Source organism: Natrix helvetica, assembly GCF_964273705.1.
Source record: "Natrix helvetica genome assembly, chromosome: 2".
NCBI lineage: Eukaryota > Metazoa > Chordata > Lepidosauria > Squamata > Natricidae > Natrix > Natrix helvetica.
Window position 1 is genome coordinate 174,551,539 of NC_138552.1, and position 121,913 is coordinate 174,673,451.

The 121,913-nt window shown below is 39.5% G+C and overlaps 4 protein-coding genes across 4 annotated transcripts; 2 read left to right on the forward strand and 2 right to left on the reverse strand.

Moving 5' to 3' along the window:
• Positions 1-8,662: 8,662 nt before the first annotated feature.
• On the forward strand, positions 8,663-41,735 carry HTR1E (5-hydroxytryptamine receptor 1E). Its single transcript, XM_081943759.1, has 2 exons — positions 8,663-8,777; positions 40,255-41,735. The coding sequence occupies exon 2, from the start codon at positions 40,393-40,395 to the stop codon at positions 41,485-41,487; it is 1,095 nt and encodes a 364-aa protein (XP_081799885.1). The 5' UTR covers positions 8,663-8,777; positions 40,255-40,392; the 3' UTR covers positions 41,488-41,735.
• An 8,825-nt stretch (positions 41,736-50,560) lies between these two features.
• On the reverse strand, positions 50,561-59,341 carry CGA (glycoprotein hormones, alpha polypeptide). Its single transcript, XM_081944839.1, has 4 exons — positions 59,310-59,341; positions 57,206-57,312; positions 54,883-55,073; positions 50,561-50,672 (listed from the first exon to the last, which is right to left on the reverse strand). Exons 2-4 carry the CDS (start codon positions 57,303-57,305, stop codon positions 50,589-50,591), a joined length of 375 nt encoding a protein of 124 aa, XP_081800965.1. The 5' UTR covers positions 57,306-57,312; positions 59,310-59,341; the 3' UTR covers positions 50,561-50,588.
• A 9,091-nt stretch (positions 59,342-68,432) lies between these two features.
• On the forward strand, positions 68,433-102,602 carry ZNF292 (zinc finger protein 292). Its single transcript, XM_081941028.1, has 8 exons — positions 68,433-70,735; positions 79,118-79,272; positions 79,403-79,481; positions 80,053-80,188; positions 87,644-87,846; positions 89,288-89,424; positions 92,713-92,854; positions 94,591-102,602. Exons 1-8 carry the CDS (start codon positions 70,565-70,567, stop codon positions 101,707-101,709), a joined length of 8,142 nt encoding a protein of 2,713 aa, XP_081797154.1. The 5' UTR covers positions 68,433-70,564; the 3' UTR covers positions 101,710-102,602.
• Positions 102,603-111,581: 8,979 nt separating this feature from the next.
• Positions 111,582-112,561, reverse strand: GJB7 (gap junction protein beta 7; the record flags this gene model as incomplete). Its single annotated transcript, XM_081945014.1, has 1 exon — positions 111,582-112,561. One exon carries the CDS (start codon positions 112,559-112,561, stop codon positions 111,782-111,784), a length of 780 nt encoding a protein of 259 aa, XP_081801140.1. The 3' UTR covers positions 111,582-111,781.
• Positions 112,562-121,913: the final 9,352 nt, after the last annotated feature.

Sequence of the window (121,913 nt, forward strand, 5' to 3'; positions counted from 1 at the left end):
TTCCAGCTGAGCAACAGAAATGGCTATTCATTGTAATTAAAAAAAAATTAAAAACCAAATTACCTGGAATAAATCCAAATTGAATTTGTTTGAGGTCAGTTTAGCCATTGGCACAGAGCATACAACACAGCAGAATTTACATGATGGCTTTCCTCTCTAGACATAGTTAAGCAAGTACCTGATTGTCCGTAAAAGCCTCATGCTAGGCACATTGTAAATACATACTGTGCATATCAAATATAAATGCATCGATCGCTGTTTCTGAGACCAGACATTGAATAAGGTCAGACTTTTTCTGGGAGTTGGCAAGTACAGTTATTACAGTTAATTAAATTGGGCTGCCAATGTAGTGAAGCTAAACAGATCAAGTACATCCACACTTCGATAGCCTATCCACACCCGTCCTACATACCAGTAAAGTCCAGAAGCTAGTACTCAACTTCAAAAAGATTGATGACCTTGGCAAGTTTTAAAAAGTGTTGTTTTATCTCACAAATTTTAAATGCTACCCTATGTATGGGTGTTCAGAAGGTGCAAAGAAATCAACTTTTGTGGACCAAAGGTTTAATTAGTCTTATAGTAAAGGTGAGCTGCTTTTCTCAACCTCCTATTCATCCTGGCTGTCTCTCAGTTTCCTAACTATTCTCCTGCAAAATCGCATCTTTCTGCTTTTCTACTGTTCTGGCCTAGGCTTCCCGAGAGCATGAGGCGAACTCCTTGTCCCGACAAAACCCCTTTTATTAATTTACTGTGAATTCTGCTCATTCACATCTAGCAAAGTCTTTCAAGGGAGGATTTAGAGTCACAGACCTTATCTGGCTTGGAGAGCTGACAGGCCAATATCTGCAAAACTTGGCAACAAGTCTCAGAGAGTCACGAACCAATTAAGAGAACTAATTGTCTCCTGTCCCCTTTTGCTCCTCTTTTATTTCTTCTGGGAGTGGCCATTCACCATCCACCTGTGGCCTTACTCCCAAGTCACCCCTGTTCTTTAGCTGTTCCCTTCATCTGGAAACTCTGCACATGCGCAGACGAACAGGCTCCAGCTGTTCGTCTGCCTCACTGATGTCTGACACTGAAGGCAGCTGATAACTGGCATACAGTTCTGGCCCCCTCTCTGCCTCCGATGCAGAGCCCTCGTCCAAGCCTTCCCCAGACTCCAGGACTGGCCCATGTTCCTCCCCAACCTCCTCACTGTCCAAGTCGGCTGCCAGCTTCATTGGCCGCTGGTGGGCCACAATATCTACTTCATTCTCAGAAGACTAGCATTTTTTCCATGTCTTTGAATTGACTTTATTGTTATGAGACAAGAAAGATTTCTTTGTTTTGCTGTTACAATATATAACCCCATGTATAATGTAACATAGGATTACAATGTACTGTAACCCTATGTTACATTATACCATCCTTAAATTGCAGGGTTTTTGGCTACTCTACGTATGGAGAAAATAAAATCCACGGGAGACTCATATCTTCCCTGACGATTCAGCTGAAGAGTGAGAAGCAAGGAAGGTTGCAGGTCACTGGAGAGCGGATAGTCCAATGAAAACTACGAAACTGACATACATCTATGGAGATTCTCAGTCATCCAGGTCATGATTGTCCCAAAGGTGCTTTTTAAGGGCAACTGGACTTTGTTTTTCTTTGAAGACATTTTGCTTCGTCTTCAACCAAGTGAAACCTCTCCAAGGAAAAACAAAGTCTAGTTGTCTTTTAAAAAGGGGACTTTGAAAGTTATAGGTAAACCATTGCAAGACCCATGTACCACACCCAAGAAAATCTTCTCCTTTGAACCAAGGAGAGTAGGGAACAGTTTCTTGTCCACCATGATGAGTGAGAATAGCTGAAAAACATGCGGGAAATGCATTTAGCACAACTCTTATTTTCTTATTTGGTTAATCAGAAAGTCCCAAGCGTTGAGTACCTAAATGTAGCATGGATTTATTAATTCTGGAGAAAATCCTGGGACATCTCTAGCAGAGCCTAAACCCTAAAAGCAGAAAAATGAAAATGGTCGTCTGTGTAAAAGGAAAGTGAGTGACTGCAACCCAAAGCTCTGACTGAAGACATTTTACCTGGAGAGCTATATAAATCAAAATAATGAAAAATAAAAAAAAAATAACATCTCACCAAGGGTTGACACCTTGTAATCAATGTGAGTGGTAAGAAATAAAATAAAGTTTTGTGATGGAGGAGAGTTTCCAAATTTACACTCCATGTAATTTATTTCTGTGCTTCCAACCACAGTTGGAAGAGAAGTTCTATAATAAATTCAGATCCTGGTATTTGCCATCAAATTTAATAAAATGAAACATAAATTATGCAAATGGATTCTTCAAAATTTTCCCCATGAACAAATATCTAGTCTGGCTTGTTTCTCCCATACTCCTGCCTAATACAAGTTATTCCAAAGATCTTTTAGCATGTTTTCAGTATTGTATCTCTAAACTCTGTGTACATGTGTTTATGCATGCTCTTGGGTAAATGAAGGGAGAGTTCCTATAGAAATGCAAAGTAATAAATCAAATGCACTGCTACATATTGTACAAAATGTACTATAAGCCAGATGCTCTAAAATTTTTCACAAATCAAGGAAACTGAGAACATGTTGAAAATAGTTCTTTAAAACACTGTTTCTTATAGAGAGTTGTTGATACAATACATATATAGTCAGACTGAATAGCTTCCTCCATATCTGGTATTCTTAGAAAAGCTCCTTCATTTTTAGTCAACCAGCCAAAATGTCTTCATTGAAGCAGATGAAATACTCAATAAATGTGTTCTTCAAAAATCCTCCTTATTGGTCTCTCATGCATTCTACACAAGTAATATGTAACGCTCATCAGAAGTGCTTGAGCGTAACCCTAACACTCACGGAAACAACATAATGTAAAAGTAAAGGTAGTCACAGTGGATGGAAGAACCAAAAGTATATAAAGTTTGATTTTATGAATGCTTTTTTTCTCCCGTTGTACTATGCCATATTGTGGTGTCTTAGGTTGTATTTTAATAAACCATGTTTAAATCCAGTGTGTGAACCCAGCCAGAGAGTCTGTGCATTGATGAAGAAGATCTAAGACATCAGAAAAAACAGATCAAGTAGATCACAGAAAATGTAGATTATTCATATAATTTCAAAAGCAAAAGGATTGTGGGCTCAATATCTTTAGTACAAAAAAAAAGGCAAAAAGACAAAAAATGTTCTAAGAAAGACTTAATGATCTTTAAATATTTCTGTTCTGAATCAAAAGAACAGGCACTATAAATTGTCACTGGACAGCAGTGATTGTAGACCATGCACTAGATTGCTCTAGAGGGAGCAGCTTTTTCAGAATTATTTCACCTACTTTCAAGTATACTAAAGTGCAATGTGGAGACCTTCCTATTCATTCAAGCCTGGGTGACTTCTCCATAATCCTGCTCGGCCAGTGGTGGATTAAGGCTCACTCCTTTGTACATACTGTGCAATTCTTCATTGGGGGTTTTTCTTTCTCAACTTTTGGTGCCCCTTTGGGCCTGGTACCCTAAGCATGTGCTTAGTCTGCTTAATGGTTAATACACCACTGTGCTCGGCTATCTTCTGCTCCTGTTTGCTATCTTTCTCTATGCCAAAACAGCCATGCAGGGACCAAGAGAAGGAAGAAGAGAGGACTAGATCAGGTTGCTGCACTCCAGAAGAGGAGGAAAGTGGGTAACCAGATAGCAGAGAAAACTAGCAGGTGAGCCTATCCTTAGATTGCCTCTTGCATCCCCAGAAGACTTGAAAGTAATTGGCTGTCCTCCACCCTTCAAGATATGATCACTGTGGACTTTATAGAATTGTGAGCTTGTATATTAACCAGGGACTCAAGGTGAAAATACAGAACTTACTTAAAAAATAGGAGGAGGAGGAAAAAAAAGATTTCTATAGTGTTGGTAACATTGCTATGGTTACTGTGAAGCTCTCAACAATAATTGGAAGAAACTCTCCTAAAATACATATACTTGACAGTTTTAACTTTAAAAAGCATTGAGTTCCTCAGTAAAGCTGAAACAGGTCCTGCCATGTTCTGGTAAGGAGATCTGTTTGTGAATTCCTCTATATTAAGCATTTTTAGCAGTGCATGCATTTCTGGATCAAGGCCAGATTAGCCTCTATGGCAGGGGTGTCCAAACTTGGGAACTTTAAGACTTGTGGACTTCAACTCGCAGAATTCTGGGAGTTGAAGTCCACAAGTCTTAAAGTTCCCAAGTTTGGACACCCCTGCTCTATGGAATCCTGAGCAATGTAGGCAAAGAGAAGGATGGAACGCAACCATCTAAAATGTGAAAAAGCTTGAAAGAATCACTATTACCTCATTGACTTACCATAGCAAATAAAAAATTTATTAACCTAATGCTGTGCCATATAATTCTGATTTTTCCTTTGACTTACTCAATTGTCGTCAGAAGGAATTTCAACAGATACAGTCTAACATAACATGGTTTTGAAACTGCACTTGGAAATTGCTCTCAGAACATTACGGGTCGTGAAATACTATCATTGCAATGTTGTTATTTGGTAGAAAGGCTGCATGCAACAAAAACAGAGAAAACTCATTCTGAATACACAATCTGGAGAGAAATCTCAACATTACTGAAGACATTAGAATCAATATTTCACTGTGATTGATTTCATATCACAAATTGAAATGTTCCTTTTAAGTTCTTCCACTATCATCCTCTTTATTACACAACAGTGGCTGCAGTCATCAGGGTGCCAACCAAAAGAGATACAGAGATGTTTGTCCATTGTTTTTGACAGCTGCTCTTGGGATATGTGACATCTTTTAATGTGGAACTCTGACAACATTGCATCCCAGAAGCAACTAAGTCAAAACATTATTCTTTTTTTTAAAAAAAAAAATCTCCCTTGGCCTTTAAAATTAGTTAAAGTTAATTAAACTAAAACTTCATAATTTAACTATAAATGGTATTTTGGACAAGTTCAGAATGCAACATCTAGTGTTGAAACTGTGGCCAGAAGACTTTTTGATACTGTTCAGAAACATGGAGGCATCACCAATGAATAAATTCACTATCTGATTAACAAGAGACCATCAATCAATGTTGTTTGGCAGAATGTGTCAATATAGAATACGCACTCTGGGAGAAAAGCAATGGTTCGCTTTGGTGATATAATCATAGAAGAACCAGAAATTTGGGATTGGCCTGGAAACCAGAAATTGGGAGCAGAGAATTGAACAACTCAAATTAATGATTTCAAAAATGGAAGTGACATATCCACATAACCTTTTCTTGTTTCAAAGATTACATTTTAGGAGATAAATGGTAGCTATAGGATGTCTAATATAATAATTACAGGCAAGATGCTAGATGAAAAGAAAACAGAGTGGAGAAAATTAAGTTAAAGCATTCAGCTGCTAGGATAAAAGATACTTATGACCTCCTTTAAGTTAAGTTGATCTCCTAGTGATTTCAAAGACAGTTTTCTTAGCAATAATATAGAAGTGATTTGTCCTTGCCTTCTAAGGCAAGGGCATCTTACATCTTCACAGTCTAGCTTATAACAGTCTAGCTTTCCATCCAAGGACAAACCAGGTTTTATCTTCTGGGCTTTTTAGCTGGACTTGGATAAGTTCAATAAGATACTGCTACCTCTTGTAGTTTCATAGCAGCCTATCCCCACTTGCACTCAACCATGGACGCAAGCATGCAGTGGCAACATCTTGCTTTTTCCTACCATGTTCCTACCTTCATCTTCTGTTCATCCATCTGAATTGTCTTCATCTATAATTTTAAAATAGTATTTTCCCCTTAGTTTAAAGACTTCCAAAGGCAGTAAAGGTGCAAAATTAATTAGATCATAAAAGGAAAAGGGGGCTCAGAATGGGGATAGGGAAACAATGCCAACACATTTTTGTGCTGATTCAAAACTTGTTAAGGGACACTTTAATTCATTAGTATTAAATACCAGAGGGAAGAAATAGCCCTATCATTCTCTTCTTACACTACCCTGCTTTCACCACTGAGCTGTCATGAAGATGATAAAGAGGAACCAGAGTTCTCCTTGGAGAAAAAGCAATATTTTAATAGACCGTTAGTAAATAATACTAAAGAATACTCATTTTACAGAAGGTGAAATAAAAATTAACATTTTCATTCAAAGGCTGCAATCTGATATGTTCACACAAAGGATGAAAACTAAGTGTCTAAACAGATTTCTTAGGAATTATATCACACTGACCATAAAGTAACTTTCTTTCAAATTAAAATGCTTATTAGACTTGTGGGCCAATGCTAAATAATTGAAGTGGAATACATTACTAGATGAGAAGGCTCAACTGCCCTTGCTTTGTATCCATTATGGAACTTGTGTGAGCTCATCACTGAAAGGTGGCTAAAGAAAGTTGGTCTTCTCTATCCCTTTTTTATCCATCGTACAGGTGTTGCTTTAAATCAAGTCCATTTACCCTGTTTCCCTGAAAATAAGACCTCCCCGGATAATAAGTCCAATTGGGCTTTTGAGCCATGTGCTAAAATAAGCCCTCCCCAAAAAATAAGCCCTCCCTGAAAATATTGCAACACAGCAGCAGCCATGGGGTCACCATGTTTGTCGCCTCTTACAACCTCAAAAATAATAAGACCTCCCCAAAAATAAGGCCAAGTGCTTATTTTGGGGGTCAAAAGAAAATAAGACCCTATCTTATTTTCTGGGAAACACAGTAGCTCAGGACTGTTGATACCAGCTGCCCTATCCCAAAGGTGCTTTGTTTCAAGAGGCAAATGGACTTCTACTTCTCATCCAATAAGCTTCTTCAGCTGTGACTGGATGGTGGGGAATGGAAGGATTTATACTCCTTGCAGACAGCTGGTCATTTACATTGTTTTGGAGAGTCACTGAAGCCACCTGAAGGTTTGTTTGTGTTGTCAGGGTCACCTGAGTAGTGCAAATGGGTGTGGAACTTGCTCTCTATTTTCCAGATATGTTAGGAATGCAGACCTGTGAATTTCACAGCTATGGGACTTTCCCAGATAAACTATAAACTTCTAAGACTGCTATTTAATGATAGCAATCAAGTATTTTACTATAAACGTCTAACAGTACTAGAGGTTACCAGGCTGGGTATCCTTTATGGAGATCCCAGGTCACATATGTGGACATTCTTCATACAAAGCCCATGTTCTACAGTGTTGTCTCACTTTCCTTGAATATGAGTATTTATGTCTCCATTATGTAATTCAGTTGTCTAATACACTCAAACCAGACAATAACATGGATTTTAAAACTGTTCCCTCAAGGTACATTAAATTAAGCCTCTAACCAAACATTTATAAGCAAGATTTAAATGCTTACGCTTTTCCCCCTAGGGTATCTTCTTGTGAATGTAAAAATCAATGGAGAAATAAATTCTACCCACACGACAACTCTTCCTGTGCATATATTTGAAGAAGACCATTGATTGTCATTGCTAAAAGACAGAATTCAGACATCCTGCCTCCTTTTATTGATGTTTGTGCTAATGGAAGTGGGGGGAAACCCAGACTGGCATAGAGCAAATTTTGCATTTAGAAAGGGATTCACTTTGACTTTCCTTTAAGGTAATAATAACAATTAGAACATCCCAAATGACACAATGGTCCCCTCCATGTTTGATCCTGTTATAGATGTTATTTAGAATGATATCCATTATCTACCTTAGTCAGTATGGCATTTGTGTTTTTGTTTTGTCACTTAGTCACAGGTATAATGAATGGAAAGGTAGAGAGATTTGTAAATAGTATTTATGGAAACGCGATACAGCATTAGTAATTTGTATTTCTCATCGTCTAGATTTTAGGGAAGTGGGACCAAATTGGAAGAGAGAAGGATAACAACCACCCATTAGGCAATGAGTATACATAGCTCTAAATGTATTTATTGAAAATATTTTGTTCTCCTCTGACAGTGCAGATCTCTCAAACAGGATGACAATGATATGGGGGGGAGGGGGGCAACCAACACTAAAATTACAATGCACTGCATCTAACATTTCTCCGAATCTAAAAGAGGCAGCAATCCTTTCCCATATAATTCTCCCAGTAAATACATTATTTCTCTTTCTCCCACAGGAAAAATCACCAATAGTTTGCATCAGGGCTGCAGCTTAACTTTGCTAAAGAGAAAACTGCAGCCGGCACCCCGAAGCCACGGCCCCTCACTGCCGAAGGAGAGGGAGGCCCGTTGCAGCCGCTCTTTCTTCTAGGAGTCCCTCAGTGGCGTGGCGTGGGGGGCCGCGCAACCCTTCTCGGAAACCTTCACGGACCCCGACCCCTCAAAGAGCCTCTTCTAACTCTGTCCGCTCCCACAGGAATAACCCGGCACCGTCCGATGGCTTTCCGCCATTCCCAGGAAAGTGCTGCCCCCTGGCGACCGTCGTCGGCCCACGGATTGCAAGGCAGAGGTGCCTTGCCGTACAAAACTGCCACGGGCGGCACTTCAGCTCTTCTCCTGCGTCGGAGGAAATCGTCTACTACGGTACTTTGGCGCCTTTCTTCGCCTCCAGTCGATGCGCTGGAGGCGCGCTCTTTCTTGGAGCCGGGGTTCGATGGCACGGTTGCGTCCCGACAGCCTCTCCTCCAGGTGGATTTAAACGGCGTGCCCGGGGGAGAGCCTCGTTGACTTCCTTCCTCGGGGGGCGCCGGAGGACGCCCGAGGCGAAAGCACCTCGCTCGGGGCGATGGGGTGGCCGCGCCTTCGGAAACGCCTCGCGTCTGCCCCGCAGGGGAGACGTGACCGGGGCGGAATTGTCCCCAAGGTGTGTAAGAGATCCATAGAGAGAGGATGGGGCGGGGGGGGAGTGCTGCTGCTTTGGGCAGGGCGTTGTGTGAGGGAGAAGGTGGCGCTCCCTCTAAGCTGGGGTCCCACGCAAGGAAATCGGGGCGAGGATTGATCCCAGAAGCAAAACTCGGGTGGGATCCATCCGAGTCGGTTCCAGCCTCGCCACGGCCCCCTTTGCTGTAAAGCGGGACCTTCCTACATAGACGGGGGTGTTTCAATAGCGCAAGGGAGAGAAGCGCTTGTACCTGACCAGTTCGAGAAACGGGCGAGAGCTTGCGCTAAGGAGAGCGGAGGCGAGGGTTTTTTGGGGGGGGGGCGGAGGGAGCTTCCCAATTCTGAGGCTCCGGATATCAAGAAACAGCAAAGCCAGCCTCGAGCTCGGATGCAACCTGGGAGGCGCGGAAGAGCGTCAAGCGGTGGAGAGACGGTGGAAAAGCCGACCGTCGAAGGCGCCTGGCATGGAAGCGGCGTGAGAACTCCCGGCACTTGCCCCCGGTGATGGTTTTAGGGTTTTAATTTGGGCAGGGGAGCTCTTTTCCAAGATTAAATTATGGGAGCGGCTAATATTTATTTGGAGAAATCTGGTCAAACAACAAGGGAGTGGTTCCCAAAAGTGCTTTTCCAAAAGGCAACTGGACTTTCTTGGGCGTTTTTCTTTCCTTTGGAAACGTTTTGCTTCTCATCCAAGAAGCTTCTTCAGTTCAGCTTCTTGGTTGAGAATTTCCATAGACAACCAGGGAGTGGGGGTTTGGTGACATTTATTTTTCAGCCAGTTGCAACCCGAAAGGTGTTAAATGTGGCATAGCAGGCAGCCAACTTTTTATATAGTTATATATAAAAGTGTGTTATCTATATACTTCTTTGTTTATACATCAATGCAATGCATGAATCCAGCAAAATGACAAGCTATGAATTGTTATGGCCAACAAATCTAGCTGGCTCCAAGAGAATCCTTCAATATTTCTTGATGCCTTTTTTTCCACTAGATGAAGAGATGTTACCACAATATAAGCATTAATTATTTTTGTTTTCCGGTTATTTCAAAGATCAGCTTTAAACTGTGACGTAGAGTAAAACCCTAATCTATATTTAAAAGTGGTCCTTCTATATAATATCTACAACAGTTGTGTATATGTTTTATATTGAAAAGATTGTGTCTCCTAAACAAACATCAATACAAACTTCCATTGGTATTTCAATGCCAGAAGGATTATGATGGACAGCTGTGAAGTTTGCCCAAATGGTGATCAAATGCTACAATCCCAGTTAAGTCTCACTTAGTTCCATTGGGTAGGCAGTTTGAGTGTTTTAGCTACAATTTTTAAAAAGGGCTTTTTAAAAGAAATCATGGTATTTAAAATGTATTTTAAAGCTACGAACCTAGCTATCTTTCCAAAGATGATTAGAATTGACATTTGAACTGAATGGACATCTTTACTGTTTTTCTTAAATATATTATAGAGGGGATATTGTTTAAGGTCATGAAAACCAAGACATTGGTTGATAATAATGACACGTTGGTAAATGGGCAGATTGTGGTGGAATTGCAGTACATGATGCTTTGTGTGTGGCATTCAAAGCACATATAGACTTATCTTCAATATGCTCAACCCTAAAAAGGACAAAGGCATTTTGTGTAATATTGGTCTCTGTTTGCTTGGCAATCATTAAAGACTTATTCATGATTCCTAAAACTATATGGCTTCCCAAAAGCTTTTGATGCATCTTTCCGATGTCTGATATGAAAAAAAAAGAAAGGGGGGAAGCATGGCTAGAGAATCATCATACTATTTTTAATTCCGTTTAAATCTAAATGGAATCAAATTTAATTCTTAAGACTGAAGACATTCACAGCTGTTTGTCCGTAGCACCTGGCACCCGACTGGCCTTTGATGAACCTCTCTGTTGAAACTTTTGACGTCGTTAGTGTAGCTTTGGCTTAGCGTTTGCAAACAATTGATATGTTAGCATATACACCATGTTTTTACCTTAGTATGTATTGCAAACCCAGCCAATTGTGTTTTATTCAATAAAACGTGCCATAGGGAGTTGTGTAAAAGCCATTGATGACTGGCCTAATCCCATGCAGTGAGTTTCTTTAATGTCGATCTCTGAAGCTTTCCTCTGATTAAAATTTTCATTGTTCAAAGTTATCCTCATCCAGCTGCATGGCTAATTGCTCCAGGTGTACATTTGCATATAAATATATGTCCATAGTAAACTGACCAGATGTATCTTTAGGCACAGAATAAAATCACTTAGCCATCAGCAGTTACACATGGCAGATTCTGGATCAGGTCATAAGAGTCCTGCCTTTGGGACAGAGTAAAATTTAAATTCCATAATGTTCTTAATTTTCAGTTTGATTTCTAGCTTTGCATAGGTGAAACAATTTTTAATGCATTCCTAAAGCTTATCATAAATTCTGCCTAGAGAATCTAGGACTAAATTATCAAGTATGTCACTCTTTGGATATCCTCCTTGGAAAATGCTAGATGTTTAAGGGTGTATCAAACAAAAATTTCTATCCAGGGGATGTAAGTAACTTGGAACATGAAGGTCAGCTAAAAAGTGGATTGTTATAAGGGCTTAAAGCTTCAGCTTCTCCAGGAAGATTGGGATGTTTCTAAGATGTGCTTAATGGTGTTTCAGTGTCACTGAAGTGGTGCAATAGGCATGTAGTGATTTACACTTTCCAGTTCCATTCACTGCATTGCAAATAAGCATCTTTCTGATGGGACATGTGGGATAGGAGAAGGTGCCTTACACATGCTGAAAATGAGAATACTTCTAAATGAAGTCTTTGATATACAATTGCCCTAATTACGTTCAGAAAATTTACTGATTGTCTTTCATTTGTAACCCTCTTGTGGACTTACATAACTACCTGTGCATAAGCATCTCTGGGTGCAAAACAATCCTTTAAAGGTTATAGATGGGTGAAGCTGATGCAGAAGAACCATTTGTACTGCTGTCATGGTCCTCTGAGTGATGCGTTTTCAGAAAAAGAGGTGGAAATCCTCAGACTAGGGGCTCCGGAGGCAAAGTTTGAGTTACAAGGAGGCTGCAGGCATCCACAGAAGAGGCTTACCAAACTGGATGGGACCCAGGGTGGAAATCTAATTTTTGTTGCAGAGAAAGGATCTTAGCCCACTTTTCCATTCTAAGAAACTGCAGCATCTGAGAGTTCAGGTCAAGTAAATACATCCTGATTTAAAGCTTATCAGAAGGTCTTGGCTTTAAAAAAAAAAAAAAAGATTGCCTGAAAATGTTCTTTGGGTGGCGCTCTGAGAGTTAAGATGATAAAATCTTTTATAAAATCATCAAGGCTTGGTGATTGCTGGAGCAATGTCTAAAGTAAATTCCGAAGGTTGCAGAGTTTTGGTTTTCTTTTTTTGGGAATCGTGATTCTTTGTCCTGACATCTTTTGGACCTTGACAGTGGCTTCTTCAAGATTCTGATTACTGTGATATTGGGGTTCATTTGAAAATGGATGTTTGACATCTCGGATGCGGTTTGGTGTGACTGTAATCAAAAATAAGTAGCCCAGTGCAAGTCAATGTAAGAGACAGCAGGGTCGTGAAAAAAGACCTGGTAGTTTCATTTGTGGATGCCATAGGGAGGGGAATATAGCTAAAGTAGGAATTCCCCCATGCCGTGTGTGTGTGTGTGTGTGTGTGTGTGTGTGTGTTGTGAAAGAAAATGGGGCTGCACTTGGTTCAAAACAAAACAGGAAGAAGTGCTTCAGAACAAAGCATCTCTACGCTATTTATTAAGACCATTTATTCCAGATTTCCACACAAGCCTGAAAAAATACAACTGCTTGCAAAATTGCAATATTTTAATGAAGTAATGGCTTAAAAAGGGAAAAAAATGGTACTTCTGCAAAACAATATATCGCATGATGTGTTGGAAATGGAAAATGAGTAAAAGTATTGGATTGGGTGAGAAGGCTAGCTAGATAAGGAGCAAAGAAAAATAGGAAAGAGTTCCGACAAGAGGCACAAAATAGAAGAGAAAATCTCCTAGACCTAGACAATAAAATGAATGGATGGATGGACGGATGGCCTATCAGTAAACATTTTGGACACCAATCCTCCCGGAAGTATTTTCAGTTTTCCTTAGGAATTCTTGGTTCTTGATGCTTTTCACGTCGTTAGATTGATTTCTGTATTAGCTCTTCTGGTATACAAGTTATTTTGAAGAAAAAGGCATTTCCCTGCAAAAGGGAAACTGGTGGTAGCCCTCATCAACAATAGCACAGGGAATATTTTCCCAACTGGATCAAATAGCTTCACAATCTGCCACTTTTTGTGGACTACAGTTGCTCAGAGAAGCTTAGCATCGAATAGACCAAACTGCCCCGTGTTTCTCCCACTGAATGGTAAGGATAGGATTCGACTAACAGAGACATATTGATTATGTCATGGCTAACTTGCAGCATCCTGACAGATGTGGGGCCTGCCTTATCATTATATGAACTAACTAGTAGCTGGATACTCATGCTTCGTAATGAAACTATGTGATCGGGCTATGCAGGAGAAATTTGGTACATAATCCATTGGCTCAGTGGTTGTCGGAGATTGAAACACATAAGGGAATATCACTCCCACCACTAGAGTCCAGAAGCAGTTCCAAAGGTTCCATAAACATTTTGGTGAGGTAACGACGTTTAATACTGTAAGGATTCCCAGACCGCTCTTGAGCGAAGGAGTGGAACGTCTGGCAATTTAAACTGAGGTAAAGGAATGTGAGGCAATTGGCAGTTGGAACAGAGTTTTTTCAGGTGGGGAGGGGGAGTAGAATGTCTAACTCCTTAGCATCAGAGCGTGTTAATATAAAGCAACTGGAACAGAGTTCTTTTCAGGATGGGAGTGGGAGTAGAACTCCTTAGCATCAGAGCGTATTAATTACTGTATAAGAAATACTAATGATCTGATGGTCATTTTGAAAAATCCTTTCTTAGCGAGCACCTAGAAGCCAAGAGGAACATACATGCCAAATTTCAAGTTTGTAGGCTTTATGGTTCTGGAGATTTCGTGATGAATGTGTGGTATTTGCCTTATATATGGATAGATTGTTCTGATACTTAGTCCCTCAATAAGGCCCTTCCATTGTTTCTTTGGAGCAATTGAAAACTATGTTCCAAAGACCTAAGCCCTCATCCTACTTCTTACAAAAAGCTTCACTTTCAGAAAGCCCTGCTGAAGATAGGAGAGGTCCAGCAACCTTTTCAACTTCTGGAAATGAATGATTCTACCAATCTCTTTGGCACCAAACACAACCCATCTTGAAATTAAAAACTAAAGGCTCCTGTAAGTCAAGTGTCACTCTTGGTGGTTTCAGGAACTCATTCATGTAGGCAAAATGATCCTCGACATGAGCAAAATGATGAAAACTTCATAATCCAATGAAAGTCCCCAATAGCTCAGAGCTATGGCTAAATTTAAACCCTTTGTGATCTAATCCCGATGATCCCAGCAGCAAACTGTAGTTTGAAAAATTAGACTTCTTGTTGGCATCTTAGCATTTTTTATATTCAAATATGCTTTCATGACTTCTTTTTATTTTAAATAAAGAATTATGTGGAACCATGAATAGTTCCAAGTCTTCTCAGTCCTGCTCTTGTCAAAACAACAACAACAGTGTTACTTGGATTTAGGTTGTCATGGCACTTGATCCCATGTCTCTCTAGTCAATGTATGTCTCATTGAGTTAAATAGACCTGTCAGATTAGATTATGGTTTTAGATCCCTGTTGCGTGCTCTGCTGTGCAGTGAAAATGGAATCTACAATCAAATGCAAATGAGAGTGAACATGTTTATATATTTTCTAGGTTATCAATTCGCTCTTTGTTCATACTTTTAAGACTTCAGGTACAATACAGGATTCTACAAATTGGAGCCTCCCTCCAATTTTAGCACCCCACAACTTTACAAATAAACCAACAAATCAAAGATGTTTCTTTTCTACTGCTACGATATTCTCATCTTTATTTTCTAGGGCTTCTCTGAGGGAATGAAGGCACTCAACAAGCCTGCGACTTTTTATCTGCAGGACAAATGGTTTCTAAAAATTAAAGGAAAGAAAATGAAAAGGTTTATGTTGCCCGATGTAGGGAAAAAAGAGAGCAAGAGAGAGAGAAACTATAGGAACTACTCCAGAGTCAGATGCCTTTATTTATTTATTTATTTTGCAGTACACCCAAGTACTAAAAAAAAGAAAGGAGTCCCTGTAGATTTTACTCCTAGTAATTGCCAACTATAGGGGGCGGTGCTCACCTCCATTTCAAGGCCATTGACCCAGCGCTGTCCAAAGACATTTCTGCAGTCATGTGGCCAGCATGACATCACAGAGTGCTCTTACATTCCTACCAAAGTGGTATCTGTTCATCTATTTGTATGTGCTATTGCACGTAGTCTAATATACTGTTCCACAGTGCTTTACAGCCCCGTCTAAGTGCTTTACAGAGTCGGCATATTGCCGCCAAGCAATCTGGGTCCTCATTTTCCCAACCTCAGAAGGATGGAAAGCTGAGTCAACCTTCAGCAGCTCAGAATCGAAATCCTGGAGTGAGCCTTTGTATGCTTTCAAACTGCTAGTTTGGCAGGAACTGGGGTGAGGACAGGAACTCACCCTTCTGCATGGAGCTTTCCATCTGACAAGTGCCTTAATTGCTGAGCCACCGTGCCACCTCACTGACCACCCACCCTGATCCCAAATGGACGTAGGTGGCGTGCAGTATCAACCAAAAGAAAACCCTTCTGTTTAAAAAAAGAAAAATAACCCTCTAAAATAAAATCCTAATTCAAACCACTCAAGATAGACACCCAAAATCAGCAGAGATCGAAAGTGCATTGAAATGAATTAATCTGTTTCTGGAATGGCAGGAAAGTAGGAGCTGCCTGGGCTGGGTGGGGAGGGCAGTGTACCATTACCCAAGACAGCATCACCTTAAAAGGGAATGATAACCAACACTTTTGGAGAACAGTAGGTTGGAGAAGGCAGAGCTGGAGTGTTGGAGCTGGACTTATGCAACCAGCCAGAGACTGCAAAGGAAAGAGCAGTTTCTTTAGGAAAGCCATTGATTTAAATCAGGGGTGTCAAACTCAATTTCATTGAAGGCTGCATAAGGTTTGTGTTTGACCTGGGGAGCCAGGGGTGTGTGACCGGGGTAGATGTGGCCAGCTCGATATCACAAGGCTCCATTTTCAGCCACAGTGTCTCCTGCAGTCCTCTGCCAGCAAAAATGGAGCCTGGGGAAGCTGTGCGCAGCCTCCCCAAGCTCTATTACACTGGCAGAGGACTGCAGGAGATCATAGTGGTCAAAAACAGAGCATGGGTGGGCCAAGTGTGGCCTTCCCAAGCTCCATTTTTGCTGGCAGAGGCATCACAGGCCAGTTCTTTGCTGTTTCCAGGGCAGCCCTGCAGGCCAGATCTAAGCACCCCACAGGCCGAATCCAACCCCTGGGCCTTGAGTTTGACACCCCTGATTTAAATAGTCCTCCAATCACAATTGAAACCAGAATTTCAATTGCTAGTCATTGTGGTTGTAAATTGAGTCGGACCTGATTTTACAACTTTTATGGAGTTTGTTTAGAAAATCACCATGATTCTTAAGTGAAGCATGTGGTCTAGAGGTGGGTTGCTGCTGGTTTGGCCCGGATCGGCCGAACCAGTAGTAGCGGTGGTGGGAGGCTCCACCCACCTGCCTGGATGCTTCTGCGTATGCGCAGGAGCGCACCCCACCCAGTAGTGAAAAAATTAGCAACCCACCTCTGATGTGGTTGTGAAATGAATCACATGTTGTTAAGCAAATCCAGTTTCATGTGCATGTTATTAAAATAATAATAATAATAATAAGTTTGAATTTATTAGCCGCTCCCTTTCCAAGTAGGACTCGGGGCGGCGTACAATGGGGCATATAAAACACAGAAAATATATAAAAACACATAGGCGTACATACAGAACATACATACAGATACACAAACACGGACTCGAACTCGGAGGAGGTAGACAATTTACATCATATAGACAGTTAAAAAACCCGCATTAAGATACCCTAATTATAAAAACCCCATATAGAATTAAAATTTAACGTTTAAAATACAATTTAAAACCAGTTAGGAGGAATAAGAATAATTACGATTGAGCAAAAATTGGCAAAAGATTGCACATCATGAACGCATGAACACAGGATGCTAAAATCCTGCGGGCCAGTTGCCAATTACCTCAATTGCGATCATATGACTGTGGGGGCTGGCACAACAGTTATAAGTGAAAGATCATAAATAACATTTTCCAAGGCTTTTGTAACTTTAAACCATTGTTACATGAATAGCCATAAGTTGGAACCACTGTAGAAGAAAAAGAAAAATAGAGAATGGGTTTATAGATGTTGTACAATATTATGAGGTATTTTACATGGTTTAATTGAAACAACAACAATATCCATTTGATATGGAAAGGGTTGAAACCATTAGGTATTCTAAGTTTCAATAGCCAGTTATAGGAACATTAAAGAAAGCCCAGAACTTCAAGGTGAATATGAGCTTCCATTGCCTTGACAACCTGAATTGCTGGGATTCAAAGAGATTATAAATCAACATGAGGACAATTATATCTTAATAGCTTGCCTGTTAAGGTTTGAAATAATTCAATTTGAATCTGTTTTTCTGGAGACAAAATGATTCATTTGGTCAAAATAATATGTTAGATTGGGTAATGGATAGGCACACACAGGCTTAACGGTAACAACAGCTCTTTATTAAGTACAACAAGTGAGAACAATCCAGCGAAGGTTGAGTCTGACAGCAGCCCTTTTATAGGGAGCTGTCAGACCCTTCGACCAATACGATTAAACCTCTGTTTCCGCCGGAACAGAGGACCTTGGTGGAAACCACTGTAGTTAGAACAAGTATCTAACACCCCTCCCCTCTTGTATGGAACAATCCTACTTGTTACGTAGTCACGCAGGTAGGCGGGCTTTTGGGTAGCTCTGCCTGACCTACGCACTTCAGTAGGAGGGGTTTCCTTGGACAGGTCAGACGGACCTGATTGCTCCGCAGCTCTGCTTGGTGGAAGCTCCTGGAACCTTTCACAAGCCGTGGCTGGAGCTTCTAGAGCCGGTTCGCTCAGAGCTCGCTGCGGGCCTACAACAAAACCAGATAAGTTTCCAGGTACCCTCGGGCTTGAGCTGGCCGTGGAAGGAATAGGTATTTGCTCCGTTTGGGTAGGGCTTTGGCTAACTCATGCAGGAGTTACCTCTGGTTGTCTAAGAGTGGAGTTGGAGAGACGGCCACGGAGTTGGTCAATGTGCCTTCTCCAATTCCTACCATCCTTGAGCTCTAGGAGGTAAGAGCGAGGGCCGGTGATGCCTATCACTGTGGCAGGAATCCACAGAGTTCCCCGGCGTAGTTGTGGGTGTATACCGAATCCCCTATGCTAAAAGCACAAATCTTGCTTGTGAAGTCTGGGGGCAATGAGGCAGAATAATTGGGGTGTAGTCGGTCTAAGTGGGACCTTAGCTGGCAACCCATGAGAAGCTCGGAGGGGCTTTTTCCAGTGGTGGCACTGGGTGTGATGTGCTGAATTAGCAAGTAATGGTCAACCCTGTTTGCCAATCTCCCGGGCCCATACAAGAGAGGGCCTCTTTTGCAGATCTCACCATTCTCTCCTGACCATTGGAGGCCGGATGGAATGGCACGACCAGGGTGTGCCTGATTCCCTGAGCTGCTAGGAAGGTCTCAAATTGCATGGCTGTGAATTGGGACCCGTTATCAGAGACCAAGACGTTGGGTAGGCTGTGCGTGGAGAAAACTTTCTGTAGCACCTTGATGACCGCTTCTGCCGTAGTAGAGGTCATCAGGACTACCTCTAACCATTTCGAGTAGGTGTCCACAACTACGAGAAATGTCTGGCCGTGAACTGGGCCAGCAAAGTCAATGTGCACCCTAGACCATGGTGCTTGAGGACGCTCCCACTCCTTAGCGGGTGCCTCTGGGGGAGCTGGTCTGGACTCCTGGCACATGTGCAGGTAGCCACACATTCTTCAATCTCCCTGTCCATGTTAGGCCACCACATGTAACTCCTAGCCAAAGTCTTCATCCTGACAATTCCAGGATGCCCTACGTGTAAAGCCTCTAGTACTGCAATGTGCAGTTTGGGTGGAACAACGACTAAGTCCCCCCACAGTAAACAGCCATTAACAACCGATAACTCATCACGTTTGGTAAAATACATTTTGAAATCAACACCAACAGGCCCCTTAGGCCATCCCCTCCACAACCAGTTCAAAATTTGCTTGATGGTGGAGTCCTTTGCAGAGTGACAGGCAACGTCACTGGATGAGACAGACCCAGTCTCAAGGCAGTCAATGAGGAGGACTGGCATCTCGGGGGTAGGGTCAGCGAGAGGTTCAGGCAGTGGGCAGCGGCTGAGAGCATCAGTGTGCCCCAAAGTGGAGCCTGGTCAGTGGATGAGACGGTAGGAGTAGGCAGCTAGGAAGATGGTCCATCTGGTCATGCTGGGTGATAATGACATTGGGGTAGGTCGGTCCCCAGCTAGTAAGCCCAACAATGGCTTGTGGTCCGTAACCAGTTCGAAGTCCCAGCCATATAGGTACTCATGGAACCTCTTTACTCTGGCCACTGCAGCCAAAGCCTCACAGTCCAGCTGGCTGTAGTTCCGCTCTGCGGCAGATAAGGTCCTGGAGTAAAATGCAATAGGGGCTTCGATTCCGTTGGGCATGCGGTGGCTGAGGACAGTGCTGACGCTGAACGGGGAAGCATCACAGGTCAGTACCAATGGCAGGGTCTGGCTGTATTGTACTAGAAAGGAGTCCGTCGACAGGAGTCGTTTTACCGTGGCAAATGCGGCAGCCTCGGCTCTGCCCCAGGACCACTTTGCATTCTTAGTCAGGAGACGGTGTAAGGGCTCAGCAACAGTGGCTTTCTCTTTAAGAAACACGCTGTAGAAATTAAGGAGCCCGAGGAACCCCTGCAGTTCGGTTTGATTGCAAGGTGTGGGTGCGTTCTGAATTGCTTTAATTTTTTGTGTGGTCGGGTGAATCCCAGAGCCATCGATTAGGTACCCTAAGAATTCAATCCTTGGCACGTTAATTTGGCATTTCTCCTTTTTGAGATGGAGGCCTTTGTCTCTAATTCGAGCCAAAACGTTTTAAAAGTTGTGCCTCATTTGCAGCCGATACCAAGATGTTGTCAAAATAGGGGACAGCTCCTGGAATCCCCTGCAAAAGCCGTTCCATGACGCTTTGGAACAGTCCAGGGGAGATACTAATGCTGAATTGCAGGCGGTGACATTTGAATGCAGCCCTGTGCGTCACAATGGTTTGGGCCTCCATTGTAGCGCCATCTACAGGCAATTGTTGGTATGCCTGTGCCATATCCAATTTTGCGAAAAATTTTCTGGGGCCTAATGAATGAAGGAGGTGCTGTATAATGGGTACAGGGTAGGCGCTTTGTTGTAGCATTTTATTTATTGTGCACTTGTTGTCCGTGCAGATGCGGACAGACCTGTCAGATTTGACAGGTGTCACAATATGGGTCTCCCAGCTTGCGTGATTGACCGGCTCTAGGATTCCCTGGCCTACAAGTTTGTCAATTTCCCTGTCAATTTTGGGCGGAGAGCAAAAGGTACTCTCCTGGGTTTTAGCCTTATTGGGGCTATGTTGGGGTCCAAACTAAAGGAAATTGGAATCCCCACATACTTACCCAGACTGGTGCCAAAGATGTCCTCGAACACCTTAAAGATGGCTTCAGAGCCATCATTTTTCAAGGCATTGATACCGGTCACTACTAGGCCCAGGGCTTGGAACCAATCTAGCCCTAGGAGGCTCTGCAGGTTGCCATTGACCACTATCACTGGGAGCTTCCTGCTGAACTGCTTGAACTTCACCTGGAAGGTGCCTTGGCCAATGATGGGGACCCGATTTTCCTGGTAATCGGGTAGGCAGATGTCAGGGGTGCAAAGATGCTGCTTCTTTAGGCTAGGGATAGCCTGCTTTAGGGTAGACCATGGCATGATGGTCAGTGATGACCCGGTGTCGATCTCCATCTCACATGGAGAGTCCTCGATGAGGACTGTGACCTTCAGCTTTTTTGGCTGCCTGCGGACTTGGCCGATTCACATATGGTAGGTGACTCTATTGTCACCCTCTAAACGCTGTGGTGTCTTCTGCCAGGCCCCTTGGTTGGGCCTCTGTTGGTGGTTTGGTGTGCTTCTAGACTACCAGGCAGTGGCAGGGAATTTGCTCCGGCACACTTTGGCGATGTGCACCTTTCGCTCGCAGCGCTGGGAGGTTGCGTTGTGGAAATGGCAAGCCAATCTGGCATGGCCTCCTCCGCAGCTAGCGCAAGGTGGGAGAAGCGGTTTGAATTTGCTCGCTGGGTGGGCGCGGCTGCTGCGCATGCAGCAGCTGTCATCTTCTTCGCCTTCTGAGCTCTCAGGCTCTGCAGCCTCGCGATGTACGGGTGTACTCTTTCGCGTGTCTTGTGGAGCGCTTTGGTGCTGCAGAGTCTCAGTAGATTTGATGGCTGATTCGGACACCCTGGCTTCGTCCAAGGCGATCTGCAGAGTGAGGTTAGATTTAGCGAGTAACCTCCTCTATAGGTTAATGTCCCGTATGCCGCAAATTATGCGGTCCAGAATCAGCTTGTCCAGGTCTCGGAATTTGCAGTATGCTTCGGCCTTGCAAAGCGCCACAACGTACTTATTGATTGACTCGTCCTCTTTCTGGGTCCTGATGTTAAACTCATGCTGACGAATGTGCTTGGATGGCTTGGGGGCATAGTGAGCCCTTAGCGTCTGCTGAAGCATGGACCAAGTGACTGATTGTAGCAGTGTCAGCTCAGAGAGATCTTTCACCATCTCGAACACTTCCCGGCCACAGTATCCAAGGAACATGTTCTTCTTGCGGCCTTCAGAAAGGCCCATGAGGTCGTTTGCCGCGAGGAAGCAGTCAAATCGTAGCATGTACGAGTCCCAGTGCTCGGTGACTGGGTCATACAGAGTCGGTAGGGCATGCATGGCCATTTTGTGTTCCGAGGGCGTTTTGAGTTTGCCACTCAAAAATGGCTGCTCCATCCAGCTGAGCTGGATGTACTTGCTAGATTGCTACGCTCTTTTTGGTTCGCCTAGTTGCCTTCCAATCCCACCTTTGTCACCAGTGTTAGATTGGATAATGGATAGGCACACACAGGCTTAACGGTAACAACAGCTCTTTATTAAGTACAACAAGTGAGAACAATCCAGCGAAGGTTGAGTCTGACAGCAGCCCTTTTGTAGGGAGCTGTCAGACCCTTCAACCAATAGGATTAAACCTCTGTTCCCGCCGGAACAGAGGACCTTGGTGGAAACCACTGTAGTTGGAACAAGTATCTAACATAATATATCACCAGGATGTCACTGAGAGATTAGCTTTCAAGCTCAAATGATATTCAGTGTTTTTCTGGCAAATTTGTTGCCATTAGGATATCCATATGCATTCTTTGAATGGATGGAAACAAAATTATGCTTGCTGGCCATAAATGAGATAACTTGGATTGTGTGATTGTATGTACATAAAAAGGAAAGATCAACAGAAGATTTAAAACCCAAAGAGAAACTTGAACAAATGTGTGCAATTAAGGATTTTAACTGTTGTACTAGTTGTTTTCTCCTGTTTTTTAAAAAAATTAATTCCTCCATTTATCTTGACAGGGATGCAAAACACTCCTAGGTATTACAGCTTCTTGGCAAATAATTTACTTTTCTTTCTTTTTCACTTCAGGAAGAGAAGATAGCATTTAAAGGTTAGATTCAAATTTCTGCTTGGTAAAGGAAGAAAAACAATCAAATCATGAAAAGTGTGATAATGCCTTATATATAAAAAAGAGAAGATCCTTTCATTAAGAAAGGAAAGTTAATCAGTTGTATAGGCAACACTTGGGATGGCTTATATTCATGAAATGACCATTTGAAGTTACAAGGACACTGAAAAAAGGATTTATGACCATTTTTCACATTTATGATCGTTGCAGCGTCTCCGTGGTCACATGATCAAAATTCAGATGTTTGGCAACTGGTTCATCTTTATGACAATTGCAGTGTCTCAGAGTCATGTTGTTACCTCAGAGTAATAACAAGGAAAGTCAATAGGTAAAGGATATCCTCGCACATATGTGCTACTCGTTATGCTAGCCTTGAAACAAGGTATTTTAGGAAATTTCACTACTTGACATGGCCTACCGTGTAGGCCATGCCAAAGTGTTCATCTTTCAATTTCCAAATATTAGGGGTGCTCAACAGTTGTGACATGCCTTGGGGATTGTCAAGATATTTTGTTTACCTTAATATAATTTAGATATGCTTGGTAAATATCTACATAAATATCATCTTTTTAACATGTTGTTTGTTTCATACAGTGACTTATTTATTTACAAAACTTATGCTGCTGCCTATCTGCTATGATCCTAAGTAGCTCAAACTGAAGCATACAAGGGCACCTTTTCCCCCAGGTACCAGGTCAAGCAGCCCTCCAGCTCAACCCCAATCCTAGCCCAATGCTTGGGGGAAGACAGGTCTTCACAGCTCTCTGGAAGACTAAAAGTGTAAGGATCAGCAGTTTCTGATCAGTTCTGGAGAACCAGTAGCATAGATTTTCAGTAGTTCTGAGAACTGATAAATACTACCTTTAACTGGACCACCCCCATCTATTCTCTGCCTCCTGAGTCCCAGCTAATCAGGAGGAAATGGAGATTTTGCAGTAACCTTCCCCTGGAGTGGGGAGGGAATGGAGATTTTATAATATCCTTCCACTGCCACGCCAACCAAGCCACGTCCACAGAACTGGTAGTAAAAAAATTTGAATCCCACCACTGATAGGGATCCCTCTGATCAAAGGTGGGAGGCAGTTCCAAAGGGAGGAGCAACACCAAGCGGTCCTATCAGATGGCAACATTTAAGGGAGGGGTCTGGACTGTGCCCACCCTATCTAATCTATTAGGATGGGCAGGTGCCTTTAGGGAAAGGTAGTCCCACACTTCCTAGATGAGCCTCTTTCACTCCAGTTTTTGCCTCCCTGCCCCCCTGAAAAGGGACTTCCCTATTGGTTGTGTTTCCCACAGACATTAACTCCAAAGTTAGTAGCTCAGTTGTTAGTTCAGATAACACTGCAAACATTTGATCATAACAACACATTCTGGTAACTGCAGCAGTCTACAAACAGTGAAGACAACTTGTGGCCAAGCTCAAACAACTTTATGAGGGATAAAATGATGAAAATGTGGTGTGGAAGGGACCTACGGTTTTGATTGTTCTATTGTATTTCAGCATTTGAAATTATACAGATGGGGTAGTTCAGAACTATGGATCACCTATCCTTATTCTTGACTTTCCAACTGAAGAAATATGGCAACTCATAAAATGCTCCAAATAAGAGAGGTACTCTTTGGGCGGTAAGGCTGAATGAGATTCTTTCTATCCATATAAACCAGAGGTGGGTTTCAGTAGGTTCTGACCAGTTCGATTCTACAGTTCGAACCTTACTGATGAGTAAGGTTCTACATTTAGGCAACAAAAACAAAATGCACAGGTACAGTATAGGTGGTACCTTGCTCAATAGTAGCAACTGTGGGAGGGATTTTGGACTCCTAGTGGACAACCATTTAAATATGAGCCAGCAGTGTGCAGCAGCTGCCAAAAAAGCCAACCCAGTTCTAAGCTGCATCAACAGAGGGATAGAATCAAGATCACATAAAGTGTTAATACCACTTTATAATGCCTTGGTAAGACCACACTTGGAATACTGCATTCAGTTCTGGTCGCCACGATGTAGAAAAGATGTGGAGACTCTGGAGAGAGTGCAGAGAAGAGCAACAAAGATGATTGGGGGACTGGAGATTAAAACATATGAAGAACAGTTGCAGGAACTGGGTATGTCTAGTTTAATAGAAAGAAGAACTAGGGGAGACATGATAGCAGTCTTCCAATATCTCAGGGGTTGCCACAAAGAAGAGGGAGTCAAACTATTCTCCAAGGCACCTGAGGGTAGAACAAGAAGCAATGGGTGGAAACTCATCAAGGAGAGAAGCAACTTAGAACTGAGAAGAAACTTCCTGACAGTTAGAACAATTAATCAGTGGAACAGCTTGCCTCCAGAAGTTGTGAATGCCCCAACACTGGAAGTCTTTAAGAAGGTGTTGGATAGCCATTTGTCTGAAACGGTATAGGGTTTCCTGCCTAGGCAGGGGGTTGGACTAGAAGACCTCCAAGGTCCCTTCCAACTCTGCTATTGTATTGTATTGTACTGTAAGTTCTGGTGAATCGGTAGCGGAAATTTTGAGTAGTTCGAACAACCGGTAAATACCACCTCTGACTGGCCCCGTCCCCATCCATTCTCTGCCTCCCGAGTCCCAGCTGATTGGGAGGAAATGGGGATTTGACAGAATCTTTCCCTGCCACACCCACCAAGCCACACCACACCCACCAAGCCACGTCCACAGAACTGATAGTAAAAAAAATGAATCCCACCACTGATATAAACATGTTTTTGATGTGTGGGATAGAACAAGCAAACTTTTTTATGTGGAAGACCACTTGGTGAAACTAGGAACTCCATCTGAAAATCCTGGGCAACCACTGGGAACAATACTGACATAAGAAACTCATTAGTCAGAATCGAGCCCTGTCCACACTTGCACTTACAGTAATGACTGCCTTGTCAGTACAATTTCCTTCCTTGCCTTTATGGTGTTATCCTTGACTTAAGTCACCATTAGCTGAAGTGGAATAAAAATAATCTTAGTGTTATTCTGACGCTACTTAAGAATAGCCTCAAGGGAGGTGGAACCTGTCAGGCTTTGCCACACAGGTGTAATCAAGTGATCAGCAGTGTAGAAGTTCCAAGGTATGTTTGGGGAATGGCTCTTCTTTAGCTACTAGACAGCCTCAGTCTTAACCCTTTGTCTCGTAGGCATTTCTCATTTTATTTGCTGAATTCCTTTGAGACCAATCTCCTTCCCTCCTGCAGCAACTTCTGTTTTTGAATCAATTTTCTTTCAACAGAGTAGAATAGAACAGACTTCCAAATTGCATTTGGGGAAGAAGTCGGGGTCCTTTTGTGCTAACTTATCAGTGTTGGTCTCTTCTCTGATGATCCAACTACTTTGAGTAATGAAATTTCTGCAAGAAAACAACCAAGCTCAGGGATTACCAAGGGCCCCTCATTTCAATTCTGAGCTAGGGCTGTGGAGCAGGAGAACTGAAACTTGCTAGCGGTTGATCGGGGGAGAGACAAAACCCATAAAGGAGAATATAAGAGCTCAGGATTCTCCTTTATGGGTCTTTTCTCTCTCCCCCGATCAAGAGCTAGCAAGTCTCAGTTCTCCTGCTCTACAGTCCTAGCTTCTTGCCCTCTCATGGCAAGGTCTACCTCAGTCGTTTCTGTCTTGATGTCCTCCAGTCAAACCCTTTATTTACATTCCTTTAAGCTTGGGAGATTCCCTGTAGGGTATGGGGAAAGGGCAGGGGTGGGCTTCAAAAATTTGAGCAACAGGTTCTCTGCCCGGTTGCTGGGTGGGCCTGGCCATGGTGGGCATGGCCTAGTCGCCTCCTGCACCATGGCGTGGGGGCAGTTCTTGCCTTCCCCAGGCTCCGGAGGCTTTACTTGAGCCTCTGGGAAGGCAAAAAACCCTTCCCCCAGGCTCCGGGGGCTGTCCAAAGGCCAGAAATGGGCTCGTTTCCAGAATTTCTGGGAGATCCATTTTCCCTGAGCTTCCATGCAGGCCCTGCGCTTACCTCGCATCCAAAACAGGTTGCTTGGAGACTTCTGGGAGGGGTGGGGTGGGGTGGGCGGGGGCAGCCAGGGGTGAGATTTGGAGGTTGTACAAACCGGCCGTAATGTTAGCTATGGGTTCTCCCAAACCTGGGGGAGCCCATAGCAACCCATCCCTGGGAAAGAGGCACACAGACAGAAGAAGCTCCTCATTCTTCTTGAGAGTGTTCTGCTTGATGAATGTTTTCCCCACCGGTTGGTGATTTGCTGAAAAGGGAAAGTGACAGTTCCAAAATACAGACTAGTAATAGAGACACACACATCACACAACATAGAATAATAGGGTGGGAAGAGATCTTGGAGGTTTTCTAGTACAGCATTATTGCAGTGACTCAGAATAAGACACACTCAATAGAGGTTGCATAAGGAATTATTTTGGAAACACTACATTATGTATAGATACCTTTGTATTATATTATCAGAAAAGGACAATACAATACAATACAATAGCAGAGTTGGAAGGGAACTTGGAGGTCTTCTAGTCCAACCCCCTGCCTGGGCAGAAAACCCTGTACCGTTTCAGACAAATGGCTATCCAACATCTTCTTAAAGTCTTCCAGTGTTGGGGCATTCACAACTTCTGGAGGCAAGTTGTTCCACTGATTAATTGTTCTAACTGTCAGGAAATCTCTCGTCAGTCCTAAGTTGCTTCTCTCCTTGATGAGTTTCCACCCATTGCTTCTTGTTCTACCCTCAGGTGCCTTGGAGAATAGTTTGACTCCCTCTTCTTTGTGGCAGCCCCTGAGATATTGGAACACTGCTATCATGTCTCCCCTAATCATTCTTTTCATTCAACTAGACATACCCAGTTTTTGCAACCATTCTTCATATGTTTTAGTCTCCAGTCCACTAATCATCTTTGTTGCTCTTCTCTGCACTCTTTCTAGAGTCTCCACATCTTCTCTACATTGTGGCGACCAAAACTGAATGCAATATTCCAAGTGTGGCCTTACCAAGGCATTATAAAGTGGTATTAACACTTCACGTGATCTTGATTCTATCCCTCTGTTTATGCAGCCTAGAACTGTGTTGGCTTTTTTGGCAACTGCTACACACTGTTGGCTCATATTTAAATGGTTGTCCACTAGGACTTCAAGATCCCTCTCACAGTTACTACTATTGAGGAAGGTACCACTTATACCGTACCTGTGCATCTTGTTTTTCTTGCCGAAATGTATAATCTTACTCTTTTCACCATGAAATTTCATTTTGTTAGATAGTGCCCAATGTTCAAGTTTGTCAAGATCCTTCTGTATCTACTAGCTGATAACCTGGGGCTGCCTGGGTATTAATTTTTCCTAATCCTGTATTAGACAGGAAAAGAATGAATGGTATCTATAGTGTCACATGACACCCTGGGCCCCGCGTTTCACCTTCCCCCCACACATGCATGCACAACCCCCCCCCCGGTGCCCCATTTTGGGCCTAGTAGGCCTCCCTTCAGCCTCCTGGGAGCAAAAATGGGCCAGGGGCTTGCCCTTCCCCCCCCCCACGCATGCATGGCAGAGACACAAAAATCGGCTGGTGGTAGGCGTGTGGGCATGCGCGGTGGAGTTGGACTCTGCGTGCCACCTGCATGCCAGGACCCACACACACACCTCAAGGGATGTTAGGGGTGTCTTACCCCCACAGTATTTTTTTCCAGAGAGTAAGTAATCTGTGTACCAAGTTTGGTTGAAATTGCTCAAGGCATTCCAGGGATCTGCTGGAACATTTACCCACATACACACACAGAGCCATTTTTATATACTGTATATAGATTAGATTTATAACTTGTGGTTCTTCCAGGAGCTCAAAGTTTGGAGCACAGAAACTTGCCTGGGCACAGGAGACATTTCCATTGCTTTGAAGCAGCTGGATGTGTTGCTACAAGATAATTTGCCACTAAGCTTTCTGAAAAGCATTGCAATTTCCCCTCTTTAAGTCACAGTCATGTGTTGAATTGCCTTAATGAAGATTTCAATGGCACTTTGTGTGGAATATAGGTTCTGCAGCAAAGCAGCACTTGACATGAATCCCACAATGATTCCCACAAGAGGTCAGGGCACACCTGCAGATTGCTTGTACTGTGAAACACAGTTTAAAAAATGCTAGGATGCCTGTAGAGCAGTGGTTCTCAACCTGTGGGTCGGGACCCCTTTGGGGGTTGAATGACCCTTTCACAGGGGTCGGCTAAGACCACCGGGAAACACATATTTTCGATGGTCTTAGGAACCGAGACACCAATTTTATGGTTGGGAGTCACCACAACATGAGGAACTGTATTAAAGGGTCGCGGCATTGGGAAGGTTGAGAACCAATGCTGTAGAGCTTTGCTACATCTTGGTCCAGCTCTCCTTATAGCAGACAACAAAAAAATCTGTACAGGGTTCATCACAATGTGGGGATCCTTGTCCTATAAGATTCAAAATATATAAAGGAAAAGTTTTTGTCAAAGACTGACTTTGACCATCTTTATTATTAACTTAGAAAATTATATACAATATTTAGTTTTCAACATTTTGTTGCATTTTTTAAATGCGTAACAAAAACTGGAGATAGTGGGTTGCGGAAACAAAGTACAATATCATTCTGTGCATAATAACTAGTTCCATTGAGTTCAGTTAGATGTACTCCCTGGTATGGGAACATATTATGGTTTGCAGCATAAACCTATCGTTACATTGCTTCCAGTACTCATTGGGCTATAAGCTTCCCTGGTGGTCCCTTAGGAAACCCCACATTTCAGCTTTCTGTGAAAAGTCAAGTGTAATTCTATTATTTCATTCTGGTTTACAGAAGAAAAAGGGTATTTGATCACACAGTAGTTAGTTTCATAGGACCTGCAGGTTAGCTTGCAAAGCAACATGAGACTAAAATTTCAACCCAAGTTACGCATTGATATGTTACATTGATTTCAATATTGGAGATTATTTGTGTACTCAATTCTCCCCTTTCATGGGACTAAGGGTACAATTATGTTACTCCTAGTGGAAGGAACTAGTGCTGTTGAGAGGCAATGATGTGCTTCAAAGCACACAGAAGCCTGTAAATCCTCTTTTTCTTAGGATAATTGGATTGCCCTATGAAAGTAACTTGTCATTCCAGGAAAAGACACTTTTCAGAATAGTAATCAGGCACTATCTAAAAGCTTTTGTATTCTCTAAAGCAAATTTTTGCCTTTGAATTCAAAGTCCTACACCAGTGTTTCTCAACCTCAACAGTGTTGCTATATGGACTTCAATATTGGAGAATGCTGAGAGTTGAAGTCCACATATTTTAATGTTGCTTAGGTTGAGAAACATGGTATTATTAAGCAACCCTTGTTGTGCCAGAGGCACAATTCAAACATGTATTGGCCTTATTTATATAAAATAGCTGTCATGTTGGGATCTTGTCTGGCAACAAAATAGCTTCCCTCATAGACAAGACCTGGCAAAGAAAAATTCTTCAATATCAGATTAACTTGTCTCCCCATCCACTGTCTCAGGATGGTTTGCAGTCTCTGTTTCCTATTCATTCATTCATCCCTTTGTATGTTCATTCATTCATTCTGTAAAACTAATTTTAGTTTTGGAAGAAAGAATCTGATGGCACTAAGGAGATGTCTGGAGACACATTAATGCCTGTCGGTATGACTTGTTTTAGGTATTTTCAGAACAACTTGTAAAGATCACATGATTGATTTGCTTTGCATAAAATATGATTTGGCAAATTTAAATAGCTAGAACTTGTGATGGCTTATAAACTACTTTCTATTTGCTTTTCAGAGTTGAACTCTTATAGATAAGCAACTATACAAAGTGTGCCTTTCTATGCAACACCTTGTCTATTATAAATAAGCCAAGGTTGACTCAACCTTCCATCCTTCTGAGGTCAGTAAAATGAGGACCCAGTTTGTTTGGACAGTATGCTGACTTTGTAAACCACTTAGAGAGGGCTGTAAAGCATTGTGAAGTGGTATATAAATCAAAATGTTATTGCGTTCTACCTAAACAAAAAAAAAACATAGGTTATAGAAATGCGATGCCTGTCCTTCTCTTCTCCCAAATGTTTAAATATTGGGGCTATTGGGTCTAAATAAAATGTTCTGTGGGCAATGTCATTTTTATATATGCAATTTTCTATTTTCTAGCTAGAGCTACAACTTTCATTATGTTCCTAATTCTGAATGCTGGAGGGCTTATTTTAGATGTCAGAGAATCTTATTTGGACATAAACCGAGTATATAGAAACATGGGACTCAAAAAAGCCATCCAAAAAGCAAAAGAAAGTTAGTCTTTTTAGGGGGAAAGCAATAACCAAGATGTAAATATTGACTCTGATAAAAGCAGAGTGCATTTGCTCCTGTTTAATTTTCATAGCATGATTATTATTTCTCTATTAATTTAGATTGCATTATTTTTCCCCCAAGGAAAAATCGCTCAGATTTCCCAGTTCTGAGTTAAATATTTCTATTTGCCATGTGTCTAATCAATAAGAGAGAGATGCTGTGATGGATCTGTAGGGCTAGGATTAGTGTCGTATTTAAAATACAGCCATCTGTAAAGTTAAGAAATGCCTTGTTACTGTAACTAGATGCCATTTGCTAATGGTGTGTTTATGGTGTAGATTCTAACTCAGACAGAGGAGTTAGAAAGTCATGAGAAGTGTACACTGCCTACTGCAAGGCAGGCACTAAATAAACATTAAATGGTTAATATGGCACTATAATATAGAGGTTGTGAATGGTTATCATTCCTGCGTAGGAAGGTGATAAGAAGATATGGAGCAAATATTTGACGTCACTGTATCCACCTGCTCTGGTTGGATATACAACAAACCAAAGCATAGTAGTTATGCAGCAAACAAGCTGTTGATTTAAAAAAAAACAACTTGAAGGGCATGTCCCAGTAACCTTAAAGTTAGTGACCAATATAATTATTTTATCACTTTACAATTTTTTTAATTCATGTGTTCCATAGATGCAATACTAAATCATGGAAATGATCTCCCCATTGAGCTAAGTTGGTCTGTGCAAGGATTTATATGCCTGCATACTGACGTCAGTTTTGAAATCAAGTCCTAGTGAAGTTGCAGAGTGAGAACAAGGTGGCAGAGCTCTGCAGTGGCAGATTGGACAAAATCAGTGTCCTGATTTCCAAAATAAAGCTCAACGTTTGGGTTAGCTTCACAGAAACTCAATACCTTTTCCTGTATATACGGTGCATATGTACAAGGGGGAAATGACATAAAGCAATTCAAACACAATGGCAAGGCAATGGAAAAGCACATTCAGTTAAAAGAAAGCAACGTGACATGGACACTTAAGTATACGGATCCCAGCATATCAGCAGGATACCCAAAAAGCCCTCCTATAAAAGCTATTCCAATGATTTTCATTACAGTCCCACCAGGCATGTGGAAATACATAGATAGATATTGATGTAGATATAAATATAGGTATAGGTATAGGTGTGTGTGTGTGTATCAATAGCACTTAGACATATACTGCTTCACAGTGCTTTACGGTATAATTTGCTATCAATTTTTATCTAGTAGTTATGTGGCTTCTGGTTAATGCAATAGCAAAGGGTATTTTTAAGTGTTTAAAATGTTCTCTTTTTCAAAGTGATCTCAGTTTTTCTCTTTCCCACAGGATGTTTGTTTGCAGTGTTTTGGATGTATTGTGATAAAACTTTTAGGAATCTTTTATGCAGTGTCTGAACAGAGCAGCATGAATTATTTATGGTTTAACTACTTTTATTAGAGTAGTTTGTGTTCTTCATGGACACAAACTTCCATTCACATGTCCACAATATACTTACCAAAAGGGAATTAAAGTGCAGGTAAGAGCCATGGTGGCACAGTGGTTAGAATGCAGAATTGCAGGCTAATTCTGCTGACTGCCAACTGCCTGCAGTTTGGCAGTTCGATCCTGACTGGCCCAAGGTTGACTCAGCCTTCTCAGGTTGGCACTTGGGACTCAGTAAAATAAGGACCCAGATTGTTGGGGGCAATATGCTGACTCTGTAAACCGCTTAGAGAGGGCTGTAAAGCATTGTGAAGTGGTATATAAGTCTAAGTGCTATTGCTATTGCTAATTCTCAATTAACAATGACTATTGAGCCTGGAATTGCCCTTGCTACAGTAAGTGACATAGTTCTAAAGTATGACTGCACTGCTTAGCAATGGCAATTCTGGCAGTCCTACAGATGCTGAATTTAAGCAATCATTGTGCAGGTCATTAAGAAAAGACTTCATGTCGGACTGGGGGGAGCCAATGTTGCAACAATACGGACGTGCGGTCTCGATGCTCTGAGACCTCTGCCGATACTTTTGCCACTGGGTGGTCCAATTGGACCTAAACCGTCCCATAGAGACAGTGAACAGGAAGAATACGTCTTGCTGATCTCAGGGCAGTGACATGCAGTCATTTCTTTTCATCATGAAAAGAAAAAAATGTAAAAGGAAAAAGCTAAGCTAGTTGCTACCTCACCATGGATGACTCTGCTTAACTGTTTAAAAAAGCCTCCTAAAAAGTGCCCTCTACTATGAGGCAGGAGAACTGCATGCCTCCTCTAGTCTGACTTTAGGCATTTTATGATCACTCGAGCAGAGTTAAGCAAGGGTTAAAAGCCTAAAAATTCCTGATGTAGGGGAGGCATGCAGTTCTCCTGCCTCATAGTAGAGGGCGCTTTTTAGAGGCTTTTTTTAACAGTTAAACAGAGTTATCCACGGAAGCCAGACAAAGAGCCATGCTGTAGCACACACACTTTCCCCCAGCCTCTTTCTTTTGGAAGGCTCAGATCGGCTCCCCTCTGGCTTCGCTGCCTCACCTCTCACCCCAGCCTGCCAGCAGGAGGTGAGTGGGTGGGCTTTATTGCATTCTAGGCATTTCCCACCCAGACAGCAGGCTGCATTTGCAATGGTGGAGGTGTTTGGGGAAGGCAGCAGGGGAATGGGGGGGATGGCAGAGGAGCTGCTTTCAAGCCACGGGAAAAGATATCCAATCCAACTTGTGTGTGTGTGTGTGTGTTTGAGAGTGAGTGAGAGAGGGAAGGGTGTAGGAGAGATAGTCCAATCCAACTTCTCTGTGTGTGAGAGGGGGGAAGAAGGGAGAGAGGGATGAAGGAGGGGAAGGGAGAAGAAAAAGAAAATGAAAAAAGGAAACTTATTTCGCAAAGGAGAAAAACAAATGCTGTCGTTAAATCAGAACTGAGCATGCCTGGCTGTGGAAATCTGGGAGTTGAAGTCCACAAGTCTAAAAATATTTGAAACCCACCACTGTGTCAGTGCTTCAACAGCCATAAACCTCACAACACGTCATTGTCTCAGGGACACCGCAAAATCCCTGATCGATCCAAGAGAAGTTCTTCAAGCCGGCAACAAAAAGTCCAGCCCCAGGCTGATGAAGTTGGGATGGCTCCGGAATGGAAAGGAAGCGGAAAGAGAAAGTGTGTCCATCTGGTGAGGAAACTTTACTGTTTTGAAAAGACTGCCCCCTAAAAAATTTTTAAGTTAAATTAAATCCGAAAGCAGAAGAAAATAAGCGGCAAAATTAACCTATATTGGATTGCTTTGGATAGTGTGTTTCTTTTTCTTTGTAATTTTACTTTGTGGATTGAAGTGCTCACAACGTTTTTTTTTAAAGAGAACAGAACAGTTTTTCTTCTTCTATTTTTTTATTTTTTAATTTATGGATTAAAGTCTTCATCTTTAGTTCAACAAGGAATTTTATTACTTGCTATTAATTCTATTTAAGAACTCTGTTTCTTTTAAGTTTGAAATAACATTAGAGACTGAGAAGCAATACTGCCACTTGGAGGCTGGAGGCTTGAGTTTTTGAAACAATGCACTTTCCCTTTTCCTTTTGATCTCATTGACCTTGTATCTCGAGGCTTGGCAACTTGTTTATAGAAAGTGATAAGAGGCAAGGGCATGAATTGTTTTTACAGGTGCACTTTGAGAGTCTTACTGGCAGTGGGAGAGAAAAAGAAACAGAACCTTCATTTTTGAAGATCATAAATGAAATTGTGTTTAAGCTAATTTAATATAATAAGCCTTGAAAGCCAGAGTGGCAGTATCTACCAGCTTGACAAAATGGCACAATATTCAAAAGAAATAATAACTTTGCAAAACATATTGGCTGGAATTCAAAATTTATTAGAAATAAAAGAGAGAATTGAGAAGAAGATGGAAAAAATAGAGTTTATAACAGCAAAAAATGATGGGGTCAGAGCCCCAAAAATTGAAGGGGAAAATGATTATAAAAAACAAGACAAGTGATTACTTTACTTTAATAAAAAATTAGTTAATTTTAGTAATTAGTGATTAGTAATTTAGTAATTTCTAGAGTGCTGTGTTAAATAAATAATTGATAAGGATAATAAGGTACATATGTGTGTTGGTTTGATGAGAGGAAATTTGATATAATTAGCGAATGAATTTTTGTTAATAAATAATATCTATAACACTAACAATGAAATGACAAGGGATATAATGAACAATATATATATGTACTGGTTTATACATACATACATACATACATACATACATACATGTACAATATATATATGTACTGTAATAAAAGGAATTGGGATATGAATTGTAAAGAGCTATTTGGAAAGGAGGATTAGAAACCTTGTTATCAAACATAATTAATTTTTACTTAGAACATGCTATAAAGGGGTAATGTTATTAGATGATATTAGAAATAATTAATGAAATGCTACGAATGTGCTTGTGTTTTTTAATTTTGGACTATTTCATGCAAAAGGATGTTAAAACAACCACAGTCAAATGAGAAGCGTGGTATGTTGATAGTAAGATATATAAAGATTTTTGATTTAAAATACATAATGTGATATGAACTATAAGTAATACTGTGGAAGAGATACACGAAAGTTATTTGTAACCAATTGACACACTTCTACAATATGTAACGAAAGATTTTTTTTGTGTGTTGTGTTTGTTTAACCAAAAATTTAAAAAAATCTTTTCAAAAAAAAAAGAAAAGAAAATACTTTATGTCATTGCGACTTCCAGCTGGGAAGTTGGAGGTCACATGGGAAATTGCACTCATGTGACCATGGCATGCGGTGACAGCCAGAGATCTGAGAACCAGTCATGAATTCACTTTCTTCATTGTATGTTTGAACAGTCACGGAACAGTGGATGTAAGTCAAAGGCTACCTGTATAGAGAAAGCGAAAGCACCAGTGGTGGGTTGCAGGCGGTACGCCCCGGTATGGGAGTACCGGAGCCTGCCCGGAGCACTAGGTACCATTGCTGTATGGTGCTCCGGAGAGCCGACCCGCCCACCCGAGCTCCTTACCTGACCTTTAAGCCTTTGGCGCTTCCGCGCATGCACATGGTGCATAAGGCACCTGTGCAACGCTCCACCGAACAGCTGGAGCATCACGGAGGCTTGTGAAGGTGTCACAGGTAGGTACAACGCATGCGTGTGCCAGGCGCGTCCATGTAGGTGATGCCGGGCCCGTTCCAACCGTACCTGTTGGAACGGGATCTGGAACCCACCACTGGAAAACACCCTTCTCCTCCATTGACCAGATGAATTAAAGGGAGGTGTGAGATTCTGGAGGGCTTTTTTTGTTGCTTTTCCGACCTCTTCCTTCCATTTTTATGGGTCGAGACCTGTGCTGTTTCTTAGAATAAATGTTAATTCGCAGTTTATTCCAGCCTTGTGCATTTTATTTTTGTTGATAGTTTCAACTTCTTTCCCAGGAAAAGAAAATCATCTGTATTTGCACTGGCCATACAATCCTTTCTGTAGTTTATTCCTGTTTTATCAGCTCAAATGAATGGTGCCAATTGATGCCTCGTTTTCTGCGGCTCTCTTATCACTTTTCCCTTGGCTTCCTTTTTCTTGTTATTTATTAATAAAAGAATAAATATACTGCAGAGCACAGTAGGTTTTAGCAAAATTGTTAGAGGACATAGAGAACAAAGAACGAATATTTATGTGTGTGGATACAAACACGTATTCAGAATGCAACTATACTTCTCATAGTGCTTTGTTTTCTCCCACTGTAAGGCTACTCACTCTGTCTACTAACTCTTCCCGATTGATAAAGCCCATGAGAAGAGCTCCCTCGTGAGGACTTCCATTGAGATTCTTTTGAAATCATTTTAACAGGTTTAATATAATACTATGTTACTTTATCTTAGATATTGTTTTAATTGCTGATTGGGAGCAACCCAGAATTCGATATTAGATGGGCACCAACATAAGTGTTTTAAATAATTGAATTAGTGTGGGGAAGGCAGAGTGGCTGCAGAGCTTTGGAAGGAAGACAAAACAGCAAGATCTCTTCTGTACTTCATTTGGGTCCTTTCAACATTCAGTAGCAGCAAGAGCATCACCCTAGGTATTTTCTTCTTTGACAGATAGTTTAAAAGCAAATGTCTGTCATTAAACTGAATGGAAAAACTGGTAGAAAATATTCAGAGCAATTTTTAAACATAGCACTATTTTATTTATCTGTTTGTCTTTGAATGTGTGTGTGTTTGTGTGTGTGTGTGTGTGTGTGTTACAACCCCTGGTATGCCCAAATATGGGAGGAAGCTCACTACTGATAAGGAGGAGAGTCTGTGGCTTAGTGGCTAAGACTCCTGCCTAATATGTAATACAACCCAGGTTCAAATCCCAGTAAGGGTATGGGCAGCTGATGAGAGCTAAATAGCTTGATATAGATCTATACTAGTCTCCCTTTATTTATTTATCAGCACAAATACAACACATACACACACACACACACATATGCTTTGAATACACACACACAGCATTTTTTAGTATTGCGCATGTGTGCACAGCACATCCCTAAGTGAACTGGCAGTAGCAGTAGCCGGAACCCACCCCTGTTCAACATCTGCTACTTGGGAGAAAGACTATTATGGATCTGGACAAAAAGTAGAAGCTGCATCACACCTTCAACAAACATACAATATGTGTTGTTAAATCCATGGTTTTCCCAGTTGTAACATATGATTGTGAAACTGGGCTGTCATAAGGCTGAACAAAAAGGAATTGATGCCTTTGAATTGAGGAGCTGGAGAATATTGTTGAGAATACTATGGGCCATAACAAAAAAATATCATTAAATACCAAATGAAAAAAAAATCACTGGAATCACCAATAGTGAACACAAAGCTTAAAGCTTGCCTCTTTTAAAATGTTACATATGGTTTTTATATTTTTTATATTTTATTGTATACAATCCAGACACCCTTTTTGAGGGAGATGGCAATTTTAAAAATTTGATTTTGCGTTCAAAACATTTATGTATTAATTGTGAAGCCTATTGATGCCTTCAAAACCAAAGGCAGTCTAAAAGAGTAGATAGAAGGCAGTATTTGTACACTTAAAAGAAACTGCTATGTTGATGAAATGATTTCTACTGGTCTTAATCAGAAGTAACTGAATGATTGAACAATCATTAATCAATACCAATTGACATTATTGTATCACATGTAAAAAAAATCTCATTACTTTATTTACAGATTGTTATTGGAAGTGCTAAGAATCTGTGCCCTTTGACCTACAACCCTGGTCTCATTAACTCAGTTATTGCAGGGAAGGATATAAAATCACAGAGTTGTTTCAACATGTAAAGCAGGGAATTATGACCCCTCTATGACTTGAGGACTTCAACTCCCAGAATTCCTGAGCCAGTTGGCTCAAGAATTCTGGGAGTTAAAATCCACAAATCATAAAAGGGCCATAGTTCCCCATCCCCCATGTAGAACATAATTATTTTCTCAAAATTGTTACAAATAGAAAACCATTTGTAGAAAATTTATAAGTAGAAAAAAAATTAATTTGCTTGCCTTTACCAAGAACTCTTCATTCCAGTTTTTTAAAATCCTATTTTAAAAATCCTACTTTATATTTTTCCATTGAAAAGATGGAAACAGTGCCACGTTGGCACTGTTAGAGTGTAGTATTGCAGGCTACTAATGCTGACTGCCAAACTGCAATTCGGCAGTTCAAATCTCGCCAGGTTCAAGGTTGACTCAGCCATCCATCCTGCCGAGTTCAGTAAAATGAGGACCCAAAATTGTTGGGGGCAATATGCTGATTCTATAAACCACTTAGAGAGGGCTGTGTGAAGTGGTATATAAATCTAAGTGCTATTGCTAAAATAATGTCAATTCTTATGGGGTGAAATTAATTATCACCATCACTGTTGATTTATAGATGGATTTGTTAAAAAAAAAAACTAGTTTGAGCTGTTTCTTCATTTTCTCCCAATGAAGTAATTGGTTCTTCCCCAAAGAAAGCACATTCCAAATACAAATGGTTCAATTTCGATTCCAATCCAATAGATTTTTAACATGGAAAACATCTTAAACTTTGCGGTTTACAGTATTTTTTTTTTGCCAGAAATGGGGCGGGGCTGAAGTCGTGACGATAGGACGTGCGGTCTCAATTCTCTGAGATCGCAATTGACACTTTTGCCACTGTGGGGGTCCAAACGGATCTAAACTGTCCCATAGAGACAGTGAACAGGGAGAATATGTCTTGCTGAACTCGGGGATATCGCAAAATCCCCGAAAGAAGCAAGAGAAATTTCTTCAAGCCGGTGACAAAAAAATCCAGCCAAGGCTGATGAAGTCGGGGCGGCCCCAAAACGGAAGGAATGGAAAGTGAAAGTGTTTCCAGCTGGTGCTGTTTACAGTATTAAGATTCAAGCCTGAAGTGACTTGTTTGTTGGTTCATGTGTTTAATTTCTATAGTCATCCATCTCAATCCAATTGGCAGGAAACATACCTAGATATTTTAATTAATGATTTGGGATAGGAAAGTATAAGCCACTGTTTGAAGGCTAGGATTCTCTCACAATGTGGTAAATTGTGTATTAGTCCAGTGGAAGTTAACTTGGTGGTTGTGCCTCTTGTTTTGTGTAAATCTTGAGTTAGCAACTGAGCTGAATTAGTATAATTTTCTTAAACAATTTGCTTCTGAAGAAGCCAGTGGAAGGAAGATAAATATATTTGTAATGTGTTGGCTACTCTGAAAGCTCTGTTTATTTGACTTGTGGAGGACAAAATCTGAGATGCAACTACTGTATTACATAACACTATGAGGCAACAATTGTCTAGTAACATCATATTTAAGTTTATCAGAATCTATTGTACAACACAGATTTAAGTGATATCATGACATAGGACTTGTATTGTAATGGCAACTCATTGTTGTGTTGATGCACAAATTCAATCACTTGAATTATAATGCCTAAAAGATCTTTCTTGCCCCATCAAGCTTTTCCAGGGAAGCACTGATCAGAACTTTATTGCTTAGCTTGTTTGGTATATTGTTTGAAGTTGGCATTAATTCACTTTTAAAAGTTGGCATGTTGCTTTAATTTGTGTTACCGTGTTTCCCTTGACCCCCGAAATAAGCAATTGGCCTTATTTTCAGGGAGGTCTTATTACATTTGAGGTGCAGGAGGCAGAAAGCGTGGTCACCTCATGGCTGCTGCTGTGTTGCAATATTTTCGTGGAGGGCTTATTTTCGGGAAAAACAGGGTACATTTTGCACCACTGGGTTACATGTCGTTTTTAACAGAAGTGGCTTTTAATGTTGTAAAATTAAATGAAACCAGATGATCTATTATTAATAAGTATATTTCATCTTTCAGGAAATCAGAAAGCTAACAGACAAAGTGCTTCAATCTGGAACCCATGGGAAGTACGGATGTCAAATTTCAAATCTGGCATATTTGTGGTAATTTTGGAATGGAGAAATTTTAAACCCGACTCCCAGAAGGCCGCAGAAGATGAATCATACTAACTATACTCCAGAAGCCAACGTGGCTACAGAATCTAAAACTGTCACTGAAAATTTGCTAATTACCTTGTCTCTCTCCATAATTACAACCCTGACCATGCTACTGAATTCTTCTGTTATTTCAGCAATCTGCACAACAAAGAAGCTCCACCAGCCAGCCAACTACCTTATATGCTCACTGGCCCTTACAGATCTGCTGGTGGCTATTCTAGTGATGCCCTTGAGCATTGCCTATATAGTGATGGACAGATGGATCCTGGGATACTTCCTCTGTGAGGTATGGCTGAGCATAGACATGACCTGCTGCACATGCTCAATACTCCATCTTTGTGTCATTGCCTTGGATAGATACTGGGCGATTACAGATGCTATTGAATATGCCAGGAAAAGGACTGCCAAGAGAGCTGGCATTATGATCTGCACCGTATGGGCAATATCGATTTTCATCTCAGTGCCTCCATTGTTTTGGCGAAACCACCGCAACAGCAACAATTCCAGTGACTGCCAGATCCAACACAGTCATATCATTTATACCATATATTCCACATTTGGAGCGTTTTATATCCCGCTCACCCTCATTCTGATTGTCTACTACAGAATCTATCATGCAGCAAAGAGCCTGTATCAAAAACGTGGGTCAAGCAGGCATCTCAGCAGCCGAAGCACCGACAGCCAAAACTCTTTCGCCAATTGTAAACTCACGCAGACATTTTGCATTTCAGACTTATCCATGTCCGATCCCACCACGGAATTTGATAGAATCCAGTTTTCGGTCAGGAGTACTCCTTTTGACAACGATCCAGATTTGGTTGGGGACCGCCAACAGATTTCCAGTGTCAGGGAGAGAAAGGCTGCACGCATCCTTGGCCTCATTTTAGGTGCATTCATTTTGTCTTGGTTGCCATTTTTTATTAAGGAGCTGATTGTGGGCCTTGGGATAAGTTCCGTCTCGCCCGAGGTTGCTCACTTTTTGACATGGCTTGGCTATGTGAATTCTCTTATCAATCCTCTGCTGTATACTAGCTTTAACGAAGATTTTAAGTTTGCCTTTAAAAAACTCATTAAATGTTGGGAACACCCTTGAAACAACCCTGCATAATGTTGTTTGACGTTACTGGTCTTAACTATATGGAAAGAAACAACGCCATCTAGAAACCTTGGTTTCTTTTATAGGAAGAAAGGTTGGGTTATTTAAGAAAAAGAACATTTTTCATTTTACTTCTCTTTCAGCTTAACTTTTTTCTCTGTTGCCTGTAAATCTGTCAAACTGTTTCTACCTCCTTGTATCATGAGTATGTAAGTTTCTATTCTATGAGTTTCAAATATACTTTATTACGGGCACTTTTGCTTTCTCTTTTTTTCCTTTGTAGCCAGGACACACACACAATAAAGAGCCAAGGTGGGTTTAGGCCGGTGTTTCCCAACCTTGGCCATTTGAAGATGTCCGGACTACAACTCCCAGAATTCCCCAGCCAGCTGGCTGGGGAATTCTGGGAGTTGCAGTCCGGACATCTTCAAGTGGCCAAGGTTGGGAAACACTGGTTTAGGCCATTGAATTGTGGACATTCATCTGTGCCAGTGATGGCCTGTTCACTTGCTTCCCCAGCTGATTGATGAGACCTACAGTACCTTGAATTTCAGTAGTTCAGCCATTATTCAGAATGGGAGGTTAATGCCTCCTTCACCCCTGCTCCTTAGGTTTTATGGCTTTACAGTTACTTTGAGCCAGACTGGGTTAAATTCCTCCTCACTGCTTCTCCTTGTAAATACGAAACGGTGTATTGCTGTATACTATTTGTGAATCCACACGCACATACTAAAAGCTGGGTAGAAAAGTGAAAGAAGAACATCCATTGAGCAAAATGAGCATCTTCACCCACAAATGAAGCTGCATCTTCAGAAGATCAGACCTCATATTTTTATGATATTATAGGTAGTCCTTATAGAGATATGGTGGCTCAGTGGCTAAGACGCTGAGCTTGTCGATCAGAAAGGTCAGCAGTTCGGCAGTTTGAATCCATTGCGCTGCGTAACGGAGTGAGCTCCCGTTACTTGTCCCATCTTCTGCCAACCTAGCAGTTAGAAAGCATGTAAAATGCAAGTAGAAAAATAGGAGCCACCTTTGGTGGGAAGGTAACAGCGTTCCATGTGCCTTTGGCGTTTAGTCATGCCGGCCACATGACCATGGAGACGTCTTTGGACAGCGCTGGCTATTCGGCTTTGAAACAGAGATGAGCACAGCCACCTAGAGTCTGGAACAACTAGCACATATGTGCAAGGGGAACTTTTACCTTTACCTTTAGGTAGTCCTTGACTTATGATGGTAAAGGCATTCTGGAGCTATGCCTCTATCAGAGCTGGAGGGCACCACATTAAAGGAGGTTATAATAAACATGTAATATAGTAAATCTGAATATATAAATACTGACCATGTACTGTTAGGGTGTTTTGTTTTGTTTTTGAGGAATTGCAAAAGGCTTTTAAAAGTTATGACAATTATAAGAAATTAAAATAATTATAATTGACCTTTAGAACAAACAGTCATAGATCCTTGTAGAATTAAAAAGTTGGTACACAGTATTAAAAGGCTCCATATTATTCTCATTCATTATGAGATACGTTCCCACAGGTTCAGAAATTGTGCTAATTGTTCTTCACAGCTGCTTTCACATCTGTGCTGAAAGCTTCGGCAATTGCTATGTAAACTGTAATATTCAGTAACAACATAATCTTTGATCTTGCTCTCTGGCATCACTACTCCTTTCAAACTACTAATTAGCATCAGGCTTAAGGCTGTATATGATTAAATTGAAGACCATGCTTATTCTTTGCTAGATAGTTTCAGATTACCCAATTAAAACTGAGAACAACACTGTTTCTTTTAAAGTGATGATAATAATAGGTGAAGTTACTTCTTCCTTTCTGACCATTTCAACCAATGAAAGCCACTGATAGTAAGCAACATTTTGAAGAGCTATTTGGGTTTAATTTTGAAGAGCTTATTTAAAAGATCGATTAAAAATGTGCCAATACAGATTTTGAGTATCCAGAAGAAACAACAAAATATTTAGTTTCCAAAGCCCCTGAATTGGTCTTCCATCTTGTTTTTTGCTTCTGCGCATGCACAGAGCATTTTTTATTGCACTGCTCATGCGCTCATGACGCACCCACGAGTGAACCAGCAGTAGTGACTGCCGGAGTTAGGGGTGGATTCCTGCCAGTTCTAACCTCTTCTATAGAAGAGGTTCCACAAATCTACAGTGCTGTTTAGAACCAGTTCCAGCTTCCTCCCCCCGCCCGTCTGCACATCATCAAGATGAAGAGCAAGAGGAGCAATTCTGGGAGTTGAAGTCCACAAGTCTTAAAGCTGTCAAGTTTGAGCACCCCTGGAGGTTTTTTTCTAAAGGGTTACGTGTGCAAGGGTCTTGTAACTTGACAGCTTTAAGACTTGCGTGCTTCAAGTGCCAGAGTTTCTGAGCCAACATTTTGGTTGATAAGCAGGAGTGTTGTTAAGTGAATTTCACCACATTTTACAAGTTGCCCACGCCCACCCAGTCACATGGCTGGCAAGCCACTCCCACAAAGCAGGCCACGCCTACAGAAGAGGTTCTAAAAAAATTTGAAACCCACCACTGGCCAGAACTCACCCCTTCCCTTAACCCTGTTTGCAAATACACATGATTACAATTCTCCTCTTCCTGGCCAGAAATGTATAGGCAATTTTTCTGAGGATAATGGGATTAGTAGCTCAAACATCATGAAAGCTTGACATTGGAGAAGGATAAGATAAGGCAGGTAAGGCAAAATTCATGCACTTTCATTACACTTGCTTCTGATAATTTAAGTATAGTCTTTTTAGGGTCAGGGGGCCACTGGTATTGATCCACTACATAGCATTTGAGAAGAAGTTTGCCTTCTGGAATGTTTCTGGGATTGTTTTGTCATTTTTTCCAAGAAAGCCTGTCATTGATATTCCCTGAAAGTCTGCCATTCATGTATAATAAACAAAGGACTAGCCTGATTACCTCTCTTCACTTACCGTAGCTCTTATTCTTTTTTTTTTCTCTCTCTCTCTCTCTTTCTGTCTCCCCCCCTCCTCCATTGATTTATTTCTCAGCTTCTATTTTATTCGTTCATACATAAGTGCAAATTGTGTTACGAGTTCCTCCACTAGATGGTGATCTAAAACCATCAATCAGACAGCACTATTGATTCCCCTGAAATTAATGCTAATAGGGCATTGGCTGACTGAATCAGGAATGTACAGGGAATTCAGAAAAAGATAGAAAACGGAACAAAGTGGAATGAACACTTTTAAAATGATGCCAGAAACAGCTCAATTTATGATCGATGAGGCATTTTAAGAACAATAATTATTTCACTACATCTCTCTCTCTCTCTCTCTCTCTATCTATCTATCTATCACACACACACACACACACACACACACACACACACACACACACACACACGGAAATATCAGGCCGCCCAGAGTGATACTGAAACTACTACAGGTGATGCAGTCAGAGACTGAGATTAAACTAGTGTTGAAAGTTGTCACCCACCCCTCTCCTAGAAGAATGGAATATTTTGAGAAATATTAAAAAGGCAGAATATTATAATTTCCCTAAAGGGGGAATGGGGAAACATGCTCGTGGAGACAGAAAGCAGCCTCCACATTTCTTAATAGCCCTCAGCAGATGTCAGCACTTAAGAAATAATGAGCTTATTGAAAATTAGATAGCTCTATTCATAAGCAAATACCCTCACCCAAGAGCCAAACTAGGTCAAAGCCATAATAGGAATAGCCCAACACCCTTTCAGAACACAAACGTCTTCATTGCATCATCTCAGCAGTCCAAACTTCAACCAAATGTAGCTCAGACAAACACTTAGGATTTGTACTTTGCCTATAGAGCCAGCTGTGACCCCCACATGGCCTCAAGGGAGTCTGACAACAACCAATAGAATATGTGTTCTTGCATAGGAACAGGAAGTTCAAGTACAAACCCCAAAGAAGGTATAAAAACCCCTCACTCTCAACTCCATTTTGTCAGCTGCCCAGAACCACCCATGTGGTTCTGCTTCATCAATAAACCATCTTTCCAATCAACCTCCATGTTTCCAGTGTCTTTCTCCCGGCTTGAAACTGAACCAGATGGATGTGTCTTCCCACACTAGTTTAACTGCAAACCCTAGGGGAAAAAAAACCTTCATGAAGACATCCATACAGGAAACCATATATATGTATAGCAGAAGCAAGGTTCAAGTCTTAACGCCTCTTGTCTCTTGCTTGCTTTGTCTTGCTCCCCTGCCTGTCTGATGTAACAAAAGAAGACAGAGAAGATGCAATGGACACCTGTGCATCAGGGGTGGGTTCCTACTGGTTCCTACCGGTTCATGGTTTGGCAGCCTAGGTCACTGGAACTGGCAGCGACCCAGGCCTACCACACCCCTGAACTGGTTCTCCAGGTGGCACCTATGGTGTCTTGTTTTTCAGTTCTGTGCATGCGCGGAATAATTTTAATTGTACTGCGCATGCACCCACGGCGCACCCACAAGCAAACCGGCAGCAGTGCCTTCTGGAACCCACCCCTGCTGTGCATTGTGACTGTAATGACCCAGTCTGGGTTCAAGGTCATCCACATTCCATCGGTGGTAGGCTTTCTTCCCATCTTTAAGAAGAGAGGAAAGTATGTCACTTGGAAAGAACCTTCCACTCCCCACGGTCCTAGGAAATAAAATTTAAAAAGACTGCTGAGTGAGATTCTGCTTTTTCCATCAATCGAAGCACGAATAAACACAGAGATACAGAGCCTGCAGGTAGCCGGGTTCTGCAGGCCCTGCAGCTGGTAGTGTCCTGCAACGGGCTCCTGGAGCTCTGGAAATTGCTAACTCTCCACCCCACCCAGTGTCCTCTTCCATGTGGACATTTGCATAGAGTGGATGTCAGCAATCCATGGCTCCAGAGCCGCATGCGGCTCTTGCATCCCTCTGCTGCAGCTCCCTGTTGCCCTGTCGTGGCAGAGGGATGAAAGAGCTGTCCTCCTGTCATAGTTGTGGTGATGGCCAGAGCCTTAATGTGGGAACAAAGTGCCCCTGCGCTTGCCGAAACATCATCGCGGTGCATTTGCTGCTGCTACCTCCATGGCCTGGCTGCTGCTCTCGCAGCATCTTGCACAGCACAGTGAAATCAAGTGTGGTTCACAATGGGAGAGACGGGGTCCACTCCTTATGGAGCCCATTATGACGGGGAGCATCGTCATTAGCTTGCTGTCACCTCCCGGGATGTCAATTGCTTTTCCTGCACAGCCGCTGGTGTTGGGATGCCCCGCCTCCCTGCCAATCAGCTGGCCTTCAGCTCTCAGCCAACCAGCTGATCATTGGTGAGCTGCTCCTGGCCGCATCAGCCTCTGGACATCAGATCCCCACCACCCAGCACCAATTCAGGGGTTCCTTCCCCCCTCCCAGGGGACAGAGAGAGTGGGGGAAGAGAGCGAGAGAAAGAGAGGGGGGAAAGAGAGAGGGGTGAGAGAAAGAGAGAGAGAAGAGAGAGAGATCGGAAAGAAAGAGAGGGGGAGGGAAAGAGAGAGAGAAGAGACACACAGAAACAGAAAGCGAGAGACAGAGATAGTCATGTGACTGGGTGGGAGTAAGTGACATTGAATTGACCACGCCCACTGAGGTTTTGTGGCTCCTGATGGTTGTTTTTTTTCCTGTGGGAAATGGATCCAAATGGCTCTTTGAGTGTTTAAGGTTGCAGACCATTAGAGGAAGGGGGGGGGGTGTTTGTTTGTTTGAAAGCACTTTTCAGGATCACCTTAATCTACCTTTGCTGGCAAAGCACTCAGGCCACCACAGGCGCCCCTGACACCAGTGATGCCAAGGCCACGCCCACCCCGGCCATGCCCACCCCGGCCCCCCAAGGTCAAACCCATCCCTGATGCGGCCCTCAATGAAATCGAGTTTTAAGAGCCCTGTAATAGGTGACCGATATGTGTTGTCCCTGTTATGTTTCAGTTTTTGTTGATGTTCTACTCTTAATTTTAACAAAAACATGATGGGAACACAAATTGGGGTGGATGTATGACCAAGACCAGCATCACTTTCTTCTGCCTGTCATCAACATCTTTGTCTTTTAAATGCATATAGTATATCTTTCATTCCAGTTAAAGTAATAATGTGAACCAATATTACAAGTATCCATACTCTACAGCTGTCCACCATGTTGGATTGAAAAGCAGAAAGATGCTTCCAATTACACTAACTGCAACTTCTTTTTTTAAAAAAAGCTGGCTTTTCCTGTAATTGTGTTACAGCTATGGCGTGGCCTTGATTTTAGTCGCATCTACTTCAAGGAGTTACAGTTAGGAACTGTATCTTCTCCCATACTCTACAAAATATCTTTGGGCTCATGAATCCAATTACTGTCCTGCAGTAATTTCTGTACTTGGGAAGAAGGAAACTGTTTCAGCTTTGTCAGTAACTCCTCAGCTTTGCATTCTCAGCCATAGAGATAGAGACAGGCAGTCCTGTAGCGATCATTTGAAGTTGCAAAGGGCCTCCCTATGGGTACTTAATGTTGTGGCCTGCCAGCGGCCAGTGGAGCTGGCAGCAAAGTGAGACAGTGAGGAGGTTGGGGAAGAAACATGGGCCAGTCCTGGGGGCTGAGGGAAACTCACACGAGTGCTCTGCATCGGAGGAAGAGAGGGAGCTAGATAGCAGTGAGGCAGAAGAACAGCTGGAGCCTGTTCCCAGTGTGCACATGTGCAGAGCTGCCAGAAGACAAGAACAACTAAGAAAGCAGGGTTGACTTGGGAGTAAAGCCACACCTTAGAGGTGATTGTCCCCTCCCATAGGAAACGAAAGAGGAGCGAACGGGGAGTGGGCTTTTGCAGGAAACAATTTGTTCCTTCAGTCATTTCAAGAATGAAAGTTGTGATTATAAGAGACTGTGCCAAGTGTTGCCTTGCCCTGTGTTTGGAAGCTAGTTATCTGGCACTTTGCCATGCGAGATAAAGTTCGTGTTGATAAATATTCCTCTGAAAGACTGTTTGCCAAGCCTTGCTGACTGTGAATGAAAGGAATTCAGAGTCATGTAAATAAAAGAGGTTTTGCTGGGACCCAGACTCTGCTTCATGCTTGTTAAGGAACATCAGAACATTTACAACCCAGATTTGAAGTTCTGATGGTTGGTCCCATCCCTGCAGCCATGTGACGACACTTCTGGCACTCAGCAACAGGGGTTCATTTATGGCTGTTTGCAGCATCCTATGCTCACATGACATTTAGAAAGGTTTTAAAACTATCATTTGCCTCCAGTTTTTGACAAAGCCACACTCATAACGAACCACTGATTTGCTTAACAACCATAGAATCGCTTTACAACCACCACAAAAAAGATCATAAAATTGGGTTGGTCATGTGGGTGATCCAATTTTAGACCCTCATGAACATGATGGGATGATTCCATTATGGTCTTAACTCAAGGAATACCTGTAGGGAAGAATAGAATAGAATAGAATAGAATAGAATAGAATAGAATAGAATAGAATAGAATAGAATAGAATAGAATAGAACAGAATAGTTGGAAGGGACCTTGGAGGTCTTCTAGTCCCCATGCTCAGGCAGGAAACCCTATACTACTTCAGACAAATGGTTGTCCACTTTGTTCTTAAACATCTCCGGTGTTGGAGAATTCACAATTTCTGGAGACAAGTTGTTCCACTAGTTAATTGTTCTAACTGTCAGGAAATTTATCAAATAAATCTGGAAAAACTAAATTTATGGAAATATCCAGGAAAGGAAGCTGGAATCACACAGAACTCCTTTGAAGAGAGAAACCCATCCTTTCAGAAATCGTCAATAAAAACTAGGGTGTTGTAGGACACTATAGGATCCAATCTGGGTCGGTCGTCAGGACTAGGGGTTTTGTCTTCTGAGCTTTTGGACTTGTGCTGGAGCCCATTTTCAGGGAACTTCTCTCTAGCCTCTAGACCTAGACTGGATCCCACAACATTATCCTGGGACATGTATAGTTGCTTTTGTTCGTGTGATAATACTCTTCAGATATTATCATAGCCTGAGAAGTTGATATCTTGGAAGTCTCTGGTACTCTTCACGAAAGGTCATTGTCAGAGATACTGCCTTTAATAACTCAATGTTGTAACACATTGAAATATTTCTCAAGCTGGGTTGTTTTGGTGGCTGTTTTTTTTCTTTCCTTTTACTATATTTCTGCTCTCTTCTCATCCAGCTGCATTTTGTTCCAGGGAGGCAATTGTGAAAACACTCTTCCACTGCTACAACAGCTCACAACACCATTTCCTCCATAGGTTATGCAATGGAGATTGAGGTGGTGTTTTGCAGCCCAATGATATGATATGGATATTGCTGCTGGTAGTGATGGTGGTGAAATCCGGTTCTCTAATTCATTCAGATCTTCTATAGAATATAATTGCTTTATTGTGGCATGGGAATTTTCTTTTTGATAGCTGTGTTTGTGTGTGTGTGTGTGTGTGTGTGTGTGTTGATTCAGTATACTGCTATGTAGACTCCTTGCATGCCAGATCAATACAATGACAATAATTTTTTTTAAAGGATATCCAGTCCAATGCTAAGAGAAATTAATTCTAAAACAAGCTTGAAAAGAATTGATGCAAGTTTCCTTTTAATTAAATGCAAGTTTCCTTGCATCAGAGTGCATTTTCTATGTCTAGCACCACTAAAACTGTGTTATTAAAGTCTTACGGGGGGGAGGGGGGAATCAATGCAGGAAACATAGAAGTTGCCTTCATTTGAAATTAATTTTGGGGTAACAAATTATATCCACTGACTCTATTTGTGTCTTTTCTCTTGGAAAACAATAATCATATATCAACGCATATCTGAAATACAGTACAAAATAAACAAGGCTTTGGTTATCATGCATAACTCTATATTTGATTCCCCAAAAGAAAGGCATGTTTTTCTGTTTATCCAAATGTGTGGCAAAGCACATAGAGAACAAACAGCAGGATATTCATAGTATGCTGATCAGAAGGATTATTCCTATCAGAAAACCTAAGAATATACATAATTTCACCACAAAATTAAGGAAAACAAAAATATATGATATGATAAAACTTCATTCTGAGCTATCTGTTGTCCAGCTGCAGAGGAATTCGTTGTCCAGTTGTCGATAAATTAAGATTTATGATAGTAACAGGTGCTACAATGACAGTCAGTGTGATTCTCAATCTTCCTAATTCCATCATTTGGAATGAAGACCTGGGGAAGCAAACTTTAAAATCAGATTTAAATACATTGTAATGTATTTTACATAGTACTTTACATTGTAATGTAAAGTACTATTTTCTCACTTAAAGAAAAACCTTCTTTCATCAGCCTTTATGTCAGTGGTTCTCAAATAGTGGGGCGCGCCCCCCAGGGGGGGCGCGAGGCTCCGTAAAGGGGGGCGCGAAGGCTCCGTTTCCATCTGGGTGCAACGGCGGCGGCAACAGCGCAGCGGCGGCGGCGGACTGGAGTTTCCCGCCAAGGTTGCCTGTCCGACCAGCCCCCGCTGGCTCCTGGCTGAGGGAGGAGCTGCCGCTCCGCCTTCTCCGAGCGGGATCCACACGCCCTGCAACTGGCCGTGAGGGGAAGGTTTTGGCCAAAAAATGGGCCATTTTTGCCCATTTGTTGCCAGTAGAATGCTTCTGGGGGTGGGGGAGGTGAAAAATGGGGTGCACAGATGCCCCAGGAGGCACAAAAAATGGGCCCCTTTTCACCCCCCCCCCACCTTCAGAAGATGATAGAGAAAGAGAGAGCTAGTGAGAGGGAGGGAGGGAGAAGTGAGACAGAAAGAGATAGACAGAGAGAGACACACACACACACACAGAGAGACAGAGAGAGACAGAAGGAGAAAGAGGGACAGAAAGAGAGAGAGAGGAGAGAGAGACCGAGAAAGACAGAGAGAGACAGAGAAAGACAGAGAGAGAGAAGAGAGAGACAGAAAGAGAGAGTGAGACACAGAGAGACAGAAAGAGACAGAGAGAGAGGAGACAAAGAGAGAGAGATAGAAAGAGACAGAGAGAGTGAGAGAGAGACAGAGAAAGACAGAGAGAGAAAGAGAGAGGGAGACAGAAAGACAGACAGAAATAGAAGGAGAGACAGAAAGAGAAAGGCAGAGAGAGAGAGGGAGAGAGAGAGACAGAGGGAGAGACCACTTGGACTGTCTTCGCATCTGGGATGCATGGGTCTTTCCCATTGAGACGAACAGGTGTTGTTTCTAGAAATCACTGCATGCAGGAAATATATGTGTGTGTTTGTGTGTGTATGTTACGGTGAAAGACCGAAATTGGTGAATGTCGACATTCACCGGTGAATGTCGACATTCACCAATCTCGCTTGGTGAATGTCCGAAATATTTGCTAAATGCCCTTATTTCTGACTTACACCGGTGAATGTCGACATTCACCAAGTACGTTTCCCCCTCTCTTTGGGGAGGAGGAGAGCCAGAGGATCGCCTCTCTTTGGGGAGGAAAGTACGTTTCCCCCTCTCTTTGGGGAGGAGGAGAGCCAGAGGATCGCCTCTCTTTGGGGAGGAAAGTACGTTTCCCCCTCTCTTTGGGGAGGAGGAGAGCCAGAGGATCGCCTCTCTTTGGGGAGGAAAGTACGTTTCCCCCTCTCTTTGGGGAGGAGGAGAGCCAGAGGATCGCCTCAAAGGATGCCCCAAAGAGAGGCAAAACGTACTTTCCTCCCCAAAGAGAGGCGATCCTCTGGCTCTCCTCCTCCCCAAAGAGAGGGGGAAACGTACTTTCCTCCCCAAAGAGAGGCGATCCTCTGGCTCTCCTCCTCCCCAAAGAGAGGCGATCCTCTGGCTCTCCTCCTCCCCAAAGAGAGGGGGAAACGTACTTTCCTCCCCAAAGAGAGGCGATCCTCTGGCTCTCCTCCTCCCCAAAGAGAGGGGGAAACGTACTTTCCTCCCCAAAGAGAGGCGATCCTCTGGCTCTCCTCCTCCCCAAAGAGAGGGGGAAACGTACTTTCCTCCCCAAAGAGAGGCGATCCTCTGGCTCTCCTCCTCCCCAAAGAGAGGGGAAAACATACTTGGTGAATGTCGACATTCACCGGTGTAAGTCAGAAATAAGGGCATTTAGCAAATATTTCGGACATTCACCAAGCGAGATTGGTGAATGTCGACATTCACCGGTGAATGTCGACATTCACCAGATTTCGGACTTTCACCCTAACATGTATACATGCACATACAAGTGTCATTTCTTCAGTGTTATCACAGAAGTGAGTACACCCCTTAACATTTTGTAAATATTTAAGTATACTTAAATATTTACAAAATGTTAAGGGGTGTACTCACTTCTGTGATACTCTATATATAAATATATGTATATATATGTTCTAGCTGTGCTCCTTTAAATCTTTTCTGCTACAGTTAATAAAGCTATTCTTTGTTGTAAATTGATCCACATTTTTCTTTTTTTATTCTCTTATACGTTAATAAGGATACAGTGTTATGCAGAGGTGTACTTATAACAATTTTATAGACAAATCATACTATTTACAGTCACGCGGGGGGGCGCGAAATGTTTTCTTCTTCCTAGGGGGGGCATGACAGAAAATAATTGAGAAGCACTGCTTTATGTAGACTGGTCACCCTCGGAATAATTGCCTATGCTGGGGGTAGGTGACCTACAGGCCTAAGTGCTGTTGAACTACAATACCCAGCACATCTTTTTAATACTCACCATCTTAACAGGATTGCTGGAAACTGTAGTAGCACAAAAGTTCCTTTAGTTCCCTACCTATGCTACTATTATAGTTATTATACTGTACATGATCTATTCTTCTATGAAATCATTGAGCGGCATGGTGGCTTAGAGGTGAAGACACTCGCTTCCCACTCAGAAGATTCAGAGTTCAATCCTAGGTAGTGGCAGATGTTTCTCTATCAGGGCTCAAAGAGAAAATATTTGCTGTGAACGCTGCATAGGTGTCAGGAGGGGCAGCCAGCCAGCAAACACTCAACTCCTCTCAGTCGCCCCGACTCCACTCCAAATAAATAAAGGAATTAAAGAGTCATAAAAAGAAGAAAAACCCTCTATATAATAATTAGTTTATGCAGTTATATAATGCATTACAATTAAAAGCAGAAGACCTTTCCCCAAAGCCGAAAGAGGGGAGTGCATGGGATTGCATCAGGTGACAACAATTTGCAGTAGACAGAATCCTAAAGTCAGAAAGAAGAATTACCATAACATCTAATAAACATTTGGCTTCCAGCTCTTTACCTCCTCAGCCAAAATGTTCCAGCCAGTTAAAGCCTATCAGCCCAGTGGTGGGTTCCTACCAGTTCAGACCAGTTTGGCAGTGACCCAAGCCTGCAACGCCCCCAAACCAGTTCCCCAGTCTCTTCTGCTATCACCGGCATATTTCTGCGCATGCGCAGAACAGTTTTCAGTCAACTGCACATGCTCAGCAATGTGCAACGGGCGTGTGCGTGAGTGAAATGAGCAGTGCATGCGCAAAACACCCTCTCAGCTAACCAGTAGTAAACCGGTTAGGAACCCACCACTGCATCAGCCCATGTATGTAAACACATTGATTATAAAATTATTCTCAGGATAGAAGTCACCAGTCTGGTATGAAGTAACATGAAGTTGTCTTGGGAGGCAAGGGAGAGGCACCGAGTTGACACAGAACTTGAATCAATATATAAGAATACAATGCTCATCTTGAGTAGTTAATTTCTGGATGCTATGTTGTTATTTTGTTTTGGATAACCTAGTCAGATTTTGGCTGGAAGGAAAGAGGAGGGTATACATGCTGCTCCTTCATAGGAAACCAGGAGTAAGGATTGGAAGTGAGAGGTCTGCCCTTTCAGAAAGCATCAGGGCTCAGTTTTTCATTTAACCATTTCCACATTTAGGCCACTTTAGACTTTGTTCCTAATGGTTATACATCTTCCGGGGGTGGCCGTCTTTCAGGGTAGCAGCATATTAAGGTTTTAGTTGGCTTCTAATTGCTTTATTTGGGGTTTGTATTTGTACCTGACTTTTTGCACATTGCCCAGAATCATTTTACTTGACTGTGGCAGCCATATAAATGTTACAAATCAATCAATCAATACTCCTCCTGTTCATTATATTCAGGGAGATTCTGGATAAATGTTTTCAAGTCATATCTCTAATAACAGACACTAAACATAATGTTCAGAATTCATTCCAATAAAATATTTATAGCTGGTCTTTTGGCAGAATTCTTGTTTCTTCCTACATGAAAACACAAACCCAGAGCTGATATCCAAACACAGATTGAAAACAAACCATGTTCATTTGTCTCCTGCTTACGGTCCCTTCCTGTCACACTCTTCTGCCTCTTCATTGCAGTTTCTCGTTGCATGCTCCATATGGAAACTAGGCTGAAGAGGAAGAGTAAATAAAACTGTAACCCACCATACATCACCTAGAGATAGTCTCTTTACCTCTCTGAAGGCTCTTGCCACACAGCATTTTGCTTCTGAAGTGATGTTCTTTGGCACAGGCATGGACTTTTTTGACCTCATGGGAGTTGGATAAGCTCTTGAGAAACAGCATCCTGCACATTGGTACACAGGCTTGCCGCCGAACAATCTGGTCATGCGAACGTGCAGGGTCAGTTTACATTCAGTGCAATCTAACAAACACACAAAAAGAATGCAGAAGAAAGATGAAACCCTGCTCTAGATTCTATTTGGATCTCAGCATTCTAACACGGAATGTTAAACTTCATCCTAATAAGTTCAAACTGAGTGGCCAGACAGAGACACTCAGCTTTTTATACATGGGCAATCCATTTCCAAACCGAGAAATCATTCTAAGCTCAGTGTCCTTAGGAAAAACTACATATTGATACATAATGCCTCATTGGTGCAGTGGTTAGAATGCAGTAGTGCAAGCTACTTTTGCTGCCTGCCTGCAATTTGGCAGTTCGAATCTCACCAGGCTCAAGGTTGACTCAGCCTTCCATCCTTCTGAGGTGGGTAAAATGAGGACCCAGATTGTTGGGGGCTGTATGCTGACTCTGTAAACCGCTTAGGGAAGGCTGAAAAGCACTATGAAGCTGTATATAAGTCTAAGTGCTATTGCTATTGCTATAGTAAAATAAGTAGAAAAGTTTGAATGAGAATGTGTCACATCAGGCATAAAACTGGTGAGTATAAGTTTTCAATCATTTATTTCCTCCCAAGCTAGATTACTATTGGAAAAATTGCTTCACTGGAACCAAGTTTCCTTCTTTAGTAAAATGGTAAATATATTTTATTTTTGATAATTTAATCAAGCCAGTGTGCTCACTAACCAGGATTATAAATCAGTATTTAATTTGCTCTAGAACATGTCCACGCACATATGTGCTTGTGTAGATTAATCTTTTCCATTTATCAAAGTGCATGAGTTCCATTATAGATTTTCTGAGCACTCTTATTAATCTAAGAATTCATATTTTCTGCTTTTGAACTTTAACTTTTTATCAGTCCTGCAACGCTGGGAATTTGATAGACAACCTACAACCTACTTGTCTATCTTGCTGCTAATTTCAATTCCTGTTCATTTAAGAACAGGTTACAAAATATAGGCCATAGTAGAGACGATGATAAGAAGTTAATCTGATGGATAGGTTATATAAATGCATTTTGTAAATGCATTCATCATTAGATAGATTACATTCAATGCTTTAAATATCCTGAAATGGTGACCTGTTCATTTTTAGATTGTTGGTAGGAAGGTCTAGAGAATATAGATCTTATCTTGTGTCCTTGAAGAAGCCTGTTCTATACATTTATTTCCTGGAAATAAATGTAAGTTTAATTGTACTTTTCTGACCTACAGCATCAATGGAGAAAAGTGATGCAGAAAATTTGTTCAGCTTTTTCGCAGTGTTATTGTGTTTCAATTGAACACCTTTAAAGAACTGTGTAATAACTGTGTAATAACATGATATAAAGTGTAGCAATCTCTCTGCATGATTTTGATTTTTGTAAAAAAAAAATTAATGATCTCAACGTTTTTCATATCTGTCATACTTTGATGAGTTCTTACTCGGCATTAACTTCTCATTAAATAATGTAGCAAGGGAGCCTTCTTGGGTGAACTATAAAAAGGCTCACCATTGGAGAGCTCTATGCTTTATACGCAATCACTGAATCTATAACATGGAAGCTTTGAAAAGTATACTGATGAACCATTGCCTCCTTTTTTTAGTGTATAAATCAAAGAACACAATTGTTGCAACCTCTTCGTATGCAAAAGTATGCTGACTTCAACAAAATTGTCTGTAATTATGGTCTATAGATGGAAGTGTTTTTATTTAATTAGCTATATATTCCACATGTTTATTTATCCAGTGTTTTTTACATTGAACTTATTTATTGTGACTCTACTTTGATGAAGCCTTCTGGAATTTAGACCTAAGCAGACATGGGAGTCAGCGTGTCAGTTAGAATTTGTGAAGTGGTTAGGTTCATAGTTGTGGGTTCTTTTCTTTTTTAATATCACTTACTGGTTATGTATTTTTTTTCTTGTTATGCTATATTTTTAATTGTTATTAGCTGCCCAGAGTCCCTATGGTGAGATGGGTGGTCAAATACATTGAAAAATATAAAAAATATTAAATAAATACATACATACACTCTTCCGTTGATATAACTGAACAATCTAACAGTTTAGAAAACATAAAAGAATCTAATAATTACATTATTAAACAAGAGTCAGCACTAACAATGATCTTCATATGTTTTCTATTTATTTCATATTTTAAAAGCATCTCACCCTGTACCATAAACTCTTCCTCTGGCAATGAATGAAAAATATTCAGAGATATAGCTAATATGGCACAAATGACAACAGCATACTTTCCATAGTAATCCATGATGTTCCTATAAAAAAGAGAAAAACAGTGGATTTCCTGCCTCCATATAATCTTTCATTAATTTCTGTTGATTAAATTGATTTACATATACTGTAGATACAAATCCAATTTATTAAAACATAGGTTGATTCATAGGGATTAAACCTAGATCTCAGCTGCAAAATTCTAGAATTATCTCCAAATGGTTGCAAAAGGACATAATATGAAACAATTTCTTTGCTCCATGACGTGTCTGTTTGTAGTCCAGATCTGACTGTCTAAAGCTTAGTTTAGAATCACAAATTTTAATCTGGTTTCTGAATTTTGAATTCTGAATTGGGTACAACTGTCAGCATTATTTTAAAAATACAGTACTGTACTCCTTCAAGAGACATTCATACAGAGGTTGTAATCTACACATACTTACCAAGGCAACTGAATTGAAGAACCTTATGCAGTGGTGAGATTCAAATTTTTTTTACTATTGGTTCTGTGGGCGGGCCAGGACTTGGTGGGCGTGGAAGGGGAAGGATACTGCAAAATCCTCATTTCCACCCCCTCCAGGGCAAGGATACTGTAAAATTCCATTCCCTCCCCACCCCACTAACCTGCTTTCCAGCTTCATTCTCCTGTGCAGGGCAACAGAAGAAGACCTAGCTGATCAGCTGGGACTCAGGAGGCAGTGAATAGATGGGGGCGGAGCCAGCCAGAGGTGATATTTGCCGGTTCTCTGAACTACTCAAATTTTCCGCCGCCAGTTCACCAGAACCTTTCAGAATTGGCTGAATACCACCTCTGGCCTTATGTCTAAACCTAGGATTCTACTGCTAGAAATCATCTCATTCAAGATGCAACATTGGTTAGCCTGAATTGAACCAATCAAACTCTCTTTAAATGTCACAAGGTGCAAAATCAACTAAAATGATCTATATTGTAAGTGGACAGAGAAATAAATAGCAATTGGGTTAGTTTGGGTTCTGAGATTAGAAGAGCAGGATAGATCTGATCAGAGATGGACAGAGTTGGAGCAAGCAAGTACAGTAGAATCTCTGGTCATGAACACTTCTGACCACGACCAAGTCAGGTTCCCAAAAATTCACATTTTCCCCTTCCACGCCTTTTTTGTGTGTGTAAGCGCCAAATTTCCAAAATTAGGTTTGGGTCACAACCAAATCAGTTTGCGACTAGTTATGTAATGAATTATGATTGTGACCAGAGGTTCTACTGTAATCTGCCATTTTCAGACAGAGGCTGGCTCCGTTGGCCTTGGAGGAAACTGGGGAAAGGCAGAGTCAGTCCAGGCAAGGCTTTTCTGAATTAGTAAGGCCTGCAGACAGGGAAAGCTCAGGAGAAGAGCAAGGACTACCCCCTACTGATCCGAGAGCAAGGAGGGAAGAGAGAAGGTGAGATCAACGCAGATTGAGCCAGCTATGAGGGAGGAGAATGCCCTGCCCACTTTCACAAGGCACACCTGGGGACTGAGATGTAAGGAGGTGCCGGTGGGCGGGGCATTTGTCAGGAACAAGTGTTGGAACTGTGGAACCTCTTGTACACTTGCCAAAGCCTGGAGATTGCTGTACTCTGTCTTGTATGGCTTGTCAGTTTGCCTGCTTCACTGAACTTCTTGCTCTGATTACTATTTAGCTATCCTGGCTTATTGGACTGCTGGCCCTGGTTGCTGTTTGATTAACCTGGCTTACTGGACCACTTGCAGCCAGAGACTTCTAAAGGTGCGTGTGAGAGCTTTGCTCCAGAACTTGTAGTGAATGTGGTAATGTTTGGGGGCACAGTTGGAGCAATAAAGGAGAGTTAGACCTGTTCTCTGGTTATGTTGATTTCGTGCCACGCCCTGGGTCATCACAGAAGGTAGTTATTCCTACTGGTCTGCTGCACAATGCTTCTGAAGCCTTGGTTGTACTTAAAACAAAGGGGTGAAATAAATGCATCTCAGTGATCTGGGCAGCACCTCCCCTGCACCCTTGTGCAACCTGTCACTCTCTCCCTCACCCAACAGAAGCCACTTACCTGCCTGCTAGGCTAAAACTTCCAGCTTCTTGTTGGCTTCCCCATTTAATTTTCTTGTGGGAAGCTGGCTGGGAAGTTGGAAATGACAACCACATGACCGTAACAGCTTGAAGCAACTGCAAATTTGGCCAAATTTCAATCTCATGGGAGTCATAGGTTTCAGGTTTCAGATTCTTTAAGTTAGCCCACTGAGCTACCTTGGTTAAAAAAAAGTGTTGCCCTAGGATGTACCTTCACTCAATTAAAGCTTACAAAGAATCAAACAGACATGAAGGTTGTAAAAGTATGTAGATACAAAAGAAACTGGCTGAATTTCTAAAAATTAAAAAGAAGTACAAATGACAAACCAAATGTTTTCTTACTGAATCTACAAAAAGGCTTGTTAAATCGTCGAAGAAATGTGTATGAGAAGATAAAGAATGGAAGAGAAATCCTATGGCAAAATTTGAATGAACTAAAGATGAAGACTTTATTCTTCGTTCTTTTTTTAAATTTAGTTTAAAGAAATTTAGTTTAGTTTCCCCTACACTTTTCTCTCTTCTCCCTTTCCTCCCTTATTTTCCCATTATCTTCGTTTTTATTTGTATTTCTGTATTTTGTATTTTGATAAACTAATAAAAATATTTAAACTGCAGATTTTTCCTGGTCACAAATTGATTCCACCTAATCTAGAGTTCCTCCACATTAATAATAATAATAATATATTTATTTCTTAGCCGCACCCTCTCCCGAAGGACTCGGGGCGGCGTACAACGAAACATACGAAATAAATATGTAAACAAAACAAACATATAACAAAGACATACACTGAAACATACACAAGGAGGAGGTCGATTGATAAAACAATTAAAATACAGTATTTAAAACCCCTAGAAATTAAATATAATTAAAATACCCAGTTAAAAACCCGTCAGGAGCGATATGGTTAGATCAGAGTTGAGCCAGGCCAGCTGCTTGAAATAGGTGGGTCTTCAGCTTAATACGGAAGGAGCGGAGGTCAGAGGTATTCCTAATATCCGGAGGGAGGTCATTCCACAGGGCTGGGCCCGCCACAGAGAAGGCTCTACTCCTAGGCGCCGCCCCACGACATTGTCTAGCGGACGGCACCTGGAGGAGCCCCTCTCTGTGCGAGCGAATTGGTCGCAGGGATGTATGGGGCAGAATACGATCCCGCAAGTAACTAGGTCCTAAGCCATGGAGCGCTTTAAAGATAGTTATCAAAACCTTGAAACGCACCCGATAGACCACAGGAAGCCAGTGCAGCTCGCGCAGGAACGGTGTCACATGGGAGTACCTAGTACTCCCCATAATCACCCGCGCGGCTGCGTTCTGGACCAACTGCAGCCTCCGGGTGCATTTCAAGGGAAGCCCCATGTAGAGAGCGTTACAGTAGTCCAAGCGAGACGTCACCAGCGCATGAGTGACTGTGCGCAAGGCATCCCGGTCCAGTAGGGGGCGCAGTTGGCGCACCAGGCGAACCTGGTAGAACGCCCCCCTTGCCACGGCTGTCACATGGTCATCCATGGACAGCCGGGCATCCAGGAGGACGCCCAAATTGCGCGCCCGCTCCACGGGGGCAAGATGAATGCCCCCAATGGCCAATGATGGGATTAATTGGCTGAACCGAGGGGCTGGTACCCACAGCCACTCCGTCTTGGAAGGGTTGAGCTTGAGTCGGTTGTCATCCATCCAGATCCGTACGGCTTCCACACACCGGGACATCACTTCGATGGCCTCGTTGGGGTGGTTCGGGGTGGAAAAGTACAGCTGAGTATCATCAGCGTACAGATGGTATCCCACCCCGAAACCACGGATGATCTCACCCAGCAGCTTCATATATGTGTTGAACAGGAGTGGCGAGAGGACCGACCCCTGTGGCACCCCACAAGTAAGGGGGCGTAGGGTTGACCTCTCCTCCCCTGCCAACACACGCTGCGTCCGGCCAGAAAGGTAGGAGCCGAACCACCGCAAAACGGTGCCCCGGACCCCCAACCCCTCCAGCCGGCGCAGCAGGATACCATGGTCGATGGTATCAAAAGCCGCCGAGAGGTCTAATAGGACCAGGATAGAGGAACAACCTCTGTCTCTGGCCCTCCAGAGATCATCCACCAACGCGACCAAGGCCGTCTCCGTGCAGTGACCGGGGCGGAAGCCGGACTGGCGCGGGTCTAGATAATCATTTTCCTCCAGATGCCGTGGAAACTGGTAGGCCACCACACTCTCTACAACCTTCGCCAAAAAGGGAAGGTTGGAGACAGGACGATAATTGGCCAGCTCCAAAGGATCCAGGGAAGGCTTCTTGAGCAAGGGTCTCACATTACTAGCATTTAGACCCTATGTGATTGTCTTCAGTTCTGACCATCTAGAAATGCAGAAATATAATGGACCAATTGTTACTAATCCTTTTTTTTATTCACTCTTTAAGAGGAGAATGAATAGAAAACCATCCAATCCAGACCTTACCCATGAGTTACCCCAGAATAACAAAAATCCGCTCAGTCCCAATTCATGTAAAAAAAAAAAAAAGAAACGACACAGCTTTTGAACCCCACCTTATCTGGTGGTTTCAGAATGTATAAATGTGATCACTTGGCTTCTCGTTTACAAATAAAATCTAAGCAGTTGCTATGATAGTTAAGTATGTGAAATAATGTGAGTTACAAGCATTGAAATCCCACAAACGTTTCCTGGCTGCCATGCCTTCCATTCATTGTTGAATTAAGAACCCTTGTGAATGTGCAATGATAAAATATCAGCAACTTGGGTACTTTTCAAACTTTTATCATGGTTACGTGCTGTTAAGAGCAGCTGCATTAGAAAAGATATGAGAGATACATTCTAAATTATGAAGTGCATGCATAGTACAGATCTTTTGAAGTGGCAAAGTCCAAAAGTAGTTGTGTCAAGGCCAGAGGTTCTTAGGAAAATACATTACCTACAAAATCTGTAGAAATATTATGATTCAATGGCAAATGTTCAATTAATGCAAGGCCAGAAATACCTAAATCAACAAGCTCCCCAAAAGAAATGTGTTCTGATAACAATCAAATTCATAGCTGATCAGAAAGTAATGCAAACCACTCAAAGTGCCCCTTGCGAACCAAAGCCTCTCACTACAAAATGACATTCCTAGTACCTATTTCTTGTTGTAGCATTTTGCACTTCTCAAAAAAGTGCTTCAGAAACCTAATTAGCTGCAACAGGGTAAAGGAACGGAAGGTCCTTTCTTTTGCAAGTGGGAGTGCCTTTTGTTTGTTCTCTTGGATTCAAATCAGTGAGAGGAGAGACTGCATACCTACTGTTTGGGCATATTATATGGAGCACACTGTGCATGAGGAGCCAAAGAAAATAAATGCCAAAAAGGATTCCAACCTAGAAGAGCATCCTCTCAACACAAAAGAAAACTATATTAACATTCCTGTAATACCGTACACAAAACACCAGTTTTGAGATAAAAAAAGAACAGTATTACCATATTCAGGTTTTTACATCTTAGGAACGCTCAGATGCTTGCAAAAAAGGTTATTGAAACTGAATGGAAGTCAAGGGGGAAACTTTGCGGACACAAGAACACTTTTGGCAATGTATCTATGACATAAAAATTTAGTAAGAAAAAGCAGCAGTTTTTCAGTGTTAACCATATGAGATGTTACAAACATTTGCTCGTTTGATATTCTAAATAAATAAACTATACATATATTTATAAAAATAATAATAAAGGCAGGATAAAATAAATGAATAAATTAGTGAGACATTGTACAGTGTTAACAAATAATATTACCTTTCTTTTTTCACGAGAGTCCTGTTGTTTAAGGGTATGAAAGAGAGTTTTGGATGCTTAGCTGCAGCTTGTCTGACAAAGCTAGGAAAGGATAACCCCTGTGCTTTTCTTTTATACCGGCAAAATAGTCTATCTTCCACCCACACTTAAGCCAATGGATCAAGTGTAATTTCACTCAATGGCTCAATATTGCTTGATGTAATTACTATTCGGCCATAGACTGATGTTATCTCTTTCTTTACCCTTAAACAGATTGCTTTTTAAATTGCCATATTAAAGAAACGTCATATGGTAATTGCATGGATCAATGCCATTTGCTTGTTTTAGTCCAAAATTAGAAGGAGTCTGGTAGTCCCTTTCAAAACTAACAAATTTTATTAAAAGTCACAAGCTATTTATCAGATTAAATTGCTCGTGATATCTATGCCTTTTAAAACAAATTTGTTACAGTACTATGAAAAAATTCTATCAGACTCCTCTTGATATTTACCATGTAGATTACTCTGTCATTGTTAACTACACTTCATCGCCATGCTTTTTTTTAAAAAAACTACTGTCATAAAACAAAAATAAAGACTATTTTGTTGAACAAATTTCCTACAGCTTTTTAAATGTCCTAATTTTCCTCCCCCCTCCCCCCATGAATCTTTTTTCTATCAATAGTAGCCAATAGAGATTAGTAAGAAAGATACATTAATTTGCACATTATTTTACACAATACTGCTTCCAATGTTTACTCTGCAATATTTTATGTCTATCTGCAGTTTCTCAAAGAGTCGTTATTTTGGATTGATTCGCTATGATTTGTGTTTCAAGCACACAGCCACCAACCCCACAACATACAGGTGATGCTACAAATCCCACAAAAGTTCAGAACAAAATTACACTTCTAATATTTTAATCACAGTTAAGATATATAGATGTCTTCTTTTCTCTGTGTGCAATATGAATCCCTTTTGCTTGGATTTTGAGTAAGAGATAATTTGGTTACTATCTTATTTCTGACCATTCCACAGAAACCGAATATGCACGTTAATTGTTTAGCTTCTCCAATAACTTAAATCATAGCCAAGATATTCGATAAACTTATTGGTTTTCGTTCTGCTTCTGCCTTTCAGCATATTTAGCTGAGGAAATTTGATCATTATTGTTCATAGTAAGCAGTTTTAATTGTAGAAGTAACTATAATGAACTGTAACAACTGTAACTATAACTAATCTAGTTGAAAATGTACCGTATTGTCTCTCAAGGAACAAGTGAATAGCTACGAATAGAGTATTTTATTTCATACTATTACCCAAAAATTCTTAACTAAATCTGTAAACCTATTTTTTTACATCCTACCAATAAAAATAAAGTCTGCCGTACTATTTGTGGAGGATGGGAACTGAAGCTGAAAAATTAATCAAACAATTAATCAATTATGCAAAATTTGACCAGTGTTGCTGGTCAAGAGGAATAGCAAAAATGGTGAACTGTATGGTCTCCCTGTGATGTAGATTCCAGTATTGATATATTGGCAGTAAATATATTGAATTATTATTGTTTCCTAATGCTTTTAGGTAAATACATTTGGAGTGTGCAAATTATGGATACTTTAGTAATAAGGAGGGCAGTAGAAAGGGGAGGTGAGGGAGGGTACAAGAGAGGAGACAAATTTAAGCTGTAACTGCATTCAGTGATCTGAGATGACATCTTATTTAACAAAAATTGAGCTGTCTCTTCTACAGATACCTACATAATATTGTAATCCTTCAAATCTTTGCTTTATGTAAATTATTTAGAACTTATTCTGAGTAGATAGCTATCATTTGTTGCATACTTTTTTGACGTTAATGAAGATGGGAGCAGTTAGATGAAGATTTATAATCAAGCAGGGGTGATCTGTGATGATTGGAACCTGTGCACATTAACAGATTAAAAATTTAGGCTTTTATATAAACTAGACTTTACAGTGCTGTATGTTGCATAATGTACATGATCATCCAAGTGTTATTATAAAGTGAATGGACATTGAGCAGTAGACTGTCGTGTCTTTTGGCAACAGCTGCATTTTGGAAAACTGACATCTTACTAATGGAAAAATATCCAATGGAGATCCTGTCTTGTCCATATTAATATCAAGGTTTACTCAATCACCATACAATTTAAGATAATTACATTTTTCTGGGCATATCATTTTTACTTAATTTCATTATATCTAAATTGTGCTTCCCCTCAGAATTTGGAGGACTTATTTTTATCCTTGAATCAATGCAATGAAAGAGATTATGCTGAAAGACAATAACTGATTCAATGTCATCAAGGAATAGGAAAGGTCATTAGTTAATTCAGCTCTCCAACAAAATGTCAAGGGCAAATCCTTTATATCTTTGGGGGCATCTCTCTTCTTTCCTGTTTGATTTATATCACTTACGCAATGACTTGAACGGTAATTCTTTTTCTTTAGTGCCTGTGGGCATATGTGTTTCCTGTGCCACTGTATTTAAAATTTTCATTATTCATTGTTTTATCATAAAAAGTAAAATACAAAACAGAAAAACAAAGATGAAACAAAAGTATACATCCAACAACAAAGAAAAAATGGTGTATGAAAAAATTAGGAAAAAGTAATCAAATAAATTCAGCATTTAAGATGTATTTAAATAATTTTAAATAAATATATATATAATTCAAATTTATTTAAAATTATTTAAATACATCTTAAATGCTGAATTTATTTGATTACTTTTTCCTAATTTTTTCATACACCATTTTTTCTTTGTTGTTGGATGTATACTTTTGTTTCATCTTTGTTTTTCTGTTTTGTATTTTATATATATACACACACACACGCGCCAGGGGTGGGTTCCTGCCAGTTCTAACCTCTTCTATAGAAGAAGTTCCAAAAATGTACCGTGCCGTTTAAACCGGTTCCAGCTCCCTCCCCCCGCCCGTCTGCACACTTGCCCCGCCCACCATTCACTGATTGGCTGGCTCACCAATCACCCCGCCCGCCTCTAAGAGTCCTATCTAAACCTTAAAGTCTTAAAGCTGTCAAGTTTGAACACCCCTGGGGTTTTTTTCTAAAGGGTTAGGGTTGCGAGGGTCTTGTAACTTGACAGCTTTAAGACTTGCACATTTCAATACCAGAGTTCCTGAGCCAACATGACTGGAGGAGGAATTCTGGGAGTTGAAGTCCACAAGTCTTAAAGCTGTCAAGTTTTAGGGGTGCAAGGGTCTTGTAACTTGACAGCTTTAAGACTTGCGTGCTTCAAATGCCAGAGTTTCTGAGCCAACATTTTGGTTGCTAAGCAAGAGCGTTGTTAAGTGAGTTTCACCACATTGGCCATGCCCATCCAGTCACATGGCTGGCAAGCCACTCCCACCCAGTCACATGGCGGCAAGCCACTCCCACAAAGCTGGCCACATCTATAGAAGAGGTTCTAAAAATTTTTGAAATCCACCACTGACACATGCATATACATACATACAGACAAACACACAAACACATGCACAAACATATGGAAGAAGAGAGAAAGAAGAAAAAGAAGAACAATCAAAGTTTACACTAATCTTCAAATTTCTGTGTTAACCATCTGTTATTATACTTAGCATGTAGAAAGTCCACATATACTTCCCAGTCTCTTATAAAGCTGTCTAGTCCATTATCTCTAATAATAACCAGTTAACTTTGCCATCTCTGCTAATTCAGTCAGTTTCAAAATCTATTCTTCAAAGTGTGATACTGTATTGTTGATTTAAGTATTAAATTTATGCTTCTGTTTTGTACCACTAACAAACTACTAGTCTTTTGCTTCCAGGATAGCAGATTCATGTCAGTTTCCCCCGACTGTTGTAAATCTCCAAGTTTTCAATTTTACATTATTTAACTAATATGCTAAACTTTCATTTAGCAGAAGTCTCTCAGAACTTCAACATAGTATAGCTAGAGAAGAATCTGCAAAGTGGGCTATAACCATGTTAAAAAATTATTGCCCTTTGTTAGCATTACAATGTAGTTGCCTCAAGAAAGTATTTTGCATTTACAAAATCCTCTATCGTGTGGTTCATTGCCCTAAAGTCAAGCAGTTTTGGTTTTTGACTTAAGCAGCAGTTCTGCCAGGAGAATCTCTGCTTTAACACTCACAATTTCCTTTAAATTATTACTATGAATTGTTCTTGATAATTGCTGCATGAATATAGATTTAATTAATATATTTGTGTAGGTAAATGTATGTATTATATTAGATGCAGAACAGAGGGTCCACTGCAGCCTGTTTGGCCCTGAGCCCATCTTGGTCTGGATCTAGCCTAGTTATATGCATGGATACACTCTATTTTTCACAAGGTAATGTAAATATTTATCAATTCAGTACAATTAAATCTTGACTGCTGCATATAATTGGTTGGGTTTTCCTTCTTATCTTTTTGAAATGATAAAATGGACCACATTCGAGTAGTCTATACATATAACTGATGCTCTGGGAAATGGCAAGCCTTTATATGTAGGTTTACATATGTGTCTGTGTATGTGTGTACACACATAAACACACACATATATGACCCAATTACAGTGGGCCTTTTATAGCAAATTTGAAAAAAGAACATCTTTCCTAATATATTTGCTCTCTTTCCTTCTATTTATTTATGTAGTATGACTTTGACATTGCTCCATCCAGAATGACTTTGGACAATTACAACATTAAAAAACTATGAAAAAAATAAACAAAATAGCAAATCAGGGGAGACTTAACATTTTTGAGAAAATGGGGCGATGCAAGTAAGTAGGGCTTGCAAACATTGACAGGGTAAGGCTTTTCCTTTTTTTGAGAGGAATTTTGGAATGTTTCTGAGTTTTAAAAAAATAAAGCTTAGTTTAGGATCCATACAACCATGTTTTCTATCTCAAAATGGTGAGCTTTAGTGGGAAAAAGATAGAACATATATTCTTCTGGCTTGGAAATAAACAGTACATAAATTTAGAATGAACATATAGTGATTACAGTCAATGTTTTGTCACTCATTTCCTTAGCTAAAAGAACTTAAGAATTTAATTTTGGAAGTGCATTATTTTTAAAAATCATTTTTTTACAAAAGCCATCACTTAATCCAGAATGTTATTGCATATCTAGCTTTTCATTTGCACTCCTAGTAATTTTTTCTCTGTTCCACTCAATTCAATATCCTTGTAACTGGCAATATAGCGGTAGTTTGCAATCAATGAAAGAACAGCAGGGATCCTCTGACATCCTTGAGCTTGTAATATTAATTAGATGGAAAATAAAAGGGAAATTTCTGTGAACAATAATGCGGCAGTAAAAATGTCATAGCAGCAGCCATTTTTATCTTCCGTATGCATTTTTATTATGCATATTTACTGTGAATTGGGAAAAACAATTTTTAAAAATCTGGAACATAACGTCAAGTTCTATTCACTCAGACTATAAATGTATTTGTGGTAATTTTAAAATGCCATAGAAAACTAATGCCCTAGAAATAATATTCTAAAATTTCAGCTCTTTAAACTCTTTTCCATTTTTATTTATTTTCGCATAATACCTCAGACTATATGCTGTGACTAGCTAACATTCAGTTATAAATCATTCAGCTGTTTTGCATATGCTAATTTAATTTATTATTAAAAGAATAGTGCTTAATAATGCACTATGTAATTCTATCTAGTATCAATCATGAAACCCACAATTCTTCCCTTCTACTGTTTAATTGGGAGTCACTTTATCACGGTGTGAAATGATTAGGAAAGTGATAAAACTTGCATTCTGTGAAAAGATGCAGCAATGTGCATTTTTCCAACCCCGCACATCACAATGTAGGGGCAAAACTATTCCCTTACCCCAACCCCTTGTTTAACCATATGAGCAGAATTCAATCTGATTTGGAAGAGTTGTGCTCCTTCTAGAGAGCTCAGATTTATGGCTCAGAAATATTTGAAGGGTCAATTGGGCTCTAGGGCTCCTGGCACTTTATCAGTTCCTTTGGGCTACATCCCTACTTGCACAAGTAGGGATGGAAATTTGATAAGGTGCAGTTTGACATATCTGGAATTCATTAAAATGGAGAAATTTGGGGTCAATGAACACATTATATTTTCAGAGGTCCTGTTTCGGGTAATCCTCCCAAACAAAATGTGAACAACAGGTCTTCTAATTCACATTGAGTTCAGTCCAGAATTCCAGCTGTATATTTAAAGAATGGATTTGCTCAGTTGTTGATCAATCTGATAGTACTTCCTCCAATAAATTTGGACTTTAAGATCATCTTCACTTTTATGATGTAGTCACTTTTAACCTTTATCTTCTCTTACACTGGCATGTTTTATGTTGCCAGCCTGAAGAATACTTAAGTATTAGTAGTGATCTTCTTCACCTGAACTCTTGATGTTCTTTCAATAGGGCATCGAGTCCTTCAGTTTTCACTATTTTTCTCCTGTGAGAGTAAGTGCGGCACATTTACTCATATCCCATTGAAAAATCTTGGATGTATATACAGTGTTCAGCAATGATTTAATTCAGATGATGTTTTTCCTTGCAACTTCAGCTCGTCTATGTAAATGAGGTGGGGTAGCCTGGCAGATGTTCTTGATGTTTGGTAGCCTGACTTGTTCATTATTCTTGACAGAACTCAATGCAATGGCAAAGATTTCTTTCTTGATGTTAACCCCTCCCAGTCTATTACCATTGACCAGCAAAGGAGTCTTTCATCGTGCCACTGAACTTTGCATCAGATGTTTCTTCCGAGTTCTGTTATTTCTAGGCACTTGATTATCAAGTCATGTGGCAAATCAAATGTCTTTATGAGAAATGAAATTTGTTTATAAATTGATGACAGATAAATTTAGCTCTTTTCCAAGGGTTTATATCTGTCCCGTGGAAGTGCAGTATTTTGCAAATATTGTGGAAGTATAACCAATATAGGGGTAGTCTCCCCCACAGGAAATCGCAAGCGTACAATTCACGTTAAAATAAACGTTTTCGTTTACAACACTTGCCACTTATTTTTGATTGCAAGAGCACCAGAGGTTTTTTTCCCCTCTCACAAACATAAAAGGAGCTCTCGCTACCGAACGGAAACGGAGAAGCGCCTAAATAACGTTTGTTTTCCTGCCGCCAAAAGTCCTCGAGAGACGTCACGAGGCGGCGAGTGCCATTCGGCACGCGCCAACTCCGCACGTGACAGCGCCGGGGACGTGTGACCCCGCCCCTCTGCGAAAAGGGAGCGCCTGGTAAGGAGGGGGAACGAGGGGGGGGTGGAACAGGAAAAAAAAAGCCAGCGAAGTGTCTCCTTCTCCCTCTCTCTATCCGATCTCTCCGCCCTCATCCCTCACGTGACCGCCTCCCCCGGAACGTGGCATTGTGTAATCACGTGACCCGTACGAGGGGAGGGGGGGTTGCGGAAGGGGGAGGTAGGCCGTTCTGGAGGAATTAGAGGTGGGGGGAGGGGGGCTGCGTACGCGACGGAGCTGGGTGCGAAGATGGCGGACGAGGAGGCCGAGCAGGACAGCGGTAGCGTCGGCGGCGAGAGCGGCCTCCTGGATATGCCGAGCCTGAAGAAGAGGCTGCTGGAGCTGGAGACGGAGCTGAGGGAAAGACGGAGCCTGCCAGCCGTGGAAGCGGCCACCGAATACTGCCAGCAGCTGTGCCAGGTCAGGATGGGGCCTGGCCGCTTTGGAGGGGGGAGGGGGGAGAGAGAGGAGGGAGCCCCTTTGGAGGGGGGCGGTGGATGAGGCTGGGCGATGTTAATGGCTGGGCCGCGCTTTGCCTCTCTGAGGAAATGCCGCCAGCACCCATTGAACCTCTTGACTCCAGGCGGGTGTCCCGCCCCCCTGCGCCGGAGTGGAGCTTCTGGCGGCCCGGAACAGCTCTCGGGCTCCCACCCGCCGCCTTGGGTGCTCGCGCTCAGCTCCAAACTCGGCCCCTTTGTTGTGCTGGTGCCGCCTCGGCTCTGGAGGGGCCTTTGTCTGCCGACGGCGGAGAGCGCGGTGGCTGTTTCCTGGGGAGGGGGGCTAGGGGAGAAGAACGGCGGGGGGCTTTCTTTGCCCTATTCGTTTACCCTCGGGTTGGTAGCGCTGCAAACGAAAAAGCAAGAGCTGGGTCGGTCGCCTTCCTTTCATGCCGTTGTCATCGGCTCCCCAAGCATGCATCCATCTATATACCATAGTTGAAGGGGGGGGGGGTCTTAACGGGATTCCCTTCCTATAGGGAGTCCTATACTCCCTTTGTATAGGGAGTCGTATTCATATAGCACTCTGGCTATATATATAAATAATATTAAATAAATATATATGTATGTATGTATATACACATACATACATAAAAAACAAAAACCGGTACAGTCCTAGAGCTGAAATCTCTGCTGGGTTGCCTCAAACTGCCCTTGGTTCTTCCAAATTAAGTGACCTTACTTCCTTTTTGAATTGTGGCCTGAATGTGCTTCACTTTCACTTCATGTTGCCTTAAAGGTACACCGACATTTGTGTTTTATTAGTTGCTTATTGTGTTCTGTCCCACAGTAAATGTTTATGGGATATGGATGGTTTAGCCTGTAATTGAGACACTGGTTCACAGAGGGTCACCAAGAGGCAAAATATGAAAATAATGTTAGAGTACTTGAATTCTAACATGTTGTTACATAAACACAGACGTTTAGAGTCTTATTTAATCTTGTTTCTGTACTACCTTCAGGAACAATATTTTCATTTAAAATCAATCAATTGTTCAGGTGGACACTTTTTCCAAATCTGTACTGAAGTTGGCCTGAACCTATCATCTGAAATTATGATATACCATATCATAAAATATTGTAAGAAATAAAAAAATAGTTTTTTGCATGGTGAAATTGGCAAAGTAGGAGTTAAATCCTTTTAATTACAGCTCTCATCTTTAGAATTGTATCAAAAGGAAAGAGCTTAGTAAAAGTATGGTGCCTTAAAGTGGGAAAAATTCATTGCCTTTTTGAAGCAATGATTTTTATATTGATAAACTTATAGCACTATTTCTTTAATCTGGAAAACAAAATTCTGGATTTCAACACAAGCAGTATTTATCTTTATTTGAATTGATATTTGAAATATGTTATATATTTTGTAATTCGCATTCTACATAAGTGGGTTTTCTGCAGGGCAGGGGTTATGAAAACAGATTGTGTTTCTAAACTTGTATATTTGTGTTGACAATATTATTGGGTTAAAGCAAGAATAGAAAATCAAACTGGATTTCTGTATCTATCAGATATAATAATATGGGAGCACTTTACATGTCAAATGTACCATATTTCCTTCTCCAATAGGGGTTTACTTGCTCACTTCCACTTCTAATACCTTGGTATTTCCCAAGCTTTCTTGGAACAGTTGAAAAGATGAGAGAAAAACTTTAGTTCTTTAGTACCTTATTTGATGTAACTAAATCAGAAGTTTTTGATTATAAAACTTTGTTCTAGCAGAGTCATTGAATCAAATTCAATTTCACAAAAATGCAGTATTAAGCAGATTATAATAATGAACCTCTACCATATCAGTTGGTTCCTGGAGTGTGAGAAGATGTCAGTGGTATGTTACATTAAGCATTTCAGGGTATGTTCACTAAAATAATGGAATTTCTTCAATCTCTATATAGGTGCTAGTCTTAATACCTGATATTGTTTGAGACTTAGAATCATTCAATCACTGGGTTCAATTTAATAGTCCAGATTATGAAGGAGTCTGGATGCAATGTGTACTTCACCTAATTTAAATATTGACATTTGTATGCTACAGTGTATATATCTTAATGTTTTTACTTTTATTATATTTTGTAAGCTTCTTGAAGAACCTCTTTACATAGTATCAATTTATATACGATTTCCTATCATCATTAATGCAAGCATCATTAGAAAATGACTTTTATACATAAAAATACCATTTATGTATAAAATTGAATAGTATTTTAAACCTCAAGTCTCTTTGCCTAACCTACAGTTTCTTTCCGCTGGGGAATTCATATTAAAAGCAATGTTTTCAATTCCATGTGGGTGTTAGTCAAAATATCATCACTTAGTCTCCTGTCATTTGACCATGGTTAGATACTGCTAAATATACCAGTAAAAGGTATCCTTATATGAAGTAACCATAAAATAGCAGATGCATAGATACAGAGTTCTTGTTTGAAGCCATGTAACAATTTTTTATACATTTATTTCCAGGTGATCATTTTTTGTCACATCATATTTCTGTATTGTCATTCTACAATAAGGCCTACCAATAGTTGCACATAGCAGTTCCGAATAGGATATAGTAATAAAAATGCAGTCGAAAGCTTTAAAACAAATACAAGTACCCTCAACTTATGATCACAATTGAGCCCAAAATTTATGTTGTTAAATGAGACATTTGTTAAGTGACTTTTGCCCCAGTTTACGACCTTTCTTGCCACAGTTGTAAAATGAATATCTGCATTTGATTAGTTAATAACCCGGTTGTACTTTTGCTCTAATTTTGTACACTTCTTATGGCATCACTTTTTAAAGAATCAGTGTGAGTAAACACAGATCAAATGAGTTTTCTTGTTTTTATTTTCTTTAATTAAACTTGGGATGTAAGATAGGGTTAATGATAGGTTGAGCCAGGGGTATCCTAACAGGCAACCAGTTATTTCATTTCATAGGTTTCGGTCCACAAAGACAAATTAAGACAAATAACAAATAAATTACTTATTCAACCAGGGGGAGGGTTCAGCAGCAAAGAGAACTATTCCCTTGATCCTATATTTTTCTTTCTGTTCCAGCAGAAGCCCATTTTGCGCAAAGGAAAACTGCTGGAAACAGGCAAGTTACTTAAATAGAGAACCTAATTACAAGGGAGTGAGGTGTCTGATTCCCATAATAAACCATCATTTTTAAGTGCAACATTTTCTTTCTGCTATATAGCAAAAATCAATTTTGTATAAAACCAAACTAAGGCTAGATTAAGGCAACTTAAAAACAAATTGGTGAGAGAAAGAAGCCAATAAGTTACATAACAAGCTTTTCTTCAAATTATTACAATCATTCTCTCACTATGTAACAATAACAACAATAGTGGGGAATTGGCAGGATATAGGAAAATCCGCTTCTTCCAATATAACCAGTGACTGCACTTTTAGACAACAAAGAAGTAATTGAAACAAAAGAACATTGTTCATATTTTTCCTCTGTTGTATAAAGGAGAATCAAGGACTCCTACTCAAAAATTTCTCAGTCTTGTTCTGGCCTTGAGGACGCATTTATTAGGCAGTAATAAATTTTAAAAGAAAAGGCATTCAACCATCTTTCTAGTCAATTTTTGAATAGCATTCACATACAAATTCCTTTGTTCAAGTTGACTTAATTGCAGTAAGGACAAAAATAGAGGTTTTAGACTAGGGGGTGGGATGCTGCCGGTTTTATTACCAGTTCGCAATCCACGTGTGTGTGTGTCGGACATATGCTGCGCATGCACTGTTCACTGTAAATTGATTGTGCATGCGCAGAACAATTTACAGTGAACTGTGCACACTCAGTCACTGAAATCCACAATGATAGCAGCCCAGTGGTGGCGAGGGAACCGGTTGGGGTGCGTGGCAGGCCTGGTCGCTGCCAGTTCTGCGACCCAGGCCTGACTCCCACTACCGGTTCGGCCAAACCAGCAGCAACCTACCTCTGTTTTAGATACTCTGTCCAGTTGCCCAACTAGCTTAAGTGTATAATAGGGGGTTCCTGATCTTGTGTAGTGAAGAGAGCTGAGGGTATCGTAATTCCACCCCCAGCAAGTGTAGAAAGGAACTGCATCTAGATTAGTAGCCATATAAAATATAGTACTGAATTGCTTGATCCAATGTATATTTTGTGGTGAGAATTAATAGTAATTCATTTATAGATAGCTTGAATTTTAGTTTAGACTTTGTTCATAATGAATTAGCTCTACAAGTGAGATGTTTTATATGGAAGTTTAATATCCATAATAAACTATGGATTCAGTTTTACCTCTGTTCTTTAAGGTTGTCAAATAAAATTCCATAGTGTGCTTATATTATAAAGGGGTCAGAAAACGGTTCTGATCCTAATAATACCCATAGGTTTTATTTATAGGCTCAAAATCAAAAAGAGAATAAAAGCTCTAAGACGGGTGTCAAACGTGTCCTCATGGCAGTATTACGTGATGTATCTGGACTTCTTCCCCCTTCGCTAAACCGGGTGGGAGCAGGGCTAGCACATGTCACATCCGGCCTGCGGACCACAAATTTGACACCCCCTGCTCTAAGATGTCAATACCTTGAATTCTTACAATTTTATGAGAATAGAAGATTTTATCCAATTTTAAAAATGTAAGAGGATGCTAAAAGAGCAGCAATTGCAAATCATGTTTTAAATTGATTACTAGGTTTCCAAACTTGAGTCACACCTCAGATCAGATATAGGAATCATATTGGGGATGCATTCAGTTTGAAATATGGTTTAAAGTTTCAAGGGCTCATAGTTGTGCTATCTTTTCTCTCTCCCCATCCCAGCACTTTTAAATTGAGACAATGCTATATATGACACCTTTATTCTGCCCTTTTTCCAAGGAGCTTATGGAACTGCATGTTATTCTCTCTTTATCATTTTTTAATCCTGGAAACAATCATATGAGATATATTATACAGAAGAGAGAGACATTCAAAGGCAACTAGTGACGTTTGTGACCGAGGCAAATGGCCCTGGATTTTGATAGGCTTAGTCTGACATTCTAGCTAATTTTTGGAAGTGTGTACTATTATATGTACCAGTTAAATATTTAGTGTTGTTATTTCAAAATAGACTGTGTGCACAATTAGTAGGCAAGTGAGTTTTTTTGGCCATATCATTTTTATGCATATTTCTAACTCCAAATTGTATATACCTGAATGCTTAGTGGATATAAGCACTATATCCACTATCAGCATATATTGATGTGTATTTGTGTAATGAGGGAGGGTGTCACCTAAAGAGATTAACAATCTATATCAAGGTGTGCATAATTATTAGGCAGCTTCTTTTCCTCAGGCAAAAGGGGCCAAAAAAGAGATTTAACTGACTCTCAAAAGTCAACAATTGTAAAGTCTTTCAGAGGGATGCAGCACTCTTGAAATTGCTAAGATATTGGGACGTGATCACAGAACCATCAAACATTTTGTTACAAATAGTCAACAGAGCTGCAAGAAGCGTGTTGAGAAAAAAAGATGCACATTAACTGCTAAAGATTTGAGAAGAATCAAACATGAAGCTACCAGGAACCCATTCTCCTCCAGTGCTATCATATTCCAGAACTGCAACCTACCTGAAGTGCCCAGAAGTACAAGGTGTTCAATGTTCAGAGGCATGACCAAGGCAAGGAAGGCTGAAACCCGACCACCACTGAACAAAACACATAAGTTGAAAGAAATATCTGAAGACATATTTTTCAAAAGTTTTATGGACAGATGAGATGAGAGTGATTCTTGATGGATTAGATAGATGGGCCCATGGCTGGATCAGTTATGGGCACAGAATTCCACTTCAACTTAGACACTAGCAGGGTGGCAGAAGGGTACTCGTATGGGCTGTTATTATTTTTTAAAAATAGCTAATTGGACCTTTTCAGGTTGAAGATGGCCTTAAAATCAACTCCCAAACCTACTGCCAATTTTTAGAAGACACTTTCTTCAAGCAGTGGTACAAGAAAAAGTCTGTATCTTTCAAGAAGACCATGATTTTTATGCAGGACAATGCTCTATATCGCATGCCCTGAAGTATTCCATTGGGTGGCTAGCCAGTAAAGGGTTTAAAGATGACAGAATAATGCATGGCCCCCTTCCTCACCTGACCTAAACCCTATTGAGAATTTGTGGGCCCTTCTTAAACAGGAGATTTAAGGTGAAGGAAAACAATGCACCTCTTTGAACAATGTCTGGGAAGCTGCCCTTGCTGCTGCATAAAAAGTTGGTCGTCAACAGATCAAGAAACTGACAGACTCCATGAATGGAAGGCTTATGACTATTATTGAAAAGAAGGGTGGTTATATTGGTTATTGATTTTGAAATGTCAGAAATGTTGATTTGTACATTTTGAGTTGTGTTTCTTTATTATTTTCACGTTCACAGATGCAAATAAACGAGAGAGGTGGACAAATGTAATTTTTCATTTAGTTGCATTATAGTTCTGCACACTAATAGTTGCCCAATAATTGTGCACACATAGATATTCTCCTAAGAAAGTCAAAACCTCACTTTTACTTTCTTAAATATTCAGGTTTGAGGTTCATTAACATTTAGAATTGATCAAGAGCAATGCAGTTGTTCAATAATAAAATTAATCCTCCAAAATACAACTTGCCTAATAATTATGCACAGTGTATGGTCTGATGAGATCTCAATCAGTGTGAAGCTTTGTGTTCTGACTGCCACTTTTTAACTAGTCACAGCATTCTGGGATTGGAATAGAAATGAAAACACGAGAATGAATCCTATTTTAGCTTTCTTTCCTTTACTGTTTATCTTTTCCCATACATGGGGAAAAAGAAAGGTTTTGTGGTTATTTTACCTACCTGCTTATTGTAAAGATTATATTTTTAAGGAAAAGATAATTAGTGGATTTTTATTACAGTTTTCCCTGTCCTCAACTCTCAAGAGTTGAGTCAATTACAGTCAGCAATGGGTTGCTAACCATCTCTTCCTTTTCAACAGAAATTTATCAGTGTGCCTGAAATTTGTTGCAGATACCCTTTATGATAGGATCCATTTTGCCTCAACTTTCACTACATTATGTTTTGTAATATCATAATTCAAAGTATCAAGTGGCAATAGTTTGAAATACGATAGTCATCACCTCTTAACAGCAATCCATCTGCCTTGTTTTGATGAAAAGGAAAAGAGGAGCAGGCTTCAAGAATCAGATTGTGAAGATGTGTTACGGAAAAACCTTTTATAAAATAACAGAACTTGCAATACTCTAATTTTAAAGCTAATTTCATCCTATTCCGATTTTTTTAAAGTGCAACCTTTTTCATGATAGATAACAGGAGACAGGGTTTCTGTTTTTTTCACATTCATGTCCCAGAATTTGAATAGAACAATTTGAGTTCTCTCCACATTCATACATTTGTCTCATTTCAAACTTAACAACTCAATCTTGAAGCAGATTGAATTGTCCTTGCATTGCTGTAATGCACAGCTTATTCAACTGCAGGTGCTAACCTTTAAAGAAAGTGTAATAAATGTAATTGAATACATTGTCAAAGTAGATTGTTTCTTTAAAATAATCTATTTCATCATTTTGTCCTCTTGTCATATCTTGAAAAGATCTTCCTTATTACATTAGTATATAATATAATCTGCACTATATTGCATATTTCAATCAAGTGCCACTATATTGTGATTTTAAAATAATTTTAATCATCATTGCTGTTAAAAGAGGACTCTTTATAGAGCTGAAAATTCCCTATGTGTTTTGAAATTATTTCTTACATCCACTCCTTCAGTATCTGAATATTGAGCATAATTAGAAATCAAGATATCATATACAGCCTAATCAATGTCCAAAAACATGATTATTGTCTGGTTGGAGCTATTACAATAGCTAAACATTGAGGGATGCAGCTTTTTATAATGTCTGTACTATGAGGCAGTGGTGAAATTCAATTTTTTTTAGGACCGATTCTGTGGGCGTGGCTTGGTGGGCATGACAGGGGAAGGATACTGCAAAATCCCCATTCCCTCCCCCCTCTGGGGCCAGCCAGAGGTGGTATTTGCCGGTTCTCCGAACTACTCAAAATTTCCAATATCAGTTCTCCAGAACCTGCTGGATTTCACCCCTGTGATACGGTACTGCAATGTTTGATTCTATGGATCACGTTCTAAATGTTCCGTTTCCACATATCTGGAAATCAATCATTTCAAGCAATAAAATCTTGTCTGTTGGTGCATTTGTTCTAAGAATGTAGATAATATGCTCAGAAAACAATAGTTGATATGCTAAATCCCATTTCTCCAAATTATAACCTATACTTTTATGATGACTCAAATTTCTATTTTATAAATAGACCCTTCTTGAATATGCAGAAAAGTGGAAGACATCTGAAGATCCCTTGCCTTTGTTGGAAGTATACACACAGGCAATCCATGGATATATAAAAGCAAGACCTTATCTTACCTCTGAGTGTGAAAATGTAGCCTTTGTGCTTGAACGCTTAGCTCTGTAAGTAAATTATATATAATTTTGTTTTCTAATTTGTTTTAAAGGTAACATTTGTTAAGTTTAAAAAGTAGTAGAACTCTTTTCTGGGCACTTAATTCTGACCTGTACATTGTTCCATTTGCTTTTGCAGAAGCTATGCTGAACTTTTGCTATGCTTGCCTCTTGAACTGCCTGAAAATCAATGGAAAGAGTTTCAGTCATTTATTCAAGTGGGTATCTTATTTCATAGCTAGTGTATACATTAGTTCCATAAAATAAAGTTCAAATGTGCTATTGCAATAGTAGTAATAACCTGTAAGATATTGGTTTTCATAGTTAAAAGTCATTATGATTATCATTGTTTACTTAAAATTATTTAAATGTAAAATAAGGAAGTTGTGGCTTGGTTTAATAACCTGTCATTATTTGTAGTTTAGCACTTTACTTAACATTTTAGAATTCCGTACTGCTCTTACTTATAATTCTAATTGGAATCTTCTATATTCAAGATGAGAATAGAATGTAAGACAAGGACAATATTTATATTGTATAATTATAATAAAGGCAGCAAATTAAATAAACAAATAAATGTTACAATGTTCTTATATCAGGATCACTAGATAATTCCATAATTTTACTTACAAGTTTTCATTGGGTTTAAGTCAACATGGAAAAAATTGTAGATTTGCATTATGTTTTTAAGCATGGCAATTAGTGAAAGTGTTGGGATTTTGAGAATAAAATGCTGGAGCAATTATAATTTTCTGTCACTTTTTATAACAAATTCTCTTCTTTTTCCAGATGGCACATACAAAATTAATGCAAAATGGCAGCCATCAATTACATATTTTATCTGTTCTTGCCCAAGAGGATGGAACATGGAAGAATCCAGTTCTTCGCAACATTCTTTCCCAAGACCTGCTTGATTGGGATATGGGTAAGATGATAATTCGTGAGGAAAAATTAATTACTGCTCTCTCGGCAAAAAAATATTTTAAGAATACTGCTCTTTTAATATTTTTATAGCAGAAATATTTTGAAAATACTGTATCTCTAACTTTTTCATTCATCAATTCAAACTAGTTATTTTTCTTTTGTTAGCTTGCAGATATCTTCACATATTATGATAAGCTGCAATTGTATATAAAAACTCATATATAGTATAACAAAAAAACCAAACAGCTGAAAGAATTTTAAAAAATTCTTTCCTAAAATCACACTGAGGAATATTTATAAGAAAGAGTATCCTATCCAGAACTACTCTTATAATGAATTATTTTGGAAGTATAATGTAAACGGAGCCACACCTCCATTATTATTGCAGTACTATAAGTCCAATATATCTTGCCTGCATAGTGGTTCACATATGAAGATTGAGTGTTCATATAATCAGAGAGTCCTCCCCTTTCCCTGGAATTCCTAATCTGTCCATAAATGCCTCCATGCTCCACAGATTGGTCGGATGAAACTTCCGTAGTAATTTTTATGAAGTTGCTTTTAATATTCATGATGTGAAATTTATAACATTTGTTATTAAGCCAAGCACTTAGGTATTTCACACATTTCAGTTATTCCTGAAATATGAGAAACATTCTTTTTTATTATTATTTTATAAATACCTTACCAGTTAAACAGAGAGAGGTTACAGGTAGTCCACACTTAACAGTCTTGCTCCCTTCAGCTCCATTTTTATCAATTTTAACCAAATTAATTTCACTATTGTTTTAATGATTGCAACCCTTAGTCGCCTCCAGGTGAGATGGGTAACATATAAATCAAAAAACAATAAAATAACAAGCCCAATTGGGTCTAAATTGCCTAGCAGTCATTAGGAAAAATACCATATGACTACCCGGCTTAGTGAAAGCAGTTCTGGTAGTCCTAGTTGTGTATGTTAGGTCAGGACTGCATTATTGTTAGACCAGGACCTCACATTGCTCTTGCCCTGCTGTACTGACCTCCACTTCAAGTTTCTCTCAGGCTGCAGAGAGCAGGGAACCAAAACTCACCTTGTGGTGAGATAGGCGGGAAACAATTTTAATAAATAAAATAAATACAAATAAAAGGAACATAGATGGGGGAAGATAGGTGGGTTGGTCGAATTGAAGAGCATGTAAAATCATAAGTGTATGCAGGCTTCCAAGCATCCAAAATTTGATAATAGGGCCCCAGGGTGCTGCATTGCTGTAACGTTGGAGACCAGTCATAAGTCCCTTTGTTCGGTGCCATCATAACTTCAAACGGTCACTGAATGAATGGGCAAGGACTATCTGTAGATGCAAGCTGGATCGCCGCTATCCAAACTGAAGAAAGCAAAGGAGGAGTATAGATATTTTCTGAAGGTAATATTGAATACTTTTATTTGAATGGCAAATGGCCTAAAATCTGCTAAAATTTAATTCCTAAAAAGCTAAGTTGTTTCAATGGGAAACGAGGGTTTCTTTGCACTGTAGGTTTATTTCTAATTTGTAAATAAATGTATACTATAGTGAAATTAATGTTTTTAATAATATATATTATTAATCTGTTTATTCATAGTGAAGTGATCATTATTTTAGAGTAATCTTATTAAAGCTAAAACAGTATGGTTGGAAGTGCTTAGATTTATTGAGTTGATTCACTGGTGGAATGGCATCAGTGCGTGATCTTGTTGCCTGATTATACTGTCTTTTTCTTTTTGTATTTTCTTATTTCTTATTTCTGCTTTTATGAAAAAAAACATACTATATAGTGTGTAGGAGAAGACAAAAATACTAGTGCATGGAAGTAGAAATTACTCCTCAGTTCAGATGGTGAATTCAGTACTTTACTGCATGTCTGGGCTTCTTAGCCAAACACTATTTTCTGCAAATTAGGTAGCAAATTCAGTCATATCATGTTTGTACCATTCATTGTGTAATTTTATTTATGATCATGCCCTTGTGAAAACTGAAATTTGATTGACCTGATCATAAGCTCTCCTGCATTTAATAATTTCCAATGATTACTGTACACAGGCAGAGATTTAACTTGTAAAATACATTAAGTACAAAAAGGCTTTTCTTTAGCCAGCTGTCAAGCACCTTTCCACTTTCAGTTAAAAATGGGAACTTTTCCTGAATTCAATCCAGGAGAACTGTCCAGCATTTATATAATGTTCTTTTTTGTTATTTAGTTTTTTTAGTTCAAGTCAATAACTTTTAATGTTAAAACAGATTTTAAAAAGTTGCAGAGTAAAAACAAAAGCTTTCATTTTTTATTTCAGTAGGTTTTTTTAAAAAAAATCTGATAGAACGACTGTAGAATAAGATAGCTGAACAAGCTATCCTTTTAAAAACATTCCTCTTTTAAAATTGCAGCTAATTCTTCTGAATAATAGCAGGACTTAAAATATTAAACAGGCGCTGTAGGAACTTGGAGACAGCTACTGCTCCTACCCTTGTGTTAAAGGTAGTCCTTGACTTAAGATGGCAGCTAAGACTAGAATTTCTGTCAATAAGTGATGCAGTCAAAAAGAAAATCCCTGCAGTTCCAGTTGCCATTGAATCCCATGGTTGTTAGGTGAGACAGCATCCCCTTAAATCCTTTGCACAGTTCTAATGCCTTTAATTATGCTTGTCCATAGCACTGTTCAAGAGCTATATAACAAACTATTATGGGATGTCTAAATATTGTTGTATTTTAAGGGAATTCCTTTCGTAATACAATTGTAATAAAAATTACATCCGTTTAAAGATGCCTAGTGGTTTAAGGCATCAGGCTATAAAGTGGGTGACAGTGAGATCTAGTCCTGTGTTAGCCATGAATGCCAGTTTAAAGATCTTGGGCCAGTCAGTCAGTCACACTCTCATTCCAACTCACCTTACAGGGTTGTTGTACGGAAAATAGGAAGAAAGTGTGTTGGATATGTTCATCACATGAGTTATTTGTAAAAATAAAGGTGAGATAGATAGAAATAAATAAATAAATAAATAAAAATGTAGGTATGCCTTGGTTACAAATTAAAATTCCATGAGATTAAATATTGTCACATATTTGGGAAATGAAAAATAAATTAAACTGTGACATTAAAACTTCTACATATTTCTTAATATTGACATGACTTACAGTCGGGAGTTTATGAGTTAGTAATAATACATTTTAAAACCTTCAAGGTCCTTTTGTATCTTATTTCAATTATAACAGAGTGTTAACACAAGAGAAACAACCTGAAATGATAAACATTGTGGTTTAAAGGATTATTAGTTACTGTGGGTGGAAGAACAAAGCTAAAAAATAACAAATTTAATATATTACTCGGTCTAAAGGATTATTAGTTACTGTGGGTGGAAGAACAAAGCTAAAAAATAACAAATTTAATATATTACTCGGTCATTTGAGATAGACTATGAATGCTAAACAACAAATGTTAAGCAAATTTAACATTTTGTTTAACACACACACACACACACACACACACACACACACACACACACACACACATATATATATATATATATATATATATATAGACATCAAACGTTTATACTTTTCTTAGCACTTCTTCCCACTTTCAAAATTTATAGAAAGCCCCAAAGGATATTTTGCTTGTATGGATTATATTTAATCATATTTACATATTAAAAATTGAAATTGATGCATTCATTGCTGCTACCACCTCTCACAATTGTTTGATTGGATTTTAATATTGTATTATTTTTCAATTTTGGCTCGCAAATAATTTTGATTTTGTGAACCAAACTGTGGTTCAACACATTTTAAGAAACATTGTACTAAACCAACCATTTCTAATTAATGTTTCCAGATTTGAAAGATATGTTTATTTCTAATAAAAAATCTAAAATAGGCATTACTGTTTTTTAATTTGAAATATAGTTACATGAATTTCAGAAAGTTTTTTTAATGTATTCAGCTTCCTGATATGAAGACATAGCTTAGTGTTATTTTTTTTAATAAACTAATTTAAAATATTGTATCAAGTTGTAAGATACAAAGTGAATATTTATTTTTGGCTGAAGTATTTTTGAGCCATGTGCATCAGAATAGAGTATGATTATGAGAACTATTTCTGACTTATAATTTCCATTTATTTATTCAATTTCTTCAGTTCTTTTATGTGTGTGTATATGTGTATATATATATGTATGTATGTATACACATCAGTGGTGGGTTGCCAATTTTTTTACTACCGGTTTGGGCACGTTTGCGCACACAACGCTTCTGCACATGCACATAAGCATCTCGGCAGGTGGGCGGCGCCTCCTGCCGCCGCTACTACCGGTTCGCCCGATCTGGGCCAAACCAGAAGGAACCCACCTCTGATACACATGTACGTATATAGAGTGGTTGTGGTGTAGTGGTTAGAATGCAGTACTGCAGGGCTAACTCACCGCTCAATGCCAGGAGTTTAATTTTGAGCGGCTCAAGGTTGACTCAACCTTCCATCCTTCCAAGGTGGGTAAAATGAGGACCCAGATTGTTGGGGTCAATATGTTGACTCTGTAAATCGCTAAACGACTGCTGTAAAGCACTGAAACGGTATATACGTCTAAGTACTATTGCTATTTCCAATTTTATAACAAACTTAATCAAAAATATTGAGTACTTATTTGTGTTTGATTCATCCATCATCATCAAACATAGTTTCACTATTCAGAAGTTTATACGCCCAAATAGAGTTATCATACACAGAGCTATCATACACAGGGCAGCCTTTAAAGAAAAGTGGGAAGTGTTAGCTAGTGCAGAATGCAGTAGCCAAGATCAGGACACTAACTGGAGTCTTACAATATTCATTTTGATAATGTACTTGGCTGCTTCTTTGCTTTTGTGGTAATTCTTACATTGAAGACCCCAAAAAGCCTGGGACCAAATTTTTGCAGACAATTTGTCTCAATTTTAAGATGATTATTGGAAGCCATTTTCTACATACACTTGAATATGACATCAAGGGAAAGTTTTTTTAAATTAAATAAAATAACGAGTACTTTCACTATGATATTTATTATCTGCTACATATTATCAAAATCCTGATTGTTTCTCCAGTTATTTTGTTTTGATAACAGAAGGATATAACACTGCTTGAGTATAGTTCTAACATCATGAGTATTGTTAATCTTTTTAGTAATGGCTGCCTTTTGCTGGAATGGTTTTCTTAAATTTATTGTACTCTATCTTAGTATACAAATTTTGTATTACATTAACAATTGATTAAGAAATATTTTTATGGCTTTAACTAGAGCCTTTATGGCTATAAGTAGAGCCTAAGAGGCTACCTTTTTTGACACTAAACCTATATTACTTTGAACCACAGCTGAGTCATGATGGTTTTGAACCTTTATTATCATTTTGTGTTAACATTCAAATTGCATGTATATTTTAATATTTCTAACATTCATATAAACATTTTCATTTCTTCTATTAAATATTTTTGTTTGCTTTACATTAGTGTATAGTGACTTTCTAATGTTTAAAAATGTTTATCTTATTTACTTACATAAAGCCATCCATCTTAATCTGAATTATTAAAAGAATTAATAGTATTTTTCTTCTTTGCAAATCATGTTTTCATCAGTTTAGTTATCATTATATTTATTAATTATATCATGATTGTCTTTTCTTCCTCTAATAAATAATAATGGATTATGTTCCATCTGTAATATCAAGTTGGATAAGGACTAAATCTAGAGTTTGTTAACAATCTCTATCAGCAACCCCTTCACCCCCATTTTCTCCATCTTTTGGAACATATTTGGGTGCAGGCTAAGAGTTCATTACAGAAGAGAAAGTTCAGTATCCATTTACCTGAATGACACTGGTATCTATCCCATTTATCTAATTTCATCACCTTGCTAAAGTAATTAAAGCAATGGGTTTACCTGTTGGAGTATCAGTTTTCATATTATAAGACATCTTAATCCAGCTAGGCTGGGGAAAGTCTTTAGTGCAATTGAGTTTATTATTAATTAAAATTACTTTGGCGGTATAGTTTTGTTCCTGTACTGTGTACAGTAGTTTTATATTTATAGATCACCGATAACTATGAATAAGCCATCTGGTTTCTTCAGTTTCTCATTTATTCTTCCCCGGAAGGCCCAGTTTCTACCACTTTTTACAAATAAATTAATTAGTGATTTATGATATCAACAGTTTAAAGCAAAATTCTTAAACTGGCCCATTTATTCGCTAATTTCTGCACAAAGTCATGGTAGCTCAGGTTTTCCTAAGCTACAGTGATTATCATGTCTCCTCAGCAAGGGTTGAATACATGATAGCAGTGTTCTAATATCTCAGGGGTTGCCACAAAGAAGAGGGAGTCAAGCTGTTCTCCAAGGCACCTGAGGGTAGAACAAGAAGCAATGGGTGGAAACTCATCAAGGAGAGAAGCAACTTAAAACTGAGGAGAGATTTCCTGACAGTTAGAACAATTAATCAGTGGAACAGCTTGCCCCCAGAAGTTGTGAATGCCCCAACACTGGAAGTCTTTAAGAAGATGTTGGATAGCCATCTGTCTGAAATGGCATAGGGTTTCCTGCGTAGGCAGGGGGTTGGACTAGAAGACCTCCAAGGTCCCTTCCAACTCTGCTGCTGTATATTGTATATACTGAAAACAATTTCAAAGTAATTTTTTTGCAGTTGGTTAGTGTCCAAAGCCTGTGTGTTTGGATATGTTTTGAAATGTGGTTGGCTGATGGTGATGGGGTGTGGATTCAGGATTGAATATTGGTGACTGACAGCTGTGGGGAGGGAAAGTAAATTGATGTCTTGGGTAAATTGAAGTATTTGATAAGATATGCTACACTGGGATGCTGGCAGTCATCCAATGCAGGTGAATACCAGCAAAGAAGGGAGGGAAAGAAAAGCACCGGAAAGATTGGGGTTTACTTGATCTATGAAATCATTTCTGCATCCTTGCCAAAAAAAAAAAAATCGGTCAAACCTCAGAACAACAAAATGTCCCAGGTTTTGTTTCTGCCAAGTGATGATCAATTTAGAGTTCAGTGAACTTATAGAACACATTATATTTGTTTAAAGATTGAAGCCAAACTCCTTTTCTGTTTGTGTACACCTGCTTTGCATAGGAAGAAGAAAACCAACCAATTGACTATGTCAATGCTGAGACATAGGAATCATTCATGGGAATCGAATACTGGCCTGGGTCTGCTTTCAATCTATAATTTTATATAACTGTACAATTAAGTTGATTGTGACATTGAAGAACTGAGGTTCTTGCCCTTTATTGTTAAAACTAAATTGACTGTTTCTTGTCCAGCCATTTTGTTTATTGGTCTTTCTATAATTACAGTTTTTTCTAATAATATTTATATTTATCTTGCATATTAACAGGGTTATGCAGATTTGATATACTAATTATATGGGGGATTAATATTGCCTGCAATGGTCTGTCTTTCAGTGAATAAATTTTTAGCCTTCGAAGGCCCTGTGCTGCTGGATATGCGTATTAAGCACTTGGTGAAAACAAAGCAATTAGCTCAAGCAACTGCCTTAGCAAAGCTATGCTCAGACCATCCAGAAATCGGCAACAAAGGCAATTTTAAGCAAACCTATCTAGTCTGTCTTTGTTCTGGATCACCAAATGAAAAACTAATGCAAGAGGTGAGTACATTTTATGTCTCTTTCTCAAAACAAAATTCCTTTAGAGGGGAAAATATTGGAAACCATAATCTGAAAATTATGAAATAAGCTGAAGTTAGGTCATAAGTATAGTCACAGTTTCACTTAGGGATCATTTTTGCTTAATGACCAACTTCACTTCGCCAATTATGGTTGCTAAACAAGGGATACCTATATAAGACAAAATTGTGGTTTGCAGGAATTAGTCTTCCAATTTCTTGCATTTCTGTTGCAATTGATTAGCAACAGTGTTTCATTACTGTTAGTCCTCAACTTGTTACCACAGTTGGAATCAGAATTTCTGTCATAAATCATTGCAGTTGTACCCAGTTGTGCAACAATATATATGATGGTCGTTAATGGAACCACTGAAACAAATCAGTTAAGTGTATCCAGCTTTTCCAAATGGGCTTTTACTACAGTCGTTACCGGAATTTCTGTCATAAGTCATTGGATTTACAAATTGAGTTGGACCCAGTTTTACAACAATTTTTACTGCAGTCATTAAGCAAATCATGTGATTATTAAATCCAGTTTTCCCAATGGGCTTTTTTTTTTTTTTTGGTGGAAATTGGCAAAATAAATCGCAAATTGTGGTCATTTAACCACAGGATACTGCAACCAGCCTTAAATGTGGGCCAAATGCCTAGAGACCAAATTGCAAATGACCATCGGGATGTGCAATAATTGTAAGTGTGAATACAAGTCATAAGTCACTTAGCCAAGGCTGTCATAATTTTGAATTGTTGTTAAGCAAACAGTTGTAAGTCAAAGACTATTTCTACTGATGTTTTTAAAATATTGAAATAATAAATGATAATTCTGGGTATGGTTTTCTGCAGCAGTACTTGAGATATGAAGTAATTGAAGTAGCTATTGCACTAAATGGGAAGTCTGTAAAGTGGGAGACTGTGAGTTATAGTGCCTTAGATGCAAAGCCAGCTGGGTGACCTAGGGCGAGTCACCCTTTCTCAACCCTAGGAAGCAGGCAATAGAATCTTAACCTAGGAGTCAAGACTGACATATTCTCTTTCTTTTTTTTTCTTTTTTTCACAATATGCATAGAATCACAGTTTGGTAATAGATTTAATATATAAGAATTTGTTTTATTTTTGAAAAATAACTCTGGTTTTACTTCAAACATAGACATGTGATCTGAAATACCAAGGTTTCATGTGCACTTGAAAGGGTTGACATTTGCCTCAAAACATTCTGAGGTTATTAGAAATGAATAATATTAATGTGGAAGAAAATGAGAATTAATAAATGTGTAATAGGAAGATAATTCAATTAGCATTTAATTTTAGTTAATATCCAACCCATTTATTTTTGAAAGTTTCCAGCATTTTTGAAAAGTTTTTATCAAACATTTGTTCATTTGAAAATAAAGGTTTTATTGACCATGATTTGTCTTGTCCTACAGATTACAGATATAGACTGTAAAGATGCTTTAGAAATGATCTGTAACCTAGAATCAGAAGGAGATGAAAAGAGTGCTCTAATTCTGTGTGCAGCATTCTTATCTCGGCAGCTACAGCAAGGAGAGATGTATTGTGCATGGTAGGTTTGAGTCTGTTGTGGTCAGTATGTGTCACATTTAGCAGTAAAATTTTATCACCAGATAACTAATGCACTTGATGTTATTTTTTTAAAGAAAATAAAGGTTATGTAGTATATTATTACATAGCAACATTAGTTTTAAAGTCTCCAAAACATCAGTTTCTGGGTGCCTTTTTTCATTAAAAATTTAATGTGTTATAAATACATGCTGCAAACAAGATTTTTATAATCCTTTCTGCATTTCATGGCATTTTATTGTGTGGTTATGAAATCTTGTTCCAATATATTTTTATTACCATTTGTTGGTAATAACCAGATTTTTAAAATAAACATAAAATTATATATTAGAATACAGTTAACATTGAAATTTTCCATTTTTCTAGGATAACATTAGAAATTTTACTTTTAGTATTTAGAAATGTTAGGTTTGAAAATGTTGACTTATTTAACATTTCAGGATGTTTTATGCATTGAAAAGCATAAATAATGCTTGGACAGTAGTAGTGAAGTATGATTTGTAGCTTTTTTTATTTTTTAACTCAACTCCAGCCTCAGGAAGAATTTAGATGAACAATATTTCATCCCCTTAACAAACACAAAAATTACATTTTTTTCCTTGTGGTCATCTTTAGTAATTTAGAACAAAGAGCACCATAATTTCACAAAGAGTATTCTCCATTTTAAAGGATTGTGTTTTTCTGCCAAAATGCATAAGGTGTTTCATCTATTAATTTTATTTATTTATTAAATTTATATTTTATAAGGTGACCCTGGAATTCAGTCTTTGTTAATGAGTAGTAGAATGCCCTCAGAAAAATTATTTCAAATTTCTATCCTCCTGCAATCTGAACAGACACCTCAGTTGATCTAAAGTGAGAATAAAACACACAATACTTAGCAGTACAAAAAATATATCTAAACCTACTAACAGTCATTAAGTGGCATCCTACCCCAAGTCACCTTCAATAGAGTTCGTTCTTCTGCTTCTTTTTCATGCCTGAACTAAAAGAACCTGTAATGAGATATCATTCCAGAGGGCCAGGCCTAATACAGAAAAAAAATTTTTTTAAGTTTTTACCCCAAAGTGGAGAACACTTTGTGCTTCTCCTGGCACAATAACATTGACTAGTGTAACTCCAGTGGAGAGATATGATCCTACAGGTAACTTGAGGCCAAGTCCTAAAAGCTGTATAAATTAATGCCATTGATTTAAATTGTACTGAGAAGTTAACGGAGCCAGTGCGGGGCCTGCAAGACATAATGTTATCCTGCCAAATTTTGCCAGTGAGCAACCAGGCCATTGCATTTTCTGCCAATTAAAACTTCCCACAAGTCTTTAAAGGCATGCCATGTAGAATGCATTGCAGCAGTCCCAGTTTGTGGTGAAGAGAGCATGAGCCATCATAACGAAGTTTTCATGTCCTAGATAAGGCTGCGATCTGCTCATCTGAAGTATTACTTCTTTAGAGTAATGTAAGGGACCATACACTAGGAGAGCCCTAGTATACAAACAATAACCTTATCTGGAGTTGAATTTTAATCTATTCTATCCCATTCAGACTATCACAATCTTCAGGAGAGATTTCACTGCAACTGTAGTGCTGCTAGGGGTCCTCAGGGAAAACTGGATATCATCAATATGCTAATGATACCAGACCTCACACTACCAAATAACCTACCCAGGGATTTTATGTAGATATCAAATAATAGAAGGGAGGGCAGCATCCCACCAGGGATCAACCAACTCTATTCCCTTATTGCCAACAAGTGGAACCCTCCACCAGGAAAGGAGTGAAACTACTAAAGAAAACAGGAATGCCTCCAATCCTCAACCCCTTTAGAAGGTCCAGAAAAATACCATTGTCAGCACTAGTGAAGGTGGTTTGGAGATGCAAAGTGACCAGGACAGGCATTCTACCCCTGTCCAGATCTTTAATGAAGATCATCCACCAAGAATGTATCTGCCCCATGCCTGCTTGTTAAGATCCAGGTAATAAATTTAGTCTAAGTCACCCTGAGTAATTGTCTCAATAACCTCTGTGAAAAAGAGAAGGATGGAAATCAAGCAACAGTCTTCTAATGTTTTCAGATCCAAGGAGGGCCTGTTGAGAAACAACATACCAGTATACCTTTAAGGGCTGCTGGCCTTGCCCCCTCCCTAGTGAGGAATTCACAGCCTCCCAGATCTTAGAAACTATCGTTCCGCCAGCTGCCTGAAGGACAGGTAATTAGATAACTGAAGGGGCGATGTGCCCACCTTTTAGAAAATTACATGCCAGAAAGAATCCTAGGTAATGGCACAGGCCAATGCCCCAGTCATTATAAAGACCCCACCCAAGTGAATTCAAGCTAAATGTCCTAACTAATTACAAGGGCTCATTGGTAACTCTGCTGAGTAGCTCTTAATGCTAAAGAGAATTAATCATCTGTAAAAGGGCTGCTGATTCACAATTTACCAACTTTATTGCTGGAATAGGCCAGAACTGGGCATGTACCTGTGTTCAGTCAGATTCCCTCTTTGTTGCTGTCCACTTGTACTTCAAGCAGCATTTCTATTGCTTCATCTTCCAGAGGTCTTCTGAGAATAAAGGAGCCCTCTGGGATTGGCCAATAGAGAAAGGCCATTTGGAGAGTAATTTTATCAACAACCTAAGTGCTGCCTCTTACTTGTTACAGACCAGATCCTCAACCAATTTGCCTGATAGAGTGTCAGAAAAATCACCACATACTGCTGCAAACCAGACAGTTCTATAAAGGACCCTGGTGAACAATATGTTCAGTCACGCATATGAAATGGTGGCAGTCAGTTGCATTTGGATCAGAAAGTGATTTGACAGTGGCAGAGAAAAGACAGTGCTGTTCATATTCAGCTTATATAATAAATATTTTGAGGTAGCGACAAGGTCTGACTTGATTGCCTATGTACGTTGGAGCCAAGATTACCTTGAACAAGTCTATTGTTACTATGGAGATCCTAAATTGGACTTTATTAGGCATGGCCCAACTGCAGGGAGGTTAAAGTCCCCTAATACAAGACATGGATGGCTCCACTACCAAACTGGTGACCAGACAAAGGATCCCATAGACATTAGATATTCTGTGTGTTGGATGTGATTTTAAAGAACTAACTTATTTTTCTGAAAAGTGGCATTTAATGGTAATAAATAATAGCATGTAATAGTACTGTGGCATTCCTCTGGTACCGCTGTCTACTCAGCAATTTAAAAATTAGTTCAGTGTTATTTCAGTATTAATGCAGTTAATTTTTTGATAAAATTCTTTTTTCAGGGAACTGACTCTTTTCTGGAGTAAACTACAGCAAAGGGTAGAACCTTCTACACAAATATATTTGGAGAGATGCCGTCAACTATCTGTGTTAACAAAGACTGTGTATCACATTTTCTTCCTGATTAAAATAATAAATTCTGAGGTAAATATGTGTAAGATAATTATTTTTATCACAGTGTGAAATTAAAATAAAATCTGCCAATTGAAATCACATTGAATGTTAAGATCCAAAGTGAAGTTAGATAAGAAGGTCTTATCAGATAGGAAGATGTTAGTTTCTTTTAATGTGTTAATGTCTGTTAAGATAAAATTCTTAAAATAAATTATTTTAGCAATTAGATGGAAGATATTCCTAGGGACCTTTGGACAACTTCAGATATATCTTTTGTTGAAATAGCAAATTTGATCATTGTCTTCTGTGTGGCTGCTTTATTACTTTTTCCTTTCACAATCCATAGATTCCAATATTTATTTGATGAAAAATGTACTTGTCAACTTTTTACAGGAAGTAAACTCCATGGACCCTGAGATGGAATGTCAGTGTTATGCCTCATATTGTTTTACAATGCTGCCTAAACCTTTTCTGTCATTATTCAAACTATTTATCAAAAAGTCTTATCAAACTGGTCATGAATAGTTTCCATTATAACTCTGAATAGTCGCTGAATGAATGGTCTTAATTGAGGACCATAATAATTGATACCATAATTAATAATAAATAATAAAAATAATAATTGATACCAGCTAAGACACTGAGCTTGTTGATCAGAAAGGTCGACAGTTCAGTGATTTGAATCCCTAGTGGCGCATAATGGAGTGAGCTCCCATTACTTGTCCCAGCTTCTACCAACCTAGCAGTTCGAAAACACGTAAAAATGAAAGTGGAAAAATAGGAACCACCTTTGGTGGGAAGGTAACAGCATTCCTTGCGTCTTTTGGTGTTTAATCATGCCAGTCACATGACCATGGAGACATTTTCGGACAGCACTGGCTCGTCGACTTTGAAATGGAGATGAGCACCGTCCCCTAGAGTTGTGAAAGACTGGCACATATGTGCGAGGGGAACCTTTACCTTTACCATATCTGTGATATAAAAATTATACCATTAAATGATCTTTCAATGATCAATTATCTATTGGTAATTTCAATCATTTTATCTTAATAGGAATAATTTGAGAGATTTCCAAATCTATTTTAGTACAAATGGTAATCTTTAAGTCAATTTAAATATTGTGATGGATAATGGGCCTAAAGAAAATCTATTTTTACTCAAATTTAGATAATTTACCCAAGTTTGGGAAGCACTGACTTAAATGTTGTATTCCCATTCCATTGGGCATATTTCAGTAGCAATCTTCTGTTGCATAAATTTCTCCTTGCATTTCTCCGGAAACGATTTATTTATCTATTTGTTTATGTGTATCCTGCCTTTATTATTTTTACAAATAACTCAAGGCAGCAAACATATCTGACATGCCTTCTTCCTCCTATTTTCCCCATAACAACAACCCTGTGATATGAATAGGTTTTCAAGAGTGGAATTTACCTTAATTATTACTGACCACTGACTCAATCTCAGTCTGACATTTCCTCGTAGTGATGCATTGCATAAATGGAATATTGTTGATAAACCAAAGACCTTGCTGAAATCCATATTTCTAATAACAAAGTTAATGTTTTACATAAAAATTAAGGGTATTTCTTAGAATGAGTATGAATCCCAAATAAATGAAAATCTGAAAATAGCATTTGCACTTTTGAGGTAATTAACACTGGGAATTCCTAATCTTATAGTTAATCAAAATCTAAGCATGCATGAATTTATATATTTAGGAACGGGCATTACATTTACAACATAATCTGTTTTTTGCTCTACAGATTGATGCTGCTGGTCTTGCAACTTGTATTGAACTTTGTGTGAAAGCATTACGCTTGGAGGCTAGTGAGAATACAGAAGTCAAAATTTCCATTTGCAAGACAATATCTTGCCTATTGCCTGATGATTTAGAAGTTAAACGTGCTTGCCAACTAAGTGAATTTCTTCTTGAACCTACTGTGGATGCATATTATGCCGTAGAAATGTTATATAATCAGCCTGACCAGAAATATGATGAAGAAAATCTTCCAATTCCAAATTCATTACGCTGTGAGCTTTTACTTGTATTAAAAACTCAGTGGCCTTTTGATCCAGAGTTTTGGGACTGGAAAATGCTAAAACGTCAGTGTCTAGCATTGATGGGAGAAGAGGCATCAATTGTATCTTCAATAGATGAATTGAATGACAGTGAAATGCATGAAAAGGTAGAGGACTGTCAAGATGAGAACAAAGACACTTCAGCAAATGGACTTTCTGAATGTTTTGATGAAGCTACAAACTTGCTCAGAGGCATTAGAGATAGGAAACAGAAAAACAGGGAAATTAAAAAATTAAGGGAGAGGGGGTTCATATCTGCTAGGTTTCGGAACTGGCAAGCATACATGCAATATTGTGTGCTGTGTGATAAGGAATTTCTTGGACATAGAATAGTCAGGCATGCACAGAAACACTACAAGGATGGGATTTATAGTTGTCCCATATGTGCACAAAATTTTAATTCTAAAGAAACCTTTGTTCCTCATGTAACACTACATGTTAAGAAATCCAGTAAAGAAAGACTTGCTGCAATGAAACCACTGAGAAAATTAGGAAGGCCACCCAAGACAGCAACCACTGGTATAAACAAAAAGAACAATACCTTAGTAAAGCAAGAACAACGGCACATAAAAAAGAACAGTCTTTATGCAGCAGACTTCATTGTTTTTAATGACAACGATGGCTCAGATGATGAAAATTATGACAAAGACAAACCTTACATTCCAGAAGCAATTCCAGCTCCAAAGCCATTGCCTGTCAATGAGTTTACTTGCCCTGTTACCTTGTGTAAAAAAGGCTTTAAATACTTCAAGAATTTGATTGCCCACGTAAAAAGTCACAAAGATAATGAAGAGGCTAAACGCTTTCTTGAAATGCAGAGCAAAAAAGTAATTTGCCAGTACTGTAGACGACATTTTGTAAGTGTTACTCATCTTAATGATCATTTACAAATGCACTGTGGTATCAAACCTTATATTTGTATACAGATTAAGTGTAAGGCTAGCTTTAACAGTTATGCTGAACTTTTGAGTCACAGAAAAGAACACCCAGTCTTTAGGGCAAGATGCATGTTTCCCAAATGTGGGAGAGTATTTTCAGAAGCATATTTGCTTTATGATCATGAAGCTCAGCACTATAATACTTTCACCTGCAAACTTGCAGGTTGTGGGAAAGTTTATCACTCACAGAATGAATTAGAGAAGCATATTAAAGATCACACTAAATCTGAAAAAATATTAGATGGTGATGGTGATGATAACTGTTCTCAAAGTTTAGAAAATAATGAAAATACTGAAGAAGTCCATCCAGAAGAGACGCTCATGCTACCACCTGACAGTAAGGTAAATAACTGTGCCAAAGTAGAAAATTATGTCACAGATGAGATCCATGATGAATTACTTGAATCTGAAAGTACAAAACTATCAACCAATGTACTGGAGCAGCCTAATTCAATCTCCGTTCATAGTACGGAACAACATTTGACTACTGCAGCAAGGACAGAATCATTAGGTCCAGCCAGCAATGTTTTGATACCTCTTCTAGGCCAAAAAATTCGAGAGAACATGGCAAAAAAAGGAAAACTACCTGCTGTAAATACTGCTATAGATGTTGGTGCCTCCGTCATCCATCCGTTTTGCTCAACAGTTGAAGATACTTGCCGTGACCTGTCTGTTTTCCATGAAGGGAAGGAGGATGGTTGTGTTGGTGAGTCTCAAACCATTTCCATGAACTCAGCCAAGCTTGAATCTGATGCTCTTGCAACAAAAAGTCAAGAAAAAGAGAGTAGCCATATGTCCTTCAGCACGCAAAATCAGTTAGAGTGTCAGAATTTGTTTTCTCCAAAGTCTCAGCTTGAAGAGAATGTTAGGCCAGCTGTTAATCTCTATAATCAGCCTCTGAAGAATTTAGAAGTTCCACATGCTTCTACCCAGAACATTGCAGGCACTACCTTTTTACCCATTGTGCCATTGGCAGCTCCTGTTCAGAGGTTTACTTGCCAGGTTGAAGGATGTACACGAATCTACAATTCTTCTCAGAGCATTGGAAAGCATATGAAGACAGCACATCCTGATCAATATGCTGAATTTAAAATGCAGTGGAAGAATAAGAAGAGTAAAAAAATAAGTTTGCAAAACCTGCCAAATGATAACAAACCAGTTTATTTTTTACCATCGCAAGTACCTATTCCTGCTAGTGATGCTTTTCCTCAACAAACCAAAACCACCTTAAATCCTACTTGTACAAGTCAGCTGCAGCAACTGTCAAATGTCCTTTTTCCAACACGCTTGGAAAATACAACTAACTCATTATTACCAATAGTGGAAAATGTTGGTCTCTCTTCTCATATTAAAAATGAATCAGAAAACGCTTTAAACTCTCAATTGGCAAGTATGTCGAGTGCAACTTTACCTTCACAGATGGATGATTTAGAAAAGCCAGTTATGCCTCTGAATATCGACAGTGGTTCTGATCCTTTTCTTCCTTTACCAGCAGAAAATGGGCTCATTTCTCTTTTTCCTTCCCCAGCTCACAATAGTCCGAGTTCCGTCTTCTCACAAATGGAGAATGCCAATCATTTTTCCTCCCAACTAGAAGGAAATACAAATTCTTTTTCAAAAGAAGAAAGTGTTGACATACTCTTTCCTTCACAAATAAATAACGAAAGTAACTTCGGTGAAACCCCTCCACAGCCTCCTGTATCAGAAAAAACAAAAAGGGATCGTAGGCGTGGTACAGATGGAAAAGACAAAAAGCCAAAGCATAATAAGCGGGCAAAATGGCCAGCAATTATCAGGGATGGCAAATTTATTTGCAGTAGATGTTACAGGGTTTTTTCTAATCCTAGATCTCTTGGTGGTCATCTGTCTAAACGATCCTATTGCAAACCTTTGGATGAATCTGAAATTTCCCCTGAAGTTCTACAGCTTAATGGACAATCCTCCCTACTTGCAAGCATGATTCTTTCTTCAAATGCTTTAAGCTTACAACAGCAACAGGAGTCAACTTACAATCCAGATGCGTGTTTTAAGGAACCATCATTTCTACAGCTGCTTGCTAATGAAAATCGGCCAACTGCCATTTTGCAGAATTTGTTTCCACGGACAAATATGACAAGTTTTAATCCAAATGAAAATGAGGAAGGAAATGAAATTATCAAACAAGCTTTGGAAACTGCAGGAATTCCAAGCACTTTTGATTCTGCAGATACATTATCACATATAATTACTACCAACTGTGTTACTGGTACCACACAAATAAATGCAACAGTTTTACCAAATCCAGGCATATCACCTTCATTACCAACAAGTTGCAACCCATCTACCTTGCTCACAGACCAAAACAGAACACTTAACACCAAAATTTCATCAGAAGACTGCAACAGTTTACCTGTGTTTTCAGATGATTTAATACTTAAGACTATTGAAAATGGTTTGTGCCCCCATCTGGTTCCTAATTCGGCTGCCACAATGCATAATTTGGGAAACAATCTTCCACGTGTTTCAGTCATAAGTAGCATCAAAAATTCAGAAGTATGCAGTTTGACTAAAAAAGAGAATAGTGGTTCAAAGAAAAAGAAGAAAACACCTGTCCCATTGGTTGTACCTCACATTTCACAAAAGTTGGTAGTTAATGATTTAGCAGGTCTTATCACTAGAAATGTTGAAGAGAATATGCAAGCAACAACAGAAAATTTTCGGTCAACTATAATAGCAAATAGTGAAACTCAAGGATTAGTGGAAAATTTTACAAAGAAATTAAGTGATGTTAACAGTGGATTAACAGGAGATATCAAAGAAAACTTAAAATCAGGTGAAGAAAATCATGTAGAAATTGTTCCCTTGCCATTGAAAAATGAAAATGGTGATTCTCAGGTTACTCTCGAATGTTGCATTCCAGAGAAGTCCAATTTTGAGGTTTCAAATGATAACATTGTTCAGAACTTTGAGAAAACTCTTGAAATAATTAAAACAGCTATGAATTCTCAGAAGATAGAAGTTAAAAGTGAAAATCAAGAGATATCCATTGAAGCAATACGGCGCCCACAAAATAATACTGCTCAATGTGTTTTTGAAAACCCCGCACAACCTCCTAAACCTAATTCTACTCAATGTATAGCACATACACAGAATATCACCCCTGCTAAAAGTCATGAGCCTGAAGCCTCTCATAAAGATGATATTCAACTTATGGAAATTTTAGAAGGCTTGAGAAAGCTGAATTTAGAAAGTGAAACATCAAATCAAGTACTAGATAATATAACTCATTGTCTTCCAGCAAATACATTAATGCCACAAGTCCTTATTCCTGGTGTAACACCTGAGACCACATCTCTTGTCCAGACAGCTTCAGAAACACATCCAATGTTTGTTGAAAAAGTTCATAAGCCATTTACGTGCCAGGCTCCAGGTTGTAATTATAGTGCCATGACAAAGGATGCATTATTTAAACACTATAGCAAAATACATCAGTACACTGCAGAAATGATTCTTGAAATTAAGAAACACCAGTTAAAGTATGCTCCATTTAAATGTGTGGTTGCTAACTGTCCCAAAACATTTACAAGAAATTCTAACCTCCGGGCGCACTGCCAGCTGGTACATCATTTTACAACAGAGGAAATGGTAAAATTAAAGCTAAAGAGGCCTTACGGACGACGATCCCAAAGCAAAACCCTAAATGTGTTACCAAGACCTAATGAAGTAAGAAACATGCCACATTTGTTAATAGAAAGTAAACGAGAGTCGCACTTAACTAAGGAGCTTGATCTTAAGGAAGAACCAGTCATGGAATCTATGAAGGTTCCAGAAAGATTGATACCAGAAGCAGCAATACCAGAAAATACTTCTGATAAATCTTTAAAATTAGAAAAACCCTCCCAAATAGTTCCAGTTTCTCTGGAAATTCATAATATATCCATACTTAATAATAATCAAGTGCAGCCCAAATTACGTAAGATCAGAAGGCATAGGAAAGAAGAAGAAAAAAAGAACAAAAAGCCAATTCCCAAGCCTTTGGAATTGCCCACTAGTTACAATCCTTATAGGCCTTACAAGTGTGTGCATCAAGGTTGTTTTGCAGCTTTTACAATACAACAGAATTTGATTCTGCACTATCAAGCTGTTCATAAATCTGACCTACCATTATTCTCTTTGGAGGCAGAAGAAGAAAGTGAACCAAGTAAAGAAGAAGAGGCTGGTAAGGAAGAAGAGAGTGATGCGATTGAAACTGTGAAAGAATTCAGATGTGAAGTAAGACATTGCTCTAGGATATTTCAAGAAGTTACTAGTCTTATTCAGCACTATATGAAACTTCATGAGATGACTCCTGAAGAAATTGGTAGTATGAAGTCATGCTTGGATGTTGGAAGATTCCTCTGTGATCAATCTGAATGTAAATCATCATTTACAACATATGTTAATTATATTACTCACCTTGAGGCAGATCATGACATAAAAATAAAGCAGAGCAGAACAGAAGATTGCATGTATAAATGTGATTGTGAAGGTTGCGATCGTATTTATGCAACAAGATCTAATCTTCTAAGGCACATTTTTAATAAACATAATGATAGGCATAAAGATCATTTAATAAGACCTAGGCGATTCCTAACGCCAGGTCAGGAAAATATATCAATTAAAGCTAATCAGGAGAAAATCATGAAAATTAAATACAAAGGATTAAAATACAGGACAGGAAGAAATGGAAACAGAATATCATTTAGAGCCAAGCGAAGAAAAGCAATAAGTGTAGAAGACAGAAACTTCCAACTAGGGCAAATGGATGAAAATCAAACATATTCTTTAAAATGTGGAAAGTATATTTATTCAGTAAAGGCAAAAGATGATGCTTTATCTGAATGCAGGAACAAATTTATTATACAATATCCATGTATGATAAAAGGTTGTTCATCAGTTGTTACAAGTGAGAATAATGTAATCCGGCACTATAAATGTCATAAATTATCTAAAGCATTTACTTTACAACATCGGGACATCCTAATTTTCTCAAATAAGCATGCAAAACCTTCAGGAAAAGAGGTTTTCTCGCAAAATGAAGCAACTGAGGACAAGGTTTGTGATGTAAAAGAAGTGCAGCCACCCTTGCCAGACACTTGTGAGGACTTGAGACTGTCTCCACTGATGATGCCAAAAGAACCAGAAAAGACTGAGAAGGATGAAGTGGATGAGCTTGCAGAACTGTTTATTACCAAACTTATTAATGAGGATCTAGCAAGTTCAGAAAACCACGTAAAGGCCTCTTCTGGTGTAAATAATGACTGTCAGGAAACTAGTTCTTCTCTTTCAGAAAAGCAAAGCATAAGTAATTTTAAAAGAGTAAACAAAGAAAAAAATATACCCAAAAGTAAAAAGAGAAAAGTTGAAAAGCAGGAAGAAATCTTGGCTGTGGAATTAAGCAGTGTGCATAGAGAACAAGAAAGTGCTGTTGCTATTCAAACTGTTGAAGAGCAGTCTTCGACTTTTGATTGGAGTTCATTTAAGCCCATGGGATTTGAAGTATCTTTCCTCAAGTTCCTTGAAGAATCTGCCGTGAAGCAGAAGAAAAACACGGAAAGGGGGGGTTATAATAATTGTGGAACCAGGAAACGTTCTCATTCTAACTCAAGAAAGTCTAATGAAAAGAACTCTGTTGTGAGAACACGATCATGTTCAGAAAGTGAAACTCGTGTACAGTTTGCTAATCCATCACAATTTCAGTGTAGTGGTACTGTAAAAATAGTTTTAGATAAGACTTTTAAAGATTGCACTGAACGTGTATTGAAGCAGCTTCAGGAAATGAAACCTATTGTCAGTCTAATAAGACTTGATGGACATTGGGAAGCGAAACTAGAGGTTACAAAATAATCAGGTAATATGAGCAGGCTTGAGTAGGAAGCCATTGAGCATGATGCTATTTCTTAAAGTGTTTTTTGTTTTTGTTTTTCTTTTTTTGAAGTGATTTAACCTAGCAAGTTCATGACAGTTGTCATGTAAATTTATTTTTTATCCCTATGGGACTTGGAACAGAATCATTGTTTCAGTTTTGTAAATAATTGAACAAAACCTCAATTTTTTATCAAAATTTGTCCTTTTCCATGACTGAAATATTTGTGTATTGTCTGTGGTATCTTTTGCCGGGTCACTGCTCATATATAACAGTACTTTTTATTTGTAGATACATTTTTGTATATATTTATTATTGTAAATCATTTGCTGCAAATGGCAGTCTGTAAGTCTGAAATATTAAATGACACATTTATATTCAGAATTTTAATTTGTAACTAAGCGATCCAGTTTTTAAAATGTTCTTTTAAACTTAAATCTTTTTGAAGTAAAAATTACAATAGGTGAGTTTACCATATCCAATTTATTTTGCCTAAACTGTGTGTATAGGAGAAAAAGTTATCAGATCACATTTAAATGGTTAAAATACATACTGACACAGTTGTATTTGTAACTGCAAGTGTCCAATATTATTGGATAGTATTCATATGTAGCTAACTCAAAAAGTTTTCCTACAACTGCATATGCGTTGCTTTTAATCAAGTCAAAAACTTCCACTTCCATAAAATGATGGAAATGTAAATTTTAAATACTTTGCTGGCAATGAAAATTTAAACACCATTTGGTATTAAACAATCCATCGTGAATGTGCTAGAAAATTAGTAGTGTGGAGCAGTGTATATATTTGAGGTGGTGATTTGTGAAGTAGCCCAGTATTGCCTTAAATAAAATCACATTTCATTTCTTGTTTTTTACATTTTATCTTACAAAAATCCTTTTCCTTTTGAAATTTTAATTGGTGTATAGAGTAACTTCTGTAGCATTGCTTTGTAGACAGTGCTTTCTAAAGAATGAATTTTGAAATTTACCACCTTAATACTTATTTGCAATATGTGTTCAAGGTAGTATTAAAACGTAAATGTTCATAGTTGATCTTCAGAAGAGACAAGACAGCTTCTTTACTCCCAGTTGCAACTGGAACTAAATTTCTTTCCTACTATATATCCATTGAGATACTGTGTTTCCCCGAAAATATGACAGGGTCTTATTTTCTTTTTACTTATAAAATATGGCCTTGGGCTTATTATAGGGGAGGGCTTATTGTTTTGGGGTTGCCGGGCAGCTGCTCCCTTGCGAACTGGCTCCTGAAGAGCCGGGCACAGCCTCTGGGGCGAAGCAGCCATGAGGTGACCAAGCTCACGAGCAACCGCCCAGCAAACCCCTTCTCCAGCCAGGCAGAGCTCCATTCACTGACCTAGGGGGTATCCCTAAGGCAACAAGCCACGTGGCGTTCTGGCCGCTCCCCAGCTCCCGCGGCTTGGCACATTAGGGATATCCCTTAGGTCAGTGAATGGTGCTCTGCCCGGCTGGAGAAGGGGTTTGCCGGGCGGTTGCTCGTGAGCGTGGTCACCATGGCTGCTTCGCCCCTGAGGCTGTGCCTGGCTCTTCGGGAGCCAGTTCGCAAGGGAGCAGCCGCCTGGCAACTCCCCCTTCCAGCCAGGCAGAACGCCACTCCCCAACCTAGTGGTATCCCGAAGGCGCCAAGCAATCTGAGTGCCTTTCTCCCCCCCCCCCCCCGCCCCCAGCTCCTGTGGCTTGGTACCTTCAGGATACCGCTATGTCGGTGACCGGTGCTCTGGCTGGCCGGAGGGGGGGGTTGTTCAGGGGGTTTATTTTCGGGCGTGGGCTTATATTTTTGCCCGCGCAAAAAATGTGGCAAGGCTTTAGTTTCAGGACAGGTCATATTTTCGGGGAAACACAGTATTTGTGGCTACTAATGTACTATTTAATAATTACACAGATCTTGATGCTTAGTAGAAAAAACTTTAGTTCACAGTGTTACAGAACAGAAGAAAGCCTCATAAATGTTCCTAAATTTAATTCCACTCATGCTTTTTTTTGTTGTCTTTGAGTCAGTTTTAAATCCTGATTTCCTTGGCAAAATTTGCAGAAATGGCTTGCCTTTTACTTTCTTCTTGGGGCTGGTAGAGAGGGACTGGTCCAAAGTCACCCAGCTTGCCTCATGCCTAGGCCAGGACTAAAATTCAATCTCCTGGTTTATGATACAATACCTTTAATCGTTATTAACAAGCTGGCACTCTGTACTCCTGCATAGCAGCAGTAAACATTCCAGTTCAGACTGAGGGCTCTTTCTGTTTTCTTGTATGAATATGAATATAATTAGTACAATTTTCTTTTCATATAAAAATACATGTCCACTGCAAATAAGAAAAGTAATATAATATCAAATAAGTATGAAAGCCTGAAGGAAGAAAAATGAGGCTATGTTATCTTTCAAGGTTTTCATTTTTAAATATTTTAAACATTGTTTATTTGTGCAGTTGAATGTAAACACTAAATATTGGCAAACTGCTTCTTTTCAAAATCCGCTGGTATTTCACTTCACTCTATAAACCAGCCACAGAATGCTATGTTGTTGTGAAGCCTTCCTTTTTATTGCTTCATGAGGATGCTTAACACTTGAATTCCTCTAAAGCAGGACTGTCAAATACTCAGCCCATGCGCTGGATGCATCGTGCTTGCCAAGACCAGTTTAGCCAAGGAGAAAAAAGTCCTAATACGTCAGTGACTCCACCATGACAACCTGAGTTTGACACCCCTGTTCTAAAGATTCATATGTTGTGCATTCCCTACACACACACTTAATTATCAGCCTTTTCATTTTGTGCATCATAGATGAGGATAGATAATGCCAAAGCTTGCTTTTGTGCCACAGGTGAATGCATATTGATTTTCCTGGAAACGTTTTTCCCTTTCAGTAGTGGTGCAAATGTCAGATTTAGTGATTTTATAATACTTTTAAATATATATATATATACAGCTCTGTCTTGAACTATACATTCAGCATTTTATTGCAGGCTTTCTGTCTAGTGTCTACAGCTATTCAATAAAAAGCCCTCTTAATGTTTAGCATGAAGACTCTCACAGCATTTAGTATGTTAACCAGGACTCTAGAAGGGAAACTAAACAGAAAGAACAGGTAAATAATGCTGTATTGGCAATCAGTAGATGCCTCATCCTCTTGCACCCCAATAGTTTACATCATCTAGGTCAATAACAATGAAATTGAACTTTGGTGCTGGCGAAGGCTCCTGAAAATACCATGGACAGCGACGAAAACAAATAAATGGATGAAACAAACAAACCCACTCTTTACTTGAGGCTCAAATAACCACGCTCAATCATCCTATTTCAGGAACATTAATTCTCTGGAGAGTAATGCCTTGTATTTGATTTATCCCAGCTCCAAAGTTGACAAGACAGGAAAAAACAATTCTCTTCCCCTGTTTGAGAAGTAGCCTGCAGGTTGGCAGCAGAATAACCAATATTTTCAGTGAGTATAACCCACATTTCCCCTTCCCAAAAGAAAATCAAAGGAAGCTTCTCATTACTGTAGATCAGGGATGTCAAACTCACATCATGGTGGTGTGACATGACCTATTGGGACTCTCCCCCCCCCCTTCGCTAAACTGGGCATGAGCATGGCCAGCGCATGACGCATCTGGCCCGCAGGTCGGGAGTTTGACAGCCCTGCTCTAGATAGTATACAAACTCTCTGATGGTCTGAATTTATGTAGATAAAAAGCTTGGATAATTTGAATCAGATTTTGAGAGTTTAAATCAGTGATTTTGTACTTGAGATAAAAGAAGAAAGCTGACAGGTCTGTAAAGATAATTCAGTTTGAAAGCTGTGATGAACAATTTTCAATAGGTATGATAAATAAGTTTGGAGAATGAATACAGATCTTCAGGATGAAGTGACCTGCCCTCACTATCTCCCTATAGAAATAAGGTGCATTTTCTAAGCAATTTTTAAAAGAGAGCCTTTTGCAACATATATATATATATGTTGTATTTGTGCTGATAAATAAATAAAGGGAGACTAGAAATACAACACAAACATAGCAAAGGCAACATTAAAAATAAAAATATGGTTTTCTGCCTGGATGGTCTTCTGTAATGAGCCGAAGGACAGAAAGGGGGAGTAGTGAGCTCCCTCCCATATTTGGGGGCATATTTGGATTATTTGGGATGCTTTCATATTGTAATTTTGGAAGAATTCAGAGTTCTACAAGAAAGGAGGAATTATGGAATAGCAGAAAAGGAAACTACTACAATTCCAAAGGTTTTTTACAACCTGTTTCCTAAATTGATCAGGATAACAGTGGGTTAGAAAAAAGTAAATTGTTACAGTAACAAATTGGCATGTGGAGGGATCACTAATTTGAGATACATTGCTATTAAACTATTTTCAACAAAGTGAAGAGCACCATGGCTTTAAAAGATAAGGGGACTAAACAAAAATTAAAGTATAAAACGTGGCCATTTTTCTAAATTTGCATGATTGCAGTTCCACTGAGTGCCTTACAAGGAGAAAGGATACTTTGTGTACTCTTCCCCCCCCCCCCCCAAGCTTCTTCCTTTCCTCCATCTAGAGTTCCAGAGCTGTGTCTGTAGCAACATTGTTGTAATAAAGATCACACAAGATGTGCAGAGTGGAGTAGCTATTGATTGAGAAAACCACACAAAACAATTCTTTTCGATCCATTAGAAAGATGTCAAAATCTGTAGCCTTTAATGGGAACCAATAAAAAAGCTTTTAAAAACCCCAGATTTTTAACTTCTCCAAAATGCCATATCAAGCTGCATTTGAAGCATTAAAAACTGGCACAAGTTAACGGCTGAAATAACTACTTGGACTTAGTCTTAGTCCTGCAAATGGATAATATGAGCATAAGTTTATTTAGGTAGATCATCTGAGAATTACAGCCTTTTTGAAATTAAGATAAAATCAGAGTGTACTCTAGTGATTGAGTTCAACAGAAACATAAAGGAGAGGAGGATCCTCTGCCTTGCAAAGCAGCTTCAAATGGCTCTTTTACTTTTAAATTAAAACACATACCCCATTAAAGATTTACAACATTCTAATAACTTTCAAACAAAAAAATGACAGGGCAGTAAACCTAGCAATAATGCTGTGCACTACTTAAATACTACAATGGAATGTAGAGTTGATCCAGGAAAGAATGAATGAATCGTGAAGGTTCGCCATTAGTGGCCTAAACAATTCTCTTCAAGTTTAACTACTTTCACAGAAACTTGGGTGGCTGGGAGACCTAATTAGTTGATTAGATAATTATAGTTTCTAAACCCATTCCATGAGTCAAGCTTCTTGGATGGCATATACCTGACCTCAGTTGCCACTTAACAAAATTTTAAGGGGAGGGTATTTGAGGAGGAAGTAGTTTAGGAATACTTATTTTAATACATGAGATTTGTGAGTTTGAGTTGTATCCAAGTCTTCTGTGAACAGAATGATTATTCTGCTAGGTTTTTTTTAAAAAAATCTACAACCCTGCTTTCTCCCCAAAAATGGGGAATTATGTGTTGTTTAAATAATGGGTGCCAAACTTGCAGCATCACATTGCCGTCACATGATGTTTTGTGACTTTTTTTCCCTTCGCAGAGCTGGGGTGGGTGTGGCCTACGTGTGATGCATCTAGCCTGTGGGCTGCCAGTTTGACACACCTGCATTAAATAGTATCCTGCAGAATTACAGTGAAGAGCAAGGTTGAAATTTTGGGCTAATTCCATGTTATGCAGCCTCAAATGTTGGGAGTTCATTATTCAAATGAACTGCAAGGAAAGGAAGGAAGGAGTCAATTCATTAGCTACTTCAATCACTGAAGTAATTCCAAGTCTGTTTAGAGGGAAGAGGAAATCTATTGGCATGTGTTGGTGTTGATTTGTTCAACAACTAGATGCAACACTTCTGGCATAAAAGTACACTGTTTAACATGCAATATTTGTTTCAACAAAAGATTAAATTGATGTAAATGTAGCAAACTGTAAATGCAACCGAAAAAGTTGGGAAAACCTAGCATTAACAGATTGTTTAACTAATTAAAGCTCTGTGTGTATTAGATTAATTTCTGTGAAGGACATGTCATGAGAACTTTGTATTTCTGTCTTATATAACAACAATGAAATTGAATTTAATGTTTTAGCCAGAACAGTATTGAAAAAGTAATATTTTCTTCTGGTCCTTGACATTTATCATAGCATTAGAAGAACTGTTTTTTCCACCATTGGTTGATGTGTCCTTGGATATGTCATTTACTTGCAGCTCAACCTCATATTCCATAGTAACGTGCTTTAGATCATGTCAAACTGCAAAGTGCTATTAATGGCAATTGCCGAAATGCCCTCCCCTTCTTTTGAACAACCCAGTGCATGTGAGAATTATAATACTAATTAGAATTCTTTTATATATAAAGTTTTTCATTTTTTAAATTTTCATAACATATAATCACATGTATACTATTACATAGCCAACATCGCATTGTATTATTAAATGTTTACATCAATTCATCTTACCACCAACTCTCAAAAACAATTATTGGCTCTTCTGCTCTCCATACACTATATTTGTATCTTATCCATCACTTTCCTCTCCCTCTCTCCTCCCCCTCCCTACCTCCTTTCTTCCTTCTGACATCCTTCTCTACTTCCCCTTCCTCTCTCCTCCTCTCTCCCCTTTCCACTCCGCCTTTCTCTCCTCCTCTTCCCCCATGCCCTCTCTCCTATCCCTCTCTTCTTCCCTTACCTCTCTCCTCTACTTTACACTCTTAATCTCATTTACTTGGTGTATTTCAGCTTCTGAGCGAGCTCCATTTTATGTTGATGGTATTTATAATTCCTTTTCAATATACATATTTAATTTTAACCTATATCTTCCTCCTTTTTTAAAAAAATAGAACAAAAAAGGATACATATATAGTCATTGTGCATTTAAATCCCCCCCCCCAGCCTAATTTTGTTAAGATGTAGACCTGGTTACAATTCCCAGCTATTCTCATCATTATATTTATATAATTATACATCCTTACACGCCCCCAATTTGTGATTCTGTCTTTAAATCTCAATAGTTTCCCATTGTAAGTATATTTCATGTTCTCTCTCCATTTTTTCATATCTTGGATTAGGTTATCCTTAATTGTCTATAAATGGCAATCCTTACTGTTCAATGTTCATTACAATTCCCTTAATCTACTAAATAGAATAACAAGCGGTACACATCTCACTTTGTTCATCATCTTAAAAGTTTTATATATGTCTCTGTTTCATATATTTTAACCCATGCTTAGTTGTCCTTCTATTGTCATATTCTATCAATTAGCAACTCAGTTTAATTATCATGTATAAAAGTGAATCACAAACCTCTGCTTTACAATCTCCCCATATCAGTTTCACATTTGTCCATATTCATATATTTTAACTTTTATTTAGTTATCTTTCCATTATCATATTCAATCAGTTAGCAACTCCATTTTATTGTCATATTTAGGAATAAACCCCTTATCTTAGCTTTATATTTTCCCATATAACAATTTTTAGTTGTCTGATTTTTTTCCTAGTAAGTCTTTTGTCCCACTTCTCTGTTCCTGCCTTCTCCCTTTTCTTTGTTTTGACATGTCCACCCTCTTCAATTTTCCCCAAGCCACAGTCAAGAAGTATATTTCTCTTTGTTGGGGCATAGCCTCCTACTTCAATTTTCCTTATGCCACTGTCAACCTCCGAGACATCTTTTATCTGCTTTTTATTCCCTTTTGTTGGGACATATCCCCCTTTTACAATTTTCCCTATACCACTGCCAAGCCCAATGGAGTTTTTTGTCTGTTTTTTATTTCCCATCATTTCTGCCCCTTCATTATCTCCCCCCCTCCCTTCTTCTTTGCCTTCTTCTTTAAATACCTGCTTCTCTGGGTTCAGAATTCTATTTAGGGTTGATTTTAATGATTTATGCATATTTTTTATAATTTCACGTTCTTCAAATTCCCAGCTTTCCAAGATGTCCAGCTCCAAAGTTACAGTTAGTTATACAGTTCTTATTTCAGAGTTCTGGTCCACCTTAAATTTACTAATTAGAATTCTGGCATGCTCATTCTGACATAAGTGCAAAGCTGCTTTATGTACTAAGACCTATATACATTAATCTTATGGTGTTATAACTGGCAGCGCCTTCTCAATTATGGCTGATCTTGAAAAGTTACATGGGTTCAGAACTCATTAGGACTTGGAGGAAACCATCAGGAAAATCCTAGGCTCCAGATGATATTGGAAAGTCAGCAAAAAAAGACGACTCGGCAATAACAATTGTCAAACCACGTGTCCTTGAAATCACCAAATAGTCTTCTTGGTAAGGACATAAGATTGGGATTTTAACTTAATCTTTTTAATTCTTGGAAGGGGGAATCTTGTCCCTTCCAGATGTTGTTGAACTACTAAGAATACTTTTCCAGTATAATGTGATTAGGCCTCCATTTCATCGTCTTTATCCCTCATATATTGGTATGATTTAATACTAATTGCACCCATTATTGGATCAGGAGGGTCTCCAGACTAATAACCTCATAGTTGAACTACTGTATTATGCTTTATGTGGGGCTGCTCTTGAAGACTACATGGAAGTTAGCTGGTCCAGAATTCAGTAAAACAAGCAATAATTGGCCTGTCTCAGTCTTTCTGCATGATATCACTATCCTGCAAGCTGCACTAGTTGCCAATAAACATCAGTACATTTCAAGATGCTGCTTATCACCTACAAAAGCAGGTTTATGCCTGTCCATTAAGAGTGGGCAGAATTGATGTGTTTCACCTACCAATTAAACAGCGCTATCTATTGAGAGCCCCAAAATTGCCTTTTAAGTTCTGGCATTTGCCCAGTGGAACACCATATGGTTTATATGAGATCTATGTGGCTTCCATCTTCACATACTGTAAATCTTTTAGAATTTGGCTGTTTTTCCTGATCCTTGGTGGGATAGAGTGACTGCTGAATTCCTGTCTGGTATGTTTTTTATAGCTTATCTTTTCTGGACATATATGAGCATTTTATCTTTGTTTTTCTACTCTTTTAAAATGTAAACCCAAAGTCACTTTGAAGTTGGGTGGCCTTTAAAAATAACAAATAAATACATTATACACAGAGACCAGTAAAGCCATGATAGGGGGAAGAACTTACAAGAACATGACAGGAAAGTAGGCACACACATTTTACACAGTACTTTGAAATTATACACAGCTAATAATGCACAGAAGAAATAAATAACTGCAGCAGGAAAACTAAGTGAAAATTAAATACAATCAAATGTCTTTAAGCAACTAAAATGTTGCATGTTGAAAAAAAAGGGTGAAAAAATAAGGTTTCCATCATTAGGCACAATTTTTCACGACATGATGATCTAAAGGAGGCTTATCTTAATAGAATACAGCAATTTTCCTGCAACTCCAGTGATTCCTTTTGGCCTTGTCAGCTTGGATTTCTGATAGTTGCCAGAATGAGGAAAGTTAAATTACTATCCCTTTGGTTGAAAAAAAAATCAAGAATGAAAACAGATGTTTTGAAAGAACTGCAGCAAAATATCAACAGTTAAGTTAGCATTATCTGTATCAGAAAATCAATGCTTATGAATCCCTTAGAACAGGGGTGTCAAACTCGCATTGTCACGGCGACGTCACATGGTATCATTACTTTTTTCCCCTTCAGTAAACCAGGCATGAGTGTAGCAAGTGTGTGATGCATCCGGGCCGTGGGCCACGAGTTTGATACCCCTGCCTTAGAAGGAGATTCCAAGAGATGCAAATTTCATGAACCTTACACATATGTGGAAAAAACAAAATATGGAACATGTTGGTTAAAATAATGAGACCCTTATTATCTGAAACTCTATTGCAGGGGTGTCAAACTCACGGCCCAGGGACCAGATGCGTCACACACTGGCTATGCCCATGCCCTGTTTAGGGAAGGGGGGAAAGTTGGGATACATCATGTGATGACTCCATGACAATGTGAATTTGACACCCCTGCTCTATTGTTAACATCAAAATTAACTGAGTGCTATTTTATTTGTTATAGTTGGAAGTGACCCAAATATTTTTCCTCTCCTTGGATACTGGGTGAATCTTGGTCAAGAGACACAGTGGTACCATTGTGAGCCGTAGAATTTGTTGTTTTATGTTCACTTTTGGAGTTTCGGACTTTCTTGATATGATTCCTGAAGCAGCATTTGACCGAGTATTTGAAAATCAAATAGCTGAATTCAATTATATTTAAGGCTATGCACAAACAGGATGTCACCACCACAATGTATAGGAAAATTTTCTTCTCAGTAGGCTTGGATATGTAGCAATCAACTATGTTAGAACAAGGACTTATGTCACATTGCACAAGGCGGGGTACATCAAATCCTCCATACATCTTGTAAAACAAGTAGAGGAAACCTATTTCAAGTCCAGTTTTGGAAAAGACGCTGATGAGATAGGTGCAGAGCAATCCCCCATCAATACTATTCAGGTTCTTATAAAGCTTTGTTTGGTGTCTCTTTTCCCTGCTTTCTCGATAAGCGACATGGAGTACAACTAGAAGTGATGGCGTAGAAACCATGATCAGTTGCAAGGCCCAAAGCCTGACATGGGAAATTGGGAAGAAATGATCAAAGCAGACATTTTCACAGCCAGGTTGTCTGATGTTACACTCAAACTCCTTCTGTTCATCTTTCCAGACATGTTCGGCAGCTACAACGTAGACAAGGATGCGAAATATAAACACAATAGCCAGCCAGACTCTGCCGATTTCTGTTGAGTATTTATTTACACCACTTAGGATATCTCGTAGGAATCCCCAGCTCATAGTTTCTCCTTTAAGAAGGCCAAGGAACTGTAACAAAACGAGACATGTAGTATGAACACGTACTCTTTAAGCAAATAATATATACGGGAGGTAGATCCAGAATATAAGGAATATATAGGGGTGGGTTCCTACCGGTTCACACCAGTTCAGTGGAACTGGTAGTGGAAATGGTGACTGGGTCTCCGAACAAGTAGGGACGGCATGCTCACCATGCCCTTCAACCGGTTCCCCGGTTGCCGCAACATCTTTTTTTGACCTTTTAAAATGCAAAGACGTATTTATAGGCAATTGTGCATGCGCACGGAGTGCAAAATCATGCGCGCAGCAAACTAGCAGTAATGCTGGAAGAAACCCACCCCTGGTTAATAGGTAGATTTTTCAACAGCCTTTAAAAAGCAAAATAGTATATAGGAATTTCAGGTACTAGGAGCTCTTGAGTCAAGATGGCAGAATTAAAGAATTTGGTTGTGTACAAGACAAGATGTAGATGCTGTGTGTATAACAGTGACCTATGAAACAGGCAGAATCCGTGCGTATGCGATGACTCCTGGATGTAAAGGTTACAGAAAATCAAGGAAAGTATGTACGAGGTGAAATGCCACTGTTTAAATAACAAAGGGTCTTTGAGGGAAATAAGTTTGGATAATTGCCAAAGACCAACTGTGAAGCCGCTGGGGGAGATCATCCGTGGTTTTGGGGTTGAATACCATCTGTACGCTGATGATACGCAGCTGTACATCTCAACCCCAAACCACCCCAACGAGGCTGTCGAAGTGATGTCCCGGTGTTTGGAAGCCGTCGGGGTCTGGATGGGGGACAACAGACTTAAACTCAACCCCTCCAAGACTGAGTGGCTGTGGCTACCGGCACCCCAGTTCAGCCAGCTAACTCCATCGCTGGCCATAGGGGGTGAACAACTCCCCCCTGTGGAGCGGGCGCGCAATTTGGGCGTCCTCCTAGATGCCCGGCTGTCTATGGATGACCATGTGGCAGCCGTGGCAAGGGGGGCGTTCCACCAGGTTCGCCTGGTGCATCAATTGCGCCCCCTACTGGACCGGGATGCCCTACGCACGGTCACTCATGCGCTGGTGACGTCTCGCCTGGACTACTGCAATGCCCTCTACATGGGGCTTCCCTTGGGACGCATCCGAAGACTACAGCTAGTTCAGAACGCAGCCGCGCGGGTGATTATGGGGAGCTCAAGATACTCCCATGTGACACCTCTCCTGCGCGAGCTGCACTGGCTACCTGTGGTTTTTCGGGTGCATTTCAAGGTATTGATTACCATCTTTAAAGTGCTCCATGGCACAGGACCCAGTTACCTGCGGGATCGTATCCTCCCGCACACATCCCTACAACCAATCCGCTCTCACAGGGAGGGACTACTACTGGTGCCGTCCACTAGGCAGTGCCAGCGGGCGACGCCTAGGGGTAGGACCTTCTCTGTGATGGGCCCAACCCTCTTTAATGACCTCCCCCCCCCGACATTAGAACTACCACTGACTTCCGTTCCTTCCGTCAAAAATTAAAGACTCACCTGTTTCGATTAGCTGGCCTGGCACATTCTTAGTTTTTACCTCCCGATGGATATATTTTAATGGGTAATTTGGGGTAATATTTTAACTCTTGGGTTATTAGAGTTTTTAATGTATTATATTTATTATTCTATATACAGTCTTGCAACCTCCTCCACCTACGTATTTAATTATTTAACTGTTTTATGTATGTATTTTATAACGCATTTTAGTGACTGTACACCGCCCCGAGTCCCTTTCGGGAGAGGGGGCGGTCTATAAATACGAATAATAAATAAAATAAAATAAAACTTAATTCTATTCAAAGGTGCTTTTTCAAAAGGCAACTGGGCTATGTTATTTCCCTTGAGGGAATTTAAAATTTAACATTTAATTTAATTTTAATTCTGCTCTTTTGCTACTAGAGGGTGCTGTTCTCTCATTTAATAGCACTTTATCTCTCATTTACAATGCTCCTTCTTTGCATCATCCAGTAATAAAAAGCTGCATTTTTCCTCTTGTATTTTGGTGATGTAAAATGCAACTGATAATTGTAATCCTATTTTTTTTAAAAAAAAAAGTTAAAGTACATTATCTTAAATAACAATTTTAAATGGCTAAATATGTGTGGCCATGTGTTTAGATAAAGCAGGTGGCGGTACAGGCAGTCCTTGTTTAGCAATTACCTTATATAATGACCTTTCACAGATATGACAGTGATGAAAACGTAACTTTGCAAGCAAATCCTCACATTTATAATCTTGACAGGTCTGTAAAGCAAAGGAAAGCTAAAGTAAGATTGTAAGCATAGTCATGATTTCACTTAGTGGCACTTCACTTAAATGACCCAGTTGCTGGTCCCAATTGTAATAAACAAGGATTACTTGTAAAATTTACATTATATAAAAATTACAGTCATGTATGAATAGTGGGAATGGTTCAAGATGCAAGAGTTTAAAGATGTCAGGTACTATTAAAACAACCACCATGCCTCTCGAAAGAGTTAGAAAAAAACAGCTTCCAAGCTTCAGGGGAAAGAACATGAGCTTTTGAAGCACTTTCCATATCTTCCAAATCCAATTCTTTTTTAAAAAGGCAGAAAGAATCAAGCTACATGATTGTGTCATTTCTTAAAACCTTTGAGATATTATAGCAATGGCTCCTTTCACTCATAGTTGAGGGCTGGTAGGTTGACTCAGCCTTCCATCCTTCCAAAGTCAGTAAGACGAGGACCCAGATTGTTGGAGACAATATGCTGACTTTGTAAACCACTTACAGAGTGCTGTAAAATGTCATCAAGTGGTACATAAATGCTATTGCTATTGGGACAGGACCAGGACTTGTTGTTCTGGTGAATGACCACTGCTGAGAACTGGATGGGAGAGGTGTGACCTCCTGCTCCTATGAGACCTCTTAGCATTGCTCATTTAATCATGGTGTTCTTCTGGACCACCTTGTGTGAAGCCTCACATAGCTGGCAAAGAATCAAGAGCCATTCAGAGTCCAGGAAGGGATCTTTAATGCCAATTAGAGTAAAAACATACCATATTTTTCAGAGTATAAGATGCTCTGAAGTATGACGCACCTATGGTAGCTTTTGGGGAGGAAAACAAGAGGAAAAAAAAATCTGTCTTTATCTCCCAGCAATTTGCCTCCTTGCACCAAACAGCAAACAATACAGAAGATATACACTGTTTGTGGTGTTACATTTCAGACTATACTTGTACAGATGCTGTTAAAATTGATGCGGCTTTCTGGAAGTATACGTTATTCTCTGCTATTTAAAAGAAGATACAATAACACTGGACCTCTTCGGATCAAGCATTTATTTTAAAAAGCTTCTTCATTTTGTTAAGTTGTCTAGAACAATAATAAAGCAGTCTTTAAAAAAATAAGTCTAATAATTTGAACATTCTATAGGCATTTATAGTTATTGACTTCCTCCTTGCAGCAAACAGCAAACAGTCTGTTTCAGTTTAGCCTGATTAGAAGAAGAAAAAAATCTGCCTCTGCCTCCCCAGCAATTTGCCTCATTGCAGCAAACAGCAAGTTTCGCTTTCTATTTCAGTTTAAGGAGGGGGCTCCCAATGATCAGATGTTTTAGGCTGCAGGGATTGCCATAGCCCAGATGGCGAACCTTTTTTGGCTCACGTGCCACAAGTGGGGGGAGCGCAGGGAGGTCATGTGCGGGCGTGCTGCACCCATAATGCAATGCACGACCCCCCCAGTGCGCATGCATGCACAACGCATGACCCCCCCATTTTACATGCTTTTTTCGCCCTCCCCAGGCTCCAGAGGCTTTATAGGAGCCTGGGGAGGGCGAAAAGAGCCTCCCCCGCCCCCCCGGAGGCTCTCCGGAGGCTTCAGGGACCGTCCGGAGGCTTCCCTGAAGCCTTCAGAGCACTCAAAAGGATCCTCCGAGCAAACCGGAAGTGACTTCCGGGTTGCTTGGAGAGTCGTTTTAAGCGCTCCAAAGGCATCAGGGAAGCCTCCAGACGGTCCCTGAAGCCTCCGGAGGCCCTCTGGGAGGGCGGGGGAGGCTCTTTACGCCCTCCCCAGGCTCCTATAAAGCCTCTGGAGCCTGGGGAGGGCGAAAAATGGCTTTTAAAAAGGTGAACTCAGCTGGCCAATGCGCGGGCTGGCCAGCTGACAGGGCAGCGCTTCGCGTGCCCTGACAAATGGATCCATGTGCCACCTGTGGCACGCATGCCATAGGTTCGCCATCACTGCCATTGCCTATCTGCAAGCCCCATTTTCTCCATTTGCTGCAAGGAGGGAAATTACTGGGAGGCAGAGGCCAAAGACTGGGGGCCAGGTGGGGCTACATTCGATGTATAAGACACATCCAAATTTTCACCCTCTTTTAGGGGGGAAAGGTGCACCTTATACTCCGAAAAATATGGGTAATCTTTAAAACTGTAAAAGCAAGTATCCAGGAAATCTTATTGTAAACCAATTTAAGCAGAGTCTCTTTGAAATGCTTCCTTCACTTCTGGACTGAGCTCCCTCTTCTTGTACCATTGAACTTCACCACTGCCTTTCCCACAGTCTCTCACAGAGGGGTTGAGAGTTGGGACATTGTCTTGATTAGCTTCACCTTAGAGCAAATGGTTCCAATTGATAGTTATGGGAGAGGAAAGATCAAGCCCTTGTTTTTCTAGTGTGGAGTACCACCCAATTTGGTCCTTTCCTCAAAGTTATTCAACATTTATAGTTGGAAAACCTGTTAGTTTGAGGTGAGGGGACATCAACACGCTGATTTTATTCAATTGTTCATCACCACACAGGCCAGGTTGAAGATGTTATAGAAGCCTTGAGCTGACTCCTGGAAGTTGTAAGGAACTGGATGAGAAGAAAAAAAGCTCAGCATAAACTCAAGCAAAATGGAGCTATTCTTCATCCAGGAATAGCCTGGCTATCCTGTAGTTTCTCATTATGGTGTTGTGGTTCCCCCAGTCTGTAACTTGGGGGGGGTCTTGAATGGCTCCTGCTTGAGCACCAGATTGAGGTCATGACTAAAGAGATCTTTGCCCAGCTAATGAATCCATTATGGTCCTACTTAGAACAACAATAACTCATGCCTTGATCACCATACAATTTGATACTTCAGTGCCCTCCATATGAGACTTTCTGAAGAGTCAACTCTGCTTCAAATCTGCTTTATTTGTTGGAAAGAGTTTTTTAGTGAGATTTAAAAGGCTCTCCAAGACTACAGAACAACAAATATTAATATGCAATTTCAACCAATGCTAAAATGCATTTTAAAAGAACCATCGGAACATTTTTATAATAAAGTAAAAGGGGGAAGAGGGAGAAACGACACAAACTCAAACTTACTTAGAATCTCAACTCAAACAACCACCTTTTATCAACCGAACAATATTTTTGTTGTTTATTTACTTAGATTCTAAGCTGTTTTGACCGAGTACGTGCCACCAAACTTAGCACAATTACATGCCACCAAGCTAACCACAAAGATGGCATTCTATTATTTACAACCCATTTTAGAAGAACACATCTACATATTGCTTAAGATCACTAGAAAACATACTTACCTTCAGAGCGGCAGGTGGTTGTCAGCACAGCAGAATTCAGCAGCATTAAAAATTAATCTTTCATTTCCCAGAAAGTAACCAGCCTTGAAAATGGAGTCTGGTGGTTTCCCAGGCAGCGCAATCCACGTAATTGCAACCTGATCGTTCTAATATATTATTCAAAAGAGAAACCTAGCCTGTCTTTTCTTGGCTACCACAGTAGTTCCTGATCTGTTGTTCTCTTTCATTTTCAAAATAATATTACTGTGGACCAGAGCTGATATGTAGCTTGGAAATACCTGAGGTAAAGAGCAGTTGAGAGACAGCTACTGCCAGACCTGGACTTATTGGCCAATGAATAATGACCTCTTTTGGTGAAGAGGAGCCAGTGCAGACAAAAATGCTTCATGAAGCCATAGAAGAGAGAAAATATTCTGAACTTTGATCACATGGTCACAGGGATGCTGCAATAGTCATGGATGTGAAAAATGGTCCTAAGTCACTTTTTTCAGTGCCATTGTAACTTCAAACAGTCACTAAATGAACTTCTATAAGTTAAGAACAACCTGTATTTTTGTCATTTATATTTTTAGCTGTCGGACAGAAGCCTAATTCTGCTCTGAGCAATAGTTGTGGCTCGGTGGTGCACTTTCTGCCCTATAGCTTTATTCAATGTAAACATATATGAAAACAGAGAAAACGAATGGAACAAAACACTGTTTGTCTACTGTGATATTTAAAGTGACCTTTCTCTTTTTGTTCGGTATTATTTAATTAGTGACACATTAGTTTTAAACTTTATTTACCAAAGAAAACCAAGCAATTGAATTCAACGCTTCTTTCAACACTGAGCAACACAGAAATAGCAATGTTTTTAATTTTGATAAGATATCACTTCTGTGTTTTATGAAAAATACTTGTGACTCAGGATACACATACAACACACAATTTTAACAGGTCAGTCAGTGGCTCATGTTGACAGCTTGTTCTCATGTAGTTTTCCCCAACTTGATGTCCCCCAAATGTATTGGACTTCCCCCTTTGACCCAAATCAGTTTTGAGCTGTAGAACTTGGCAATCGTGGGATTTGTTGATTTATATGAATTTAGAAGAGAGCTGAATGCTACCAACATCCACTTTGTTTTCTTCCGTAAGGATTCATTATAAAAGCTGTTGCCACAACAATAACTGCTAGTAGAGCAGATGATGCGCTGTGAGTTAAATATTGACACAAAACACAGATGGCTCATTGAATCTTTGGTACTAATGCAGATTGTCTTCATTTTCATTTTTTCCTATTTGCAAACAAATAGTATATGAATTGCATTTACACAGATAAATGTCACATTCTGTTTAAATAAGAAGGTATGGTTTGCTAATCTTAGCCTTCCCAGGCTCTTTACATATGTTGACTGGCAATGGCCATGTTGTTGCCTAGGAATTCTGGGAATTGTAGTCTGAATCCAAACATATCTGTAGAAGGTTCCCTAAGTGGTCTGCTAATTTTTGACTTCCAATTGGACGCTCCACATAAGAAGAGAATAAGTTTATTACATTGTCACTCCCAGGAAGAGGTTTGAACCACAGCTCTGCAGCCAAATTTCTCCAATGTCTGTCTGTCTGTCTGTCTGTCTGTCTGTCTGTCTGTCTATCATCTCTCTCTCTCTCTCTCTCTCTCTCTCTCTCTCTCTCTCTCTCATCTATCTATCTATCTATCTATCTATCTATCTATCTATCTATCTATCTATCATCAATCATATATATATATATATATATATATATATATATATATATATATATATATATATATATATATATATATATATATATATATATATATATATATATATATATGCTGGTTTTGTTGTATTCGGGTCTTTTCCCGTGTAAGGTTGAGATTGTCTTTGCAACGTTTCGGCAGGATCACACCTGCCATCTTCAAGCTGTGGGCTTAAAATGGGAACGGAGCTGCCGTCTTTCTGTAAGTCTTGGTGGGAGGGGATGGGGTGGTGGCTTTGTTTCAATAAGTGGAATGATTGGTTGTGTGTTACTTACTGAAACAAAGCCACCACCCCATCCCCTCCCACCAAGACTTACAGAAAGACGGCAGCTCCGTTCCCATTTTAAGCCCACAGCTTGAAGATGGCAGGTGTGATCCTGCCAAAACGTTGCAAAGACAATCTCAACCTTACACGGGAAAAGACCCGAATACAACAAAACCAGCCTACCTACACCCGTGAAAATCTACGAAAACAAATTATATATATATATATATATATATATATATATATATATATATATATATATATATATATATATATATATATATATATATATATATATATATATGTACACACATATACATATACACACATTATATATATATATATATAATGTGTGTGTATATGTATGTGTTTCAGCATAACTCTGGGATGCCTCGAGCAATTTCAACAAAACTTAGTACACAGATGACTTACTCTGGAAAAAAATATTGTGGGGTAAGACACCCCTAAAAACCCTTGGTGTGTGTGTTCTGTTAAGATACAGCCTGTTATGCCTTAAAATGAATTCTACTGTACTGCCATAAAATGGCTTCTAGTGTACAGTGCAGTGGAGTAGCCATGGTAATGGCTTCATAGTACTCCACAAGGGGGCTCCCTCTGGTAAGGGGGAAACATTAGAAATTACATTTGGTCCAGACATTCCCCCCTATAAATAAATACCCGGACAATGCTGGGTTATCAGCTAGTAAGAATATAAAAGGGGAACAGGATAATCTTAATACATTCTACTGGAGCAAACCCTAGAACAAAAGACATTCAGTTGTTCAAACTTCTATCAGACGTCTGTCCCGGATGCAACAAAATTGGTTTCAGGAGATGTTTTGTAGGCATATTGGTGCCCAGGCTTGCTGGGCATGATAGGAAGGGCAGTTTAACTTATCTACAAGATGTGAGAGTCACCTGCTTTAACACTATTTAATAGACAAATAGGTAGATACATATGAATGACTGAATCCCACATGCATGGAACAGATGCCTCCAGACCTTAATCCTTTGTAGTTGGAATTTTATTTAAGCTGCAGGTGGGTCTCCAGAATATCTCTGATCATCCCACTCTGGTCCCAAATGGGAATATTTTGCTGGCGCTTTCCACCTGATTTAATCTTTCTGCCTGATTTAATATTTTAGCTGGCTTTATGTTTTTTTAAGATTTGTACATTGCCAAGAGTCCACTGGAGTTGGGTGGTGAATAAATTGAAAATAATAATGAAATGGTGGAGAAGTGGCCAAGGAAGAACTGATCAGTACCTGGTGAATATGAACTGAATGGGCTTTGATTGAATACCCACTCATTGCCACTCATTCACTGCCAAACAATTTAACAAACGGTGCAAAGTGGTTGAAGACAGGTTAACATCTGACTAAAACCTACCTGATAATGAAAGATCCAACAAAAAGGGTAGTATCAGGCAACTACAGGCCAGTTACCTGCTTACCAACAACTTTCAAATTGCTAATTGGTGTGATAATTGATGCAGTCAAACAGCATTAGTTGAAAACAAGCTCTTTCCACCTGAACAGACAGGAAACTTAACCAAACACAGAGGAATAAAACATCAGCTCCTAATTGACAATGTGGTTTTGGAAAACTGTAGGAGTAGGAAGACCAACTTGAAGGTAGCTTGGATTTGTCTTAGTCAGACTGCTCCGGAAACACAACCTACTTTTGGAAAGCATTCTCCCTATAGCATTGTAATAGCTGCTAGGATTTGTCAAATCTTCATCCTCTTCACAGCAGCTT

Excerpts from the sequence above, each read along its gene's own strand:
- HTR1E (XM_081943759.1), top strand. The coding sequence starts at position 40,393 with ATGAATCATACTAACTATACTCCAGAAGCCAACGTGGCTACAGAATCT.
- CGA (XM_081944839.1), bottom strand. The coding sequence starts at position 57,305 with ATGGATTACTATGGAAAGTATGCTGTTGTCATTTGTGCCATATTAGCT. Across the intron at positions 55,074-57,205 it reads GGAAGAGTTTATGGTACAGG|ATTGCACTGAATGTAAACTG; the intron begins GTGAGATGCTTT and ends TGTGTTTGTTAG. Across the intron at positions 50,673-54,882 it reads TGGCAAGAGCCTTCAGAGAG|GTCTTCATTCCAAATGATGG; the intron begins GTAAAGAGACTA and ends TTGCTTCCCCAG.
- ZNF292 (XM_081941028.1), top strand. The coding sequence starts at position 70,565 with ATGGCGGACGAGGAGGCCGAGCAGGACAGCGGTAGCGTCGGCGGCGAG. Across the intron at positions 70,736-79,117 it reads ACTGCCAGCAGCTGTGCCAG|ACCCTTCTTGAATATGCAGA; the intron begins GTCAGGATGGGG and ends TTTTATAAATAG. Across the intron at positions 79,482-80,052 it reads AGTTTCAGTCATTTATTCAA|ATGGCACATACAAAATTAAT; the intron begins GTGGGTATCTTA and ends TTCTTTTTCCAG.